We start from the raw sequence: 144,179 nt of genomic DNA on the forward strand, positions 1-144,179 counted from the left end.
CAGGAGGAGGCCAGTTGATGTTCTCTCTTTCTCCCTCTCCCTTCCTCTCTCTCTCAAATCAATAAAGAAAAAAATGAAAGTGTCTGCATTGGTACAGTGTCTGGGATGCTGTATAAAGCAATGAATAAATTAATTCACTCAATAATAGTTATTATGGAATTATTATGTACTAGTCATTGTTCTAAACCTGAGCTGTCTAATGTGGTAGTCATTGGCCATGTGTGGCTACTGAGCACTTGCAGTGTGGTTAGACCCATTTGAAGTGTGCTTCAAGTATAAAATATACACTGGATTTTCAAGATTTGGAATAAAAAAGTTTAAACTATCATTTCAACATTTTTATATTGATTAGACATTGAAATAATATTTCAGATATATTATAAATGAATACTTTATGAAGATTAATTTTCAATGTTTCTTCTGAAACATTCATAGCTACATATGTAACTCACATTTGTGGCTCACATTACATTTCTAGTAGATTGTGATGATCTAGATGCTGAGGAAAAAGTAAAACAAACAAACAAACAAACAAACAAAAACCAAAAACTTTTCTCTACTGGAGAGTTTAAATATTAGGAAGAGGAGATAGATAATACAACAAATAAATATGGTCGAGTCTCATTATTTGTGGTTCCATATTTGTGAATTTGATTAGTTGTTGACATGTGTTTGTAAGCCCCCAAATAAATGCTTGTAGGACTCTTGCAGTCATTCACAGATATGTTCAGAATGGCCAAAAGGTGAGTCACTGAAGTCAAACAAGGTGATGCTCTTCTTGTTTCTGCTCTTATACTGTAAATACCTGTCCTTTTGGTGGTCTATTTAGTGCCACATTTTTACATTTTTTTGGTATTTTGTGAGGGTGTGTGTGTGATTTTTTGTTTCCAATAACCTTCAAGGGTTGTGCTGAAGTACTATCTAGTCTTTCTAAGCTTCAGAAAGCTATGATGTGCCTTATGGAGAAAATATGTATATTAGATAGGTTTCCTTCAAGCATGAGTCACATGATTGTTGGCTATGAGTTCAGTGTTAATGACTAAACATTATATACAATGAATAATATGTCTTTAAACAAAAACACACATACAACAAGGTTATATATTGATCAGGTGGCGAAATGTTGAATCCAGGGGCTTTCAGGAACTTAACTCTGCACTTTCCTTAGGCACAATGGTCCAGTATGTGCTAATTCAGCATTCACAGTGACCTCAGAGAGCATAACTATTAAGAATAGCAAGAATTGGCTGTATAAAATATGTCAGATAGTGATAAATGGTATGTAGAATATGAGGATAGAGAATGATGGATGTAATGGAAGTGGAGGAATTACTGATTTAGAAAGGACAGTGTGGAAAATCTCTCCACAGTTGTGAACTTTGAGAACAATAGCAGAAGATGAACTTGGAAGATGAACTCTGTGGGCCATGGTAGGACTGGGGATTTTCTTCCACATGCGATTAGAAGACTTTGGAGGATTTTGAGTGGATGTGTAATTTCATGTTACATCTTCAAGGGGCATTCAGTTTTCTGTGAGGAGGATTAGTAGTCAGGGGGAAAATGAAAAATAATAGAGAGACAAGTTAGGTGACCACTGCTGGAGTTGAAGTAAGAGATGGTGATGGCTCGGAATTCAAACTGCAGCCGTTTCCCTCATTGCCTGTTGTATTTGCCCAGATTTCAGGCATATCTTCTTTTTTGTTTTCCTAGTTGGTCCTCTTTGTGTTGGTTCCCCTGAAGATGATCTTCTGTTTGTGCTTTACTGGAAGTGATCCCAGGAGCCAGGAGTGAGGGACAAGGAGAGTGAGGTATGGTAGAAAGCCCACCTACTACAGGAGATAACACTGAGCTGATTACTGCTGTGAGCAACTGGGGCTCAGCTCTCTGGGGCTCTGTGAGGAAGTCTGGGGATGAGCCTCAGGATTCAGCTCCTCCCATAGCAGGCTAGGGCCACCTTCCTTCCAGATAATTAAGGGTTGTCCTTGGGACAATTACTCTCTGCACCTCCGGGCTGCCCTGAGCAGGCTTAGTGAGCTAAGGAAAAGCCCCAGATTAGCAAAGCAGAGAGGCAGTGAGAGTGAGGTGATGCTGACATCAGGCATGGGACTGATCATCCCAGCTATCGCTAAAATTGCAGGCGGGCCTGGGGCACAAACACTTCTGCTTCATTCTCCACTGTCCAGGTCGAACCTACCTGGGAACCCTGTATAACTCGCTCATTGGAAACCCATCTAGTACTTGTACTCCCAGGAAACTGAATTCTGTATGAGGCAGCCCCCCCGAGACTCTGAGACTATCCTCACTCTGCAGCAGTGTGTGCACTACTCCTGTGGGAAACTCACTTAGGTGTTTGACACTGGAAATGACCCTGACTGGTGATAATTATTTTAATTGCAGGCCAACTTCCTCAGGCACCAAATCGACTGGTAGCTTAGTGCAGGTGCCACCACGGGCTAGATGCTGACCTTGAGAGAGCCACACAACTTCTCTAAACCACATTCTCCTTAAATGCAGAGGAAGAATGAAAATGAGACCTGCCTTGTGAAATTGTTCTGGGAATTAATAAAATGATGCAAATAAAGCCCTTACTTAGCCCAGCATCTGGTACAGAATAAGTGGTCAGTGCATGTTGATGGTTACTCCCATTACTGTTCCCCTCTTAGTTTTCCTCTCCACTGGCCATGTCGTGAGGTCCCGGGGTGCTGTTACCATTAGATCTGCAAGTCTCTAGGGTCAAGATTCTGCTCCTGGTTTCTTTCTGACCAAGGACATGAGCCTTCAAGGATCTTCACCTATGAGCCTCTCTTAGGAATAAATTCTGAATTAAATCTCATTTGCCACTCAGGATGTGGTCTATTTTATTTAATGATTTCTAATTCACAAGGGATTTTGTCAGATTCTTACTGTTTATTTTGTTTATTAAGTTGGAGTGGTTGTTGTATAGCCATTTTTTTTTTACTGTCTTATATCTTTAATCAATAATCTGTTGATTTATTTTGCCTCTGATCCCTTTTCTTTAAAAGGAATAGGAATAGCAAAGAAATGGGAATAGTTCTGAGTATAAACAATGGAAACTGATTGTCTTCTATATTCTGATTATCTGTTCAGAGGTCTTTCTATAGACCTAAAGAAGATACTTTGAGTCCTTGCCCCAAAATGTATTTATCTAGGAACTACCGATAAAGCAAGTTAAACGTAGTTTGGGATAATTTAGGAGACTCAAGGTGATATTACTTTTGCAGGAACGCAGTGATTCTAGTTCCAATGAGAAAATTTGAGCACATGCCTGGAAAAATCCTGTTGCCTATTCTAGTTTTTAGAATGTTTCAAGTTCTTATGAGATGATTTTGTATGCTGAACTCTTCAAATACCCTTTATGATGAAGCATGTCTAACATTTGCAAAAGGGAAAAGACACAAAGATGCACAAAATACAGTTTTCACGTACAAGAGGCTTTCAAATTAGAGGGGGACAGTCAAGACAAATAACACAACAGGCAACTATGGGCTGGACAAAATCACGAGAAGCAGCTACCTGGTTGAGTTATATTGCAACAGGCAGTTACCACCACCAGAGGCAGCTTCCAGGTCCAATAAATTTAATTAAAAAAAAATCAGTGAGAAAATATTTCTGGTATAGGTTTAGTGGATAGAAGACAGAAATTATTAATATTAAAATAAAGTTGGCTACTAAAATGAGAAACCATAGAAAATTCATTGATTAATAATCTACTTATTCTTCAATTTTCTACTCAGGTCATTTATTTGAAACGCATTCTCTTTATTCACATTGTAGTATGAAAATCAGATCAACCTGGATTAAATATTTCCTCTGCTCTTCACTAGATGTATAACCTTGGACACATTTCTCAACCTCAGTAATTTTCAATCTATTTGTGTTTAAAATAGGGATGACCATATAAGGTCATGCAAGTGTTAAGAAACATAGTGAATGTTTCTACTCTATAAGTCAAATGCAAGCTTGAAACCACCAAGTGGATCCTTTCTGATCAGTTGTCGACATGCTTTATTGCCCCAGTGAGGAAGAGATGCATTGTGGTTTGGGGAGACTGGTACAGATGTCCCTAGATATTAACGTGCTACAGGGGAGTCTGGCGCATGGGCAGTTCTGAACGGCGCCAGCTGGTACTGTTCCTGATTGCCTTGACATCTTACCAGTCATACAGCCTTGGAAATCCTTTCTTCTTAATGCCGAACAACTGCTATCCCTTCTAAAGTGGAGAGGTGCACCCTTATCTTACACCTTCATCTGCTCTGATTATTATTTTTTTAACATCATTTCCCCATCTCAGTGTTCTCACTATTGGAGTAACTGATACCAGCTGCTTCCCATTCTTGACATTGTCTATTGTTCTACCTTGTGGTAACTTTTCTGTTTACAACAAAGCAGGAAGCAGATGTGGTAGCAATAGATACAGCTCATTATCTGGATAAAAATTTGACTTGGCAGCAGTTCACCTTGGAGTTGCCAAGTCAACTGCAAGAGTGTATGTGATTTGATTAAATAAAATATCGAGTTTCCTTTTGGTGACCACTTCTCCCCATTTGGGGGCTGCTGGGGCTCCAGGCAACTATGTGGGGAAGCAGAGACACAGCATGATTACAGCAGAGCTCCTTTCAGAGTTCCCCCCTGTTCTCCAATGGAGTACTTTACAAGTTCGCTTGAAGTTGCTCAGGCATCTTAAGTTAGCCTGACCGAAGGAAAACTCTTGGTTTTCTCCCCAAAGCCTGTGAATCTCCTAGATGTTCCCATCTTAGTGAATACCAACAATTATCCATCAAAATATTGGAATCAGTATTTGGGGATCATTCTTGATCCTTTCATCTTCTTTTTTGAAATAACTCATCACAAAGTCCAGGCAGTATACTTTCAAAGTCATCTGCCCATTTCTTCAACCATAGCTCTAGTCCCAGTCATCATCCTCTCTCATCTAGATATAAAATTGTTCCCTAATTGGCCTCCCTGTGGTCCTTCGTGGTCATTTGTCCCTATCTCCAACCCATTCACCACCCCTCACTGAAAGTGGGCTTTTAAAATTGCAATCTTGTCAGCTTCTTCTCCTGCTAAAAGCCTTTTAATGGCTTCCTGTTGCACTTAGAATAAAATCAAAATTTCTCACCAGAGCCTATTAGGCCCTGCATTACCACCTCTTCCCTATTCCTCTAGTTTCCACTCCTTCCAACCCCCCCAGTGGTTGTCCCAGCCATTCATGCGGTGTCTCCTTCAGTTCTTTTTGTCAGCCACGTTCTTCCTTGCTTGGAACCCCCGTCCCTAAGATTCCCTCTCTACCTTTATATAGATGGCTTCTTATCATTCAAGTCTCAGGTTAAATATAACCCATCGTGAATTAATTCACAGTAACCTCCATTCCTTGTTATTATATTCATAGCACCATGGTTTACTTATTATCTATATCTCATATTACAGAGTAAAACTCTTGAGGGCAGATACAGAGCCCCTAGCACTGGACACATGTAGGTGTTTTGGACATTTATTTTGGGTTGATGAACGGATTGGGAAGCAGTAAGGAGCAGTGGGTTCTGAGCAGGCATGGAGCTAGAGGAATGCTCAGCCTCTATTTCACCACACGGAGGGGTCACAACAATCTTTTATTGGAATCCTTTTGTTTCATTTAATAAAATGTTTTTTTTTTTGTTTGTTTTTCTTTCAGTAAAAGCAAGTTGACAGTATGTGTGTGTGTGTGTATATATATATATGTATATATATATATATATATATATATACACATATATATATTTTTTTCATTGTCAAAATCTTTAAGGAGCAATATTGTTTCATAGAGCTAGGTGAGTGGGGGAAGATTGTTTCCAACGCCAGGATCTGAGCCCCTTCTCCCAGTTATCAAACAGAAATAGGTGTATTCGTCCTCTTCACAATTGCATACTCTGTTTGTGAGCCAAAATCCTTACCATCTCAGTAATTAAATACTGAATTAAACTTGTAAAAATTAGCTTAACATTAAAGGTTTTACTTCCTCAATCTCTTCAATCTCAGCACCTTGATTGCAATTGTGACTTGATATCCACGTAGTCTAAACACCTACATAAAATACTTAATGAAGTGTTCCTGACTCTGTACTTAACCCAGCTAATAAAAAGAGTTCATCAAAAATAACTAAAACCATAATATGGAATGGGAATTATATATGTTTTTCCTCTTTTCAGTTAATTTATTATATTACATGTTATTATATATTACTATATCATATATATATATTAAACCATAAGTAATATATTCACTATATGTTCCTTAAAGGCAGAGGATGTGTCTTATTACCACCTATAACCTAGAGCTTTTAAATATACTGGTCAAATAAGCAAACAAAAGAATAAGTAGGCTTTTAATATTAATTCCTCTCCAAGGAACATATTTATGCTCATAGCCACTTGTTCTAGTGCAACACATTTTTCCTTTTTCTTGTGTTGACTAATTTCTATTGATCCTGTAGCATGTGGTTCACACTGCTCTTGTCTCATATTGTTCAGTGCTGGGTTATTGATTCCCTGCACCAGGACTCATAATTATTTGCAGAAAATTCTAGTCTTTGCTGATGTACTTGTTCAAAATTTGCTTTAAGTACAGACAATTATCAATTCATTGTGAGGGTAGCTCGGTTACTCTCCAGTATTTTTTACAGCTAAGTTGGTTTGCTTGCTTATTTGTGGTGGTGGTGGTGTTTTGTTTTGCTTTGTTTTTATAACTGCAAGTCAATATCCATCAGATGATCAATAAATTAATACAGTGGGTTAAGACCAGCTGTTTTGGAAAGTAAAAAGGAGAAGAGATTATTTAAAAAGGAGAGAAGAGAAAAAGAGAAGAGAAGAGAAGAGAAGAGAAGAGAAGAGAAGAGAAGAGAAGAGAAGAGAAGAGAAGAGAAGAGAAGAGAGGAGGGGAAGGGAGGGAAATTTTACTTCATTCCTCTCTCCTAGCTCCTGAGGGTTTGCTAACTCTCTCTGATGTTCCTTGCTTTGTAGGTGGCCATCTACTCCATGTGTCTTCATATTATCTTCCTTTTCTGTTTGTCTGTCTTTGTGTCCAAATTTTACCTTTTTATAAGGTCACAGTCTTATTGGTTTAGGGTCAACCTTAATGACCTCATTTTAATCTGATTACTTGCAAATAAGATCAAATTCATAGAAATAAGGATTAGGACTTCAAAATCTTTTTTTTTTTAGGACTCGAAAAAATGGTGGCAGAGTGAATGGAAGCTACACAGACAATATCTCAGGACCAAATAGGAATTACAACTAAAATAAAGACAAATTGTCGGAAAAAAGCAACAGAAAAGCAGATGGTGAGGACCATATTACCAGAAACACTGGTAGGTATGTGGAGGCACAAGAAGGTGGTGGGATGGGAGCCCATGGACAGCAGTGGTCTTAGCTGTGAGCAGTGCCCTCGAGGTTAAAATCCCAAGCTGGCTCCACAGCACAGAGGGCTGGGACAGAGCATTAAATTAGCCACAGCCACTCACCTTGGGTGCCAGCAAAGGGAGGGTGGACTGGACTGGAACTCTTTGGGGACACCTGGGATTTGGAGGGTGCTCAGAGTTTTTGTGGAGATGTGGCCACACAGGAAAGTGGCCAGCTTGCTCCTTCATGGAGCTGCGGGGAGAAGCAGCAGGCCCTTCCTTGGAGATTCAACCCCATCCAGGTGAGCCAAAGTAATGCAAATTGATACTCATTAACAACCAGCATCTGCCCCACCTTCTGGAAATCCTCTTATGCTGAACACCTGAGAGAGTTTTTTATTCAACTGAGAACCCAAGGCTCTTAAAGTAACTGAGACTAATAGCCTCCAGGCAAAAAGCTAGAGGTGCCCTGGCTGGTTTTGCTCAGCGGTTAGAGCATTGACCTGTGGTCCAGAGAGAGCCGGGTTTGGTTCCCACTAAGGGCATGTACCTCGGTTGCAGTTTGTCCCCAGCCCTGGTTGGGTTGTGCAGGTGGCAATGACTCAATGTGTCTCTTTCGCATCGATGTTTCTCTCTCTCTCTCTCTCCCTCCCACTCTATCTGAACAAAAAATGGAAAAATGTCCTCGGGTGAGGATAAAAAAAAAAAAAACTAGAGGAAAACTGAACCTATCCTAGGCTTGCAAATCTACCCAGGAAAGTAAGACTTGACAGTGGTGTTTAACGTGGGGCCACCCAGGCTCATAGAAACCCAGTAGAGGGGGCCACAAACAACAGAACACTAACACCCACAGGAAAAATTTGGCAGGCTCCAAAACCCACTGAGATAGCCAAAATGGTAAAACAAAGAAACAAATCCCAAATGAAAGAACAAGAAAACTCTACTGAAGATGGGATAAATGAAATGCAGTTATGCAACTTACCAGAGGTAGAGTTCAGAGCCATGATCTCGAGGAAGCTCAACAGATTGAGTAAGGACCTCAAAAGCATAAGTAAAGATATAGAAATATTGAAAACCAACATAGCAGAATGACATAGCAGAAATAAAGAACACATTGAAAGGACTAACCAGCAGAGTAGAGAAAGCTGAGGACCAGATCAGTTAATTAGAAGACAGGGTAGAAAAATCAACCAATCAGAAAACCAAAAGAAAAAAAACAACTGAAAAACAGAAAGACAGCTTAAGAGAACTATGAGACAACAGGAAACGTAATAATATTTGCATTATAGGAGTCCCTGAAGAAGAAGACAATGAGCAAGCATTAGAAAATATATTTGAAGAAATAATGAGAGAAAATTTTCCTAATTTGGTGAAGAAAAAAAGGCATTGAAGTTCAAGAAGCACAGAGAGCCCCAAGTAAGAACTCAACCAGGCCCACACCAAGACACATAGTAATTAAAATGCCAAAAATTAAAGATAGAGAGAGAATCCTAAAGGCAGCAAGAGATAAGCAACTAGTTACCTACCAAAACCCCCCCATAAGGCTGACTACTCAACAGAAACAATCCAGGCCAGAAGGGAATGGCAGGAAGTAATCAAGGTCATGAAAAACAAAGATCTGAATCCAAGACTACTCTATTCAGCAAGGCTTTTATTCAAATAGAAGGTCAAATAAAGAACTTCCCACACACACACACAAAAGGCTACAGGAATATATTAGCACAAAACAGGAACTGCAAGAAATGTTAAAAGGACTGCTGTAATTAATAGAAGAAATAGGAAGAAAAATATAACCACATTAAAGAAAAATGGCAATAAATAAGTATGTATTAATAATCACCTTAAATGTAAATGGATTGAATACTCTGATAAAAAGACATAGAGTAGCTGACTGGATAAGAAAGCATGGCTCATATATATGTTGCTTACAAGAGACCCATCTCACAACAAAAGACTCACATAAATTGAAAGTAAAGGGATGCAAAAAAATCTTCCAAACAAATAGAAAGGAAAAAAAAACAACAAAAACCTGGGATAGCAATACTCATATCTGATCAATTAGATTTCAAAATGAAGGCCATAACTAGAGATAAAGAAGGCTACTACATAATATTGAAAGGCTCTATCAAATAGGAAGATATAACCTTGGAAAACATATATGCACCCAATATAGGAGCACCAAAATATATTAAAAATCTTCTGGAGGACTTCAAAGGAGAAATCAACAGCAATACAATCATAGCAGAGGACTTCAACACCCCGCTCACATCACTGGATAGATCTTCTAGACAAAAAATTAACAAGCAAACATAGACTCTAAATGAAGGGCTAGATCAAATGGATTTCATAAATATCTACAGAGAATTATACCCCAAAACTGCAGAATTCACATTCTTCTCAAGTGTACATGGGACATTCTCAAAGATAGACCACATCTTAGGGCACAAACTGTCTCTTCAAGTTCAAGAAGATTGAAATCATATCAAGCATCTTCTCAGATTACAATGGCATAAAACTAAAAATTAATTGCAACAAGAAAATGCAAAGACATTGGAAATGATGGAGGCTGGATAGCATGTTACTGAACAATGAATGGGTTACCATGGAAATCAAAGAAGAAATTAAAAACTTCCTGGAAACCAATGAAAATAAACACACAACAACACAAAATCTATGGGATGCAGCGAAAGCAGTTCTGAGAGGGAAGCTCATAGCACTACAAGCCCACCTAAAGAGACAAGAAAAATTTCTAATTGACTACCTAACCTACAACTTACAGAAATAGAAAGCAAACAAAAAGAAAACCCCAGAGCAAGTAGAAGAAAGGAAATAGTGAAGATCAGAGCAGAAATAAATGACATGGAGACCAAAAAAACAATTCAAAGGATCAATGAAACAAAGAGCTGGTTCTTTGAAAAGATAAACAAGATTGATGAACCCTTAGCTAGACTCACCAAGAAACAAAGAGAGAGAACCCAATACACAAAATCAGAAATGAAAGAGAAGTAATAACTGACACCACAGAAATACAAAGGATTGTTAACAAATACTATCAACAATTATACGGCAACATATGAGACAATCTAAGCAAAATGGACACATTTCTAGAAACACATAGTCCCTCAAAACTGGACCAAGAAGAGATAGAAAACTTGAACAGAGCAATAACAACAAAGGGAATTGAAGATGTAATCAAGACTCTCCCAGCAAACAAAAACCAAGGCCCAGATGGCTTCACGGGGGAGTTTTACCAAATATTCAAAGTAGAACTAATACCCATTCTCCTTAAACTATTCTAAAATATTCAAGAAGAAGGAAGACTTCCAAACTTATTTTATGAGGCCAGCATAATTCTAATTCCAAAACCAAAGAAAGACACTCCAAAGAAAGAAAACTACAGGCCAATATGCCTGATGAACATAGATGCCAAAACCCTGAAAAAAAAATACTAGCAAATCAAATGCAGCAATACATCAAAAAAATTATTCACCATGACCAAGTGGGATTCATCCCTGTGATGCAAGGCTGGTACAATATTCACAAATCAATAAAGCAAAATGAAGAATAATAACCACATGATCATATCAATAAACACTGAAAAAGCATTCGACAAAATCGAGCACCCATTTCTGATAAAAACGCTCAGCAATGTGGGAATAGAAGGATCATATCTTGACATAATAAAGGCCATATATGAAAGACGTACAGCCAACATCATACTCAATGGACAAAAACTAAAAGCATTTTTCTTAAAAACAGGAACAAGACAAGGATGCCCACTTTTGCCACTCTAATTTAACATAGTACTGGAAGTCTTAGCCGCAGCAATCAGACATGAAGAAAAAATAAAAGGAATCCAAATTGGAAAGGAGGAAATGAAACTGTCATTATTTGCAGATGACATGATATTATACATATAAAACCCTAAAGACTGAATCAAAATCTACTGGACTTAAAAAATGTATTTGGCAAAGTAGCAGGATACAAAATTAATGTTAAGAAATTGATGGCATTCTTATACATCAATGATGAACTCACAGAAAGAGAAATTAAAAGACAATCCCATTTACCATTGTGGCAAAAGAATTAAGATACCTAGAAATAAACTTAACCAAAGAAGTAAAGGACCTATTTGCAGAAAACTATAGGACATTAAAAGAAGAAATAGAGAAAGATATAAAAAAGTGGAAGCACATACCTTGTTCATGGATTGGAAGAATTAAAATCATTAAAATGTCCATACAACCCAAAGCAATCTATAGATTCAATGCGATCCCCATCGAAATACCAACGACATACTTCACAGAACTAGAAAAAAATACTTCAAAAGTTCATCTGGAACCAAAAAAGACCTCGAATAGCCACAGCAATCTTGAAAAAGAACAAAGTTGGAGGGATCACATTACAAGATTTCAGGTTATACTACAAAGCCAATGTAATCAAAACAGCCTGGTACTGGCACAAGAACAGGCAGATAGATCAATGGAAAAGAACAGAAAACCCAGAAATTGACCGAAAACATTATGCTCAATTAATATTTGACAAAGTTGGCAACAGCATACATGGAGGAAAGACAATGTCTTTAATAAATGGTGTTGGGAAAATTGGACAGCTACATGCAAAAAAATGAAACTAGACCATCAACTTACACCCTACACAAGAATAAACTCTAAATGGATAAAAGACTTAAATGTGACCCGTGAATCCATAAAAATTCTATCAGAAGATGTTGGCAACATAGTTTCAGACATCATATGCAGCAGAATTTTCACTGATACATCACCTAAGGCAACAGAAACAATTGAAAAAATGAACACATGGGACTACATCAAACTCAAAAACTTCTGCACAGTAAAAGATACAACCATCAAAATGGAAAGACAACCCACTGTATGGGAGAGCATAATTGCCAATGATATATCAGATAAGGGGTTAATTTCCAAAATATGTAGAGTACTCATACAACTCAATAAAAAGATGACAAAGAATCCAATTAAAAAATGGGCACAGGAGCTGAATGGACACCTCTCCAAACAGGACATACAAATGGCTAAGAGACATATGAAGACATGCTCAACATCACTAATCATCAGAGAGATGCAAATGAAAACAACAATGAGGTAACACCTCACACCTATCAGAATGGCCGCCATCAACAAATCATCAAACAACAAGTGTTGGCGAGGGTGTGGAGAAAAGGGGACTCTAGTACACTGCTGGTGGGAATGCAGACTGGTGCAGCCACTATGGAATACCACTATGATATTACCTCAAAAAAATAAAAATTGAACTCCCATTTGACCTAGTGATCCCACTTTTAGAAATATATCCTAAGCAGCCCAAAACACCAATCAGAAAGAATATATGTACCCCCATGTTCATAGCAGATCTATTTATAATAGTTAAGATTTGGAAACAGCCCAAGTGTCCATCAGTAGACAAATGGATAAAAATGCAGTGGTACATGTACACAATGGAGTACTATGCAGCTGTAAGAAAGAAACATCTCTTATCCTTTGAGACAACATGGAGGTACCTGGAGAGTATTATTTTAAGTGAAACAAGCCAAGTAGAGAAAGACAAATATTATGTGATCTCACTTATTTGTAGAATATAATGAACATAACAGTTTGAGGAACAGCATAATCCCAGAGACGTGAAAGTAGGGTACAGACTGACAATCCTTAGAAGAGCGGGTGATGGGGGAGAAATAAACCACAGAACATATATGCAAATACGCATAACCAATGGACATGGACAGCAAAACTGGGGACAGGGCGGGGTGGGATGGGGAGGGGGGTGTCATTGGGGGAAAAAGGAGAAACATCTCTAACAAAAATAAATAAATAAATAAATAAATAAATAAATAAATAAATAAATGAAAAAAGAAACAAAATCTTTTTTGCAGGGGGGCACAATTCAACCTATAACAACCATATTGGGAGAAGATTTTGACTTTACCGGATACATCATCTACAGCATGCCAGAAGACTTAGACAACATCTTGTTCATGTGTGACTCAGAGAGAAAGACATTTACCCACCTTTTACCATGAATTCCAAATGCTCTTCCTGATTCCTGCTGTTAGTTTATCATGGGATTTTTTTCTGTTTGATTATTCTTGGTTAAAGTACCATCAAATAAATAATGTCCAGATTCTTAGTAGCCCATGGCATGCATTAAACATTTTTAATTACTTGGGTTTTATTACTACATAGTCCCTTGCTTATAAGTGGGAAATCACAAGAAAAACTGTTCCAGGTTCATCCAAGCTATCTGGAAACAACAGAAAGAGTAAGATATTTATTAAAAGGATATCTAGAACCTCAAGACTATGCTTTTCTTAAGAAAAACCTGTCATGTTGAATACCTGCAGAAGAAAGAAGATACAGAAGTTACATTTTCTGGGTTCCCTCAAATTCTGGCATCAGGTCTCTGCAATCTCAAGTTTTTAAGACACAATATACTTAGTATAAGAAGGTGTTAAAATGGTTCTACTGTAAATGCATGCATTTTGTTTTTTTTTCCAGAAGCAATAATCGATGGACCAGATCATCCTTAGTCTCTCATTCCAAATCCTGCGTGTGACTAAGAGCAAGCAGGTGAAGAAGGAGATGAAATGGTGGCATGTCAACTGACCCACACGGGTATGGGTCTCATTTGTGACATGTGCTAATCTCTGTCAATGTGAACAGCAGGAGGATATTACCAAAGCTCAGATAAGATATTGTTCATTGAGGATATGACTAACTGGAAGTTTGACTTGTAAATATGCCAAAAAAGGCTCGGTGTTCACATCATTGTGGGAGATTTTAGAGGGCCAGGAAGAGAGAAAGAAAAGAGGGCCTTGAGGTGTGTACTAGACTTATTGGGAGAACACTTTGTAAGTTATATGAATGTCTAACCACTATGGTGTATACCTGAAACTAATATAATATTGAATGCCAACTGTTATTGAAAAATAAAAAACGCCCCCCCCAAAAAAGAGGGGTTTAACTTCAGATACAGTATCAGTGATTATTACATTTGTCTATATTTTCTTTAAAATGAACTCAGTATTTTGTACAAACCCATTCTGTCTAAAAATATATCATTTTTCTTTTCTATTTATCAATAATGCTAATAGAGTTTCTAAGTAGTTTTAAGTGAAATATGTTTGTACAGGTATAAAAATAATGATGATAATTTGTGTCATTATAATATCAATACAAATAAAGAATATTACTAAGAGCATAAAATCTGAAACCAGAATGGTGGGGTTTGACTGTGGACTTGGTAGTTGTGGACCCTGAGATAACATTTAACCACACCTTGCCTCAGTTTCCCTCTTTGTAAAATGGGGCTAAAAATAGGCCTCTCTCATACAGTAATTATGAAAATTAAATGACTTAATATATTTAGAATTAAATGACTTTACATACTTAGAAGTGTCTAGCAAAGTGCTGTATAATTACTATTATAAATATTAATTGAAAGCATAATATATGCCCAGTTCTGTATTAAGCACTTAAGAAATTTCAAGAAAACTATGTGTTTTGAATTTTAATTTCAAGGAACTTTTATATAAAAATTTGGGAACCAATCATATTAAAACATGTGATTAGAGAGAGTGTGTCATTATATCCTAAATGTTGTATATTATTTTCAAAGATGACTACAACCTTTTTTTTTCTATTCTCCTCCCATTCTTCTCTGCAGTGTAAGTTTGCTGCTTGTCATACCAAGAGATGGAGACTATTTCTCTGACCTTTGATTCTGGGATGGCCTTGTGACTTACCGTGACCACAGAATATGGTGGAAATGATGCTGTGTTGAGTTCTGGAGTCTACATCTTGAGAAGCATTGCAGCTTTTACCATAACAATCTGCCCTGGGACTGACACAGAAGGTGGTCTTGGATCCTTACATCCTGCTGTTATTGTAAGCCACTGAGTTTGGGAGTAGTTACACCTAAGTAGGTAACTAATATTTCAAATGACGCAGAAAAAATGCAATCAGTATTTAAAAGTTTAGATAAAGGAGGTGGGGGCATGAGGTAATCTAAAATGCTCTTGAAAGATGTGACATTTTTCTAGGACTTGGCAGATGTCTTAGCCTGTTTGGGGTGCCATAACAAAATGTCATCGATTGCATAGCCCATAAACAATAAAAATCTATTTCTCAGAGTTCTGCTCAAGTAAGAGACACTCTTTCTGATTTATAGCCAAGCCCTTTACACTGAGTTCTCAAATGGTAGAAGGGTTAGGGATCTCTCTGAAAGCTCATTTACACTAATCCCTTTCACAAGAATTCCACTCACATGACTTAATTACCTTCTAAAGTCTCTACACTTCCTAATATCATCACTTGGGGGGTCAGGATTCAATGTATGAATTTTGGGAGGACACAGTCATACCATAACATTCAAAAACAAACAGGAGGTGAATAGTTGGAGAAGTCAGTATCAAAGCTAAAGAAGTAGCATAAACAAATGAACTTGAGTAAGCAATAATAAATCTTGCACGTATGTAATCAGGGGATCAGGAATAGGAACATGAAGGTCAGGGAGGAAATTAGACCGACTGACAAATAAGTTTTATGTTTGAGTATAGTGAGAGATAAGATTTACTTATAGGGTTAAGAAAACTATGGTGAGTTTTAAAAACTAGTCAGAAACACCAATGTGAGTTTTCCCCCCTTTTGCTGCATTTTCTTTATTTTGAGCCACAGGTCTCCTTGGAGGGTCATGCAGCAAGCAGTTTATAAATAAAATCAGAGTCTATGAATAGTGTCATCACATTAAGGGGTAGAATCGCTGGAGTCTCTCCTTAGGTCAACAGCTCCCATTGTTGGAATCCACCAGTTGGTCTTATTTATGGGATACCTGAGATGTACCTTGCTCCAATGAACATTACCATGCTACTCACTATAAAAAAGCCCAAGGGTAGACTACAGAAGATACTAGGGTCACCACTTTCTGAAGACTCAGTTGTAACCCAACCTATTGACTTCATCACAGCTTTCTTCCAGACAGAATAACGAATTTCACTTTCCTCAGCATTGATCTGGGGTTCAAACCGCTCCATTGTGAAGGCTGTCAGATCCTTGGGTTCCAGACTCCAAACCCCAACTCCTTCTGCTGCCCCTGCTGCCATGGCAGCTCCCAGAGCAGTTATTTCTGGCATGTAGGGCTTCACGACTGGGATACACAGAATATCTGCTTGTAGCTGCATAAGAATTTTGTTGTTGGTCATTCCTCCGTCTACCTGCAGATGACTGAGTGGAATTCCACAGTCGTGGTTCATGGCATCCAAAATCTCTCGGGTTTGGAAACAAACAGCTTCTAATGCTGCAAACGCAATATGGCTTTTATTGGTGAACTGAGAGAGCCCACAGATGATCCCTCTCGCACTGGGCTCCCAGTAAGGAGCATATAACCCTGAAAACGCCGGGACGAAATAGCAACCGTAAGATGTACCTACTTCTTTAGCAAGTTTTTCAACTTCCTCTGAACTGTTTATAATTCCGAGATTGTCTCTTAGCCAGCGAATGAGAGCACCGGCTATAGCGACAGAACCTTCCAGTGCATAGCATACGGGCTTGTCTCTGCCTAGTTTGTAGGCCACTGTGGTCAGAAGGCCATGCTCTGAAAACACACACTTACGACCTGTATTACATAGTAAGAAGCAGCCTGTTCCATAGGTATTTTTGGCTTGTCCATCCTGGAAGCACATTTGTCCCACCAATGCAGCAGACTGGTCCCCCAAACACCCAGATATTGGCACGCCTTCCAAGGTCCCAACTTTCATGAGGCCATAGATCTCTGATGAACTTCGGACGCTTGGAAGAATGTTCATTGGAATTTCAAAAAATTCACAGAGGTCTTTATCCCATTCCAGAGAATTAATGTTGAAAAGCATCGTCCTGCTTGCATTTGTCACATCGGTGCAGTGGACACCTCCACTGACTCCTCCTGTCATATTCCAGATGAGCCATGAATCAATGGTCCCGAAAAGAGCTCTCCCTTCCTCAACAGCCGTTTGAACTTCTCTTACGTTGTCGAGAAGCCAACGGACTTTGACGGCGCTGAAGTAAGTGCTAAGGGGAAGGCCTGTCTTGGACTTGACGAAGTTATTATTGTCTGGAATCCTCTTACTGAGATTCTCAACGGTAGACTGGGTTCTGAGGTCGAGCCACACCACCGCGTTATAGAGAGGCTCCCCCGTGATCTTGTCCCAGACCACAGTGGTTTCCCTCTGGTTACTGACACCAATAGCTTTTATGTTGGAAATGTTAATATTGAGCCGTTGAAGTTTCTCACTTGTTTTCTCTATACACTCGTAGACAGACAGCAGAATTTCCTTAGGGTTTTGTTCCACCCATCCTTCTCTTGGATACTCTTGTTTTATTTCCACTTGATGATGACAAAGTAGCTCGGATGTCTTTGAATTGAAAACCAAAAAGCGTGTGGAGCTGGTGCCCTGGTCCACTGCCCCCACCAACAGCTCCAAAACTGCTTTCTTCGCAGCTGCCATGAAACTAGCTTCCAGTGGGGCCGGAGGACGCTGCCGGTTTCCCTGGCGACGGCGGAGCAAGCGCGGGGGTGGGGGTGGGGGGGCGAGGCCGTGTGTGTGACCTCAGAATGCCAATGGGATTTTTAAATTGCTGCCTCCTTTTCCCTTGAAAGAATGATGTTTTGTGGAGGTTTAGATAACAATTTTAAGTAGGTACCCTAACGTACTTTTAAGGACACAGATAACAAACACATAGGCAGGCTTTGAGGCCAACGCTGACTGAAATCTTGGAAGGTCTTTGAAGAGTGACCTGAGCCTTTGTGCAAAAAACGACATTATTAAAGGGCCAGGCGTTTACTCTAGCACCTGTGTGATAAACCCAGAGTCAGTGATGACCTGCACTCTATTTCACTGATGGAAGAGACTGAAGTGCAGTCGTTCACAAAGGTTCAGAGATCACTGGGCATGAAGTGTAGAAAACAGGTTGTATTTGCATGCTAAGGTCTCTGTTTTGCTTTCTTTTTATACTTGGCAAGATCAGAGGTGGTAGGGTATGCCTCTGTGTGAAACTCCAAAGATTTGGATGTTTTACAGGAAAAGAATGCATTCTGAAAACAACTTCAAAGTCAGTTTACCTAATGCTTACATAGTCTATTGCTTCTTTTCCATTAATATAGTTCCTCTTAAATAGCTAATTATGAAAGGAGTAGACAGAATGCAATTAATTCTCATATCAGTAAAAGAAACAAAAACAGATTGCTGCCTTTCATTATATAAAGAGCACACTGAGTAAGCATTTGCAATGTACCAGTATTTTGGGCTTCATTTAATTATTATAGCCCTTCAGGTACTATTATTATTGACATTTTAGAGACTGGGAAACTGAGGCTCAGAGATGTTAAATAACTTATCCAGTGCTACCTGGTTGGGTCAAGAGGACTCACATTCAAAGTCTGCCTGATTCCAAAGTCCATGTTCTTTATATACATAAACATACATATAAGAACTTACTGATATTCTTAAAGTTTGTATTTGATTTTAAGTTGTATTAACATAACTAAAGGAAGTTTCATTAAAATACTTTCTCATTTTTCATCTTTAATCTCTACTTTTACAGTCTTTTCATTTTATTCTACATGCAGCTTATTCTGTTCATAGAACATCTACCATTATAGATTATAAAAACTATTTTTCAACAAGGACATGTTGCTGGATGTCACGACTATTCATGTGCTGGTTCTAGAGCTTTCAAACAAATTTGTTTTGTGGTATCCACTCTATTGCATTTCTGAGTAGGCTGTAAATCTTGTTAAAACCAATACAAATATAATTTCAGAATGTTAAAATAAATAAATAAATAAATAAATAAATAATAAATAAAACTGCTGCCTCCCTTACAACACTTTGTGTATGTTAGATGATTTCTTTATTCAGCAAATATTTATTTAGTGGCTATTGTATGCTATATACTGTAGTAGGTTTGTTGAGAATATCTTCCCAAAATTAATGTTCACCTACAACCTGTGAATTTATTTAGAAATAGGATCTTTGCAGATGCAAAGATGCGGGCATACTGGATCAGATTGGGGTCCCAAATCCAATGACGGGTGTCCTTATAAGGTGAGGGAGATTTGGGGACAAAGAGAAACAGAGACACAGATGTACAGAAAAGCGGGCCCTGTGACAGTGGCGGCAGAGTTTGGGGTGTAGCAGCTACAAACAAGGCAATGCCAAAAGCAAGGACAGATGCATAGGAGATTCTTTCTCAGATCCTCCAGAAGAAACCCCCACTGACATCTTGATTTTGGACTTGTAGGCACTGAAACTGAGAAAATAAATTTCCGTTGTTTTAAGACACCTCATTTGTGGTCATTTGTTACACCAGCCCCAGAAAACTGGTGTAGAACTATTTTAGATGCTTGAGATACAACAGGGAATAAAACAGATAAAGATTCCTGCAATTAGTTATCTTCATATGTCGTCTTTCCTCCTAGACTATAAGTTCCTGCAGGGAGGATCTCTTTCCTACTGATCTTCGTTTTCCATGAAGTTCCTTATACACTGTAGATGCTCAAGACATAAAGGTTCAATGACTTGTGGGCTAGATATGAGGAACATTTGAAAGAAGATTTGACTTTGGGTGGTGGGTACACAATGCAATATACAGATGATGTATCATAGGACTGTACACCCAAAGCCTATATAATCTTATTAACCAATATCATCCCAATAAATTTAATTTAAAAGATAAAAAAAGAGAAATATTATGCAGTTAAAAAAAGAAAGAAAGTTATGGAGTCAGCAGGGTATAATTGAGATAGCACAGGTTCAAATACCAGGTCCACTGATGATTAGCTGTAGCTGATCTTGAGCAAGTTGTTAACCTTTCTGACCCTTCCTCTCACCATCTGTAAAACAGGAATCCAAATATCTGCCTAAGGGTATTGGGTGAGAGGACTTCATGAGGCAACACGAAGTGCCAACGTCATGGTTAGCTGCTAAGTAAAGTTAGCTTCCTCTCTTCCCCTTCCATGCAGTGGTATAGGGAAAACAGATTTTAGGAAGACTAATTCAGCAGCAGATTAGTAGGTGGATTAGAGGAAAAGGGGTGGGATTGGAGCATTGTTTGGATAGACTAGAAAGAAAGTGGCTCTGAAATTATGAGGTTATGGATTGGGGTGGTGATATAGACTGAGTGGAGAGGACAAATACGGAAATGTATCCAAGGAATAGTCTGAATTTAACTGCTCGTTGGAGAAAGAAAGAAATAAAATAAAAAAGAAATATTTACCCAGGCTCCCATTGTAGTAGCCTCAGATGTGGTGAGTGTTACTGCTACAGCCAGGGAAATTCAGAAGTTTGGCTGTTAAGGCTGGAAGATAAGCTTGGTCTGTCTCAGGCTGAGTGATAATAGGACTGAAAACTGATGCTTTATAGAACAAAATGAGGCTCTAGTGGAGGAGAGTTAGAAGTGTAGATTTGACCATCATCTGAAGACAAACGGCAACAGAAACCATGAAAGCAGATGATTTCATGGAAGGAGAGTGTGCAGGAAAAAAACAAATGAGGGGTCAGAGCATAATCTTGAGGAGGATTAAAAAGGACCAACAAAAAATAAGAAAATGTTGCAGATTTCATCATGGTCAAATAAATTCTACGATTAAGCAAAGATCTTACTGGGAAGAATGCTGCGCTTCTAAATGGTCTGTTATAGGCTGCCAGAAAAATATGTAAAGGTTTCTAGGAAAGTCTAACTGCCTTTAGTGAACCTCAGTTAAGTCTTGATTCAGAAAATGTTACACTTAACTTGTTTAGTTATACCAGTGTATTGTAGAAAAAGCCGTGAGTCAATGTTGATATTTAATCTTCCTTGACCTAAATTGGAGAAGACAATATCTAACATATATTTCTACTTTCCAGTTTATAGGTTTTATGATTCTATGAACTAATAAAAATACAACAGCTGTAGGAAAATGTTCTGTGATTAAATGTAGGTAAATGGCATCATTTTTTTCCAGCTGAGATAGGTTCATTTCACAATTTAGACATGTTTAAGCAGTGTCGGAGGGACAGACAGCCCAGAAGTATATTCTGTGACTATGTAAAAAGAATGACACTAAGAAAGAAGTTGAATTCATAAGAGAGGTTCAGGGTCATGGACTTGTGTGGGAACTGTGGGATATAAGTGTGTACAGTTCATAATGTTCTTTGTTCTTGTCCTTTATGACACACACAGTTCATGGTTCTCCAACACAGACACGGAGACTTGTACTACCTGAGTCCTGACAATGAAGCTCAGTGGAGAAAATAAAATAAGACAAGCATTTTCTTCAAGTCTTTAAGACAAAGAAAGAACAAGGCAACACTCTCTTGGAGCTAGATAAAGGAGGTAATGTAAAAGACGTATTCTCTTGGCCTTTTGAGCAATGATAGGGAAACACTAGCCACTCTACAGACACTAGTGACCTTCAAATCCATCATTGGAAACCTCCAGGTAGGATAGAAACAAAATAATACCTTTGAAAGGCAATGATGTGATGGAGAACAGAGGACTTGAATAAAAAATTACAATACGAGGTAGGCAAACTGGAGCTAATAGCGTCTGCTAACTCTAGTGAGGACAGTGGCACTTTGATTTCTAAGATCATTATTTATTCCAACCTTTATGAACTCAAGCTTCCACAAAATTTATTTTTGTCAATTTATTAATATGAGGAAATCTTATGTGTGAAATTATCATTATAGATCATCAAAATACATTAAACCAAAATACAAAATATTCTATTTTCCCTTTTCTTTACCTTTCTTCATTTCTACTATTCAGTAGAATAGTATATTATAGAGATAAAGATCCCAAATTCTAGTTCAGAAGCCCCCTTTTTGTAAAAGAGTATAATTGCATTACCTTTGGTAAATTTATAAACCCATGATGTAATGTCGAAAAAACTATAATTTGTATATAGTATTGATTTTAGTGTGTAATCTGTTTTGGCTGTAGTTCTCCACTGGCCATAAGAAAAAAATTCCAAAGGCAGGCAATGTCCTTGAGGTGTTCAAGGAGGCCTAGTGTTGGTAGGTACAGTTAATGAGACGTCTGAAAGGTCACAGGAGTAGGCAGGGGCCAGGTTATTTATAAGGTGGCTAAGGAGGTTGGGTTTTCTTTATTAATTTATTTGGGATTTACTTTGAATGATGAGAAGCCAGTAGAGATTTTAAAGGAAAAAAGTGGCATTATTTGCTTTACATTTCAAACCCCCTCTGACTACTATGTAGAGAATTATAGAGAAGATTATAGAAGAGTAAGTGAAGGACCAGGTAGAAGAATGTAGTTTGATAACAATGTACAGTTGACCTTTAAACAATATGGGGGTGCTGATCTCCTCATGCAGTAAAAAGTCCTCATATAACTTTTGACGCCCCAAAAACTTACCTCATAATAGCCTACTGTTGACCAGTAATATAAACAGTTGATCAACACATATTTTGTATGTTATATGTATTATATACACTGTATTCTTACAATAAAGTAGGATACAAAAAAAGAAAATGTTATTAAGAAAACCATAAGAAAGAGAAAATATTTACAGTATTTATTGAAAAAAAAAAAAAAAATCCAAGTATAGCCCTGGCCAGTTTGGCTCAGCAGTTGAGTGTCGGCCTGCAGACCAGAGAGTCCCGGGTTCAGTTCCTGCTAGGGGCACGTACAAAAAAAAAAAAAAAAAAAAAAAAATCCAAGTATAAGTGGGCTCATGCTGTTCAAATCCATGTTGTTATGGCTCAACTGTGTATTAAAAGAAGAGAATGGCTTGAGATAAGTTTTGGAAGTAGAATCAATAAGACTTGATAGATTGAAGGTGGAGCATGAAGAATAATACCTAGATTTTTTACTCAAACAACTGTGAATGGATGTACTATTTACTGTGTAAATTTGGGGGTGAAACAAGTTTGTGGAAAACAATTTGATAGTTCTGTTTGGACTACATTAATTTTAAGATGCTTAGTAGAAAATCTTATGGAGATATTAAGTAGGAGTTGGATAGATAAATCTATAGTTCCAGAAAGAGACCAAGTCTGGAGAAGTAATTTTGGGAATTGTCAGAAGTAGATGGTACCCAAATTGTTGGATTTGGGGGAAGGCCCAAGGAACACTATGCAGAAGAAAAGGAGATTCAGGCATAGTTCTGTGCAATATCAATATCTGATGTTAATTAGATTTGAAAAAGAAAGGAGACTTAGAAGGAGTTAACTGTGAAGTTAAAGGAAAACCAGAATGTGTTTTTTTTGTATTAAAACATAAAACACTTTCAAAAATAATGTAGCAAATGCTGATGTGAAAATCTGATAAGGACAAAAAAGTGATCATTGGTTGTGACAACATGAAAGTCATCAGTAACCTGATTAGATCATGTGTAGTGAACGAGTGGGACAGAAAACCTGGAGAAAAAATGTAAGGTAAAAAGGTGAAAGGAAGTAGTTATGGATTACCCTTTAAGGAACAAGTTGTGCTATGAATGGGAGCTGAGAGATGAGACAGAAGCTGGAGTAGAAAGGGGGTCAAGAAAAGATTTATTTCATTAAAGAGAGGAAATACTCAACATGTTTTAGATAAATGGTAAAGATTCATCAGAGAGGAAGAAATAGTTGCAGGATAAAGAGGAAGTAATTGCAATGACAGGGTCCTTGAAAGCAACAGGAAAGGGCTCTTGAGCACAAGTGAAGAAGTTGGCCTTGGATAACCCAAAAGACACTGTATATATTCATAGAAGGGTATAGATGTAAGCAGACTGGTTATTTCAAGGTATAAAGATGCATGATATATTGACTAATATTTCTTATGTGCTTAAACATGAGGGAAGGTTTTCAGCTGAGAATGGGATAGAGGAGAAGGGATATAGGAAAATTGAAAATAGTAATGCATGAAATCATCATTTTGGAGAGTCATATGAAAAACAGAATTTCTGAGCAGTGGTGTATGCCCCTTTGAGTTTTGTGGCCATGCAATACATTCATTCTCAGTAATTGTATGTTTTTTTCTAGAAGAAATTGTTTGGTTTTGGGCTGAGACTCGTATTAGGAGAATTTACTTAGGACTGAGATTTTGCCAAGAGAGTATGATTCAGAGAGAAATAGTTAAGATATTGGCAACTGATTATTTTAATGATGGGCATGGAATTTAAGCTCTACCTAAGAAGGGAAGTGAACACACAAAGGGAGTAATAGATCATGAAACAGCTGTAGAATCTATGGATTGCTGAGGTGGAACAGTAGTCAAGGAGGATTGCCCAACGGGAATACTAAAAAAAGAAAAAATTTAGAAGGAAGTGGTTGGGCATTTATTTTTCATCTCTTTGCAGCATAAAACAAAACATCTGAAGATACAGTGAGATCTTTTCCCTATCAATACTAAAATGTAAGACATCTGGAGATAAGTTAACTGGTTAAACAAGACTAAATGGTACTGCTTTGAAATTTAACAATCTAGTAGGAAGACATAATTTAGGGTGTCAGTGTATTTTGGGTTGCTAGGTCTTTTAAAAGTGTGTAAAACATTTTTTATTTTATATTCATTTTATATTTTTGGCCTACAACCAAAACTCCTCATGGGCCATTCAGTTACACCTGCAATTTGGCCTTTTTCCAACTCGTAGATACTCTTGGCTATGTTCAGAATGAGAGCAGAAAACCTTTCCAACTGAAAAGATTCACAAACTCTGAATTTGGGTTTTGTCCCATACTTATATTTTCATCTTGATCATAAGATGAGAGGAAGCATAAAGCCAAAACAATAGAAAGAGAAGTTTATGTCATGAGCCTTGCCAGTATCAAACTCCAATTCAGTGTTTGTGGAGTTACTTTCCTTCTTACACCATGCTTGATTCAGGTTCTTTTCTCAGAGAGGAGACATTTTCACACAGACTGACAACCATAGCAATTCAGAGACCCTCTGTTCTCAATGTATAAATAGCTTCTCCCTCTTATTTCCTTCATGGCTATTTATAGATCATGGGGAACTAGAATATGGTCAATTTGTCATCCAATACCATATGTTCCAGAAAACTGAAATCATTAAAAGCTATCCCCATTCTGTTGCTTGCAAAAGTCCAAACCATAACCTCTGAGAGTCAGATAAATGATCATGAATGGTTTCTCTGAATATATATGGAGATTTCATATCAATATGAGAATATGAAGAAGAAATTGCATTATCTACCGTGTTGGTGTTGAATTTATTGAGCATGCTAATTTTATGAAATAAAACTATCTCATACAAAGTGATTCTTTGAGTTTTTCCATGTAAAGGAGAAACCACCTCTCATCAGTCAGTTAAGAGTTGTAACTCATTCTCTCTTTCTGTTTGCTGTGGCTTCCAAGAAATTCTAAGATTTTGATGCTTAATACAAATATCCTCTACTCTTCACAAGGTTGCATTACAGCACTTCACTTTTATGAAACAACAACAACAACACATTAGTACCTGTTTTTGCTAACTGAAGATATTCAAAGAGGATGTTCACTTTTATGTACTAAAAGGTGAAAAGTGAAAATAGCGTTAAATGCTTGTTTTGCAGTGAGCTGTTATAAAGGTAGCATGCACCCCAAGCAGTGTGAGTGGTCCCACTAAGCTCCTTCCCAGGAACCACACTCAGCATGTCAGCATCCAGCCACCAGAGCTTTGAACTGTGTCCATGAGCATCTGTGCTTTGTCTGGATTTATTCGGTGAATCAGTCAGCCAGGCATGTTCTAAGGCAATTGCTACTTTGCTTTATGTCATTGTGGTTTACAAAAGACTCATAGGAATGTTCCACTTTAGATGGTGGAGAAAACCTGTATTTTTAATTTCTTTGATAGGATTGAGTCTTCTCTCCTCCTGAAATTTTATATTGTATCCGATATTTATCTTAATGTTTAGAATATAAGCTATGAAATGCTGTTTTGGAAAACAGAATTGGAATTTAAGAATGTTAAATTTGAAGGAGTAGAGAAAACAGAGGTTATTATCCCAATTTGTATGATTTAGGAAAATAGACTGAAAGATGCTATGTAAATTATATACTTAGCAGCTAGCAGAGTCAGTACTAAAACTATGGCTTTCTCAATCTAAGCTTGGTTCAGGCTAAAAAAAAAATGTAGAAGCTTATATTTGATGTACAAATTTTGCTGTTTTAAACTTAGTGTGATTGCTTGGAATTTGTTCTCTGTGGATGAGATTTGTTCCTCCTGACTTGATTCCAGGATCGAGGATTCTCTGTTTAATCTTTCAGTATCCATTAAACAAGTAAGTAAATCACAGGCTACAGCTGGACTTGAAAAGTCAATTATTTAATATCAATGGCAATGTCTAACATATTTTCTTTCCTGGATTATGATAGGCTTATTCTATTTTTAAATAAAAAAGATTTGACATTTACATGGTACTTTTAATCACAATTATATTAATATGTTTAATTTAGACCAGCACATTTAACATGTACTCAAAGAATGCTGTATAGAACTGGCAAATTCTCTTCCTACTCCAACCATAACACACACACATACACAGACACATATACACATACAAATTTAACACAAATTGTTGTCATGAAGAGGGTTGGAAAACTTAACTAGGGTTACTGAAGTTGTGACAATTGTGTTTCTTGTGACACCCAGACCTGGCTATCCTGATTCCCTGAAAGGCCTGTCGTGATAGGACTTTCACTCTGCTGGATGGAAGGACATCTCCTGTGCCCCGTGTCAGCCTCATCTTACAGATCTTTTCTGTGGTCCCCCGGTCCCGCCATGTGATACATTCCTGAACCACTGCTGTACTGAAATGACTTTTCTCAACAGGTAAAGCACCTTTATTCCATCATACTTTAGAATGATCTTGCTAATATCTAAAATGGACCGGTTCACGTTCACAACTTCTCATTCTATGCTTCCCAGTGAGGTGGGTGGTAATGGGAAGTGAAATAATAACTAAGAATAAGCAGCAAGAATGAAAAAAAAATTAGAAAAAGGTGAAGCTAAAGGAGAAATCGGGTAATTGCCTCATAACATTTCACTCTTGTCTGGGCAGTTATCCTGGCAAGTTGGAGGACACAGCCCTGCGCGAGGAGGGGTGGCGGTAGCACGGCCCAGGGCTGGGTCTGCTGCAGCTTCAGGAACTCCTCATCCAGCCCTGGGCACGGTCTGAAAGGCTGTCAACGAGCAAGAGGGGAGTTGGAGTTGGAGTTGGAGACAGGTGATAGCAGTTGATTCAAGGTCAGCAAATACGAGGCAACGGGAACAAGTTGTGGTATATTGGGAACAGAAAAAAAGTAATTTACCTATATTACCCCAGATGATAAGAAAAAACTTTCAACCTAGGTGTTACTAGCTCCAGTCTACAAAAGATGAGGTGGAGGCACCAGTCAAATATAAGTCTACTTGGTTTCCAAGCCATCTTCCTTCTCCTCTATGATATTGCAGAAAGCCCATGGTCCTAGATTCAAAAACCAAGACCAGAGCACACCTTTCTTAATGATATCAACAAGCATGGGATTAAGTGTGAGGCAGTTCTGCACATTTTAATCACAGTTAATAAATCCGCGTTTCATTCACTTCCTCTGGGCTCCGACTTTTGAGTGTCAGGCAGCATTAACATTTGCAAAACTTCCAAATAACTTCAATTCGACGTTAGAGTCCTTACTGTTTAATATTTCTGATAGTAGTAACGCTTTTAACAAAACAAAAACACAAAAACGAAGGTTATGTTTCTCTTCCTCTCTCTGAAAAAGAAATCACTCAGAATAGAAGAAAAAGTATCCAGTCTCTCCGGACACTGCTCCCTACGGCAGCCGCTGGCCTCGTGGGTCTGTGGAGCCCTTCGGGGATCCTAGTCCAAGCTGAAATGTGCTGTAAGTGTCAAGTACACACCCGATTTTGAAGACTTTGTTTGCAGAAGTCATATCTCAATAATTTTGTTATTGATTGCATGTGAAGTGTAATAATTTGGATATATTCACTTAAATAAAATATAGCATTAAAATTAATTTCACTTGTTTCTTTTACTTTCTGAGTGTGGCTACTGGAAAGTTTTAAATGACAGGTCTGGCATCAGGCTTTCTGTTGGATGATGTTAGTCTGTATTGTCCCCAGCTCTGCCCCTCCTGGGACACATTCTATAATAGATTTCAGTTTTCTAGATATTTTCCAGTTCAGGAAATGCCTAGTTAAGTATTTTATACATAATATACTCCGTGCTTTTCTCTCTCAAGATATATTTCAGTTTTCCATATATGTTTCAGTTCAGGGAATGCCTAGTCATGCCCGATTTGGTATTTCTAAAGACCTAGATGTGGCAGTCTCTGACACTTGCCCTGGCAAACTACGAATGCGTTCCAAATGAGAAAGAGGAATTTTACCAAGAATATAGGTAAACAAAATAATTCAACCAAAATAAATCACTACAGGTAAGTAGTTAATATTTCAACCCGATGCATGTTTTGTCTGGTGTTCATTTATTCCTCTTTTGACTCTCTAATTTGCTCCACAGTTGTGAATGAGGGCTTCCTAGGATAGATGACAGTTACGTAAGACTGTCCCAGACCACAGGGACCGAGGAAGTGCAGGGAATGCAGGACACGCTGTCAGCTGTAGAACATGTTTTGACATAGATTTCTTATTATGTTAAACACTCTCAGCACATGGCTTTGAGCTTTCATTGATGTATTTGTTAAAAAAGAAAAGAAACTTCCTGATTCTTTAATGTGTCTTGTACAGACCAGAAGACCTTGCAAAGAAGGAAACAGATCCTGGATTTTTATTTTTTTCATATAAGGGAATGTGCCCTAGCCTTTAGAACAACAACAACAGAACTCCCCCCTGAAATATTTGTGGCTCTGTTAAGAGTTATATAATATTTTAAAGGGATTGTTTATATTCATTCTAATATTATGTTGGGGCTCACTATACCTTTGAGACTTGTCATCATAAATGGAACATCTGGTAATAAGCTGAGATTTTCATTAATAGAGATAATCTCTACTGCTCACTAGGTTCTTTTACTGAATTGGGTTTTTACCTATCTTTTCATATCTGTATTTCCTTCGTCTATTAAATAAAATAATTTAAAAATATTATTTTGAAAAGAATAAAAAACCATTAAGTATGATGAAGTGGGTAGATGAAAAAAGTTAATGTGCCTAAATTTACTATTGAGAGACAGTAAATTATTTTTTGTTAAAGGGTTGTCAGAAAATTTTCAGGCCACTGTCCAAAGTAATCAAAGCATAAATCATAGTCAGTACTTGTCATCCAAATAAGTTACTATCGCCTAAAAATAAGTATGTTATGCTTTTGTGTACATAGAAATAGATCCATTGGGGAAAAACTTTCAATATCCTCATGAGTAACATCTCCAAGTCCCCAGACCTCAGCCACCGTGAATATCAGAGAAAATATTTCAGAGCTAACACTGCCAAGACAGGACACTCAGCTTTATTTTTCCTTTCAGTGACAAAAACATGTAATCAGTATGAATTATTACATCATAAAATGTGGGCCTATAAATATATTTTTGTAAATAAAATTAAATTGATACCAACTTTATCCTCCGAGGCTTTGGAATTTCTCAGGCACACACAGTTCTAGTTTTCTGTGTTTCCTTTTTTTTGAAGGGGGAAGTGCTCTCTTGAGTTCAAGTGCCAACTTGACATTTCCATTTCAATATTTAATAGACATTTTAAACTCAATATGTCCAAAATTGAATTCTTGTTTTTCTCCAAAATACTTCCAGACTTCCACATCTCAGTTCATGACAACTTTGTTTTTCTAATTGTTCAGGCCCCGAACCATGGAGTCATGCTTGATTTCTCTCTTTCTCTCATTCACTCTGTAATCAGTTTGCCAGGGATTCACGTGGGTCCTATCTGCAGCATGTATCCACATCTTACCACTGCCAATGTTACCACCTGGTGCCCGCTATTATCATCTCACCCGAATTACTGAAATACCCCTAGAGTCCCTTTATAACAGGGTAGACAGAGTGAAGCTGTTAAAACATTTGTCGTATCTTAGGACTTCTCTGCTCAAAATCTTGTACTGTCCTCATTTCATTAAGAATAGAAGCCACCAGAGAAATTGCAAGGTCTTAAATGATCCACTTCACTCTTCCCTACTATCTCCACCTTTATTACCTACTACACTCACCGCCACTGGTACCTAAACCAGACACTCTCCACCTTAAGGCTTGTTTACTTGGTGTTCTCTCTGCCTAGAGAGCTCTCCCCACAGATAGGCAAGGCCTCACCTCCATCACTTCTCACTCAGCTCCCATTCCCTCAGGGAGGCCTGCATTGACTATTAGTACGGCCATCTGCTACTGCCTTCCTATACTCTTAATCTCCCTTCCTCTACTTTTTTCCCCCTTGTATTTTTAGATCAAATGAGCTTAACAAGCACCTTTTTATCTTTTGAGATAATTTGACAAAGTAGCCAAAGAATAAGTAAACATACGTAAGGGAGGAAAGAAGTTTTACTCCACCCCTCTTACAGTCCCTGGCCGGGTCTGAAAATTAAACTAACAAGCAGATTAACAGGAGAAAAGCATATACATTTATTTCATATATTTATTATGTGACATGGGAAATTTCATTAGGAAACAGAGACCTAAAGAAATAGATCCGGTTATTTTTATGCTAGATTTGACAGAGTGGCCAGTTATGGAGAAATGAGAGAGGTTAAGGAGGAGTTGAGTGTGGCAAATTGGGGAAACTTACCAAGACCTGTTTGTTCAGATTCTTCATGATGTCCCTTTGTCTTCAGAGATGAGGATGCTCCTTTCCTCCAGTATAGGGAGGGTGCTTCTTACCTGAATAGGGTTTTATGACTTGTTTCAGGAAGAGTGTGGAGGGAGGTCAAGGTGACCTTCCTGCTTCTGCTGTTTTTTCAAACTCATTCAGCTTAAAATATTCAAATGCTAAAAGGCCACATTTTAACCCCATCACATAAAGAAATTGAATACTAAAATGAACAGATTAATTATTCACATCCATATCTATTTCTATACATGACAAGCAGAGACTTCAGGTTCTTTCTTTCCTTGTGGCTTGGGACACTTATCAAAATTACTCATGTCCTTGAAAACTAATAGAAGACTTTATTTAGGTGTTTATGGTGGTGCTGGGTAGGGGGGGCAGCTTAGGAGTCTTGCCCCCCTGTCTTGAATCTGTCAGTTTTGTTCAGTAGCTCTGTACACTCCACCTGTGTAACTCAGCCTTGGTTTACTGTGAAATGGGATTAAACCCACTTGATAGAACTGATGTATGTGATCATGAGTCAATGCTTATGCACAATGTAGCACAATGCCTGGCACACCTCTGGCATTTAGCAAAGTAATTATTGCTATTCATATCCAAGAATTGGAATCGTGTGTAATTTAGATAATGCATTAAGGAGATTAAATATAGATGCCTTTCTAGATCTCTCTATTCCTTTAATAGAGGTAACTCTGAAAATAATTTTCATAGAGTTCTCAATGGAAGGCAGCAATAAAAGTAAACAAGACCTACAGAAAACTCTTTGAACTCTTTAAATTGGCTAAGAACTATCATAGATGAGACAAACTTTAAAATAAATAAGTGCCCTTGCGTAACAAGTATTTCAAAATTATCTATCACTGACAGTTTAGAATGTTTTATAATGTGTTAATTCCACATTATTGGCCCATTAGTGGCATTAGAAGATTTAATATCCTTCTCTAATACTTAACAGTATGTCAGGAAATAATTTGGGTAATGGGAAAACTCAGGTTGAAACTGTCTTTGAAGTATTAAATATCCTTATTTAAAACACTTGAAACTACACTAAATCATTTCATAATTACTTCATGGCTTTAATCTGTGTGTGTGTGTGTGTGTGTGTGTGTGTGTGTGTGTGTTAATGGATGTGTTTTTGTGCAACTCCTAGGAGTGAATTTTTGCTAATTAGCACAAAGACGATAGATAAGATACCTGAACAAGTCCAACAATTTTAGAGTTGGCGGCATCACAGTCATGCTTTTCTCATTCTCCTGAGCAGTGAATCTTCTAGCTCAATCTGCTAATTTTGAGGAATGCAGGAAAAGCAGGACAGGGTGTGGGAGTTGGTTGCTTTACTCACATTGACATCCCTAGCACCAAGCATGGGACAGAAAAACACATCGTGGGCATTTTGGTGAAATACCTGCTAAAGGAATGAATGGAGTGGAGAAAGAGCTGGTAACTCCTAAAGATACAGAGCGCAAGGTCCTTTAGGTAAAACACCCAACTACTTTCCATCCCTTCTCCTGTTTCCCATCAGGCAGTACAGGAATTCCCTCCTAAACCTCTATTCTCTATCAGATGGGGCTCTGAATTTGCTTAGTGTCTATTGTGATGTAAATTTTGTCTTCTTGCCTCACAAATTGTTCTCCTTGATGTTCAACTCCATACCTTTTCCTGTTCTGTGCTGCTTGAACTCCCAGATATAGAAGGCAATATCAGTATTTCAAAGAAAGACACTGATATATGAACTCAAAGGGAAGAATTTTATGGGAATTCCTGTGTTTCCTAGAAGGATCATTCAAGACAGTTGAGGACCATTCAGGACCATTGAGCAGGCTGCCTTCATTGCCTCCCCCAAAATCACTGCCACTGGACACATTATTTGTCTACCGCAGCTGCCCCAACAGGATAAGTAAACTAAAATTCCCACATGAAATCCTACAGATGAAAGCCAGTCAGAGTTCCTCAGTATTTTAACCTCCAGAAAAGAAAGATAATCTATGAATAAATATTCAATTTTACATGGTATTTATTTACATGAAATAGTATCCACTAATACAAGTTGCTTTGTATAGTTGTCTGTAGGGATGGAATCTTAGGGAATTAAGGAGCAGTTTTCCGAACAGGCAGCCAAGCCTGCTACTGTTCAAGAGTCCTGCCTCTAACCTGTGTAGTTTAATCCGGACCCCATGAAGCAGCTGTTTTTCCTAAACTTCACCTATAATGATTTGCCCAATGCCTTTCTTAATCATCTGGTGCTACCAGATGTCAGAATTCCCTGCTGCTATCTCAAGTAGTGCTAGTCTTTCACTTGTGGTAAATATAGCTCCTGTTGATTCAGTTGGCTTGTTCTCTGAACAGTTCAGAGGGGCTTGGGAAAGAGGCTGAACACGTACGGGAGAGTCCTGAGAGACTTGGTCACAGCTGGAAGACAGAGTGTCTGAGAAACCTCAATAACCACAAAGCTTGCATCTGAAGCAAAATTTCCCTGCAAAATGGGATCTTTTTTTCCCCAATTACAGATATGCTTTTTCTGTGTTTGCCAGGTGATATGGGAGATGGACAAGTATCTCCTGTGCCCCTTCATCAGAAATTACTACGGTGTAAAATGTTAATCACAAACATATATGTTTTTCTTAATAAAGTTTGTCTGGATCATCCACTCCAGTGTTTCCCGTGTGTGGTTCTTGGATGATCTGCACCTATGAAAAAGGTAGATTTCAGGACTTATCCCAGATTGTCTGAATCAGAATCCACGTCCTGAGCACCTACATTTCAAACAAACTTCCTGGGTATCTCCTAGGCATGCTCAATCGGAAACTGCAGGCTTAGATTAAGTTTCATGAAGTTAGGATTCATGTCTACTTTGTTCCCTACGCTTATTCACCACACAACACAGTACCTGACAGGCAATAGTGTTTTATTTTTTAAATGCACTATCCAATTAAATCCCAAATATCTACTTCATTTTGCTTTTGAGGATCCTTCTAAATAATGGAAAGATAAATATACTACACTCTGTAAAGCAAGAGACATATAATCTTGCTTTATACATGTATTTTCAACTTTTGCAAAATGATTGCTGAGAGTAGCTTATCTTGCTTGCCAAGAGCCTATTTTTTTTCAAGTGTTTTTTCAATTTGCATTAACTGGATGCAGCTTTATTGGATATGGCTTTGGTAGTAAGGTTACAAATGGAGAGAACATTAGCGTTCGTTGTCCTCCGAGTTACTGAGAAACCGAAGACACAGATCCCCAAAGTCAGAGACACCTGCTGCCATCCTATGGAGGTAGGTTTGGGTTACAGTCATAAAAGACCTTGTGTACAGTAAGAAATTCTACTAAAAGAATTAGAAGAGCAGCTGGAGACTTTGAAATTAGTACCTCACGGAATTCAATAGCTCATTCAGGACTGTGTTTTCCAGACAAATAAGTTGAGGGGGAGAAATGTATTCTCAAGAAATACTTTTGTCTGTTTTTAACCACAATTAGCTGACCTTCTCCAAGAAAAGGAATTCATTTCATTTTCTTCCAGATTTGTGATCTACACAACTTATTTATAGTTACTTTGTGCTTCAGGTTTAAACATTATAAAATACAATAGAAGTGGTAATGAAAAAAATCCCAAAGACAAAGCTAAAGAAACATCCAGGCCTGTAGTCATCCCTGCCTAGAGATTAATGTGGCACTCATTTGAACTAATATTTTGAAGGTTTTAATGTAATTGTCATTGAGCACTTACATGTGCTGGGCTCTGTTCAATGTATTTTCTGTATGTTAATTCATCTAACCCTCTCAACATACTCCTGCAGACTGTTCTATTATTCTCAGATAACGGAGTGAAGGTAGTGAGAACTTGAATACCGTGCTGAGCACCGTGTTCCTTCCCGGTAGCCATACGCCTGGGTTCCTCTCCTCCAGCAAAGGCAGAGAACGAGGCTCCTGGGAGGCAGTTCTAATGCCTCGTCCCTGGGAACCGAAACGAAGCCCTGCAGTTCCTTTGCCTCACCCTCCTAAAATCACCTGTTATTCCAGAATCCTCTCTTTTCTGAGAGGGGACAGGGATCCTCCACCAATTCCCCCAAGGGGCTTTTTGCAGTATTCCTTTCACGATACCTCTTATTCTAAGGAAGCTTCTACTAAATACAACCTTCTCTATTCCTTAAGATTGCCTGCGGTGCTTTCCGGAGCCGAAAGGAGTCCTCCTCTGCACGGAACTAGAAAGCTGCCCAGGCCCCTGGAAAGGAGCGTTGAAACATAATTGCCTGTAGAGTCAAGCCAAACTGGACACATTTTTGTGTGTGTGTGATTTTATTTTATTTATTTAAAAAAATTTTTAATTAATTTATTTCTTTTTGTTACAGATGTTTCTCCTTCCCCCCCCTCCACTGATTCCCCTCTTCCCCTTCCTCTCCGCCCTGTCCCCAGCTTTGTTGTCCATGTCCATTGTTCATGCACACATGCATATAAGTTCTGTGGTTTATCTCTCCCCCATTACCCCCTCTTCTGAGGATTGTCAGTCTGTACCCCACTTCCATGTCTCTGGGACTACCCCATTCCTCAGACTGTTATATCCATTATATTCCGCAGATAAGTGAGATCATATGATACTTGTCTTTCTCTGTTTGGCTTGTTTCACTTAGGATAATACTTTCCAGATCCCTCCATGTCGACTCAAAGGATAGGAGATCTTTCTTTCTTACACCTGCATAGTACTCCATTGTGTATATGTACCACTGCTTTTTTATCCATTCATCTACTGAAGGATAATTGGACTGTTTCCAGACCTTAGCTATTGTAAATATTGCTGCTATGAACATGGGGGTACATATATTCTTTCTGATTGGTGTTTCGGGCTTCTTAGGGTATATTCCTAGAAGTGGGATCACTGGGGCAAATGGCAATTCAATTTTTAATTCTTTGAGGTAACACCATAGTGTTTTCCATAGTGAATACACCAGTCAGCATTCCCACCAGCAGTGTACTAGAGTCCCCTTTTCTCCACACCTTCACCAACACTTGTTATTTAATGATTTGTTGATGGCGGCCATTCTGACAGGAGTGAGGTGATACCTCATTGTTGTTTTTATTTGCATCTCTCTGATGATTAGTGATGTTGAGCATTTCTTCATATGTTTCTTAGCCATTTGTATGTCCTGTTTGGACAGGTGTCTATTTAGTTCCTCTGCCCATTTTTTAATTGGGTTCTTTGCCTTCCTTTTTTTTTTTTTTTTTGCGTTGTATGAGGACTCTATATATATTGGAAATTAACCCCTTATCTGATATATCATTGGCAATTATGTTCTCCCATACAGTGGGTTGCCTTTCTATTTTGATGATTGTATCTTTTGCTGTGCAGAAGTTTTTGAGTTTGATGTAGTCCCATGTGTTCATTTTTCCAATTGTTTCTGTTGCCTTAGGTGATGTATCAGTGAAAATTCTGCTGTGTATGATGTCTGAAATTTTGTTGCCTACGTTTTCTTCTAGAATTCTTATGGATTCATGAGTCACATTTTAGTCTTTTATCCATTTTGAGTTTATTCTTGTGTAGGGTGTAAGTTGATGGTCTAGTTTCATTTTTTTGCATGTAGCTCTCCAATTTTCCCAACACCATTCATTAAAGAGGCTTTCTTTACTCCACTGTATGGTCTTGACCCCTTTGTCAAATATTAATTGATCATATTGTCTTGGGTCCATTTCTGTGTTCCCTATTCTGTTAAATTTATCTATCTGACTGTTTTTGTGCCAGTACCAGGCTGTTTTGATTACAGTGGCTTTGTAGGATAACCTGAAATCTGGTAATGCGATCCCTCCTACTTTGTTTTATTTATTTTTTTCAATATTGCTGTGGCTATTTGGGGTCTTGTTGGGTTCCATATGAACTTTTGAAGTATTTGTTCTAGTTCTGTGAAGTATGTCGTTGGTATTTTGATGGGGATCATGTTGAATCTATAGATTGCTTTGGGTATTACGGACATTTTAATGATGTTAATTCTTCCAATCCATGAACAAGGTATGTGCTTTCACTTTTTTATATTTTTCTCTATTTCTTTTTTCAATGACCTGTAGTTTTCTGTGAATAGGTCCTTTACTTATTTGGTTAAGTTTATTCCTAGGTATCTTAATTTTTCTGCTGCGATGGTAAATGGGATTGTGTTTTTAGTTTCTCTTTCTGTGAGTTCATCATTGGTGTATAAGAATGCCTTTGATTTCTTGACATTAATTTTATATCCTGCTATTCTGCCAAATTCATTTATTAAGTCTAGTAAATTTTTGATGGAGTCTTTGGGGTTTTCTACGTGTAGTATCATGTCATCTGCGAATAATGACAGTTACACTTCCTCCTTTCCTATTTGGATCCCGTTTCTTTTTTCTGCCTGTCTGATTGCTGTGGCTAAGACTTCCAGTACTATGTTAAGTAAGAGTGGCGAATTGGGCATCCTTGTCTTGTTCCTATTCCTAAGGTATATACTTTTAGTGTTTGCCCATTGAGTATGATGTTGGCTGTAGATCCTTCATATATTGCCTTTATCGTGTTGAGATATGATCCCTCTAGTCCCACATTGCTGAGCATTTTTATCAGAAATGGGTGCTGGGTTTTGTTGAATGCTTTTTCAGCATGTATTGATATGATCATATGATTTTTATCTTTCATTTTGTTTATGTGGTGTATCACGTTTATTGATTTGTGAATATTGTAGCAGCCTCGCACCCCTGAGATGAATCCCACTTGGTCATGGTGAATAATTTTTTTGATGTATTTCTGGATCCGATTTGCTAGTATTTTGTTCAGGATTTTGGCGTCTGTGTTCATCAGGGATATTGGCCTGTAATTTTCTTTCTTTGTAATGTCTTTTTTTTGGTTTTGGAATTAGAATTATGCTGGCCTCATAAAATAAGTTTGGAAGTCTTTCTTCTTCTTGAATTTTTTGAAATAGAGGAGAATGGGTATTAGTTCTTCTTTGAATGTTCAGTAAAATTCCCCCATGAAGCCGTCCGGGCCTGGGCTTTTGTTTGCTGGGAGAGTCTTGATTACATCTTCAATTTCTTTATTTGTTATTGGTCTGTTCAAGTTTTCTAACTCTTCCTGGTTCAGCTTTGGGAGACTCTGTGTTTCTAGGAATTTGTCAATTTCACTTAGATTGTCAAATTTGTTGCCATAAAATTGTTCATAATATTTGTTAATAATCCTTTCTATTTCTGTGGTGTCAGTTATTATTTCTCCTCTTTAATTTCTGATTTTGTGTATTTGTCTTATCTCTCTTTATTTCTTGGTGAGTCTAGCTAAGGGTCCATTAATCTTGTTTATCTTTTGAAAGAACCAGCTCTTTGTTTCATTGATCCTTTGAATTGTTTTCTTGGTCTCCATGACATTTATTTCTGCTCGATCTTTACTATTTCCTTCCTTCTACTTGCTCTGGGGTTTTCTTTTTGTTTGTTTTCTGGTTTTTTAAGATGTAGGTTAATCTATTAGAAATTTTTCTTGTTTCTTGAGGTAAGCCTGTAGTGCTATGAACTTCATTCTCAGAACTGCTTTCGCTGCATCCCGTTGATTTTGTGTTGTTGTATGTTCATTTTCATTGGTTTCCAGGAATTTTTAAATTTCTTCCTTGATCTCCATGGTAACCAATTCATTGTTCAATAACATGCTATAGCCTCCATGTTTTCAAATGTCTTTGCATGTTCTTGTTGCAATTGATTTCTAGTTTCATGCCATTGTTATCTGAGAAGATGCTTGATATGATTTCAGTCTTCCTGAAATTGAAGAGACTTAATTTGTGCCCTAAGATGTGGTCTATCTTTGGGAATGTCCCATGTGCACTTGAGAAGAATGTGAATTCTGAAGTTTTGAGGTGTAATTCTCTGTAGATATCTATGAAATCCATTTGATCTAGCGGTTCATTTAGAGTCTGTGTTTCCTTGTTAATTTTTTGTCTCAGAGTTCTATCCAGTGATGTGACCAGGATGTTGAAGTCCTCTGCTATGATTGTATTGCTGTCAATTTCTCCTTTGAAGTCCTCCAGAAGATTTCTAACATATTTTGGTGCTCCTATATTGGGTGCATATATGTTTATCAAGGTTATATCTTCCTGTTGGATAGATCCTTTTAATATTATTTAATGGCCTTCTTTGTCTCTAGTTATAGCCTTCATTTTGAAATCTACTTTATCAGATACTAGTAAGCTATGCCAGCTTTTTTTTGCTTTCTGTTTGCTTGAAATATTTTTTTCCATCCCTTCACTTTCAACCTATGTGAGTCTTTTGTTGTGAGGAGGGTTTCTTGTAAACAACATATATGTGAGTCATGCTTTCTTATCCAGTCAGCTACTTTGTGTCTTATTATTGGAGCATTCAAACCATTTACATTTAAGGTGATAATTACAGCAGTTCTTTTAGCATATTTTGCAATGCTGGTTTGGTGTTAATATATTCCCTCAGCCTTTTTTTTTGTTGTTGTTTGTAAAGCTCTTTATTTGACCTTCTAATTTGAATGATAGCCTCTGCTGGATAGAATAGTCTTGGATTCAGAGCCTTGTCTTTCATGACCTTGATTACTTCATGCTGCTCTCTTTTGGCCTCTAGTGTTTCTGTTGAGAAGTCAGCTGAGAGCTTTATGGAGTTTTCTTTGTAGGTAACCTGTTGCTTATCTTTTGCTGACTTTAGGAGTCTCTCTTTGTCTTTAATTTTTGGCATTTTAATTATTGTGTGTCTTGGTGTGGGCCTGTTTGTGTTCTTCTTACTTGAGGCTCTCTGTGCTTCTTGAACTTGAATGCTTTCTTGCTTCACCAAGTGAGGAAAGTTTTCTGTCACTATTTCCTCAAATATATTCTCTAACCCTTGCTCATTTTCTTCCTCTTCGGGGCCTCCTATGATGCAAATGGTATTATGTTTCCAGTTGTCCCTCAGTTCTCTTAAGCTATTGTTTTGTTTTTCAATTGTTTTTTCCTTTTGGTTTTCTGATTGCTTGATTATTCCTACCCTGTCTTCTAATTCACTGATCCACTCCTCAGTTTCTCCTACTTAGCTGGTTAGTCCTTTCAATGTGTTCTTAATTTCTGCTATGTCATTCTTCATTTCCACTTGGTTGCGTTTCAATATTTCTATATCTTTACTCATGCTTTTGAGGTCCTTCCTCATGCTGTTGAGCTTCCTCAATATCATGGCTCTGAATTCTACCTCTAATAATTTGCTTAGCTGCATTTCATGTATCTCATCTTTAATAGAGTTCTCTTGTTTTTTCATTGGGGATTTGTTTCTTTGTTTCACCATTTTGGCTATCTCAGTGGGTTATGGAGCCTGCCACATTTTCCCTGTGAGTGTTGGTTTTCTGCTGTTTGTGGCTCCCTCTACTGTGTTTGGATGAGCCTGGGTGAGCCCACGTTAAATAGCACTGTTAAGTCTTACTTTCCTGGGTAGATTTGCAAGCCCAGGGAAGTTTTCGTTATCTAGCTTTTTCCTGGAGGCTAGTGGTCTTAATTACTCAGTGTTTTGGAATATAGCCCTAGTGTCCTGCATAAGAGGATTTCCAGAGGGTGGAATAGATGTTGGTTGTTAATGAGCCTCAAATTGTATTTCTTTGCCTCACCTGGGGGCTGCTGTTTTTCCCTATAGCTCTGGGAAGGAGCACACTGGCCACTATCTTTTGTGGCCACAACTCAGCAAAAACTCTGAGTGCCCTTCAAATCCCTGGTGTCCCCACAGAGTTCCAGCCCATTCTGCCCTCCCTCTGCCATAGCCACCAGGTGAGTGGCTGTAGCTATTTTAGTGCTTTTTCTAGGCTCTCTGCACTTTGGAGTGGGCTTGGTCTTTATTCCCCAAGGGCACTGCTCACAGCTAAGACTGCTGCTGTCCATGGGCCCGCAGCCTGCCAACCTCTCGCACCTCTGCAGAACCTACCAGTGCAAAATGGACACATTTTGATGTCAAACCTTATTCCTAGTGGGTAACAAGGAATACTAAATTTAACTTCTGCTCCCACTGGCCCTCCTGTCTCAGGAGAAGACAGGAGGATTATTTTCAGTTGGCATTAACATGATATTATAGTTATTTTTTCCTAATTAGCCTACTGAATTAGAGGTTTACTAAGTGAACTAGGATCCCTAAGAATAGAGATTCTCAGGAAATTAACCAAGCAGAGAAAGCTACCACTCTGCCTCCTGTCCCCAAATCTGAGGTTCTGAAGTGCAGTGGTTATAAAATGTGCAATAGACCGACACTGTACTCCCTGGATAATAGCCTTGAAGGAATCTCAGTTAGCTCCATTTATAAACACGATTTTCAGCATTGATATACATACAGCTGGCAATTCCTATCTTCCTTTAGCTGTATCTGAGAAAATTATACATTATTAAGAAGGAGGTTTTATTTTCTGGGAAAACACAGTTCTATAGAAACTATAGAAGTTTATTGAAATACCAAATGTACACTGCCTCAATTGGGTAACTTGATTCTTCTAGAAGAATCTAATTACTATACACACACACACACACACACACATACACACACACATATATATGTATTTAAATATGTTTTTATTGATTTTTTTTTTTAGAGAGAGAGAAACATCAATGCAAGAGAGAAACATCAATCAGTTGCCTCCTACAGGCCCCCTACTGGTGATTGAGACTGAAATCCCTGGCATGTACCCTGACCGGGAATTGAACCATGACCTCTCAGTCCATGGGATGATGCTCAATCCACTGAGCCACACCAGTTGGGTACCATATATATTTTTCATTACAGTAGTCAGCCATGGGTGTTTGAAAAGTAGTTCTGATTTGGGGTGCTTACCTTTAGTTTCTTGGGAACCCTAGGTCATACTCAGTAAAAATATACTTGTAATATGTTGAGTAAAATCAGAAAACTTTAAGTCTACTTTATACTGAGAATTAATTTTTAAAAACCCACATAAGGACTGGTAGCAGAGACAGTCGAGAATTATGATGTAGTTTGCTTTAACTGATACCGAGACCCTACTCTATATGAAGCATGTAAAATTTGCTGGGGTTATTATACTAAATTGAGTTAGATATAGTCTAGTCCCAGCTCCTAAGGAGTTCATGGTTTAGCAAGGGGAACAGACTCATATAAATAAAAGGGTTTAACAAAAGATCAAGGAAAGCTTCACAGAGGATATTGCTCTCAAGGGTTTTGAAGAATGGATTTAAATTTTCTAGTTAGACCTGAGGAAGAAAGCAGAGGAATAAACACATTCCAGGTAGGGGAAGGACCTCTATCTGTCACAATGATGAGGTGGAGGACCTGTGATTAATTTTTTTTAGGGGGGCATGGAATATAGAAAAGGAAATATGAAGGGCCTTGAATGCCATGCTAACCAAGTTCAGACCTGACTTGTAGGCAATGGAGAAGCCCTGAACATTTTATATTTTGTTTTTAAAAATGTTTTTGTTAATCCTCACCCGAGGATATATATATTTTTTCCATTGATTTTTAGAGAGAATGAAAGGGAGCGAGGGAGGGCGAGGGAGAAAGAGAGAAACATCAATGTAAGAGAGACATATTGATTGATTGCCTTCTGCATTTGCCCCGTCCAGAGCCAGGGATCAAACATGAAACCCAGGCATGTGCCCTTGACTGGGAATCAAACCTGAGACCCTGCAGTCCATGGGCCGATACTCTAACCACTGAGAACATCAGCCAGTGATACTGAAGGGTTTTTGATCAGGGAAGTGACATGATGGCATTAAAGTTTTAGAAAGATTATTTAAGTGGTAATAGAAAGCAGAAATTATGGTGGCCATGCTGGATATAATGTGAGCACTTAAGAGATTATTGGAATAGTTTAGGTGAGAGACGGTGTTGAACACGATGAGGATGGAAAGGAGAGGAGAAATTTGACAGACATTGAATTCCAGACTCTTAAATCAGTAGATTTTTAAGGTTTTCCTTTTAAAAATCATTTTAATCTTCCACCTCTCTAAGAAAACTTATTTGAAATACTTATGTATAGACTATAAAGTTGCATTTGGCTAACACATGTGATATGCATTTACTCATAATAAACTCAATTACTGAAATCAGTGTAGCTCATTTATGAAGAAAATGCTAATAAATTCTATCATTACAGATAAGAATCACTGCATCTTATCAACAACTGCATACAATTTATTTCATACATTTGTAGTTGCGTATATACTGAATTCTCAAAAAACAAGTAGTTGTAAAAGGATAAATAATCATTGTTTAAAAAGTAAAAGTAAAACAAATCACTTAAAGATATTAGCAACTTCTCAATCGAATTGATCTGGAAGCTTGAAAGAGCAGTAGTTGGTATATTTTTATTAAAATTATATCACCAGAAATATTGCATTATTGTATTCCATGTAATCAATGCGAAAGTCTGCAAATGAGTGCCTAAAATGTAAAGGTAATAAATTATCTATGACATTATATTATTGCAATGTGATATATTATGCACTTACATATCACTGTACAACTGATTTGGGGGGGGAGGGGCAGGTGAAGGATGTTCCCTAAGCCAGTGTTTCTAAGTCTTACCAACATATGGTTGAAGCAGCACACATATGCTTTAGTAATAAACAATCTTGCACAGTTTTATGTGAGCTGACCTGGGCACATCTGAATTCCAAGAAAGCTGTGTGTGTGTGTGTGTGTGTGTGTGTGTGTGTACATGCATATGTATGGTAGACACAAAACTAATTTTAACCATCTATGTAGTTAATTATGTTAGTAATCACCAATGTTAAATTATGGTATATATGGCATACTTGAACTATATAAAGATATACAAAAGATAGGAATTTGGCTTAAACATTTCCCCTGAACACAATTTGAAAACCAAGGCCTCAGTTATTCTGTTTCATAATTAACCGTAGGTTGGCCACGATAACATCTGGAGAATCTTTCATTTCCTCTTCTGTATCAGCTTAAATTATTACTTAAACCTTTGTACTCTAGGAAGTAATTTTTGTAGAAAAACCTTTGTGTAGAATGGCATATAATACATTTATATATGAAGTTCATACTTTATTCTAGCTGAGGAAGAAAGTAAGTACAGATTGAACACACCTGTGAGGATTCTTACCTTCTGTAGAATACAGACACTTCAAGAATCTATAAAGTCAGTACTTTTTTAACACATCCTACAGGAGAACATCATTGGATATCCTCTATGTTGGTGGTTCTCCTCCTTGGCTGACCACCGGATTACATTATGCAAAAAAGCTTTTTAAAAAATCCTGATGCCCTGCCACCTGGAGTTTTTCCCAGGGATTCTGACTTGATTGGTCTCAGGTGAGTTTCAGGGGTTTGTGCCCTTAGGGATTCTGAAAAAAAGCCAGTGCTGGAAGGCCAAGTTTTTTCTGGGAGGACTTGTTTCTGATACCAGACGAACAAAGACTATGGATGTCTCTAATGAGCGAGGAAGATAAAGAATAATTTAACACACTGTGTTTAGTGTCAAAACAAAGAAAAGAGACCATGCATAAAATTCTATATTAAGAAATTAGTAATTAAATCTGACGTTAGACTCATTCAGATAGGCTTAAAGTAATTATAATGTTGGAGCAGCACGGAGAGGCTGATGGTGGGTTCTTGGAGGGTTTGATGGTTGAACTGGAAGTAGGGTACTCTCAGTGGGCAGGAAATGGTGTGAGTAAAAGTAAAAATCCATGAGATATAGTGGAGTCATCCTCTAACTCTGACAGTGGACAAGGAATGCTTAGGTACTTTAGAAGTCATCAGGCCCCTTTTTCTGCTCCTGAGCACAAATTCCCAGCACAGATCCACGATCGCCCCCCAGTGTGGCAATCTCTATTTACCGAAAGCCTGGGTCTTAGCAGAAAATTCTGTATGCTGAGAAAGAGCATTAACTCTTTCAGATAATAATACTTGAGTGGATGTAATTTCGTATGGAATTTATATAACTGGAAAAGTTAATGCACCTTCCCAAGTGAGCATCTTAGTCACTTCTCAAGATCAGGATAAGAGCCATTACCTTGTCAGAATAAAACAGAAAGCAAAGAACTCTTTCCCCTCAGGAGGTCTGATAGAGCAAATCACCTACATGGAAAGACATTAGTTTTACCTGAATGATAGCAGCATGCAGTGAGTCATAAATCAATAAAAATATAACCATAAGCTACTTAGTGACTTATCTATTACTTATGTCTAAAATAAGCTCCAAGCAGAAGAGCATTTTACTTAAGTGTATCTGCAGATTCTGCTCTGAGATGCAGCCATAAAATTGTAGGGTCAAATCATACCTTTGACTGCTAGAATAAAATTCCCATTGACGCAAAACCTCAGGACACTTGTGGTTTGCAGAAGAAAGGTAAAAATACCTACTTCCCTGCTTCCATTTAAGAAAGCTTATAGATTTTTTTCTCTCTAACTAAATGAAATTGCACCTTATTTTTCATACTTTACTGTATTTGAAAAGAAGTTTGCTAAATGTGGCAAACTGTATTTCGCAAACATGGCCAAAGCGATATTCCCAGAGCAGGTGCTGCAGCACGCTGTGGTTTCCCCATGAAGAAGAAGAGTCTAGTTCCTCTCTTTCTGAAACTCAGCAGACCTTTGTGACTGTCTAGATGAAAAGAATGTGATACAAGTGACTTAGCATGTCTATTTCTCTTCTCTTCTCCCTTGAGCTTGAGTAGACCTCAGTGATCACCCCAGGGAATAAAAGGCAGTAGAAATAATGTTTCTGAGACTCAATCATAAAATGTGATCCAGCTTCCAGCTGGATCTCTGTCTCTGTCTCCCTCTGTCTCTCTCTGTCTCTTGCTCTGTCTCCCTCTACGCCTCCCCTAAGAATCCAGCAACCATGTTGCGAGGAAACCCAAACCACATGGAGAGGCCACTTGCAGATGTTCTGATAGACAACCCCAGCTAGGGTCCCAGTCATCAGCCAGCACCTACAAACATGGGAGCGAGCAAATCTTTAGATGACTGCAGACCCCAGCCTTGGAGCCGCCCAGCTGAGGCTGAGTAAGAGCAGAGTCAAGATACCACCACTGAGCCCTGCCTAAACTGTATACTTGGGAACAAAATACATCATTTTAAGTCTTTAAGTTTTTTCTTTTAACATAGCAATAGAAAATTAGAACACTAAACAAAAATGATAAGTAAGATTTTTTTTTTTCATTTTAAGATTTTATCAATGCCATTTTGAATATATTAAAAAGATTTTTATTAATTAAGTCTACTGTAAAATATCAGAAAATAGAAAAAAAGATTCAAGAACTACTATAGAAGAGAGGGAGAGAAATCTGTTTCAGAGTTACCTTCCACTTTTAACCCCCAATTTTCTTCCATCACCTAAGCTGGTTTGGAATTATGTCTGATTTAATAAGTCTAATTTAATAGTCAACTTATTTAGGCAAGACAAGAGTTCAGAAATTTAAGTAAGGCTACCCACACCTGTACCTGACTGATTTGCCTCGACATCCTAATTATTAATATGTAATAAAAACATCAGTCTCAAAGGATACACATTATTTTCTAGAATCTTCTCTTTCTTCTCAGTGTGGACAAATATGCAGCCTGCACTGATGGACAACTTCTCCAGGGCCCTTCTCCCTGGCCCTCCTCCCTGGCTCAGAGCAGGCTTTCAATGGTAGCTGCCATCTAGCATGCTAGACTCTCACCCACACCCCAGCCATGTCCTCTTGTGAGCTGCAACTTTCTCAGTTTTTTCTATGATTGTTAGCTCTGATGAGAGATCCCATAGCTATACCGATTTACTCTGCACTTGTTTGAAATGCACATTCACTGTTTTTCAGCAAGCCTTTGAAAAATTCAGCCCCTGGTGACTTCTTAAATTGCTAATAGTTTGGAAGTTAGCTGTCCCAGTGCTTCTAACAAATGACCTAAGTCCCTTTTCATGAAGTTAGAAGCCATTGAGACTGACTTTCCTTCTTCCGTGACTTGATGTCTTTACATCTCAATAGCTTTGCCCCTGAACTGTCAACTGTCATTGGAAATGTATAGCTTCACTGATATCTATTTCCTTTCAGTGTGAAAAAAATACACTCTGGACCTCCTTCTGTTCTAGAAAAGCCATCCATCCAATCCAACTTATTATAATAAAGCTTGTATTTTAATATTCATCTCTCTGATCTCTGTGCCTTTCTTGCAGTTGAATTTGAACCCAGGAGTGAAAGGAAAGGGTACAATTTTGTGACTTCCTAAATTTTGGGAGCTAAAAATCATACATAGCACTGAAATTTTAATTTCAAAGCAATTAAGCACTTTATAAAAGGGATACTATTATATTTAGATGGGAGTTTTTTTCTGTCTTAATTCTTTTGGATATTCAAATTTTTATTTCCTCTTGACACTGTATAGCTGACTAAGACACTAGTGACTTGAATACAATATTCTTTTTACAAAAAGGTATTTTGCTAACATGTGCTCTATCCATGCCCAATGAGCACTTGGTATCCACCCAAATTGGAAACCAATTTCAATAGTCACAATTAATGACAACAATGCCATTGTTGTCACATTCAACCCTATGTCTCAATTATTATTCCTAACATATGGCAGCCTAATGATTCACTTGTATCTATTAGTAGGATACATCTGTCCAAATCACTAGTTTTCCATTAGGAGGCTCTATTTCATTTACTTTGGGAGCATCCTTTCCTTCCCTAGCAAAGATTCCAGCGCCCTTGTGGTCAGAGAAATCTCCAGTTAGGCCAGAAACAGACTGAAAGATTCTTAATGTCTTCTTCGTTTCTATTTTCTAAGCTTGTGAATGTATATCTTCTGATTTCTGAGTCTTGCAAGCTTGGGTCACTAATAATTTCATTCTAACCTATTTTCTGTTTTCAAATATATATCAGGATGGTCTTTTCCTTGTTACGGTTGATATTTCTTAATGGTTAGAAGCATGGAATTTTACGGCATTAGTAAAATGTGGACGAAAGACTTTGACCTGCCTCTGTGTGAATTTTTTAAATCAATCTTAGGTCCTGACTTCCTTATCTATAAAATAGAGACAGTAAGAGTATTTTTATTCTAGGGATACTGTGAGGTTTAAAAGGCAAAAAGAGATGACGACACCTATAAAGTACTTGGCAAAATGTGCAAAATGTAAATGTTCGATAAAATGTTAGCTATTATTGTTATTAGCTTGTGTTAGTTTCAAGAAGAAAGTTTTTTCCTTTGATATAATCTTTTATTCTTTTTTACTTTTTATACTGCTGTCCAACTCTGAAGGAGCTTTAAATGACAACTATCCATTTTCTTTGAAAGAATAAACTCACTGCTTAATCAGCTTCAATTGCAATGAACTAACAGCTATGCCATCCATGATAATGGACAATTTATCCCACATAACTCTTTTAATAAATATTTTTCAGTGCCTGGTAATTGACTAGATTCTGTATTCCTTTCCTTTAATTGTATCATTTACTTTGAAATATTTTACTATTTCAGACTGGACTGCCCCAGTTACTCTGAATTAATTATATGTGCCTATGTAAGAAATAATAAACTGATCTCATTTGATCTATAATGAACCATAGCATGCAAGATGTTGGTGCCAATTTATCTATTCATATAAAATGTCACCTCTGTCATCTTCCATGCTTTGCTAAGAATTAGAATTGCCAGATAAAATGCAAGATGTCCAGTTAAATATAAATTTAGGCAAAAAGTGAATGATTTCTTAGTGAAACTCTACCCCAACTATTACAGGGTATATACTTCTACAGTGTTATTAATTATTTATCTGAATTTCCAATTTAGCTGGCATTGCTAAATATGGCACTCTTGCTTAGAATGCAAGTAGAAAGGAGATTTGAAACTGAAATGATGGTAATATATTTAGTATGATTGCTAAGTGTAGAGATTTCCAAGCCATGCTACTCTCTCTCTCTCTCTCTCTCTGTATGTATATACCTACACTTTTCTCTTAAGCTTGATCAACCAGTTATTTGCCGTGACTGAAAAAAAGACTGCCTATGCTCTTTTACTTTGTGGTAAGAGGAGACATAGCTCAATCTACAAATCAGGACAAGAATGTGGTTTGCTGTCATGCTAGTCAGGCTTAATTGATGTAGTATCAAAGGCCCAATTCAAGCCTGCTGTCTTTTCAGGGGCCCTAAGCCCCACATTGCTTTCCTACCTTCCTGAGTCCTGTCTGTATACAATTCCTCCATTGACTTCTCAGGCTTCATCTGGAGTTCCACTTGGATAGATCTGGCAGGATCAGATTAACACATCAAACCCAGAAATAGCTCCATACATAGATGGGTGAGTAAAGGCTATGAGATCAGTACCGAACAGTGAGTTTTGCTTATAATTTAGCTGTCAACTTTATTTCTGTGAGCTCAGACTTAATGACCATGTAACATAAACTTCAATTTTAGAAGAAATGAATTTGGCTTTGTGCCTGTTTCTGTAAAGGGGAGAACAGAACTGCCTCTCTCTTTTCTGCAGTGCACAATATTGGCTTTCATTCTGTAAACATCCAGTCATCTTTATGGCCATTAAAGTTTCTTTGCTTGTCCTCTAGTCTTGCCATGTAAACTCGTGAACGGGCCAAGGTCACCAAGTCACGTAAACTGCAAAGAAAGTAAGGAGATCATGTGCTGAGTGTTGATAGCACTCTCTACTGGGAAAACTAACAGAGCCTAGGATATTGGCCGGACACTGTTCCTTTTCAGACAATTAAGTGTATATTTACTCTTAAAATATTCTATCTGCAAAAAAAAAGGCATAAAAAATGTCCTATTCAAGTAACTCTCCTGGAGATGTCTTCAGTGTCTCCGGAAAAGGGGACATTAATAATTACTCAGCAGTACCTTTCTGTAGGAAAAGGTAAATATTGGCCTACCTCTTGGGCATAACTACCAATGATGAAAACAATAAATATTAAGGATTAGGTGGCTGAAATTGTTTCTGTAAAATAACTGCCAGTGTGACTCAGTTGACTGAGCGTTGTTCCATGGACTGAGAGGTCCTGGTTCTGTTCCTGGTCAGAGCGCATGCCCGGGTTTTTGGGCTCAATGCCCAGTAGGGCGTGTGCAAGAGGCAGCCAGTTGTTTCTCTCTCACATCAATGTTTCTATCTCTCTCTCCCTTCCTCTCTCTTTAAAAACTCAATTAAAACTTATTTTTAAAAATAACAGTAATAGTTGAACTTAAGGAGCTATATTCTAGCGAGGAGAAAGTAATCAGTTTTAATAACACACACACACACACACACACACACACAAATATATCAAACTTGTTATTTGCATTAAGGTCATATTATTACACCAAAAAATTATAAAATGAATAATTGATAACCAAAATCTGAGAATCATAAAAAAGAAAAGATTAATATAGCTATGAATCTGATGTTGCTCAGGATAAGTAAAGGATAAAGATTACAATATAATTAAAATATGTATCATGTTTTATAAGTAATTTAATGCAGAATGAACTCTACAATAATACATATCTTTATTTATATGAAAGATACATCATATGACCAAAATTAACATGAAGAATTTTGTGTACATGTGTGTGTGTAGATGTGTATGTGTGTGTGTGTGTGTGTTTAATAGCACATTTTACTCTATGATGGGGGTTGGCAAATTAAAGCCTACTGGTTAAATGCCTGTTTTTGTAAATAAAGTTGTATTGAAACACAGGCCCATGTATTTGTTTATGTATTGTCCATGGCTCCTTTCATGCTACACAGTGGAGGTGAGTAGTTCCAAGAGTGACTATATGGCTAAAAAAAATTTGTCAAACATTTACCAAATGTACAAATAGACATGGTTGTGATATCTATAACCATAAAAGTCATTTTAAAAATCATGTCTATCTTAACAATTTTATAACATAAAATTAAATTTAGTTCTTCTAAAAAAAATTTTAAATTTATTTTTAGAGAGAGAGGCAGGGAGAGAGTGATGGAAACATCTATGTGAGAGAGAAGCATTGATTGGCTGCGTCCTATATGCCCCCTTTGGAAATCGAGCCTGCAATCAAAGAATGTGCCCTGACCAGGAATCAAACTGGAACCTCTCAGTCCATGAGATGATGCTCAATCCACGGAGCCACACTGGCCGGGCTCAGTTTAGTTCTTTAGCATTGGCAGAGAAGCATGAAAGAATGCCAGCTATTGGGCAAGAATTTTAATGTGTATGAAGGTAATTGAAGAAACTTTCCTGTATGCCCACTCTAATTTTCTTCATCTCCTCATAATTTCCCCCCTCTCGTTTTTATTATTACGTTTCTATCGTCTCTTGTCATTTATTTCTGTTCTACCTTTTATCTATTTTCCACATATATTTAAATTGTGAGATTCGTGTAAAAGCATATAGACTTTTTGCACAGAAGATAGATTTGTCTGTATTTAAATAAGCAGTGTTGAAAAATTTTCACCTCTGATGAACTTAAAAATGAACTATGAATAGGCCTCTTGATAGTTTTCCCAACATTCATTTGATGTTGTATGACAGCAAAGCAGGAAGACTTCTGTTTGGTTCAACAGAATAAGCTATGGCAATAACTTTGGTGATTTCTCAAATAAGGACATTAAAAGACAAGATAAATCCAGATCTGTTTTTGTTCTCTCTTGTACATCTTGCACTTTCTTCTAAGTAGTTAGGATAATTTGTACTCTGTGTGTGCACGTGTGTGTGTTTAACTGGATCTTGCATTAGACTGTAATTTCCATGAAATCATGGATGATGTTTATTCTACTTACACTTCTATTCCCAGTGCCTATCATATACTAGGTCCTTCAGGAATATTTATTTAATAACTTGAGTGAATGACATGGGGTCATTGAAACATTTTAATAATTGGAATGACAAGGTCATTTAAATCTTAAATAAATCACTGGCAATAGTGGGAAGTTTAGTTTTAAGGAGGATCAGACTAGAGACTGTAATCTGGACCTTGTAATTTTACAAGATAGGAGATTTAGAAAACTCTTACACTCAAAGAATAATTAATTAGACATTATTAATAGGCCAAATATTGAATAATCAAGACAAAATTGATTAAGACACAGTCCTGGCACTTGAGATGATTAAAATGTATGGCTAGAAAACTTAAAGGAAAGTTATGAAAAAGATGGCATTTGAAAAGGGCACTGAGAGATGAATAGGAATCTTATTGGTAGAAAGGGTATTCTGGGTTGTGGGAATAAATAAAGCCAAAATGGGTTGAAAATGTTTGTTGTCTTAGAAGCTTGCAGGTAAGAAAGTGATCTATTATGAGAACAGCACTTGGGGAAAGCAATCGCTTAAATGACCAAGAAAGGTGGCAACATGCTTACTCTGACAAAGCACTGCATGTTTTTCAGTGGATATAACACGATACCCCTTGGACCTGAGGCTGTATCTGGAGCGGGCTGTAGGCAGGAAATCTGGTAATCAGGCTATGGTAATAGCGCCACAGAAAAACAATGAAACACTGAACAAGTAAATTCACTGTTGTAGAGGAGAGGAAGACCAAATGCTAGGGCACTGAAGAGAGAAAGATCAACAAATTTGGGCCTGGTTGCTTGTTAGGGGTGAGCTGGAGCAAGCAGCATCGAAGGATTCCAGCTCATTGGCACTTTCCAGACAGGACAGAGAGGGTGGAACCTATTCAGGATGAAAGATAACAGGACCCCCTTTGGCAGGGAGAAATGTGGGTAAAAAAGTTAAGCACAGATTCCATAAAATTGTTTTCAGAATATATTTAGGCTTCAAGTACTTCAAAATGAGTCATATTGGAGTCAGTGAGAGTCATAGTCTATGTGTTATAAATTACGTGTCCTTACTGTTCCATTTAACATTGAGAAATTGCAATGTTAAGAATGGGAATCATGACAGGGATAAAGAAAACTAAGTCTCTACAACTGACAGTCTATCGTTTGAATTGATGATTATAACATAAAATCTGCTGTTCAAGTCTTACGACAGCATCGTCACTAAATGCAGTGACTCTGTAAAACAGAAATCTGAGTGAACTAAGATCATTTTTGTTTCCATACTTGTTGAACCACAGATTAAGTACAATCCAATGAAATTTATTTTTTAATAAGTTAATAAACTGGTTGTAATTATATGAATCAAGAGACCAAAACACTGATAGGATTCTCAATACAACCAATCATCTACTTTCTAAAATTATAGGTGAAAAGATGTCCCGAATAAAATACACAGATTATGTAAAATTATTAATTTAATTGGTAATTAAATTTTTTTTTTGTTAATCCTCACCCGAGAATACTCTTCCACTAACTTTAGATAGAGTGGAAGGGAGGTAGGGAGAGAAAAACATTGATATCGATGTGAAAGACACACATCGATTGGCTGCCTCCTGTATGACCCCAACCAGGGCTGGGAATCGAATCTGTGACCCTTCAGTCCAAGGGCCAATGCTCTAACCTCTTAGTCAAACCAGCCAGGGCATAAATTTATTTCTTTTATAGAACTGGGCAGCAAATAGAACTTAAACATTATTTCATCAACCATCACACAAACATAACAGTGAACTGTAAGAGAGGGAAGGAGGAAAAAAATAACTATTTAGCCCTGGCCAGTTTGGCTCAGCGGTTAAAGCGTTGGCCTGCGGTCCGGAGAGACCCGGGTTCGGTTCCCGCTAAGGGCACGTACTTCAGTTGCAGTTTGTCCCCGGTCCTGGTTGGTCGTGCGGGTGGCAGCCACTCGATGTGTCCCTTCACGTCGATGTTTCTTTCTATCTCTCCTTTGCTCTCTCTCCCTCCCACTCTATCTGTACAAAAAAATGGAAAAATATCCTCGGGTGAGGAAAAAAAAAACTATTTACTTAATTTGATCCTAATGAGGTTTTTTTTTAATATAAAATCAAATTGATCTTTCTTGTGTAAAAGAACAAAATCAGATATTTATGTAATTCCTCAATTTGGGGATATGAAGCACATGAACCTAGAAATAAATGCTTCTCCAACCTGGTCTGGTTCTTTGTTCTACAACTTTCCCCATCCCTTCAGGTATGCCTCTTAGTCTTCAACTACCAGCCTTGAGTCTGTTTGCCAGCCCAGCGTTGGTGGATCTATTTGAGCAGCTCCAACCTTCTTTTGAGCTTTTCCCCAGTCATGTATTGAGATTCAGCATTGTTCTATAAGCTATTCCTGTCAATTCATCACAGATGCTGTGACTTTATACAGGTTTGAGGGATAAAATAATCCATAAGACAGACCCTGTCCTGTCACAATCTGTAAAGGGAGGAAAAGTGAAACATGAACAATAGTATTGGGTGGTAATTACAATAATAGAGTTATGTACCTATGATAGAGATGGCAGAGAATGATTAGGTCTGTGTTATGGTCACTGGAAAGGCTTTAGATAGAGGAGAAGGAGACACCAAGGCTGTGTTTTCAAAGACTAATTCAAATTTTCAGATTCAGCAGAAGGCGATAATGGGAGATTGGGAAGTAGCTATTTCAGGTGGAATGGCAGAAAAGGTATGAAAGAAGTATAAAATTTGCCACACTACAGCTAGTCTTCTGTACTAGTTCCTTTTCCCATGTGCCTATTCTTATGATTTGCCAAAGTCCCATTCTCCTCCAAAATTTTGTTCTCTGAAAATCAGTCCTTTTTGATCGTGGTCACTAGAATTCACTGATGCTGCCTTTTAGCCCCAGATTCTGATTCTGAAGGTCACCTGCCCTATCCCCTATTTCTGCCTGTACTTTCTACCTGGGATACCTATTTGCCTGAACTGAGATAATGTGGTTGGGACTCTTGGATACTGAACTTTTCCTATGTTATAGATCAAGCTCTTTCTGGTAGAACTTTAGTTAAGGATTCAGGTGAACATGATTTACAAAAGGACGCTCCCTGGAGAAACAGGTAAGGGGAGAAAGGGCAAGAAGCCAAGCAATAGTGAAATTTCAGGTGCAGCTTCAGATTCAGCCTGATCCCACAGAGAGCTCCAGAATATTAATTACATTTCAGCAACTGTCTTATCTGGAGGCAAAGAAGCTGGAGTTTGTACCCTCCTAGGAATCAATTATTGGTTACAGGTAGACCTGGTAGTCTGGGGGAGGGGTTGGGGTGGGGGAGAACACTTAACCTTCCAGGTACTTGCGGCAAGGTTACTCCAGCACACAAGGGGAGCATCGAATGCCATGGGTTCAGCCCTTAGCGGCACAGCACTGAGAAGATGGCGATTGCTGGTAAAGAAGATGAGAAGGGATCTCGGGAGGTACAGTGTCTTCCAGACTCACACTGAAACTTCTCCACATTGATGTCTATGATGCGTAGTGTGCAGGGATGCTTTTGGTGTCTGAATCTCCTTGGCCTTTTCCTTCCTGTTGGAATTTGCTGGTCTCTGTTGTGCCATAAAATGCCCGCATTCCTGGAAAGCTATAGACCTTTCAAAGACAAGAAAAAACTGAGGATGTTTTTGCTGCTTAGGAAGCTAGTAAGATTAGGTGAGCAGAAATCTTTTGGTTCCTATCAAAACATCCTTCCATGTTGAATACCGAATTTAAAATTTTAACATGCACAAAAGAAAGGCAAGATTGAACATTGAATTTGAAATGTATACAAAATCAAGATAAAGTTTTTCCAGGATATCTTATATTCAGATTTATGCTCCAAATTCAATCTTATTGATTAAAAGGTTTATTCTTACTATGATATAAGGCTATACAGCTTAAATAATTTTTTTTCAACTTCAACCAGAATTTTTTTAATATTTTAAATTATGATTCCTATTTGCACTAAATGATTAGTAATTAGAAGTAATGTGAAAAAAAATGTGCCTTTTTTCTCTGTTATTCCTATAGGAGGGTTATCATTATTGTGATTTTCTATCCTTCCTTCCTTGTCTCTGAAATAAAATATTTTAAAAGCTCAAACTACAAGAGTTATAAAAATTTACATTTGTACATCTCTTTTATGAGAAAGACAAATAATAATAATGCAATTGTGGCAAGAATTTGTTGAAATGAATAATTTTTCAGGTCAAATTAAAAAATAGTAGCCTAAATTAACATTCATAATTATTAGTATGCCATAGTTACTGTTATAAAACAAATGGGCTAACTTGTTCTTAGTTTAAAGATAATTAAAGATATTCTATTTTTACCCTATTTCTTGGAAAATTGGTAATCTATGTACAATAATTCTTGCCTAATGAGACTATTCAATTATCCATCTTCCTGTCATTTTGGATAAATGGGCACTAGCTATATCTTTGTTTCCATCATACCATGTTTGTGGTGACATCATACTCCAATTTTAAAGATAATTTTATTTATCACACAGGAATTGGCCAATGCCTGGAAAGGTTACATCTGCAAAGTAAACATAAAACACTATGGAGCCAAGTGGAGCCCAAATGATTTGTTTACACTTAACATTGATTTTTTTAAAACCTCATTTTCCTGTTTTGTTACAGATGGCAGTGGAAAAAACAATAGAATTTTTGAATGAAAAAAATCCCCAGATTACTATGTTGTAAAAGCAGGTCCTTGACATTCTTCCTGTTCATCTGGGGAGATGCTGACATTCAATTTTGTAACCTTTCCCGGCATTGGCCAATTTCTGGAGGTAGGAGTTAAGGTCATTCATGCCTTGATGTTGAGATGTTTCTTCAAACACAAAATGAGAGCAGATAAAAGGAAATGATGTGGAAATGACATGGATGGCAACTGTCAATCAGAGGACAGATTACATTATTCACACACATTTATGACTATTATTTTTCTTCATGTTCTAATTTTGATAACTTTATGCAAATAGCAAATATAAATCTGCATTTTTCTTTTGTTCCCATTGAATGTTTATGATATTATAGTGAAGACAATGATGCTTTTTGACTTGCTATTACCTTGTTACATTTGATTAGTTGAGAAATATATAGATGAGTAGTCAAACATTTTATTACTTACCTTGGTAAATTGATAGTTTCACAATCTTACCTTAGATAGTAGTGTGAGCAAGTTGGTAGTTTTCAAAAAATGTCTGTGAAATTTTATTTTGTAATCTTTAATTTTTACAAGTCTCACAAGAAGACAGAATTCAATTTTTATTTAAAAAATTTTTTTATTGATTTTAGAGAGAGAGGAAGGGAAAGGGAGAGACAGATAGAAACATCAATGAGAGAGAATATCAATTGGCCCCCGCCTGCATTCCCCGACTGGGGATTTGGCCCACAACCTGGGCGTGTGCCCTGACTGGGAATCAAACCGGTGACCTCTTGGTGTGTGGGTCAATGACCAACCACTGAGCCACATCAGCTGGGCTATTTTGTTGCCTTTTGAAATCACCACTCATTGGTGAGTTCATCAAGTCATACTTGACTTAAATGGTCTGTACCTTTAAGAAAAACAATCATTTAATATATTTCTATTTAGTAGTTAGATACCCATGTGGTCTTTTATATGGAATCTTATTAAAGATATAAAAAGAAGAGGAATGATTCATTTTCCCAGTATTCCTGAACAACATATAAAGACTTAAATTGAATGGAATTTCACAAAATTTCAGAAGCATAGTCTCCTTTTAGTAGACTCTAAATGTTATACACAGAAAATGTCCTTTGAGCAGTTACTATAGCTATGGCTGGATATTGACTTACTGATACATTTTCTTATTAAAGCTATATTGATACAATTTCTTATTAGAGCTATATGTTTTATATATTTCTATATGTGGCATACTCTAAAATGTGTTTATTAATACCTAGAGAAGAAGGATTTTAATATAATTTCCCTACCCAGTGGTATGTGTGAGTTCTGGACCAGATTTCAATTCCCAATCACATTGGGAGTAACTTAAACTGCAAAAGCTCCTTTTAAATTATTGAAATATGGTCCCCACAGAGGCAGGGGTTACTAGGGTATTTTAGTATTTCCTAAGAGGCATTTACTCTGAAAAGTAGTTAGTAGCAGAGGTATTTATATCCAACTAACAATTCATTGGAACTTCCTCTTGGCTTATTTGTAAAATATTTCCAGAATCTGGCAACCTGTTACCATGTCTTCCCCCTCTTCTGAGACACCATCACCGCTCACTTGGATTGTTGCCATAGTCCCCTAACTGATTTCCCTGCTGCTATACTGCTCCCTCTAGGTTCATTCTCAACATAGCAGCAAGAGCAATCCTTTGAAAATGAAAACTACATAATGTTGTTCCTCTGCTTAAACCCTGCCATGGTAGCCACATGACTCTGAATGAAAGCTCAAATCATCATAACAACCTTCACTCTTCCATATGACCTGCTCCCCTCTCCCCATCACTTCTTTGGCCTCTTATCCCCTGAACTCCCTCTCTTTCCCAACCCAGCTGGCCTCCGCACTCTTCCTTCCTCAAAGCTGTTTCCTCTTCCTTCAGATATCTGAATAGTCTACTCTTTTACTTTTTCAACTCTTTGAACAAATGTTTCAAATATTATGTTCTCAGTGAAGTTGCCTTTTACCTCCCACTGGACACTCCCAATCCCTTTAACCTGTGCTTCCCCCCTCCCTGCCATGGCACTTAATATTTTTACATCTCCCACTTCCTCCTCCACTAGAATGTGAACTTCATAAAGCGGGGATTTTGATTGTTATTCATGGATATACCCTCAGGGCCTAGTGCATTATAGATGCTCAGTAGATATTTGTTGAATGAATGAATCCTTTGCTACTTGATGACAGTGGCAGAAAGTGCTTGGAGCCACCATGACATAGAGACATGGACTACTACCTTTTGCTCAAATGTGTTGATGTTTTTGAGAGGGCACCAATAAATAGCTCCCCCTACCTGGTCTAGGCTTAAACCAATCAATGAATAGAGCTAAGTTTCGGCAGTGGACAAAATATCACCTTATTACGAATAGGACTCATAAAAGAACATGCTTATGTTTGTAAGCAAGTCAGTTACCTAAACTGATCCCCCAAATTAGACACATGTGTTAACAAAGCAGTACTGGACCATGGTAGATCGCTTCCAACAGGAGCAGAGTGAGTTCCCAGAGAAGCAGAGAAAACTTTCCACTTCCCAGAGTAAGGAAAGTAAGAAAAGGCAGGTGATCAACTTCTTCATATTTAGTTAGAATAAAAGGGAGAAGAATAGAAAGAATGGGGGGAAAATAAAAGCTCATATTTTTCCAGAATAAAATGACTAGATCCCTCAGATTAAAAAAATATATATATACAGCATTCTAATCAGTAAAACTAAGAACCAATCACACATACATAAGAGTGAAACTGCAAAGCAATACAGAAAAACTGAAAATTGAAAAACTAAGTACAGAGGGGAAAATAGGTCATTTACCAAGAATTACAACTGAAGTAAGAGCAGAGTTCTCATTAGCAATGCTATGTGCTAGAAAACATTAAAACCTTATCTTCAAGAATGTGGAAAAATAACTGTCAGGCTAGCATTCTGTTTGCAGAGAAGTTATCATTTAAAAGTGAGAATTAAATAAAGCTACTTTGGGATAGATAGAGACTGTTTATTACCCATGGGCTCTTGAAAAAAAGTACTCTAAAAGATGAAATTCAATACAAAACAAAAGTATGGGTGCTAATCAAAGAAGCATGCTGGAAATGCATGGGGGGAAGGTCTGGGGAAAGGGAGAAATAGAAAGGATGCAGAGAAGGGGTGAGCAGAGGCCTGTGACAGGCCATTCTTGTACTATCCTAGTGAGTTGGGCTTCTCCTGAAGGTTCAGAGAAGGATGGAAGGGCCTCAGAGGGTGGTGACACAGTTCAATGTCCTTTAGTAAGATCACTCTGGTAGAGGTGGTATAGAAGTTGGAAGGAAACAAGACTAGTGCCATGAGGCCATTAGAGGTTATGGGTAATATATTTTTTAAAATACATTTTTATTGATTTTTTAGAGAGAGAAAGAAAGACATGGAAACATTGATGTGAGAGAGAAACATCCATCAGCTGCCTACATTCCATGCCCCCTAGTGGGGATCAAGCCTGCAACCTGGGCATATGCCCTGACCAGGAATAGAACTGGGACCTCTCAGTCCATGGGATGATGCTCAATCCACTGAGCCACACCAGCCAGGCAGTTATGGATAATTTAGACTGAGAAATGATTAGGGCCTGAACAAAGGGGAGGCAAGAAGTATTTCTAGAACAATTGAAGAGGTAAGGCATTAGGATTCAGTTAATGATTTGATGTGGGAAGAAAAAGAGGAAGAGCAAAGGTGTCATGTTTTGTCAGGGAAACGTTAATGGCAACTGCAGTGAGAGGAGGGAAGGGATGGGAGGAGACAGTGAGAACACCTTGTAAGAACTCATCTCTGAATGGGTAGTAAGACTTAAATGAGTAGCCAGAGGACCAGAGTGAATAAATATTTCAGAATGGGAAACTTACTATCAAGTTTAAATGCTACTGGGTGTAGAACAAGAGAAAAAGAGGTAAATGTTGAAGATAAAGAGAGAGGATGGGAGATGCCTGTTAGAACAAGGCATGGGGAGATAGGAGGTAGAGAGTCTATATACAAGGAAAAATATAGAAAGAGGTAAATAAAAGAAACTCCACAACTTCCTTCTCCATTGAAAGTAGTACCTTGATGGCACAGAACAGTATTAAAAAAATGTCTAGTGAATTAATAAATCAATGCATGAACAGATGGATAAATGATGGATATATTCAAGCAGGCCCCCAAACATAGTATAACAAAAACAAGCATATTCTCTAGAGAAGTATGGTTGACCTCTAGTGGCCAAAAAGAAAACTGAGAAATCTAATGGCTGAGAACAAAATTTGAATAAAATGGCTTGGGTGAATTTATTTGCAAGACAATAAACACACAAAAGCAGCTCATTTATAATCCTCTCAGAAAGGAATCATGGTAGGGTGAACTAAGACAAACACAGAGGCTTTCGATGTTATCTCTGAAGAATATCTGGGATAGGTGTCAGAATTAGAAGATGTAGAGTTTAAGGAAATACCAACCCTTCTGTGATATATGGGCCTATGAACCCCAATAATGCTTTGGTGTTAAAATATTAAATTTCTGTGCTACTAAATCAAAATAGAGCTATTCTTGATCATAAGTATGGTGACAGACTAAATGGAAGCTACACGGACCATCTCCCAGGACCATCAGGAATTACAACTAAAATAAAGACAAATTATTGGGGAAACCCAACAAAAAAAGCAGCTAGAGAGAACCTGTATAACCAGGAATGGAAAGAGGACACCAAATCAAGCCTGGTAGGAACTGTGGAGGCTCGAGAGGGTGGGTTGGGAGCCCACGGACAGTGGCTGAGAAATGTTTTAGCTGTGAGCAGTTTCCTCGAGTTGAACCCCAAGCCTGCTCCACAGTGCAGAGTGCCAGTACAGAGAAGGGCGCCCACGTAACACCTGGCTGAAATGGCCAGAGCAGAGGCTTTGTCCCACAAGGAGAGGCACAAAAGAAAAAAATTAGCTATAACCACTCACCTTGGGCTCCGGCAAAGGGAAGTTGGACTGAACTGGAACTGTGTGGAGAGACTTGGGGAGCTGGGACAGAGAACACCAGAAGTTTTATGCTGAATTGTCCCTCATAGGACAGTAGCCATATTACTCAAAGAGCCCCTTCCCAGAACGCCAGGGAGAAGCAACAGCCCTACCTTCAGGAATTTAACAACACTCAGCCATGCCAGAGGCTCAATAATAGCTAGAGATGGCCAACAAACAACAGCCCCACTCTCTGGAAATCCTGTTACCCTAACACCTAAGGTTTTTTTTGTTTGTTTGTTTGGTTTTTTCATTCACTTGAGGGCTACATCCCAAGGCTCATCAAGTAACTGAGACTAATAGCCTGCAGGCAAAAGCTAGAGGGTAACTGAACATTTAATTGGCCTGCAAATCTTCCTAGGAAAGTAAGAGTTGACAGTGATGTTTAACATGGGTCCTTCCACACTCATCCAAAGCCAGTAGAGTGAGCCAAAATCAGCAGAACACCAACACTCACAAGGAAAATTAGGCAGGCTCCAAAACCCACTGAGACAGCTAAAATGGAGACAAAACTAAACAAATCTCAAATGAAAGAACAAGAGAATTCTACAGAAGAAGAGATAAATAAAATGCAATTAAGTAAGATATCAGAGGTAGTGTTCAGAGTAATGATAATGAGAAAGTTCAACAGCATGAGTAAAGAGCTCAACAGCATGAGTAAAGATACAGAAGCATTGAAAATCAACCAGTTGGAAATGAAAAACCACCAGCAGAAATGAAAATGACATAGCAGAAATAAAGAACACATGAAAAAGAATAATCAACAGAGTAGAGGAAGCCGAGAATTGGATCAGTAAATTAGAAGACAGGTTAAAAAAAAAAAATCACTCAATCAGAGAACCAAAAATATAAAACAAAAAACAGGAAGACAGCTTAAGAGAACTGTGGGACAACATCAAACATAAGAACATCCACATCCCAGAAGTTCCAGTGGAAGAAAATGAGCAAGGGTTAGAAAATATAGTTGAAGAAATAGTGACAGAAAACTTTGCTAACTTGGTGAAGGAGAAAGGCATACAAGTACAAGAAGCACAGAGAGCCCCAAGTAAGAAGAATCCAAACAGGCCCACACCAAGACACATAATTAAATAATTAAAATGCCAAAAATTAAAGACAAAGAGAGAATCCTAAAGGCAGCAAGAGATAAGCAAAAGATTACCTACAAAAGAATCCCCATAAGGTTATCAGCTGACTTCTCAACAGAAACACTCCAGGCCAGAAGGGAATGGCATGAAGTAATCAAGGTCATGAAAAACAAGGATCTGAATCCAAGACTACTCTATCCAGCAAGGCTATCATTTAAAGTAGAAGATGAAATAAAGAGCTCCCAAGAGAAAAAAAAAGGCTAAGGGAATATATTAGCACCAAACCAGTACTGCAGGAAATGTTAAAAGGACTGCTGTAATAAGCAGAAGAAATAAGAAGAAAAACATAACCACAATAAACAAAAATGGTAATAAATAAGTACATATCAATAATAACCTTAAGTGTAAATGGATTAAATAATCCTATCAAAAGACAGAGTAGCTGATTGATAAAGAAAGCATGACTCATATAGGTTGTTTACAAAAGACCCACCTCACAACAAAAGACTCATATAAGTAGAAAGTGAAGGGATGAAATAAAATTTCCAAGCAAAGGGAAAGGAAGAAAAAGCTGCATTAGTAAGACTCATATCTGATAAAGTAGATTTCAAAATGAAGGCCATAACTGGAGACAAAGCAGGCCACTACATAATATTGAAAGAATCTATCTACCAGGAAGATATAACCTTGGTAAACATATATGCACCCAATATAGGAGCACCAAAAAACATTTAAAAACTTTTGGAGAACTTCAAAAAAGAAATCAACAGCAATACAATCATAGCAGGGGACATTAACACCCCGCTGACAGCACTAGATAGATCCTCTAGACAAAAAATGAACAAGGAAACAGAGACTCTAAATGATGCACTAGATCAAATGGATTTAATAGATATCTACAGAGAATTACACCCCAAAAGTACAGAATTCACATTCTTCTCAAGTGAACATGGAACATTCTCAAAGATAGACCACATGTTAGGACACAAAATAACTCTGTACAAGTTCAAAAAGATTGAAATCATATCAAGCATCTTCTCAGAACACAATGACATGAAACTAGAAATCAATTATATTAAAAACTCAAAAACATTCAAGCACATACATGGAGGCTAAATAACATGTCATTAAACAATAAATGGGTTTCCAAAGATATCAAGGAAGAAATTAAAAACATTTAATGTTCGCATCGATGTTTCTCTCTCTCTCTTCCTCCCTCTCTTCCTTTCACTCTATCTGAAGATAAATCCAAAAAATTGAACATAAGACATTATGTTCAATCAATATTTGACAAAGGTGGCAAGAACATACAATGGAGTAAAGATAACCTCTTTAATAAATGGTATGGGGAAAATTGGACAACTATCAGCAAAAAATAAAACTGGACCACCGACTTACACCATACACAAGAATAAACTCAAAATGGATAGAAGACTTAAATGTGACTCGTGAATCCATAAAAATCTTGGAAGAAAATGTAGGCAACAAAATTTCTGACAGCACATGCAGCAGAATTTTCACTGATACAATGCCTAAGGCAAGAGAAACAAAGGAAAAAATTAATACATGGGACTATATCAAACTAAAAACCTTCTGCACAAGAAACAACCACCAAAATGGAAATGGAACCCACTATATGGGAGAGCACAATTGCCAATGAAACATCAGATAAGGGGTTAATTTTAAAAATATACAGAGTACTCATCCAACTCAACAAAAGGAAGACAAAGACGCCAATTAAACAATGGGCAGAGGATCTAAATAGATACCTCTCCAAGCAGGACATAAAAATGGCCAAAGGTGATATGACAAAATGTTCAACATTACTAACCATCAGAGAGATGCAAATTAAAATTACTGTGAGATATCACCTCACACCTCCCAGAATGGCTACCATCAACAAATCATCAAACAAGTGTTGGTGAGGGTGTGGAGAAAAGGGGACTCTAGTACACTGCTGGTGGGAATGCAGACTGGTGCAGCCACTATGAAAAACAATATGGTGTTACCTCAAAAAATTGAAAATTGAACTGCCATTTGATCCAGTGATCCCACTTCTAGAACTATATCTTCTAAAGCTTGAAACACCAATCAGAAATAATATGTGCACCCCTATGTTCACAGCAACACTCTTTACAATCACTAAGATCTGGAAACAGCCCAAGTGTCCATCAGTAGATGAGTGGATAAAAAAGCTGTAGTATATATAAACAATGCAATACTATGCAGCTATAAGCAAGAAAGATCTCTTATCCTTTGAGACAACATAGAGGGACCGGAAGAGTATTATGCTAAGCAAAATAAGCCAATCAGAGAAAGAAACATATTACATATTTTTGGGATATAATGAACAAAATAAAGTGATGAACAAAATAGACCCAGAGACATGGAAAGAAGTAGAGTTCAGATTGACAAACCTCAGAGGACGAGTGCAGGGGCAGGGAAGAGATAAACCAAAAAACTTACATGCATATAAGTGTAACCAATGGACATAGACAACAATGCTGTGGGGGGAGGGGTAGTACAGATCGGGAGGGTGGTCTATAGTGGGAAAAGGGAAACATCTGTAAAAAAATAAATTAATAAAAAACACACGCAAAAGCATTGCTTTACAAAGATCCTGTCATACTTAATCTTTGCTGTCTTTATTTTCTTACCTATGGGATTTAATGGCATATATATTATGAATTTCCTTAGGATGAATTACTGGCTTAAGCCAATGAAGTCAGTAATCTTTTAATTATGATTAAAACTTTTAAAAATACCTGCAAGAGGGGATTAATTAATTATGTGTGAAATTTTATGCATAAGCTAGAAAAGTAAAAGCATTTATTCATTTTCAAATAGAGAAAAAGGGAAGGAGACAACATAAATAAATGAGTGCTTGATTACAGAAGCCTCAAATATGATGAAAAGGGTGTGCTTACAAACAATAAGAACAACACGAATTTTAAAATAGTAAATAAAAATATAAACTGTAAAAAGAAAGAAAGCCCTGGCCGATGTGTCTCGGTTGGTTGAGAGTAGTCCCATGCACCAAGAGGTTGAAGGTTTGAATCCTGATCAGGGCACATGTCTAGCTTGTGGGCTCAATCACAGGTAGGGGGGTATACAGGAGGCAGCTGATGGATGTTTCTCTCTCACATTGATGTTTCTCTGTCTCTCCCTCTTCCTTCCCCTCATTCTAAAATATCAATTAAAAATGCATTTTTTTTAAAAAAGAAACTTTTAATTGTTAAAAATTAATAATAGTATACCAATTTAGTCAAATACTTAGAGTAATCTCAAGGAAGAATGAATTAGTCATTGTTGTAAATTATGATTTTTCTATGAGTCTGAGTATTTTCTTGTAGAGATGACTCTGAGTTATTCTCAAGTTAATATCAATTAAATAAAATGTTTGGCACCTACTCTAAATCAATTAAATTGCAAAAGATCTGCAGTTTGTGAATCAGGAAAGTTAGGTGACTTTTTAGGCCTAATTCAGCTTTTCCATTACAATAAATTTTATAACAATATATACGTCATAGCTAGATAAAATAAAATAAATCCATATAACAGTAGAATTACTTGTTAAAATTATATGCAGCTGGTGAGGGGTCATGTGAGAATGTAAGGAAATATTGGACATGGGAGTATAGATGTGGAAACGTCTAATCCATCATTGCAGAATTAAAAGCCAGTCAGCAGAATCCAAAGAAGGTTAGTTCTTTGGGATTTCCTGTTTGATTCTGAATATTTTTAATGTTCAATTCAAAGCTACTATATTTGAAAATAACATTATTAAGTGTCAATTATTTACTAATCGATTTTAAGGTGCCATATATAGTGTTGGCATTCTTTATTAGCTCTGATCTGCCTGAGATTTGGTCATCAGGCATCACTGTGTATTTAAATAACAACAAAGTTTTAAATTTGACATGAAATAAGAAGTAATCAGGAAGCAAGTAAGAAAGACTTCCAGGCAATATTCAGGCATTTATAATAAAATATTTCTTCAAAGTATAGTTATATACACAGACAAGGAATGGTTATCTCTGGATCATTTTTAATCTTTTAAAAGAGTCCTCATCTGATATTTTTCCATTTATTTTTAGATAGAGTGAGGGGGAAGAGAGAGAGAGAGAAATAGAGAGAGAGAGAGAGAGAAACATCGATGTGAGAGAGACACATCAATTGGCTGCCTCCTGCATGACCCAAACCAGGGGGGTGGGGAACCGAACTGCAACCAAGGTATGTGCTCTTGACTAGAATTGAACCTGAGACTCTTTGGTCCATGGGTCGATGCTCTAACCACTGAAACCAGCCAGGGCTGGATCATTTTTACAGGTGGTTTTATTCTACTTTTATTCTATGACCTGTGTGTCCAAAGTTCTCTATGTTGAGCATGCATTACATTTGTCTTTTTTTTTCCTTTTTCCTAGCTTTATTGAGAAATAATTGAAAAAATATAAATTGTATATATTTAAGGTGTACAACATGATGATTTGATATACATATACATTGTGAAATGTTTACTACACCAATCCATCACTTCAAATAGTTAGCATTTTGGGGTGTGTAATAAGAACACTTAAGATCTATTTTCCTTAGCAAATGTCAAGAATACAATACAGTTTTATTAACTATAATCACCATGCTATACATCAGACCCCACCCCCAGAATTATTCATTTATAACTAAAAGGTGCCCTTTGAGCAACATCTCTCCATTCCCCCCTCACCACCAGAACCTGGCAACCATCATTCTACACTCTACTTCTATGAGTTGTTGTTGTTTTTTCTTTTTTTAGGCTCCACATATTTCTTTTATTCACTCATCCATTGACAGACAGGTTGTTTTCATTTGTTGGTTACTGTGAATAATGCTGCAATAAACATGGGAGAGTAGATGTCTTGAAGATAATGATTTTATTTCCTCTGGATATAAACCCAGAAGTGAGCTCGCTGGATCTACTTCAAAATTTTTGAAGAACTTTCATATCATTTTTCTTAATGGCTGTACTAATTTACATTTCCACCAACAGTGTATAGGGGTTCTCTTTTCTCTACAACTTTATTTGTACTTGTTATAGCTTATCTTTTTTATAATCGTCATCCTAACAGGTGTGAAATTATATTTCAATTTGGTTTTAATTTTCATTTCTTTTATGATTAGTGATGTTGAGCACCTTTTCATGTATCTGTTGGCCATTTGTATGTCTTAATTGGAAAAATGTCTCTTCAGTTTCTTTGCCTATTTTTCAATCTTGTAGTGTATAGGTTCTTTATATATTTTGGATACTAACTTCTTACAGATATGTGATTCATAAGTATTTTCTTTCATTTTGTAGATTGCCTTTATATTTTGTTGATGGTTTCCTTTGCTGTGAAGAAGCTATTTAGTTTGCTGTAGTCCCACTTGTTTATTTTTGCTTTTGTTGCCTGTGCTTTTGATGTCAGATCCAAAACAAAAAAACAAAAATTACCAAGGCCTATGTTTTCTTCAAAAAAATTTAAAGTTCAGATACTACATTTCAAGTTATTTTTTTGTGTGTGGATAGCATAAGATAAGGGCCAAATTTTATTCTTTTATATGTGGATATTTCATTTTACCAACACCTTTTATTGCAGAGATTATTCTTTCTCCATCATGTATTTTTGGAACTTTAGTTAAAGATTAGTGACTGTATATGCATGGGTATATTTCTGGGCTTTTGAGTCTATATTTTTGGTCTGCGTGTCTGGTGAATGCCAATACCATACTGTTTTGATTACTATAGCTTTATAATATAGTTCGAAATCATGAACTTGATGCCTCAACATTTGTCATTTTCAAAATGGTATTTTAAAGGGTTCATTTTCTCTTTTTGACTAGAAACTGCAGCATGGCTGCTACAGAAGCATTTGTGTCATTGTGGGCAAGTTCTGCATCATCTCTTGATAGTCTGAGACTTCTCCAAAGCTAATATCCATGCACCTGCAGAAAACAATACAAATTCTCTGGAATGATGTGACGAGGTTAGCTTTTGTTTAATCATTCTTACAATTAGGCAACAGGTAAATGGAAGTAGGAAATGCTAAGTGTAGTTGTTGAAGATTTCAAGACTTCACACAGAGTAACTAAATACCAAGAACAAGGAAGGCAGGAAGATCCTAGAAAAATTTTCACATTTGATTCAACTGATTTCTAACCTTATGAAAGTCAGACACTTGCAAACAAATTTCTGTTTCAATTTGCAGCCATATCTATTCCTACATATAGAACTGCTCTTGTCCTGATTCTTTTTTTGTTTAATTCAGTAATTTATTTTTTGTTACAGAGGTTTCTCATTTTCCCCCCACTGATACTCCCTCCCCCTCCATCCCCACCCTGTCCCCAGCTGTGTTGTCCATGTCCATTGTTCATGCATACATGCATATAAGTTCTGTGGTTTATCTCTCCCCCACCCCTTTTCTGGGGATGGTCAGTCTGTACCCCACTTCCACATCTCTGAGTCTACCCTGTTCCTAAGACTGTTATGTTTATTATATTCCACAAATAAGTGAGATCATGTGATAGTTGTCTTTCTCTGCTTGGCTTGTTTCACTTAGGATAATACTCTCCAGATCCCTCCATGTCGCCTCAAAGGATAAGAGATCTTTCTTTCTGACAGCTGCATAGTACTCCATTGTGTACATGTACCACTGCTTTTTTATCCATTCGTCTACTGATGGACACTTGGGCTGTTTCCAGATCTTAGCTATTGTAAATATTGCTGCTATGAACATGGGGGTACATATATTCTTTCTGATTGGTGTTTCAGGCTCCTTAGAATATATTCCTAGAAGTGGGATCACTGGGGCAAATGGAACCTCAATTTTTAATTTTTTGAGGTAACACCATATGTTTTCCATAGTGGCTGCACCAGTCTGCATTCCCACCAGCAGTGTACTAGAGTCCCCTTTTCTCCACACCCTTGCCAACACTTGTTTGATGATTTGTTGATGGCAGCCATCTGACAGGTATGAGGTGATACCTCATTGTTGTTTTAATTTGCATCTCTCTGATGATTAGTGATGTTGAGCATGTCTTCATATGTCTCTTAGCCATTTGTATTTCCTACTTGGAGAAGGGTCTATTTAGTTCCTTTGCCCATTTTTTAATTGGGCTCTTTGTCTTCTTTTTGTTAAGCTGTATGATAACTCTATACTGAAAATTAACCCCTTATCTGATGTATCATTGGCAATTGTGCTCTCCCATAGAATGGATTGCCTTTCCATTTTGATGGTTGTTTTCTTTTGCTGTGCAGAAGCTTTGGAGTTTGATGCAGCCCCACGTGTTCATTTTCTCCTTTGTTTCTGTTGCTTTAGGTGATGTATCAGTGAAAATTCTGCTGCGTATGATGTCTGAAATTTTGTTGCCTACATTTTCTTCTAGAATTCTTATGGATTCATGAGTCACATTTAAGTCTTTTATCCATTTTGAATTTATTCTTGTGTATGATGTAAGTTGATGGTCTAGTTTTATTTTATTTTTTTGCATGTAGCTGCCCAATTTTCCCAACACCATTTATTAAAGAGGCTGTCTTTCCTCCACTGTATGGTCTTGCCCCCTTTGTCAAATATTAATTGAGCATATTGTCTTGGGTCCATTTCTGTGTTCTCTATTCTGTTAAATTTATCTATCTGCCTGTTCTTGTGCCAGTACCAGGCTGTTTTGATTACAGTGGCTTTGTAGTATAACCTGAAATCTGGTAATGTGATCCCTCCTACTTTGTTCTTCCTTTTCAAGATTGCTGTGGCTATTTGAGTTTTTTTTTTTGGTTTCATATAAACTTTTGAAGCATTTTTTCTAATTCTGTGAAGTATGTTGTTGGTATTTTGATGGGGATTGCATTGAACTGTAGATTGCTTTGGGTAGTATGGACATTTTAATGATGTTAATTCTTCCAATCCATGAACAAGGTATGTGCTTCCACTTTTTTATATCTTCCTCTATTTCTTTTTTCAATGACCTGTAGTTTTCTGCGAATAGGTCCTTAATTTCTTTGGTTAAGTCTATTCCTAAGTATTTTAGTTTTTTTGCTGCAATGGTAAATGGGATTGTTTTCTTAGTTTCTCTTTCTGTGAGTTCATCATTGGTGTATAAGGATGCCATTGATTTCTTGACTTTAATTTTGTATCTTGCTATTTGCCAAATTCATTTATTAAGTCTAGTAAATTTTTGATGGAGTCTTTGGGGTTTCCTACATATAGTATCATTTCATCTGCGAATAACCACAGTTTCACTTTCTCCTTTCCAATTTGCATTCCCTTTATTTTTTCTTCATATCTAATTGCTGTGGCTATGACTTCCAGTACTATGTTAAATAAGAGTGGCGAAAATGGGCATCCTTGTCTTGTTCCTGTTCTTAAGGAAAATGCTTTTAGTTTTTTCCCATTGAGTATGATGTTGGCTGTAGGTCTTTCATATATGGCCTTTATTATGTCGAGATATGATCCCTCTATTCCCACATTGCTGAGCATTTTTATCAGAAATGGGTGCTGGATTTTGTCGAATGCTTTTTTAGCATCTATTGATATGATTATATTATTTTTATCTTTCATTTTTTTTATGTGGTATATCACATTTATTGATTTGCAAATATTGTACCAGCCTTGCATCCCTCAGATGAATCCTACTTGGTCATTGTGAATAATTTGTTTTATGTATTGCTGGATTCGATTTGCTAGTATTTTGTTCAGGATTTTGGTGTCTATGTTCAGCAGGGATATAGGCCTGTAGTTTTCTTTCTTTGTAGTGTCTTTTTCTGGTTTTGAATTAGAATTATGCTGGCCTCATTAAATGAGTTTGGAAGCCTTCCTTCTTGAATTTTTTGAAATTGTTTGAGGATAATGAGTATTAGTTCTTTGAATGTTTGGTAAAATTTTCTCATGAAGCAGTCCGGGCCTGGGCTTTTTTTTTTTTTTGCTGGGAGAGTCTTGACTACATCTTCAATTTCTTTTGTTGTTATTGGTCTGTTCAAGTTTTCTGTCTCTTCCTGGTCCAGTTTTGGGAGACCATGTGTTTCTAGAAATTTGTCCATTTTGCTTAGATTGTCAAATTTGTTGCCATATAATTGTTCATAACATTTGTTAACAATCCTTTGTCTTTCTGAGGTGTTGTTTATTGTTTCTCCTCTTTCATTTCTGATTTTGTGTATTTGGGTTCTCTCTCTTTGTTTTTTGGTGAGTCTAGCTAACGGTCCATCAATCTTGTTTATCTTTTGAAAGAACCAGCTCTTTGTTTCATTGATCCTTTGAATTGTTTTTTTTGGTCTCCATGACATTTATTTCTGCTCGATCTTTACTATTTCCTTCCTTGTACTTGCTCTGGGGTTTTCTTTTTGTTTGTTTTCTAGTTTCTTTAAGATGTGAGGTTAGATAATCTATTAGAAATTTTTCTTGTTTCTTGAGGTAGGCCTGTAGTGCTATGAACTTCATTCTCAGAAATGCTTTAGCTGCATCCCATAGATTTTGCGTTGTTGTGTGTTTATTTTCATTGGTTTCCAGGAAGTTTTTAATTTCTTCCTTGATCTCCATGGTAACCCACTCATTGTTCAATCACATGCTTTTTAGCCTCCATGTTTTCAAATGTCTTTGCATGTTCTTGTTGCAATTGATTTCTAGTTTTATGCCATTGTTATCGGAGAAGATGCTTCTTGAACTTGTAGAGGCTTAGTTTCAATCTTCTTGAACTTGTAGAGGCTTAGTTTGTGCCCTAACATGTGGTTTATCTTGAGACTGACCCATATGTACTGGAGAAGAATGCAAATTCTGCAGTTTTAGGGTGTAATTCTCTGTAGATATTTATTAAAACCATTTTGTCTAGCGCTTCATTTAGAGTTGTGTTTCCTTGTTAATTTTTTGTCGAGATGATTTATCCAGTGATATCAGCGGAGTGTTGAAGTCCCCTGCTGTGATTGTATTGCTGTTTATTTTTTTTTTTAAGTCCTCCAGAAGATATTTAGTATATTTTGGTGCTCCTATATTGGGTGCATATATGTTTACCAAGATTATATCTTTCTGTTGGAGAGATCCTTTCAATATTATGTAGTAGCTTTCTTTGTCTCTAGTTATGGTCTTCATTTTGAAATCTACTTTATCATAAATGAATATTGCTACCCCAGCTTTTTATTTGCTTTCTGCTTGCTTGAAATATTTTTTTCCATCCCTTCTCTTTCAACCTATGTGAGTCTTTTGTTGTGAGGTGGGTCTCTTGTAAACAACATATATATGAGTCATGCTTTGTTATCCAGTCGGCTACTCCCTGTCTTTTTATCAGAGTATTCAAACCATTCACATTTAAGGTTTTAATTGATATGTACCTTTTTATTGCCATTTTTGTTTAGTGGGGCTCTATTTTTCTGCCTATTTCTTCTACTAATTACAGCAGTCCTTTTAGTATATCTTGCAGTGCTGGTTTGGTGTTAATATATTCCCTTAGCAATTTTTTGTCTGGGAAGCTCTTTATTTGACCTTCTGTTTTGAAAGATTGCCTTGCTGGATAGACTAGTCTTGGATTCAGATCTTTGTTTTTCATGACCTTGATTACTTCATGCCATTCCCTTCTGGCCTGTAGTATTTCTTTTGAGAAGTCAGCTGAGAGCCTTATGGGGTTTCCTTTGTTGGCAACCTGTTGCTTATTTCTTGTTGCCTTTAGGATTCTCTTTGTCTTTAATATTTGGCATTTTAATTAGCATGTGTCTTGGTGTAGGCCTGCTTGGGTTCTTCTTACTTGAGGCTCTGTGTGCTTATTATTATTATTTTTTAATCCTCACCAGAGTACACTTTTCCATTTTTTTGTTCAGGTAGAGCAGGAGGGAGAGAGAGGAAGAGAGAGAGAGAGAGAAACATTGACATGTAAGGGACACATCGAGTGGCTGCCACCCACATGACCAACCAGGGGCGTGGACAAACTGCAACCAAGGCACATGCCCCTAGCGGGAACCAAACCTGGGTCTCTCTGGACCGTAGGCTGGTGCTCTAATGGCTGAGCCAAACTGGCCAGGGCTCTCTGTGCTTCTTGAACTTGAATGCCTTCTTCCTTCACCAAGTTAGGAAAGTTTTCAGTAACTATTTCTTCAAATATATCTCTATCCCTTGCCCATTTTCTTCTTCTTTCGGGACTCCTATGATGCGAATGTTATTACATTTTCAGCTGTCCCACAGTTCTCTTAAGCTATCTTCCTGTTTTTTAATTGTTTTTTCCTTTTGGTTTTCTGATTGGTTGATTTTTTTCTACCCTGTCTTCAAATTCACTGATCTGGTCCTCAGCTTCCTCTACTCTGCTGGTTAGTCCTTCCAATCTGTTCTTTATTTCTGCCATGTCATTCTACACTTCCACTTGGTTGGTTTTCAGTGTTTCTATATCTTTACTCATGGTACTGATGTCCTTACTCATGCTGATGAGCTTCCTCAATATCATGGTTCTGAACTCTACATCTGATAATTTACTTCACTGCATTTTATTTATCTAATCTTTGATAGAGTTATTTTGTTCTTTTCTTTGGGATTTGTTTCTTTGTTTTACCATTTTGGTTGTCTCAGTGGGTTTTGGACCTGCCACATTTTCCCTGTGAGTGTTGGTGTTCTGCTGTTTGTGGCTCCCTCTACTGTGTTTGGATAAGCCTGGGTGAGCCCACGTTAAACACCACTGTCAAGTCTTACTTTCCTGGGTAGATTTGCAAGCCCAGGAAAGGTTCAGTTATCCTCTAGCTTTTTCCTGGAGCCTAGTAGTCTCATCTACTCAGTACCTTGGAATGTAGCCCTGGTGTTCTGCATAAGAGAATTTCCAGAGGGTGGGATAGATGCTGGTTGTTAATGAGCCTCAAGTTGCATTTCTTTGCCTCACCTAGGAAAGGCTGAATCTCTGAGGGGGGTGCTGCTTTTCCCCACAACTCTTGGAAGGAGCACAAGGGCCTTCATTCTTTGTGGTCGCAACTCAGCAAAAACTCTGAGTGCCCTCCAAATCCCTGGTGTTCCCACAGAGTTCCAGCTCAGTCTGCCCTCCCTCTGCCGTAGTCCCCAGGTGAGTGGCTGTGGCTATTTTAGTCCTCTGTACCGGCTCTCTGTGCTGTGGAGCGGGCTATGTCTTCATTCCCCTAGGGCGCTGCTCACAGCTAAGACTGCTGCTGTCCATTGGCTCCCAGCTCCCCACCCTCTTGTGCCTCTGCAGATCCTACCAGTGTCCCTGGTTATATAGTCCTGTCCTGCTGCTTTCCTTTTTTTTTCCTGATGATTTGTCTTTATTTTAGTTATAATTCCCATTTGGTCCTGGGATATCATCTGTGTATCTTTCATTCACTATGCCTCCATTTTCACATCCTCTATGCCTATCTTGTGGGTAGCTGGGTTTCACAGGCCTCTCTGGTGCCTCGCATCCTGCAGGTCTTGCAGGTAACTGAATCACAGAGTCCCTTTGGGGACCCAGCTCTATGCCTATGTTATGGGCTGCTGGGTTGCACAAGACTCTCTGGTGCTTCAGCACCCCACAGGCCCCATGGGTAACTAGATTGTGCAGTCCCTGCTGGGTGGCACAGGTCTCTCTGGTGCTTCAGCACCCTGCAGGTCCAGTGGGCAGGTAGCTGGATTGTACCGGTCACTCTTGGGTTCCAGCTTCCCACTGCTCTTGTGTGCTGCTGGGTTGCACAGGCTTCTCTGGTGCCCCAGCACCCCTCAGGAACCACAGGCAGCTGGATCACATCAGTCCTTCTCGTGCTGTGGCTTCCCACTGCTCTTGTGAGCTACTGGACTGCACAGGCCTCTATGGAGCCCCAAGTCCCGCCGATGGAGGCTGGGGAGTGCTGCTGCCCCATGGGGCTTAACTCTGCTCAGCTTTTGCGGTAGTTTTTGGGGATGGGTCTCAGCTGGTGGTCTGTGCTTCTTTTACCTGGGGATGGATGTCTGTTCCCCAGCCTCTGTTGCTGAAGGTATATCTCGACTCTGATGGGGCTGCTACTATGGGGGATGGTGCTGGGCTCCGGGCTGTCAGTGGCTTCCATGACCGGTACCCTGGCAGCTCCACTATGTGCACCAGTCCATGTTGACACAGAGTGTCCACTGATCTGATGGTGCCCGGTGCGCTGGTGGGCTCAGGTTGCTGGGCCCTAGCCGCTCCCACTGCCTCTTCCCAGGGAAGACCCGGGATCTTTCAAAATGGTGGGACCTCCCCACCATGCAGGGAGAAGTGCCCTGAAGGGCCACTTACCGCGGGAGCCGGCTGGTCCCGTCCACAGCACAAAACCTTCTGCTCCACGGCATTGCACTGCTCAAGTTTGGTTGTCCACCTTCATGTCCACTCACACACTCTCACACACTCACTCTATCTCTCACACTCCCTCTGGTCCTACCCGCTGCCATCTTCCATACTCGAGGTTCTTCTTCGTCCTGCTTCTTAATAATGCTATTTTTTCTGTAAATGCTGAGCTCCCTGGGTCTGTGTCCTTCATTGATACTCTTGTTTCTTGTTTTATTTTGTTGTTGTTGTTCTTTCCTTCATATCTCTCCCTCCTTACTCCTATTCTTCTTTTCTTTCCTTTACTCTCAATTTATCCCTTACTAGGTGCTGTTTTCCAAATAAGAAAAGATGGTGATTTCAGATTTGTAGCTATCAGACAAATGATGCCTTTGTGCTTTTTATTAGCCAACTCCTTATTTATTTAACAAACATTTGTTTGTTAATAAATATTAACATGTAATTATTCCCAAAGAAAGAGTCAACTAATAACTAATAAAGAAACAAAGAAAAAGAAAATTCAGACATAGTCTGCCTTCAGAAAATTTAGTCTAGTGGAAGGGACTGAGATTTAAAAAATAATCACCCCAAATAATTTTTGTTCCAAATTGGGATGAGTGCTGTGGCAGAATAGCACCAGTATACTAACAGAGTAATCATTACTCAGCTTTGAATGTTAAATTAGATATTTTCAGCACCTGGTGAAACTACTGCCTTGAATACCAGAATTTTTAGAGAAAGAAACATTTTTCATGAACTTCTAATACTTTCCTTTCACATATCAAGACACCTACACGTAACTCACATCATCATGTTTTACTATAAGACATTCAGTATATGCAAAGAAGGTTATAATGTCAGAGTAGTTTTCATAGATGAGAAGTAGAAAGTACTTCTCATGTTGTGGGGAAGGAACCTAGAGAAAGTGAGGAAGAGACAAGCAAAAAAAAAAAAAAAATCTGACTCAGATGTCCTTGCTTTGTCCTTGGTAGTGTGGGGAGGGCATCTGAAGCATTGAGATAATTTGGGGGGAATCCAAGGGTCAGAGGCTTGTTTTGCATTTTTTGAGGGTTCTCTCTGCTTTGTCTTCCTCTGAGCTGCTGCCTTTGTCCTTACACTGACTTCCCTGAGGCCAGCAAAAAGGCTGAGGCTGTTATGGCTCATGTGCAATCCTCACACCATCCACACCAAGAGAGAATGTCTTTATTAGAGCATTCTTAGAAAGTCTTCAAAGATCCATTCTACTAAGATAGGCCTAAGTCATACATCTGAACCAATCAGCATACAGATTTATCACCAGGAGGGGAATAAAATGTGTAAATCTCTTAGTGTCACATCCTCCACAGGAGAGGAATCAACTTCTCTACAACAAAAAGAAATCAGGCACTATTGGAAAAAGGGAGATAGAGTCTGGAGACAAACATAAATGCCCACTGTAGTTTACTCCTTAGGACACCCAGTAGCCATACATACTGTCCTTTCAAAGCATGGTTTAAAAAATGCTCAAGCTCATATGGAATGCACACGCCTCACCTCAAAAATCACAACCCAAATATTGATCCACTTTCTGAATCCAAATTCTAGGAGCTCTGGTAAGAACCAAAACCAAATATAATCTCACAACTTATGGGGTACATTAACATCACATATATTTGCCTGTCTGCATTATTCCTGGAGACTCTTGCCTGCAAGATAAAGTAGCAAATAACTCTTCTCTACTTAGTCTCACTAGGTTATTTCAATAGATTATTCAGCTGTGGTCTTAGACTGTTTACTTTCAAGGCTTGCTTCAAAATTTTCCCCTTGCTGGGTCCACCAATCCTAAACTATTATGTAACAGACTTGTTTCAATCCCCATCTGGCCCTAATATTGAATGAACCCCAGATATAACAAACCAGAACAAAAGCCCTAATACATATCTTATGTTTGAGTTTGTTTTTCTGAAACGTTGTTAATATTCCATCAAGATAATGGTTTCCTTTACCGTGGTAAGCAGTATGCTTGACTTTGTTTTAGCATAAATTATTTGGGGGGTGGGGGACTCTTCAGAGAGTGGGCCGTTAACCCTGGGTGAGGTGCATTCCTTTTCATTGGGTCCAATTATAGTATCTCATAATTCACTGATTTGTGGCTAAATGTATACTTGTCTATACATAATACATATAATAATACAGTGGTGTAGAAAAGAGAAACTGAAGGAGATGTCATATAGGTATAACTGCTATAGAGCAAATATGATATTCATGATATGATGGGACTTCCCGACCTATGAATCCCTGTTTGCCCATCTACTTACCTCTGGTTTGGCTCTGTGGGAGGATGTTCCTCGTCTATTGTCCTCGACAGCCATCCCTGAGATGGCACTGAGTATATCACCCTTTTCCCCGTGCTGTTTAGAGGCTCGTTTCCTATTAGTTAAGAACGTCAGAGATTACACACAAGGCCTAGGAAATCACAGTTTATTTGGCAATAAATCTCCATTAAAAGTTTAGAGGCTTCCAGGCTATTTGTTTCATAGCCAGGAACCAAAGTCAGAGATCTTGATGAGTTTTAATCTTGAAGCCCAGTGCTAGCCATCTGTTTCTTTGGTGATAGCTCTCCTTTCCTGGCTTTGTTCGTTCTTCTAGTGCTGTGGTTTACAAAGTGTGGTTCTTAGACTAGTGGCAGCATGACTTGAGAAACTCTGGGGGTGGGACTTAGAAATCTGTTGTGTAATAAGTCCTCGAGGTGATTCTGATGCATGATCAAGTTTGAGACCACAGCTTTAGTGATTGTCCTTTTCCTATTCTATGTTAGACACCCAGAGTTCAACTGTTAGGTGAGTTTCCAGTGGCTCAACTTAGATCATGTGCTTCTCCCTAACCAAGCAAGAAGACAGAAGAGAATCTGCCCCTCTCATCTTCCATAATGGTCAGTGGACACCAGAAATCATAAGGTGATAAACATAATATTGAGGAAAATAAATGCTGGGAGGTCAAAATAACTGACACATGCACACTATTTATATCCTTTCTTTCCATTGAGCAATATATCATTAATAGTATCCATTATCAATCAATATGTTTTAGAATTTAAAAAATATTCAAGATCAGGATTGCATATTTATAATTCTATTGATACTTTGGCATTAAAGTCTGATGTAGTAATCATTGATTCATAGAAAATATAAGGTATTAGAAATACCAAATAATCAGAAATCTATTTTTATTCATATGAAAGACACATTAAATAACCAAAATATACACAAAAATTTTGCGTATGTGTGTGTGTGTTTAATAGTACATTTTACTCTAAGACAGGGATTGGAAAATTACAGCCTACAGGTTAAATGCCTGTTTTTTTTTAAAATACAGTTTTATTGTACATTGACACACCCATTTTTATATGTATTGTCTATGACTCCTTTCATGCTACACAGTGGAGTTGAATAGTTCAAACAGTGACTGTATGTCCCACAAAGTATTTTGGTAAAATATGTACCAAATATTTTTCTGGTCCTTTAGAGAAAAAAAAAGACATGGTTATGGTATCTATAATCATAAAAATCATATATATCTGAACAATTTTATAACATGAAATTCAATTTAGCTCTTCAGCATTGGCAGAGGAACATGAAAGAATGCTAGGGAAAAAAATCTGGAAATGATCTCAGCTCAAAGTATTTTTTTATATGCCATATTTGGGCAGATTTTTTTTCAGCATCAAATATTGCCATTTATCTCTTTTTTTTTTATATGTAAAATTATTATTTGGGACATGATAATACCTGTGAATGAAGGGCAGAATAAAGGGAAAGAAAGGCATGTGGAATGGGAAGAACAAAGGAAGGAAGAGAGGGACTTAACTGAGTACAGTGCAACTTTGCTTTACATGAATTATCTCTTTTGATCTTTCAAATAATTCTGGACCATTTAAGTCTGCGGTACTCATTCTGCAAGTAAAATTTTACCTGAAAGCACTATAACAAAGCAGGTGACTCTTGAGTGAATAGTTCTGGATGGGTGGTTGAGATAGTGGATACCCTCCTCACCTCCCCTGGGATAACACTCAACACCAATTAAACATATTATCTAATTTATATTTTTTAAAAGACTAAAGTCTGGTCAGTGTAATTTTGGTCATTAAACAATTATGTTGTATTCTAACTCTTCACAAGGTGATAACACATACATCAAGTTTAATTCCATATTTAACTTTTCCATAACTATATGAAATTTAAGATTCATCTTTAAGTATGGAACCTTGGTAAAGAAATTTCAAACACACACACACACACACGGTAAATAAAAATATTTTACTTTCCATAATTTTTTATACCTTAACTATTATGCATAATGAAAATTTTATGTGCAGTTATAATTTTAACATGTAGCCCTGGCCAGTTTGGCTCAGCGGTTAGAGCATCTGCCTGCGGTCCAGAGACCCCCAGGTTTGGTTTCCACTAAAGGTGCGTACCTCGGTTGCAGTTTTTCCCAGGTGCTGGTTGGGACATGTGGGTGGCAGCCATTCGATGTGTCCCTTTCACATTGATGTTTCTCTCTCGCTCTCTCTCTCCTCTCTCTCCCTCCCTCTCCCTCCCACTTTATCTGAACAAAAAAATGGAAAAATATCCTCAGGTGAGGATAAAAGAAAAAAAATTAACATGTAAAACTAGACTAGGGATAAAGCAAAAATTCAACTAGTTTCTTGCTAAATCAAGGCACCCTTGACTTAAGATCACATACTAAGCTCCTAACCATACAGAATTTACTAGATAGGCAATTATTAGTTCAGTTATTACGAACCAGTCCCTTTCAGATGTTCTCTAGGCCATTTTGTGGTTTTAAGAAACAACAGAGTAAGGTCAAATTAGGATGACTGAAAGGCATGTGTGAGACTGAAAACATCAAATAGAATCTACATATAACAGAAGGAGCCACCAGTTAAAAGCACTGGAGTTGGAATGATCAAGGATATAGGATATTATTGTGTCACTTTCATTTGTAGAAAAAAATGAATGGAAACATTTACAAAGATTTGTTTTAACACAGAAATATTCCCTTGGAGCTCCATCTCATGGACATCATTATCCTGTAAGAGAAAGTTGTGCCTGCTGTGGATTGTAGATGTGAATATACTCACAACGAAATGCATGCAATTTGAAATCTATGCTCTATCATACCATTTGCACTGACTTCTCTGTACAACAGTAGGTCATGCTCTTAATGAGATTCTGGGACAAGTTCCCTAACCTCTCTACATCTAAAATCACGGCTGATTGAAATTTCTTTTTTAAACCAGGTATGGGTAATCTTTGATTGCATACTTAAAGATGAAACAAAATTTATATACTCATGGAAATGTTAGAGCTGTATTTTAAAGGTACTATAAATGCTTATTATCAAACCAAGGAAAAACATGACTATCTAAAAATAAGTGGAAGAAGAAATTTGGAACCAGAGGCTGCAAACAACTTATGTGTTAATACTATAGACGAAGCTTAGGAGCCACTGGGAGGCACACCTGCACCTGCGTTGCAGGAGCCTCTCCTGGCTTTCCTCACCTAGGTGGACTCCATCAAATCCATCTCTTCTTCAAACCAGCTAAAAGCACTTTCTCAAAATGACATCCTACTCCTTAAACTTTTCATTGTGCTTTGGATAAAATGTAAAATCATTAGCATGACTTACACACTCTGTTTACAATACAGATGTTTCTTGTGTCTGCCTTTTCTAGTTTCAGGGCCTTACACTTTCTGAACCTTTTGCCTGAAGGTGCTTCTTTCCATTTTTTTTTGGTGGTTTACTCTTACCCAGGTCTCAACTGAAGCTCCGCTTTCTCAGGAACAGACGTATGAAAGGATAGGAAATAAACACATATTCAGATGGTATTAATTACTATAGAGAAATGTAAAGATTGATAATGGGGCTTTTTTTTTCATAGATAATAAAAAACTTGCTGATCAAGTAGTATTTGAGCAGAGACCTGAGGGAGTTGGAAATGACTTGTAGCTAGTGGTGAAAGAGAGCCCAGGCAGAGGGTGAACCTGGTGCAAAGGCCCTGAGGTATGGACTTACTGTTTGAGAAAGAGTAAGAAGGCCAATATACAATATAGCAAGCATCAAGTGAGGGAATCAAGCAAGGAGAGTACTAGAGGACAAACTCAGAGAACACATAGACCATCGTGAGAAGTTTGGATTTTGACCTAAAAAAGATGACAAGCCAAAGTGGGTGAGTGTAGGTGTGAACATTGGGATATGAGGCCAGAGAGGGAATGGGTTATAGGCTTGACCAGGTGTGGTGCAAATAGACTTTTTTAAGGGCCTTGGCTCTTCCTCTGCGTAAAGTGTAGTGGCATTGGATGGTTTAAGCAGAAGAGTAATATGATCTGGCTTATGTTTTGAAGGATCACTCTAGTTGCTGTGTTGAAAATAGAATAGAGGAGGAAAGAGTAGTGACAGGCAGCTTAGCCTCTTGCAGTAATTTTGACAAGATTGTGATTACACAAGTGTGGTAGAAGTGCCCATGGGTAGTTGTGATATGGGTTTATTTAGATGGTAGAGCCAACAGAATGTTTTAATATGAAGTGGGAGGAAGAAAAGTGTGAAGAATTATTCCAATGCTTTGGTCCAAGCAACTCAAGAATAAGAAATACAGTTGCCAGATACCACAAGGTGGAAAACTGGGAGAAGCTCTTTTGTGAAGGAAGGGGCTGCTGCTGCTACTTAAATAAAAAACTCCCTTTAGACTATGTTGAGTTTAACTATTAGACAATCAAGTAGAGGTATCTAGTAGAAAACCAACATAAAAATTTGGAGTTTAGCTAAAGAAAGATTCAGGGCCAGAGGGGAATCTATTGAAAACCAAAAAAGAGAGAGAGACTTATCTGAGAAGTAGATGAACAGTGAAGAAAAAGTAACAAGAACAGAATTGAAAGTTTTTGGTACATGTCGTGAAAGTAGAAGATGAGTGATATGAGGCTATTTAATTTAGCATTTAGCTATTGGGTTTGGCAACTCAAGTTAACTAATGATCTTTCAGAGAAGAGTTTTGTAAGAAGAAGGAGATGAGAAAACATTTTAGAATTTTAGGGTAGCATGCATGTATCAATTAAAATTAGGTTTTCCTCAGATAAAAATAATGATTTATGTACAGGTAAATTTTTTAAATATTATATTTCTCTAATGAATTTTAAATATAATCAATGAGTGTATTCTTCATTAATGTCAAGTTGAGATTAATTTCAATGAGTTTTATTTGATTTTGAGACACTAAAAATAATTAGTGAATAATTTTTGTTTATTTAAAAAAATTCTTGGCCAGCCAGTGTGGCTCAGTGGCTTGAATGTCATCCCATGAACTGAGAAGTTCTGGTTCAATTCCCACTCAGGGCACATGCCCGGGTTTCAGACTCGATTCCCAGTGTGTCGGGGGTGGGGGGGTGGTGGAAGAGGCAGCCGATCAGTGTTACTTTCTCACATTGGTGTTTCTAGCTCTCTCTCCCTTCCCCTCTCTCTCTAAGATCAACATTTTTTTAAATTCTTAAGTTAAATCATAAAACTCAGAGAACAACCAAAGCTTTCATAAATAATTTTACTTATATTCTTGTATCTACATGCATACATATAAAATATCAAGTAATTAAAACCAATGTAATGTATGGATTGAACTATATTATGTTAAAGTATTGTTTATATTTTAAAACTAAAGTTTAAAGCTTTAAATAATATTATCTAAACTTAAATAGTTGTTATATAGTTTACTGCATATATGAATGCTCAAATATATGTATCCAATGGTACATTAATGAATAAAAAGCTGAAGTATAGTTAAAAGTTACACTGGTAATATTTTAAAAAGTAATAATAAAACAAACATTAGATGTCAGTTTTTCTTTCATGAAAGAAGTCAGGAAGAAGACTTTCCAGAGCTGGTATGAAACTCCATGGCTACCGGGTTTGCAAACTCTTATCTTTTGTCCCATTGTGTTTGGTCATGGCTACCATCCTGAAGGTTTTTCATTGCCCGAGATAGATGCTGGAGCTCCAGACACCACACCTGAATTATAGACAGGAGAAAGATCTAATGGTAAGAGGGTACATGTCGTATCTAATAGCCGGTTAAGATACTTTAAAAAAAAAAATCTACCTAACTTATGCTTAGAACTTATTGAACACCCCTAGCTGCCAGAATTACTGAAAAAAATAAAGAATTTTAGCAAGGCACATTAATCAGAGTTGAGTTAAATACAAAGAACAAGAGCATGGATACTGGATAGGCAACTAGCTATCTCTGTCTCAGTGGGATATGATAATAAAAAGGAAAATGCACTGTATTTCCTAAAAACTTTGGTAGAGATATGGGAAATATGTTGAATAAAATTGAAGAGAATGGGAATTTTTAGGACAGGAGAGACTTGAATGTTTTTGTGCGTTACAGAGAAGAATGAATAAGATAAAGTGAAAATAATTGGAGCAAGGACCTGGAGAGCTGAGAAACAGGAATCAAAAGAAGAATAATTCCCCCCTACTGGTTCTTTGAGGTTCCCACTGTGGAAATCAGTGTAAAGGCAATCTACAATGCGTTATTAACACCTAGCTCCCATCTGCCTTTTATACAGGGTTTTAGAGATTAATGACATAATTACAACACTTTAATTTTGCTTGAAAACACTTTGCAAATATAATTTGTGAAGGTGCCATGTTCATTATTGTAAAAATTAGACTATCTAGCAAAAAAGTGGGATCATTCTTCATGTATTTGAGCAAGAAAACTTCACAAAAAATGCTATCTAGATGAAATTTAAATATTTGCTTTGTGTATTTACCTATGTATTAAACTGATTATAAAATGAATCTTCGGGTAATTGATACTTTAGACAATTAACTATATCAAATACAATACATTTAGCTTTTTTGGTTTTAAATACTTACAATCTGGCCTACACACACACACACACACACACACACACACACACACTTACTCTTAAAAAGGTACAAGTTGCAAAATTAATGTATATGGAACTAGGTTTGTTAGCCTAAAAGGGTTTTTAATTTTTATTTATTTATTTTTCTGGGCAATTACTGCAAAGTATGATACAATATCTCATTCCTTATGCTTCATATTGCCAATTCCAAATGTTGTACTCTAATACATTACAGCATAAATAATTCATTGTTTTGTAATTTCCCCATTTCTTAATTTTATAAAGAAGAAAAAATATTTAGTGTAAATATTATCAAGGTTCTACCTTATAGATAACAGGCAAGGTTTTACCTTTTTTGATTGAAAAATGTAAAGGTATTATGTCATTCTCCAATTATCCACATGTGTAAAATTAATTTCTTATTTTGTTTGTTCGGAAATACTACTTAAATATTTCTAAAATTTTATAACTATACACTTGCTTTCTTTATGTTAAAATATAAATTAATGCAGTTTCATTTTAGGTTTATTCAACATCTAAATTTATGGCTCAAAATTATAATTTAACAATTACAGTGTTTTATTGACATCTTAAGAAGTCATGTGTTAAGGTGTTGTGGAATTGTGCTCCTGGAATTTGTGCAGTTTTTTAACCAGTGTCACCCCAATAAATTCAATAAAAAGAAAAGAAAGTCCCATGTTCAGGATTTTAGTATTTTTAACAATTCACATATTTTTTTAATCAACTTTTAATAAAAACTATATAATTAATGTTTTCAAAAAGTTAGTTAACATGAAACACCTAAGAGACATAACAATTCAGCCTAGGGAACTTTTCAGCTGTATGACAGATAATTTTTAAAGTCATCAATGATGCTAAAGTTATAATGACTTTAAAATGATGATTTTCAGGTGTACATCATAGTAGTTAAATATGTATATAATTTAAGAAGTGATCCCCAATAAGTCTAGTACCCACCTGGCATCATACATAGTTATTACAATATTATTGACTATATTCCCTATGCTGTACATCCCTGTGACAATTTTGTAACCACCAATTTCTATTTCTTAATCCCTTTACCTTTTGCTCCCAGACCATCTCCCACTCCCCAACTTTCTCCCATCTGGCAACCATCAGTTTGTTTGCTGTATCTATGAGTTTGTTTCTGGTTTATTTTGATTTTTAGATTCTACAGATAAGTGAAATCATATGGTATTTGCTTTCCCTGTCTGACTAATTTCATTAGCATTATACCTTCTAGGTCCACCCATGTCATTGTAAATTATAAGATTTCATTCTTTTTGGAGGACTGAGTAATATTCCATTGTATGTATGGTCTACATCTTCTTTATCCAATTGTCTATCGATGAACACTCAGGTTGCTTCCATATCTTGGTTATTGTATATGGAATTTTTTTCTTTGTCCCTTGTTATAGCCTTTAAAAAAGTCTATTCTGTCCTGGCAGGTGTGGCTCAGTAGTTGAGCATCAACCCATGCACCAAGAGGTCGCTGGTTGAATTCCTAGTCAGGGCACATGCCCAGGTTGTGGGCCACCTCCCCAGTAGGGGGCATGCAGGAAGTAGCCAATCAGTGTTCTCTCTCATCAGTGTTTTTATCTCTCTCTCCCTCTCTCTTTCTAAAATCAATTTTAAAAAAGTCTATGCTGTCATATATAAGTATTGCTTCCCCAGCCTTTTTTTGTTTCCATTTGCATGAAATATATTTTCTATCCCTTTACTTTTAGTCTGCTTGTGTCTTTTGCTCTAAGGTAGGCAGCATATGTATGAGTCTTGTTTTCTTATCCATTTGCTACCCTATGTCTTTGGATTAGAGCATTTAATTTACTTACATTTAAAGTAATTAATAATAGGTATGTAGTTATTGCCATTTTATTATTCATATTTTTATCTTTTCTTCTTCTTAAAGAAGTCTCTTTAACATTTTTTGTAATTCTGGTTTGGTGGTGATGAACTCCTTTAGCTTTTTCTTGTCTGGCAAGCTCTTTATCTGTCTGATTCTAAATGATAGCTTTGCTCGGTAGAATAATCTTGATTGTAAATCCTTGCTTTTCATTACTTTGAATATTTTATGCCAATCCCTTCTGGCCTTCAAAATTTATGTTGAGAAATAAATTGAGTCTTATGGAAGCTCCCTTGTATGTACCCAGCTGTTTTTCTCTTGCTGTTTTTAAATTTTCTGTCTTTCACCTTTATTTTAATTATGATGTGAGCCTCTTTGAGTTCATCTTGTTTGGTACTCTGTGCTTCCTGAACTTGTTTGTCCATTTCCTTTGACAAATTAGGAAAGTTTCCTGTCATTATTTCTTCAAATAAGTTTTCAATTCCTTGCTCTCTCCCCCCTTCTTCTGGTACCCTTTTGATGCAAATGTTGTTATGCAGAGAGGTCCCATAAAATATCCTCAGTTTTTAAAATTCTTTTTCCTTTTGTAGTTCTGATTGGATGTTTTCTGCTACCTTGTCTTCCAAATCATTGATTTGATGCTCTGCTTTATCTAATCTGCTGTTGATTCTATATAATGTATTCTTCATTTTAGTTATTATATTCTTCATTTCTGACTTGTTCTTTTTATGTTTCTATTCCATTTTTATGTTTTCTATCTTTGTTGAAGTTCTCAATAGATGATCTATTCTTCCCATAATTTCATTAAGCATTTTTATAACCAGTATTTTGAACTCTATATTGGTAGATTGCTTGCCTCCATTTTATTGCCTTTTTTCCCCTTGAGTTTTGTTCTTTTCTTTAATTTGGGACATGTTATTCTGGTTCCCATTTTGGCTGCCTCCCTGTCTTTGTATGTACTAAGTAGGACTGCTATCACTCCTAGTTTTGGTAGAGTGGCCTTATGTAGTATGGGCCTATATGGCCCAGTGGTGCAAACTACTTAGTCACCTGTTCTGGGTGCTCCAGGGGTGTCCCTTGTATGGGTTGTGTATGCCTTGATTGCTGCCAGCACATCAGTAGGTAGAATTAAGCCTCAGGTGAATTGACTGTTGACTGGCTGTGAATATAGTGGATGATCTATTGTGCAGGACTGACCCCACAAAATGGATTCTCTATAACAGAGTTCTGCTGCCTGCTGAATCCACTTTTTGGGTGTGTCACTTGTGAAGCTAACTGGGTGGTAGTCTGGTGTTTTCAAGCTGGACACTATGTGTGTTGGTTCTGAAGCCTCTTGGGATGGTCCATGGTGCAAGCCCAGGTCAGCAACTGCCTGTGCCTGGTCCAAGCTGCTTGTGTTGGGCTTGAAGGCATCTGGGAGAGGCTATGTTGTGAACCAAGGCCAATTGCCACTAATGCTGAACCCGGGGCCACCTAGCACGAGGTACAGGGCAGGCCAAGGCCAGCTGATTTTTGTTTGGGGTTTGTGAACCTTTCATAGATTTTAGGAAATCCATAGTATGGGCCAAGGCTGGCTACTTGTGAGGAACAGCCACTGAAGAAGGTTTGGAATCTTGTGCAAGTTTGGTGGGGTGAGTTCTCAGGGAATCATCAGGGGAGAGTGAGTGGTGCTAGTGAGTTTGATGGAGATTCAGAATTGATGCCTGTCTGCACCTGCAGGCTAGGTTTGGGGAGGGCTCATTAAAGGAACAATAGAAACTGCCAGCACTTATGTTTGGGAGAAAGCTGCCCCTCCAGCCCTCATCCTGATGCTGGACAATTCAGTTCCTTTAGTAAGTTCCTGATGCTCCTTGAGCAGCTGTCTCCTTGCTGGAGATCAGGGTGAGTGTTTATGAATGACTGAGTCTGTGCTGGGGCTTTTTAAGAGGGCATCTGAGCCTCCAGGAGCCCTTCATCTTACCTGGACAGAATCCTTGCTGATTTTCACAGCCAGATGTTGTGGGGACTCCTCTTCCTGGCATGGGTGATTTGGGTTGGAAAGTCTCGTGTGGGCCTGGGACCCCTCACTCTTCAATGGGGGACCTCTGCAGCTGAAATATCCCTCCTGATTCTTAACTGCCAAATGTGGGTGTGGGACCACACATTGTGTATTTCTATCCCTCCTACCAGTTTTGATATGGCTTCTTTTTCATATCCTTAGTTATAGGAATTCTATTCAGCTAGTTTTCAGGTGATTCTCAACAGTGGTTGTTTTACAATTTAGTTGTAATTTTGATGTGGTCATAGGAGGAGGTAAGCACAGCATTAACCTACTCTGCCATCTTGAATGGAAACTGCTATCTCAGGTTTCTTTTGAGGATAATGAAAGTGTTTTAAAATTAAATATTGGTAATGACTGCATACTCTGTTAATCTAACACACATTGAATTGTACACTTTAAAGTGGTTAATTTTATGGTGTGTTAATTATATCCTGATAAATCTGTTCTTTAAAAAGTAATTCAAATCAAGACATTTTAGATGCTCCTCTGGTTATTGAGTATAGCTCAATTTCTAGTTTAATAAAATTTATGGGTAAAACGAAGGCACTGAGTAGATGATATTCAAAATTGACTCCAGAGTATAATTTGGATTTTATGATTCTGTAATTTTATACTAATGTATGAAGAAAATGTGATTCAATCCTGAGCAGTATATGCCTTTAATTGAAATTCTCTGTCCCTCCTTGTCTCTGTTTCTTTCTCTTTTTCTATTTTATTGTATTTTTTTTGATTCATTGAGAATAAGAAGATTCAAAATAGTGATAAAAGACATCAAATTAACCTTTTCTATAACATTTAAAGATCAGTAATTATTATATAAATATAATTACATTTTGTTAAAGTAGGTAGTAGAGAAATCCAAATGGAAAACACAGAAGACTTGCTCAGAGAATCCAAACTAAAGTATTTGTATTTATTAAAAATCAATTGTTATTAAATTTATGAACGTTTCAAGCCAAAAACTGGTCAATTTACTTATATATTTATTCATCACCATTATTTGATTTGCTCCCATGGTAGGCAATTTCATAAATAAACCTCATTAACTATACAAGACCATTGTAGTGATTAATTTAGCTTACAAAAGCATTTCATCTAACATTATCAATTGGAAATGTTTTAGGCAATGGCAATATCTTTTGACTAATGGATTATAAGCCGAAACTCAAATCAAATCAATATTTTACCAAATGCCTGTTATTGTGCTGGAGCTCAGAGAAAATGTTAAGAACTATAAAATAAATGATTTTAGAGTAAGAAAGTTTTCAAGTTTCTCTCTAGTTCAGAAGGTTTGTCAAAACCTCCATTTATCCTTCAAGATCTACACCTCTCTTCTCTGAAGTCTTTTTTGCCTCTCATAGGCAGAGATGGTTGGATAGTATCGTGTCTTTTATTAATATTTATTTTAAATATTTGTTTAGTCCTGGCCGGTTTGGCTCAGCAGTTAGAGTGTCGGCCTGCGGTCCAGAGAGACCCGGGTTCGGTTCCTGCTAAGGACATGTACCTCAGTTGCTGTTTGTCCCTGGCCCTGGTTGGTTGTGCAGGTGGAAGCCACTCGATGTTTCCCTTTCACATTGATGTTTCTCTCTCTCTTCCTCTCTCTCCCTCCCACTTTATCTGGACAAAAAATGAAAAAATGTCCTCGGGTGAGGATAAAAAAAAAATAACAGAAAACAAATATATTAAATATTTGTTTATATGTCTATCTGCCTTTTCAGTTCTTGAGCTCCAGGACAATGACCTCATTATTCATTTATTCTTTTATTTGTTCATTTGACAAGTATCCACCAAATTCCTGTTTCCATGCTAGACATACAATAGTAAAAAAGAAAGTTTCAATTTCCACAGAACTGTCAGTCTAATGGTAAAAGTAAACAGAAATTATAAGCTCACTAATTTAGTCATTAATTTTTACATGTGCAAATTAAATATAGCTTTATTTATTTATTTTCTGCAGAACACTCCACTTTACAATAAAAAGTAATGGTCTCTCAATCTCTCTCAGTCTCTTCCAGGATAATCATCTCTTTGTCTTGTTTTAGTCTTTTTGGTGTAAGTTTTCAATCTTTTAAATTTCTGTCTTTCCCCACTGCTCTAATATCAGATGATTTCTGGGTTCTTAGGAAGTTTAAGTGACCATGTGGGAACAGGGGAGAAAGGAGTTTGAGGCATATTGAATTAGGTGTGAATCCTTGCTGGTTTTCTGTGAGGTGTGGGTCTTTATCTAGCCCCTGAGTGGTATCCACTGGGATGTAACCACCTCTGGATGGTGTTTGGAGACATTGTGCTGGCATCTTTGTTGAAGTCAATGATTCCAGTCATTTGCCTCCAGGGTTGAAATCTCAAAATGCTTCAGCCATGATCCCCAAGCCTTTGTTGGCCCATTGATCTTCTCAGTACTCTGTATCTTGGATCATATGGATACTTCTGGATCCATATGTACAGAACATGGAGTATTTATTTAGACTAACCTAGCTCAGAGCCTCCCTGCGTTAATGTTGTGGTTGGTTCTGGGCTGAATTAGGTATCAGGTCAAATGCAGATTTTCTCACAGAGGTTGATTGAGGCTTCTGCCAAGATATACCAGGGGAAATAGACCATTATCTTGTATGGTCTTATATTTGTCTAATTTCTTACAACTGGATGTCATATATCCTATGTCCTTTTATGCTAATTCCATAATGACAAATGAATTGCACTTAGAAAAATCATCTAACCTTTAAGATGGTATCTTAAGTATAGCTTCAATTGCATAGGTATTTATAAACCAGTGTGATAGGTTTTTAATAACCCTAGCATTGAATCTTGTACTTAGCATATATTTGAAGATTAATAAATTAATTTTTAGCCTCAATATTTTTAAAAATTTGAGACAATTTTATACTTACAGAAAAGTTGAAAAAATAATTCAAAGAGTTTCTATAAAATGTTCACCCAGTTTATCCTTATGCCAAGATCTTACATGACCATGAAAAAATAAAGATCAAACCTAGGAAGTTAACCTTGGTATGATGATATTAATGAGACTATATTATTTATTTGAATCTCACCATTTTTTTTCACTACTGCCCCCTCTTTTTTGGGGGGTGGGTTGTAGAATCCAATCCAGATCCCACATTAGATATAGTTGCCATGTCTCCTTAGTCTGTTCTAATTGGAGATGATTTCTCAGTCCTTCCTTCCCTCCTTCCTTTCCTTCCTTCCTTCCTTCCTTCCTTCCTTCCTTCCTTCCTTCCTTCCTTCCTTCCTTCCTTCCTCCCTCCCTCCCTCCCTCCCTCCCTCCCTCCCTTCCTCCCTCCCTTCCTCCCTCCCTTCCTCCCTTCCTTTTTTTTTTTTCTCTCTCTCTCTTACTTTTAAAATGAATTTGGCACTATTGAAGACTACAGGTGAGTTATTTTGTAGAATTTTCCTCCATTTGAGTTTTTCAGATATTTTCTTGATCATATTGAGACAATGTGTTATTGAGAAAAATATCTCAAGGGTGATGTCCTTTTCTTAATGTACCATATTGGGTGTAAATGATGTTGATATGTCTTATTACTCATGATATTAACCTTTATCACTTGGCATCAACCAGATTTATCCATTATTAGGTTGCTGTTTTTCCTTTTGTGATTGCTAAATATTTTGGGAGAGACATTTTGTGACTGTGCAAAATTCTATTTCTTCTTAAACTTTTACCCATTAATTTTAGTATCCATCCTGCCTGAGTCAACTGTTACTGTGGTGCTCTAGTACTGATTTTCTATTTTTCTTTTCCTTCTACATTTTTAATTGGAAATCTTTTGTAAGGAAGAATTGTCCCTTATGCCTCTATTTGTTTATTCAAATTTTTTGTTTCATCAATGTGGATATTTATTTCATTCTTTGGGTTACAATTCAATACTATAGTTTCTTATTTTGTTTCTCAAATTCTTCTAATTTTGGCCATTGGGAGCTTTGTTCAGATTGTCTCCTGTGCCTTTTCAATATGTCTCAATCTTTAGCTATTTATTTTTAATTACTTCTTCACATTCAGGATTCACAAAACAGTTCCAGAATGATTTTATGTTGTCTCTGCCCAGCCCTGGAATGAAGCAGTTTTCTAAGGAGTCCTGGTCTCTTTTATTAAAGGATGATATTTGGAAACCAAGCTCATTCTTCTATTAGATAGAACTGGGAAATATATGTATGTGTCCTTATCCATGCCTACAAACATATCTAGATTTATCTCTGTATATATTTGTATATATTTTTTAAAATCATGAGTTCATTTTAATACCTCCATCTCCAATTCAGTACCATGTTCTGGCTCCTACCCTTTCCTTATTTGTAGCTTCCTCCTCAGACAGTGAGAAATGCAACTCTTGATTTCTACAATAAATTTACTTAATTAGTTTAATCCTAGGACAAAACATAAAGTAGTTTTAGAATTGCTAGACCATTCCCCTGTGAAGAACAAATTTGCTAACTGTAACAGGAGTTGGCAAACTATAGCTCACAGTCTAAATCTGACCTAACACCTGTTCTTATCAATAAAGTTTTCCTGGGACATGGCCACACATGTTTGTTTATGTATTGTCTCTGACTACTTCTGTCCTCAACTGTAGGGTTAAAGGAGTTGTGGCAGAGACTCTATGGTCTGCAAAGCCAATATACTTACTCTTTTGTCTTTACTGCAATAGCTTGTCAACCTCTAAACTAGAGCACTGTGTTTGTGTACACCTATTTTTGTCTTTTTAAAGAATCTAGTCAAATACCTGTTTGCCAGAGTTACTTAGGTCAGCACCTGTGATTCTGTGATTCATGTGCACCAGCCAGATTTGTCAGTCTGCATTCCATCACTCCCACATACTGTTTGATTTTTAAAAAAATTAACATGCAGTAAAGTTCACTGTGATGTACAGTTCTTTGAGTTTTGACAAATGCAATGAGTCACACCACACTTTCATTCAGAATAGTTTTCTAGCCCCCCAAATTCCTTTGTTTTGCTTATGTATATTCAACACCTCCCTTCACTTCCTTATCAGTGTCAAGTACTAATCTCCTTTCTGTCCTTGTAGTTTTGCCTTTTCCAGAGTGACATATAAATGGAATTGTACAAAATGAGCCTTTTTATGTCTGACTTTTTTTACTTAGCAAAATGCATTTAAGATAAACATGTTGTTGTGGTAAAATATTTACTACCTGGCCTTTTATTTAAAAAATGGTTTACTGACCCCTTTATAGTAAAGAATAGAAAGGAGTAGGAGAATATGGATGATTTATTAGAGGTTTGATATAAGAAGCAAAGAAGAAATTTAAAAGGGTTCTGTAATTTTGCATTTGGGTTGTTTTCCACTGAGAGGATGGTTTACCTTAATATAAATATGAGAACTCCATATTTGACTTATTATTATTATTTTTTAATTTTTTATTTATTTATTTTTTTGTTACAGATATTTCACCTTTTTTACCCCATTGGCACCCCCCTCCCCACCCCATCCCTGCCCCGTCCCCGGCTTAGTTGTCCATGTCCATTGGTCATGCATACATGCATATAAGTTCTGTGGTTTATCTCTTCCCACCCCCTCTTCTGAGGGATGTCAGTCTGTACCCTACTTCCATGTTTCTGGGTCTACCGTATTCCTCAGACTGTTATGAGAACTCCATATTTGGATTTTTCTTACATGGCCAGATACCTTTGTATACTTTGCCATTATTTGGCCAAATAGAAAAACCCCATAAAAATAGCAATTATATTAGTTTTAATTCTAGTTTCTGGGGAATGGAATACATTCAAGTGATAGGAGTTAGGATGTAATCATAGAAGAAAGAGTTTCTATGTCATTTAACCTGTGTAATTTTCTCTGTCTAAAAAAACATTGTCCAGATGTGGTACATATATGCAAGAAAATACTACTCAGCTACAAAAAAAGATGAAATACTTCCATGTGTGACAACATGGGTGAATCTTGAAAATAACATGCGAAGTGAAATAACTTAATGGAAAAAATCTAGAACCATATAATTTAACTCATATAAAACTGAAAACAGTAAATGAATATATGAGACAAACAAACAAAAACTCAAAGCACAGACAACAGTATGGTGGTTACCAGAGGGAAGGGAGGTGGGGAGGATATAGTAAAAGGTAAAGGGTGTCAAATATATAGTGACAGGAGGATGGCTTTGAGTTATGGGCTCACAGTGCAATATACAGATGTATTATAGAATTGTACACTTGAAACCTATATAATTTTATTAACTGGTGTCACCCCAATAAATTTAATAAAATAAGGATTGTCCAGAAAGCTCTTTAGAAGGCAAACATGGAAGTCATTTCATAATACTTTTGTTTTGAGATAACATTTTCTAAAATTTCAAACGGTAGAGAAGAGAAAGTAACTCTACAGTCCCACATCCTCAAGGATAACTGCTATTAACCTGTTGGGTAATTCCTTTCAGAATTCATAATATGTATAGATATATAGAGAGATATTTCCATGCCATAATACCCTCCCATTTGTTGCTTTTAATGTGTTAATATATTGTCTACAGTCTATGAATTTTTCATACTACTTTCAGTTCTGCCTTATTATTATTATTAATCCTTACCCAAGGATATGTTTTTATTGATTTTAGAGAAGGGGAGAGAGAGGGGGGGAGAGAGAGAAAGAGAAAACCATTGATGTGAGATAGAAATATTGATCAGTTGCCTCCTGGATGTACCCCAACCCAGGATGGAACCCAAAACCTAGGTATGTGCCCTTACTGGTCCAACCCACAACGTTTTGGTATATGGGATGAGACAACACCCCAATCAACAGAGCCACTTGGCAAGGGCTATTATTTTTTAATGATGACATAAAATTCTATTGTATAATTATGGAGTTACTACATAACCAATCTAGTTTTGATGTTAAGAGAGGTGATGACTGTTTTCACTGTTAAAACTCGAAGAGCACCATTCTTTGCACACATATTCATAATTCCTTCACTATTTTCTTAGCATACATTTTTAGAAGCAGAACTTCTAGATAAAAAGATGACATTTTAAATATTGTGTTTTGAAGAAGTTAGTTTTCACTGGTATTACTGGACATTTTTTAATATGTCCAAAACCAGAAAACTCTTTCTCCATTCTGATTATTTGGTACTTAGCAAATCCCACACTATGCTACTAGTTCTTTATGAGTTTGGTTTCAATATACCCAACTAGTAAAAATTCTTTGAGAGTACTAGTGGGTATGTTGAAAATGTTTGTTAATTGATTCATTTTACCTAGATGTTAATTCTACTGTGCTATAATTTTTAATAATCAATAAACACAGGGAATTGGAAAATCTACCATTTTAATACATATAAAAGATTCTCATCCTCTTACCATACGATTGTGTTATCATAGTTTTGTGAATAGAGCATTTCTATTTTGAACTGTACCTATCTAGTTTTCCTTACTTTAATGAAAGATATGATCATTTATCTCGTTGCTAAATCCAAAAACCTTAGTTTTTTGTTTTTTTCTTCTGCTTAATGTTTCTGAGATCCATCTATAGTTCTCTATTTCCCAAATTACTTTTGGTACATTTCACTCTCCTAGATACTCCAACAGCCTTCTGATTGGTCAACCTGCCTCTGGCATGCCCTACTCCTAAACATTCACTTTATTACAGCTAGAGATACCTTCTAAATCTCAGGATGTCACTCTGTTTAAGACTGTTTGATGCTTTCCCTTTGCCCTTAGGGGACAAAACTCTGTAACAGGGCATTTGAGACTCTAGATTCTTGTCCCTGCTTATCTTGCCAGTTCTTTCTCCTTTCTGTTTTTGTACTTCACATTCTAGACATTCCAAAATACTAGCAAGACCCTAAGTGTACAATGTTTTTGACTCTGGCCTTTTTACATTGTGGTATAAGGTTGAAATCAAGCCTCAGTTTGACATCTGTAAAATTAGGAGAGCCTTGACTTGCCTAAACACAAAGTCCCTGCAGATAAGCTACTATAGTCAAATAACTCTTCTATTATGAGAACTAGACACATGCCTGCTTATCCATAAGGAGTATGCTTCAGTTCTATGCCAACCTGCAGAAATATTCAAACAGCCAAGCACACCCTTCTGTAGGAACTAAGGGTCACTTCATCCTCTTGTTACGACAATGCCTGTCCCCCACAGACCCTGCTTATTAATCTTTTCAAGTACACCCCCCATGTGGCCCTGCATGGCATGTGATGTTCTTCTACAATGGGCTGGGAGTATATGTGACTAACACCCAGTGGTCAATCTCAATGCCAGGTGTCATGTGTCAGTCATCCCCATAACCCATAGGGAGGAAATCTCTCCTGCACCAACAAAGTGAATAGGAGGCAAAACATGCATATGCTATTTCTTGTTTTGGATAAATGTTTCTGTTGATCTTGCTAAATTATCTTCTTTCATTGGGCTTCTATTGTAAATAAGATACCCTGATTTTTTAATGATCCAGTCTCTGCACTTCATTAAATTAAAGCCTTTTTAATGCCCCTGACATTTACACTACTTCAGCTTGGGAAGTCTTTGGCAGGTGTATTAATTAGGGTTCTCCAGAGAAACATAACTGATAGATATAGATATAGATATAGAGATAGAGATAGAGATAGAGATAGAGATAGAGATAGACATAGAGATAGACATAGACAGAGACAGAGACAGAGACAGACATAGACATAGACATAGAGATAGAGATAGAGATAGAGATAGAGATATAGGTATAGATAGAGGTAGAGGTAGAGTAAGAGCTAGAGCTAGAGCTAGAGAATTATGTAAATAAAGGTATAGATAGTATTGGTATAGATATAGATATAGACAAAGAGTTTATTATAGTAATTGGCTCATGTAAATATGAAGGCTGAGAAATCCCATGATCTGCTAATTGCAAGCTGGAAAACCTGAAAAGCCAGTGGTATAATTCAATCTGAGAACCAGAAGCACTGATGTCTGAGGGCAGGAGAAGATGGATATTCGAGATCAAGCAAAAAGAGCAAGGTCGCCTCTTCACCCCTTTTCTCTATTTGGGCCTTCCATAGATGGAATCATGCCCAACCTCATTGGTGAAAATAATCTTCTTTACTCACTCTACTGATTCAAATGCTAATCTCTTCTGGAAACACCCTCACAGACATAGGGAGAAATAATGTTTTACTAGGTATCAGGGCATCTCTTAGTCCAGTCAAACTGACACATGAAATTAAAACCATCACAGCACGGAAGGAATCGTGGCCACACACCCATTTCTGACCTTGTGCTAATCCTTCTCAACATCACTCTGTTCATGAGCTGCCCCTTCAACTTCCTGGGTTGGTTCTGTAGAGAGTGAGGGAAGCAAGAAGAAATTTTACTTGACAGAGGCCAATGTAACTGATGTTCGGTGCTGGTGCCCTGTGAGCATGGCTGACTCCATGTTGATTCTTTCTCTCTTGAAATCTTTTTGTGAGTTACATAGATATTCTCCCTTTGGAAATACTCTCACCTAAGCATAGGGCTCATGCCTCCCTTACCTACTGATGAAAAACATACCCTTCACTCTTAACTCTACAGGTGGACATTCAGACTTTCACTTTGGAATTTCTCAGGTGGGAGGCAAATACCAGATACTTACATTCTCCAGAAGTTAATAGGTAAATATTAAGTTCTCTAAACAGTACCTTGGAAAATTCATTTGGTAGCCTTGAGGTGAGAGAGAAGAACTTTCTTCCCTACCCAAAGAGTGGGCATAGGTAAAATGCATTGTATTTGGACAGATTGTCCTAAAGAAATTCTTTGTTTTTTCAACTTTTTATATCCACAAATTAGGTAATGAGCCAACAAATGCAAACATATTTTTGACTGCCTACTTTGCAAGTCCTACATAGATGATTTAGCAAAATACTTTGAAATAGAGGACAAGTAGCAACTATGGTTCTGTATTCCATTTGGGCCTGGCATAAAACTGAAGCAGATAATGTTCCATTTTAACATTCTGTCATATTTTGTATCTAAATATTATTTTCTATAACATTAATTTACATTCTCAACAGTCTGACTAGACTTTTTTCTTTTTTTTTTTTTTTTTTTTATCCTCACCCGAGGACATTTTTCCATTTTTTTGTTCAGGTAGAGTGGGAGGGAGAGAGAGAAACAGAGAGAGAGAGAAACATCGATGTGAAAGGAACACATCGAGTGGCTGCCACCCGCACAACCGACCAGGGCCGGGGACAAACTGCAACCGAGGTACATGCCCTTAGCGGGAACCGAACCCGGGTCTCTCAGGACCACAGGCCGACGCTCTAACCGCTGAGCCAAACCGGCCAGGGCTAGACTTTTTTCTATAAAGAAATTTAATTGCTATAGACTTGCTACATTAACCAAATATTTTAAAGAAAAGCTGATAATTTGTTTTAAACTGCGTTGAGTATATACTTGCTAAGCTTGTTTATATTCATGTTTGGAAATAGTAAGATTATATGTTGAATCATATGTACAATGTTCATTTCAAAATAACCATTTCAATGATATTTGTGATAGACTGTTAAAATAGGTCCCCTCTTGTTTGGCATTTTAATTTGCACACTTTGGTGGTGACATCAAAGCCAAGTTTATCTCCTCTGTTATAAATGGTATTGTATTTTGAGTACGAGACTCTCACATTCTACTTCTCTATAAAACTCAAAATAGGTCATGTTAAGCATTAGCAGTTCTAGAGAGCTCACTGAACCTTCTGAGATGGTATGCAAAAATTTGTAAATTTATAAACTATAATAGTGTAACTTGATCTTAGAAGGGCAATACTTTAAGAGAAGACAAATTTTGAAAATCAACATGTATTTTGGTCAAAGAGAACTGAGTGCTGTAAAAAATACTTCACTTATTATATATCAGAATAATTGTTTACTCATTTATAAATTCATTTTACAAGATATTTGACTGGACTTCCAAAAATATATTGGATAAAATAAGATTTAAAAACAACAACAACAACAACTTTCAGGGTTTTTTTTTTTAATGATTATTTATTGAGAAAGGTAAGGGAACAATTAGGTCAATAGAAGGAAGACATTTCCTTTGGTGCAGATAATATGACATAGTGATGTTAATTCTAAATGATGTTTTTAATTTTCAGTCTGGTAGTTATCAGTTCAGTAGTCATAATAACATTTGCAAACAGGTCTTTGGGACACAACGTTGTGTTAGACCCAGACCAAAGGTTATTCTGCCTGTTTCAACAGTCCAAAGATTTGAGTCATAAGATGTATCAGGCAGTTCCTCTAGCATGGCAGCTCTAGCATCAATTTAAAAAATTGAAATATAGTTGGTATAAAATACTATATTAGTTATATTAGTTTCAGTTGCACAACAGTGATTTGACCTTTCTCTACCTGATTATGTGATGACCCCAATAATGCTAGTAACCATCGTCACCCGTCTTCCTGCCCCCTTCCCTCTGGTAATCATCCATCTGGTCTCTGTTTTTGTGAGTCTGTTTTACTGGTTTGTTTTGCTTTCTTAGATTCCACATATAAGTGATATCATGCAGTATTTGTCTTTCTGTGTTTGGCCTGTTTTACTTAGCATAATGTCCAGGCCTATCCATGTTCTTGCAAATGGAAGGATTTCTTTTTTTTTTTTTTTTAAGGTTGCATAGTATTTCATGTATGTATATACCACATTTTCTTTATCCATTCATCTGTTGATGGCCATTTAGATTGTTTAAATATCTTGGCTATTGTAAATAATGCTTCCCTTCAGTGAACATGTGAGTGAAGGTATCTCTCGGAGTCCCTGCTTTCAGTTCCTTTGGGTATGCAGCCAGAAGTGGTGTGGTTGGACTGTCTGGTACTTCTATTCTTAATATTTTAAATAAAATTTTTTGTTATTTTCTATAATGGCTGTGCCAATTTGTATTCTCAGTGACAGTGGGCTAAGGTTTCCTTTTCTCCGTATCCTCTCCAACACTTGTTACATTTTCTTTTTTTAATTATTAAAGATGGACCTCACTTTCAGATCTGAGACTTTCTGGTGTCCAATGTGTAAAAAACTCAATATCTAAAATTATTTTACCCATAATATTTAAATTTGTTTTTACCCCCAAAGACAAGATCTCTTTTTGCACCATGAAGAATGGCCCCCAAAGCAGATACTAATAATTGTCCATTTGACTGTGGAAAAATCTCAATAATTCCACCCTGGAATATTTGATTTTAAGCAACACAACTTCCTGATGGACCTTCTAGGATGAAGTTATAATAAAATGCACATGTATGTAAAGAAGTGAATATTTTTTATACATATGCTAGTTGTAAGTTTAATACATTTTGGAAGATAACTTCCCAAATTGCTGCATTGAGACCTAGAGCAATTCATTTTAGGTATTATTTCTATAGTAGTTAGATGGTAGAATTTATATCCATGGAGGCTAAATTTCTTTGTAAGTATAAAGGAGACTGATCATCTTTCCATCCTCTATGGCACAAAGACATACATCTGGCATTTCAAAAGGAGTTTGAAATAATTAAGATTTTATTTTAGAAAGGAGGATCAAAACATATCTCCACTTTACACAGCTGTAAATTATAACCTGATCAGTAATGGTTCCTCCCACATTTATTCTTGTTGTGATATTAAGACACATTGTTTATTTAAATAGCTTGTCCATATTTTTTTCTCTTTGCAGAGTTAAAGGAGAGGAAATGACAATGATGGTGATGATGATAGTAATATGACTAATGACATCTGAATTTATTAAGCACATATTTTATGCTGGGCTCTGTGATAAATCCACTACATCCACAGTGTTACTAAAGCCTTATGAAAAACCTGTGAGGTAAGTATTATTACTAGTCCTAGTCTATAGGGATAAAAAGTGGGTTTTAGAGGGTAATGTTCAAAGTCACACAACTACTATGCAACAGTTCCTGATAGTGGGAAGCCCAGAATTGTGTACTTGCTTAATTCAGTATAAATTCTGTTAAATGAGGATCTTTTAAACTTTATTTTTCTTCAACTTGAAATATGTAAATATTTACATCCAAATATATTCACAGGTATTTCTTTTGCCCTGCTTCAGGGTACTTTTCTTCAGCAAGTACTTTTACTAGACAAAACAAAACAAATGCATTTGTCTCTTTTTAATTATTTTGGATATTTCACCCAATTTAGTTTCATCATAAATTTTTCATCCAAGCTGAGATACTCTGAAGTGCAATTATAGCATTTTAAAATTATTATTATTTTTAAACGTATCTTTATTGTTGAAAGTATCACAGATGATGTCCCCCTCTCTCCCCCCACTGAGCCCCTCTTCCCCAGTCCTGCCCCACCCCCACCTTCACTGCACTATTGTCTGCATCCATTGGTTATACATATATGCATATAAGTTCTTTGGTTTACCTCTTTCCGTCCTGCCAGGCATCTCCATCTTCCTTCTGAGGCGTGTCAGATAATGCCAATGGTATTCATTTGTTTGCTTTGTCCTTTGCATTTATAAGAATACATGTCAATGTCTTCCTGTCTGTAATCCTCACAATTCTGAAAAAGTTTCAAAAGTTAAAGATATTTTTAAAAGATCTACTTATTAAATATTTCCGCTAAAATTTTTCAACTCATTTTGAACTAACTGTGAATACCATTGTAGTGCAATACTGTTGTAGGACATGTCAGTTGATTATAGAGTAGACTGTCCTCAGACATTTTTAAATGAAAGTAATAATAGGGACAGCTTTGGTGTCACTTGAAATAAGAATCAGGATTTGTGATTGTGGACCATGATTCTAAGCAACATTGAAAGACTCAGTTTCATTTTGTTTTAATACCCTGGGATGTTGCTTCTACCTTCGAAGTCTCATCTTGGCTAGAAACACTCTGTACTTTTGTTAAAACTGCTGAGGAAGGTCCTATCTAAATGGCCTCTGATCTCCCACTGCCCTGAGCCAATAACACCATTAGTTTGTGAGACTTTCAGTCTAAAATGTATTACAATATCTACTTCACAAATCCCAACTTTGGCTTATCAGACAGTGTTCCACAAGAGATACCTAGCTTTGCCATTATTGGTCCCTGAGGCACTTACTATCTTTAGGTCAAATCTACTGGGAACAATATAAGACCCAAGACAATGTCTGCCATTTAGCAGAATTTACTCTGAAAATTCTCAAGAACCCCAGCAGCTGCAACAAAAGTATTTCCTTAATTATAGCCTGTGGAGAAGGGTCAATTGAACATATCAACAATTTCAATTTTAATGACTATAAAATAAATATCTTTTAAAAATAGTTTTAGCAAAACAATTTTAAAATAATAAAATTATATTTAAAATATACTTCTCAGAAAAATTAAGCTAATATTGTATTATAGACAGATACCACTAGGAAGTCTATTAAACAACATGAATATGTTCCAAGAATATTTATTCTGTGTAAGCTATCTTTTAATGTTCAGGAAATGGATATAAAGTTTTGTCTTAGTTTATACAGACATGTAACTTTTAGTTTTAGATAAAAGTATGTAGTTTATGAGAAGTATGTAAAACAAAGTGTCCCGATCTGGTCAAGTTACATGGTCATTCATCTCATTCATCTTCTTCTTCTTCTTCCTTCTTCTTCTTCCTCTTGGTTAATCCTCACTCAAGGATATTTTTCCTTTTTTGTTTTGGTGGAGTGGGAGGGAGGGAGGGAGAGAGAGAGATATCACTTGGTTGCCTCTCGCAGGACCTTTATCTGGGCCGGGGCTTGACCCTTCGACTGAGGTATATATGCCCTTGAGCTGGAATCAAGCCCACAACCCTTTGGTCTTCAGGCCAATGCTCTAACTGCTGAGCCAAATCTGCCAAGACTACAGGGTCATTCTTACCATCTCAGGTGCAACCTGATCTGCCAGTAGATCGCAGGCCTGACAATGTAAGTGAGGGAGAGTGGAGCAGGAAGGGCTAAACCAGGTTAGTGTGTGTATATAGTATAGAGATTGTAATTAGATTATAGAGAGAACCATGGCCTCTTTGTAGCTATATCACTACCACAGATTTGTACAGAGCTTAAATTAAGTCTCCTGATAAAAGCAGTATAGAAATGTGAATACCTTTATAATTTGTGTCGTTGAACTTGTCTTATTTTTCTTCCATAAATTGCATGAAGTTAGAGACTATAAACTTTAAAAAAATGATGATTTAATTGTACTAATATGCTGAGGTTAGCAGAATAAGGATAAAATTAAAAGCAATGATAAACTCACAGACTATAAACTCAAAATTACACTTTCTTGGGGTTGAGTTGAGAATTCAAAATTTGATCTAGTGAAAAAAAGTGGTTTGTTGTTTCTAGAGTTAGGATAAAAATTAAATTCTAAGCAGAATCTCAAAATAATGTATGTATGTATATGATTTGCAGTTGAGTTGTCAACTGAATTTAATTAGCTCTGAATATTTTTGTACTTATATATTAGGCATTTCAAATATGGTGTTTATATAATTTATTGACAGGTCACAGAAAGAATTATTTCAAACTTTAAGAGAAAATGCAATGAAGGTTTTGTATTTTTTAAAGTTTGGTGACAGAAATTAAGTTGGCTGATGTTCCCTGCTGCATCTCTGCCTTTATCTAAGCTATCATTTTCCCACCTTCTGTGGTCACAGGAGATGATGGATATGGTCCCAGAATACTCGTTTACTTAACAGAAGTGGTAAGGGAAAGTCTAGGGCTGAATATAATAAAACATAGTGGGAAAAGGAAATGCAAAACATTTAAAAATTGATAGTGACCATAAAAAAAATAATTTACCAGTCTGGTCAGTATAACTCAGTGGTTGAGCCTTGACCCATGCAACAAGAGGTCGCTGGTTCGATTCCTGGTCAGGACACACGCCCAATCTTGGGGGCGGGGGGAGGCATGCAGGAGGCGGTCAGTCCATGTTCTCTCTCATCGATGTTTCTATCTCTCTCTCCCTCTCACTTCCTCTCTTTCTGAAATTAATATTGAAAAAATAATAATAATAATAATAATCATCTACCAGGGCAAAATGGTGGTTGTCTGTCATTTATAATTTTGTGAAAGAGCTATGGCTAATAACTTCATTTGAAAGTTAGATTTGGAGATACTTCCTTTAAATGAACTAGGCATCTGGAATAGGAACTCAACTGTCCTTGGTAAAACATCCAAACTCTTTAGTTTGCAAGTCAGGGCCCTTCGTGAGGTGGCTCAGACTGCTTCCCAGTCGCTCCTTCTGCACCCATGAGAATCCAAGGAGCTGACAGGCGGGGCTGCTCAGTGTCAGATGCATATCCAGGCCTTCCTACCTCTGAGCTGACTAGGCTGTTGAATTCCTCCTTGCTTAGAATACCCACTCCACCACTTGGAAAATCACACACTTCACATATTTGATCAAATGATCACCTTCTTCATAAATTGTTTGTGATTCCCTCAGTTAGAAGAACTCTTGCCTTCTAAATGCTAGTTTCATTGCTATACGTCTCAGATTGTTACTTGGCACCTTCTGTTTTAACTGTTGGTGCATCTTTTTCCTAGGCTGTGAGCCCTTGAGAAACAGCATATATTTTATTATTCACAGGGCATACCAACCTTGCCAATAAATATTGAGAGTAGTTAATTAATAAATTGCATATGTAAATATAAATTATTATAATTATAAAAAGAATGACATTAATTAATTGACATGAGCTATTTTAGGAGCTTATTGGGCCTTAAGGTCATTTACTTTACCAAAAAAATAAAAAAGATACTGAGGACAATAAGAAATCACAATGGGGAAAGAATTGTTTAATAGTTTCAACTTGTTCATGTAATGTTACAGGCACAAGATTTTTTTTGAACTTCAACCAGATATGTTTTTTATTCTAGAGAGAACTTGAAATGGCTGTCTGTCCACTGGATTACAATAGACAGATTGAAAAAATAAAGTTTTTGTTTATTTGTTTGGTTTTTGAGAATTGGAGAACCATGGTCAATGATGGAGCTCTCTTCTCTTCTTACCTCTTACCACAGTGGGTGAGAGTAGGTTGTGTTATGGAACAGAGGGCCCTCATGTTTTGAGATTTGCTTTGGAAACTATACCATTTCATCATATGATGCAGTTGTGAAAGTGCCTATATATAATACATACTCAATAAAAAATTTTACTGTGTTGTTAAATTGTCAAATGCCTCTGAATTTCCAAGTAATATTCCTGTACTATGAAATGAAGTGTTTGACTCCTGCAAACCATCAACCATGAACAAGTAGAGCATAATTAGGAGGATAAATGATGTTTATCTCCAGTGCATAGCAGGTAATTGTGCTTTTTTCAAAATAGCTAGAATGGAAAAGTTACATTGACAACCAATTAGGAGATTTGATTTCCTTTAAAATTCAAGTTTTACCATAAATATCACTACTATACTATTAAAAACATTGTAATCAACCCTCAGAAGTAGTTGCGTTTAAATATAAGAAAGTGCATCTAAATATCACCTGTAATTTTTTCCTACTATTTGAACAGAGGTTTAGTGACCTCTTTAAACCGAAATGGCATTTTAAAACTAAACTATCAAAAAATTAAGTTAGAATTTGCCAGCACAGACGTTTTTCTGTGCCTCTATGATGCAATGCATGTGAAAAATATTTAAATATCCTTAGATTGTATTAATGAGGCTGACTTATATCGAAGGGAAGTATCAAAGAAGCTGTAGCATTCCAAGTAAAAAAATAATATAAAATAAAATAAATTCTAGATGCTCTCTGGGTATAGAAGGGTTTCGCAGCATTTCCCCCTTTGTACAGTAGATGTCACCAAAAAGTTAAAGATGCCTAAGTAACAGATGCTCTTGGTACACAGGAAAGTGATTAAGTATTATTTGAGTCCAGTTGTGAAAAAAATGTTAGAGGGAGAAAATATGCCGTATCATAGTCTGTGCTCCACTGATGTGTTTATCTATTAAATGCAATGTTTCCTCCTGCTGGGCACTTTTAAAGCCCCTGAAAGGACAATGCACTTTATACCTTTATATTATTCTATCCTTTTCTTTTGTATCCTGAAATTTTATTTGTGATTTTTATCTGTGGTCTGTAGGCTCTAAGAATAAAAATACCTCATTCATTAAAAGGTAACCAGCTAATTTCTGTAAACCTCTGAGGTCCCCAGGTGAAAGGTATTAAATAAAATACATACCTAATTGCAAAATGTTTCAAATTATCATATTTTTCTTTTAAGCAGGGGCAGAGGGCTCTGCTTTATGATCAGTAAAGGGGACATCATTATGTCTGGATATTACTGCCTAACATAATTAAGGGTTTGGAAGAGCTACCTCTCTCAGTAGGATGCAGAGAAAGAGGATTAGAGCTCCCAGCTGCTTTCTCAACTGACCGAAAGCTGACAAATTCCAACCTTCAACTGAAGGTTTGATTTCAAACAACAGCTGCGAAGTATCTGGCCCCTTGGGCTAAAGGTAGTAAGGGCAAGGGTGAGACCATCCCACCTCAGCTAAGCAGCCGCAGCCCAGGCCTTGAAGAGAAAATTGAGCTATCACTGAATTAGGGAGCCCTGGCCTGGAGAGTTTCTATGATGGGCTTATTCACAAGACTTTGATCACAGTCAATATTCCACTAGTTCTGGGTCCTAAACTCTATGGCACATATAGGTGTCAACTCTGTGCCCACTCAAACATAAGTTTGGATATTTATGTATAATACTCGGAGAGAAATCATTAACTTGGGCCTTTTAGAAAGCAATGAAAGGATCCAGGCAGGCAGCCTGAGCTTGTATTCTAATGAAATTCATACAGCAATTTTTACACATACTCATACAGGTAAAATGATAAAGGCTATTATATAGGACACAATTATAAATGATATAGAGAAGAGTTCTGGTACTGGTTTTACTTTCTCCTTACTAAGCACCTACAGATGACATCTAATTAGAATAGTTCTGGTTCAGCTTGTATTGCCTTTTCATCCTCCACCTGCACCAGGCAGGCCTCAGTTTCTTGTTCTAGAATCCAAAATATTCCAATTATTTTGGTAAAAAAAAAATCCAGTTAAACATCATGTACATACCATTTGGCAATGACCAAATATTTTATTGAACATAATTTCACAGAATATATGCAATTGAAGAATGCTGTTTTTGAAATAAATTGCATTGCAGTGTTAGTTAGAAAAGTTTATATTTAAGTATCTTGAAATTATTGAATTCCAATAGAAGCCTGAGCATCTTTTACTCTATTAACTTTCTATTCATGTACATTAGAACAAAATGTGGACAAAAATTAGATTCAGAATTAGCAATATTTTCACTCAGTTTTTAAATTTTCCACATTCTTTCTATTCTCTGCAGCTATGCAGTTTTTTTTTTGACAACTGCTTTCACTTAATATTTGTGATATGTTGCTACAGAATCTTCATAAATAACATTTTAATTATTGCCCAGTACTATTCAATCAGTTGATAAACCAAATTTAATTAAGTATTACCTATTGCTAAATATCTAGGGTTTTTTTGCTACATAAATAATTCTGCAATGAGTATACACACTTTTTTTTTAGATAAAACTTAGGAAATTTCTCTGGAGTAAGAGATTACTGCATGTAAGGATACTGACATTTATATAATTTTGCGAACATAGAGTATAAATGGTTTACTCTATGCATAAATGTTTATCAATTATCTGTCCTATTACCAGCATGGATGTTTTTATTTTGCAAACTTATTAGGTATAATATGTTTTCAAATTTTTAATTTCTTTGTTTTATTTATTTGTTTACTAATTTGACATTATATGTGTATTTTCAATTTTGTCTCTTTTCTGACGATATTTTATTAGGCTTTTTCCTCTATTTTAGTTATGATATATTTATTATTTAAAAAAACAGCACATAGAAGAATCTGTTTATTTTTTCCTTTGAACTATCTTTTCTCCCTTCCTTCTTATCAAGATGGTAAATGAGACCACTTTCCTCCAAGGTCTTTTGTTAATTAGTTTATATAATTCTTCCTGGCAGCCAAGCTGTGGGTAACATCCCTATTTAGTTATTAATCTACTGGATTTGTAGGGAAGGCATGTGATAAAAATTATCTTTATAATTCTCATTAACTTTGAAACACTTGCTACAAATATACTATTATTTACTGTCTTAACTAATTTCATTGGGAGTAACTAAAAATAAAACCTTGCTAATAAGTGAACAATTGGAAGTACAGTGAATTTCAAAACAGCATGCTCTTTTCTGTGAATTTTAGACTATTTTTTTCTTCAACCTTCACATATCTTAATATCCAAAATGAAATACCAAGGAGCTAATTCTTCTGAAGGTTCTTTCCGCAGCGACCTAACAAAACCAATCATTGCTTTATAGAACATAGAATTTGTTTTAAACAAACAACCAGCTTTCAATACTAATTTCTAATTGTTTTCTTTAAATGTTAACATTGCTTTCATTTGCTCTTTTTTTCAAAAGACTGGTTGAAGCCATATGATTTATAGATTTTTTGTTTGTGTAGACAGTTATCCTTAGAATATTACAGTTTATGGATCAAAGAGTGATATTCTTTTTTTCCTTATGTAAAAATTGAGAAGATAAGATGATATCATAGATTTCATAAATATCTACTGTAGTACTCAGAATTCAATTCAGGACACATTTTATGCAGAAAGGGATTTGCTGAGTGTTGCTGAGCCCTCCCAACAACAATTATTAATCCCTCATGTTTAGTACACTCACTCAAATAGACAGAATAGACTGACTATTTGCTTAGGTCTTCTTCACATATTTCAGATGTGGTTTTCTTCTTGGTCTTCCTCTGTAACATCTAGTGACCCCCAAGTCAAGACATAAGAGAACACAAGCTTGTATGTAAGAAAGTGTTCTTAGAGCTCATTACAAGCCAATACCACAGAAAGCAAACCATGTATTGATGGAAAGGCATGACAGAAATGATTGCATTTCTCATTAGGTCCTCTGCCTGCTACCTATTAGGACCACTGCCTGTTTCCCATTAGGCCCAACCTGATTTATTCTAAGCCCTGGACCCCTGGGCTGGTGCTTACTGTCACAGTCATTACAAGCCATCATTATTTGTTCCACAGTGCAAATGAGCCCTTTTCCTTTATTCCTCTCTGGGAAAGCACCCCTAGGGAATGATTATTTGTAAAAAATGGCCACATGATTGCTTTTTTTTCCTAATGAGTTTAATTTTCATTTTGGGCTTTGAAAAGAAAAAGCTAAAGGGAACTGAGACCTGCAGTGATTAATTCTAATTGACCCTATCAAGAATATGCCATTCTCGTAAATGACAGAATCTCAGGGTCAGAAGTTATCTGAAGGGTCTACTACTCAAGTCACACTAGTCTCAGGACATTGCTGTAGATAGAGAGAGATCTAGCAAGGAAAACACGGTGCCAGTCTGGGAAAGGCTAGCAACAAGGAAACCACTAGGGAATGTCTGTCCCTCAGGCCCCAGAAGGCGGGCGAAATCAACACCAGCTACCATCACACGCCTCACCAAATTAGCCTGACCAAATATAGCAGGCTAATTTTTAAGTTGATAATTTTGTATGGCCCCTGGATGATGTTATACATATCCACATGGCTCTTGGCAGAAAAAAAGGTTCCCCACCCCTGAGGGAACCTTTGGGGGATCAATTTTAATATATATTTTACGTGAGAAATCTTTGTAAAACTGTATTTCTTTGTAAGAATCTTGTGAGATTTGTTTCTTTGGTATTGCGATAATATTGTTAATGAAGCGAAAGTATTGAAAAACAGGTCATCTACAGCTTAGTAGAAACATTGAACTTCGTAAAATGTCACAGAGGAAAAGAGCGCGGGGTTAAGGGTGAACTGACAGATGTTTCATGCTGGCAATTTGTTTGATTACGAAATTGCTCATTTTTGTTTTGTGAGACCTGCATTGGCCAGACTGCTGATTCTGGCAAAATAGCATTATTCCCATATTTCCCATCAAAAACTGAAATGACTTTTATTCTTTTCCCCATCAGTGAGGAAGTCCCATTAAAATATGGAATTCGTTATTAAAGGAGCATCAGAAATGCATGCAGGATTCTTGGAAGCCCTCTGATGGGATGTTCTGGATACGTAGGAAGTACGTATCGTTGTCTTTTGGGTTTTATAATACAGGAAATACAGGGAGGAGCAAGAACAATTTGTTTCTTTAGTGGTTACATTTTCTTTTGTCTCTCATGACTATGACTAATAATACATTTTTAATTTAGAGCATGTTTTCCAGGTTTAGGAAATATGTCATTCTTCTTTGGCTGTTCTTTCCATTGCAATGTTCAGGATCATCACTAATCTTTGCCTTTGATACACACTCTGTTCCTTAAAGCAACTGAGCAAAATAACATCTGGAAACATTCCCCACATTTAAAAGGATCGTGTTTTGCTTTAACAGCTTGTACATAAAAAAATCTCTTCGTTTCTCCTTGATTTCATTAGCCTTTTACATTACTATCCAGTAATCTGGATTCCTAAACTGCCAATTACTATGATCTGTACTGATGATCAGAAGAGAAAATGTCCATTAAATTAATTTATAAATGGTGAAGCTGTAAACAAATTTGCATGATTGTTATTACTATTACTTAGATTTATAGTTATGTGACTCTCCTTTTTTCTATAAAATCATTGACACTGTACAAAACTGAAAAAAGTAATTTAGTATCTGTGCATTAAATCCATCATAAATTCAACACAGCCCTTCCCTTTGATACTCACAGCCCAGCGGATGTGACCAGCAGTGAGGATGAGCTGTGGTGAGTGCTGAGGTGCGCAGCACGCAGCTAGGTCATCAGAGAGCAAGGCTACTGAGGAACAGCGCCTTCGTCATTTTTCACACAGCAATTTAAACTGGTTGTTAAGAAGACATGTGGGACATCAGACTTTCTTTGTGAAGTGCCATGTTTATTTTGGAGGAAGACTATGTACATAACATCATCCCATTTTCCTTTACTTTCTTCTTTTTAAAGAAAATCTACCGAAGGAATTCTAAGTAACCTAATAGATTTAAAATGGTCTTTTCAATCTTCAAACCTTCTTGATAGCTCTGTTAACAACTACCTTTAAGAGCTTTATAGCTTTAAATGAGAACCATTCATTGAAGACACTTTAAACAATCAATTTTAGAAGATATGACCATATATCTCTTGTAGGCGAAGAGAAAGTTTGCCTTGATCCTCTTAGTGTCTCTGGCTGTGTCTGAAAACTAACCTGACAAAGCTAGATTAAGAGGAGAAAAGCATAAACATTTATTTAATATAATTTTAATGTGTCATGGGAACCTACGTACGAAAATGAAGACCTGAAGAAATGGTTGAATCTGAGAATTTTTAGGCTAGCTTTGATAAAGAGTGGACAGTTGGGTAGAAATATGATAGGTCAAAGAGTACGAGGTAAGTGTAATAAATTGGAAAAAATTTAGGACATCCTGTTCAGCTTCTTGGTATTGCTTTGTCTTCTGAGAAAAGGTGCTCCTTTTCTCTGGGAGTGGGGGGGGGGGGGTCCCTCTCACAGGAGGGTTTTATGACCTGTTTCTGAAGAGAAGGCACAGGGGTGTGTGGTGGCGGCGGTGGTGGCAGGTTGGAGTGACCGTCCTGCTTCTCTTGTTTTCTCAGATTCCTTCAGTTCAAATGTTCAGTATTGCAGGTTGCCATGTTTGAGGGTAGTGTGTCCTCAGCCCTGTCACTTTATTAGAATAAGCAAAGAATTCAGCGCTGAAAATGTACCTCCCTACTCAGTCTTGAAAAATATCAAACCCATTGTTGTCTATTTTACTTCTATTTTTGGAGCATTTATTAATTCTGGCTGCTTGTGAAGGGGGAGGCTGGGAAGCATGGGAGGAACATGCAGCAAGCTTTGGGCCTCGAGGGCCCTCGTTCTAGTACTGTTTATGGAGATGGATATTAGCAGTGTGAAACAGGACCATATAATTGTTTACAATATAACTGAAAACTGATTTATATCTTATAGATAACTCTTGTCTAATAGCTCTCTATGTAAGATCCATTTGGATCTAAATTGTGAAATAATGGAACTTGATTTTAGTGTCTTTCTTTTCTGTCAGTATTTTGCATATTTACATTTTCCTGTTCCATTTCTGCTCCTAACTTTTACTTGAGTCTTTAAATGATCAGAATGAATCATGCTAAAATCCCGATATAATTGCCAACACTTTGCTTTTGCCTTCCCCTCCTCCTCCTCTATCTTTATGTCAAAGGTGTTTGTTTTTTTTCCCCTCCATTTTACAACTTTAAAATGGGAAAATAGGAAACTGAAACTTTATACATTTAAGTTAATTCAAAAATTTTTAATGAAGTGATAGTTCTGGATATTTCTAAAACCATTCAATGAAATATGAAAATGCTACTGCTGAGATTTTGTTTTCATTAAACCTTCTGGAAAGTTGCAGTATTGAATAAAATTGTCCCACTGTATATAAGGCAAAGTAATATGGGCAGAATTATAGGCTTTTGATTTCAGGTTGTAAAGTAGACAAGGAAAAAAAAATGCCTACTGCTTTGTAATAAATGTATGTCATACTTCATGTTCCATTTCTTTCCTCATTTATCCCAGTACCTCTAAAGACTCCTTCAGATTCTTGCTTTTCTGTTTTTCCTCCTGTAAAACAACATCTCCCATTTTTGAAGAAGCTGTATGTAGGATAATTTCAAAGCTATTTTTTCCCAATGAAACAGTGAATACATTTGTGCTTTCTCTATTCAGTTTATCTCTTATTTACAGGGTTCTGGAAAATGAGATTATCACCATTTTCAGTCCTCTCCATATTATAGTTTCCTTGACGACCAGCAGAATCCTTTACTGACTTAGTAATGGTGAATTGAAAGATTGAGCTGAACTAAAAGTTAGGAGAATATCAAGCAGTTTCGAGGTCTTTCTTAAATTTATTGATTAGGTAGTAAAATAACTAAACTCTAAATTTTAATATAACTGTATACAACATTAATCTCATAATAAAAAACTGCTTTCTGGGATTTTTATGAATTACTCCCAAGTTCACTTTTAGTTAATTTACATAATATAATTTTCTAAATGGGAACAATCAGAGGAGGTAAAAAAATACTTTTATACTTTTATAGGGGAGTGGAAGAGATAGACTTTCCTTCTCCACTTATTTGTACCAGATCATTATATTCTTGGAAACAAAAAGAACTCGAACACCAGGGCTCAGGGTTTATCTCTAAAGATTTCCCAAAAGATACTCCCTGACTTTGAGAAGAGTAAGGTTATACAAACAGAATTATCATCTTATCAGATACCTTTCTGTTTTCTAATTTTACCATATGCTTGATGGAATTATACCATAAATGTAGTGATTTCAAATTCTGTAAAACTCATAATGCCTTAATCACTAATTATTTCACAAGTAGTGTAGAACTTAGGTTTTTACCATGTTTAAATTTTCTATTTGTTTGTGTGTGTGTGTGTGTGTGTGTGTGTGTGAAATAGTAACAATAAGATATTATAAAATCTTATTAATTAATATGAGATGAATAACGTAATAGCACTAGTTTTCAAGATCTCTAAGGCCAGAGAGCATGTCTGCCTTATTCACATTTGTTCTCAGAGGGTTATTAATGTTCCAGGAATATGAAAAGTGTTGAGAAAATTTTAGTTGAATGAATAAATGAAATATTCAAAAAAGACATAACTAGACTTATATTAGTTCTATAACTGAAAGGCTTTCTCCCTATATGAATAAAATAGAGCCAGCTCTGCAAACACTTGTATGTTCCAGGAGAGAAAAGAAACCCCAGAAAGGTCTTTGGAATACAAAGGGTTGATATCTAAAGGACTTAATCATTGTAACCTGCTCAAGATTGTGTTATTTCAGAATTCAAAATATTAAAGGAATAAACTACTTGCTTTAAAAATGACTAGTACCTATCAAATAATTAAATTTGATATTTCAGTGGCCACCATCAGCTTTTTGCATATTCTTTTCTTAGAAAAGATTGAATACATGCACAAAAACATATGTACAAGTCTCAGTAGCATTTTATTAGGAACATCGAGGCTGATGGTTTAGATTTGTTTTTTTCATAAGGTCTAATCAGCAATAATCTCTTGCTTTTAAGATACTGGTTTTTTTGTTTTTTTTTGAGTAAAGAATTTAGAAATTAATTAAAATGAACATGTGTTTGAACTACAAGAGCAACATTAGGACAATATAATGAGGAAAATATCATTAAATTTAGCTAAAAGACCTTGCTTTTCAGGATACTTTATACTGCCTTTTTAATAAATGACCCATTGAGATTTAATTTATCCCCACTTTGCTATTCTGTAACAAGCAGCCATTATGTCTTCAAAGCATGAAGCTAACGAAATAATGTCCATTTGGAGATGATTATTACATGGCCAGAGATATTTTTTCTTGTTTAAAGCTAATGAACATGAAAGACAACTTGATCATTTTAAATGAAATGAGAATGGTAAGTCTACAATGAGGCAGACAATGGAAATTTTAGCTTTCAAAGAAAAATGGGACAAGTAAAAACCACATATAAATCTCAAGTTATTCTAACTTTGAGAACAGTTTTATTCAGCAACCTTAGTATCCATGGCAAATAACACTGGCCCCAGCCACAAAACAGCTGAGAACTACCTTCAGCAAAAGGCAAAGAAGAATAATGTATTGCTTTATTCTTTCTCTTGCCCTCATTTCCCATTATTACTGGATTAACATGTACAAAAATTCTGGTACTTCCATTAGGTCAGCCAGCAAATAAATATTGACCTTAACAATTGGGGGATGGACTGCCAAACAGGTAGTGGTCACGTAGTAGAGATCTGAGGGGTAAGGGTCCATTTAAAAAGGACCTTCCTACAATGGTTTCACTCTAAGCAAGGAAAATAGAGAGGTGTTGCCTCCTATGGGTATTAGGGAAAAACAAGCAAATGAACAAATGAGATCAAAGCCTCTGCACAGCAAAGGAAAAGAACAACAAAATGAAAAGGCAGTCTATGGAATGGGAGAAATATTTGCAAATCATATATCTGATAAGGGGGTCAATATCTAAAACATATAAAGAACTCACACTACTTAGTAGCAAAAAAAACCCCCAAATAATCCAATCAAGAAAGAAGCAGAGACATTGAATAAGATATTTTTCCAAAGAGGACACACAAATGATCAACAGGTACATAAAATGTGCTCAACGTCACTAATCATCAGGGAAATGCAAATCAACACCACAAGGAGCTATCACCTCACACCTGTTAGAATGGCTGTTGTCAAAAAGACAAGAGAACAAAAGCTGGGCAAGGATGTGGAGAAAAGTGAACCCTGGTGGACTCTTGGTGGGAATGAAAGTTAGTGCAGCCACTATGGGAAACAGTATAGATGTTCCTCAAAAAAATTAAAACTAGAACTATCACATGATTTAGCAATCCCCTTTCTGGGTATATATCTGAAGGAAACAAAATCACCATCTTGAAAGATAAATGCATACCCATGTTCACTGCAGCATTATTTACAATGGCTAATACAGGAAATATATATATATATATATATATATATATATATATATATATATATATATAAATAAATATCAGGCTATTATTCAGCCATAAAAATGTTGGGAATTCTACCATTTGTGATAATATAGATGAACCTTGAGGACATTATGCTAAAGGAAATAAGTCAGACAGAAAGACAAATACTGCATGATCTAATTTATGTGTGGAATCTAAAAAACAACAGTAACAAAAAAAAACAACTAACAAAAAACAAACTCTTAGCCTTGGCCGGGTAGCTCAGCTGGTTAGAGAATCCTTCTGATAAGCCAACGCTGTGGATTTGATCCCAGGTCAGGGCACATATAAGAATCAACCAATGAAATGAACACTTAAATAAGTGGAACAACAAATTGAGTTTTCTTTCTCTCTCTCTCCTTCTGTCTCTAAAATCAATTAATAAATTTAAAAACAAAACTCTTAGAAACAGAACAAATTGGTGGTTGCCAGAAGGAGAAGTGGATGAAGGTGATAAAAACTTTTTCAATTATAAGACAAATAAGTCCTGGAGATGTAATGTACCATGTGGTGACTGTAGTGATCAACATTATAATGTATATTTGAGTTGCTAAGGCAGTAGATCTTACAAGTTCTTATCACAAGACAAACAATTTGTAACTGCGTGGTGATGAATTTTTAACTAAATTTATTGTGTCCATCATTTTGCAATATATACATATATCAAATCATTACCTTGTACACCTTAAAAAATACAATGTGGTATGTCAATTATGTCTCAATGAAACTGGAAAAAAATGTTGTGTGTCTCTTAAATTATCTTACAACAAACACCTATGAAAGAAACCATTTATACTGTAAAATTTCCATTGATTGGTTCCTATATTCACATGTGTAGAAAGACATATATCTCTGTCAAAAATACATTCATGAAACTAAGGTTCTGGAACATTTAATCTCAACACACAGTACTTGAGATTGTGGATACATTCTCCCTAAAGATTTTGTGTTCTCTAATATTTTTTCAATTATTCTGATTGTGTTTTGGATAAAAGGATAATTAGGTGGTTGTACCATCCTGTAAACTCTGTTTCAAATTGTTAGCAAACACAAACACAAAAAACCAGATTGTCATTACTATGGCACTAATAAAAATGGGTTTTAGTTCCTAGAGAAATGGACTATGACTTTTTGGTCTAAAATGTCATGAGGAGATGTGTCAGAAAAAAGGAAACAAAAACAATGCCCTGATCCAGACAACTGATTTTCAAAGCTGGTTACACATTAGAACCACCTGGGGAACCATAAAAAAATATTGATGCCTGGGTTATGATATCAACCATGGCTCTAGGTTGTTTTAGGCCTTCCTATGTGATTCGAATGTGTATCCAATGTCATAAAACAATAACTGTCAAATTTCAGTGAACATTTAAAATAGCTGGATAATTTGTTGACAATGCAGATTCTTGGGGCCAACTCTAGTACTTATATTTATTGATCAGGTGTGATAATCAGAAATCTACACTTTTAGAAAGAACTCCTCAAGTGGTTTTGTTCTTTATATGACACTTTAATCCTAACTGCTTGTGATGCCAACCACGTGTGGCAGAGCCAAACCCATACTTCCACTGGTTTTCTTTGTAAGCTCTGAGGTCTCTTTATTTTACTTATGACCTTCATCATCAGCTGTCTAATTAACTCATTCTTTAATATGCAGCTCACATGTTACCTACTCATGGAATTTCTTGATTCCTCCCAGCTCCTTCTCGCTCTGCCTACATCCCTATTCAATTGTCTTACTATTTTGTAAACCTTAGTATTGTTATCTGTGACTTCCATAAAACACTAGAGTTCTTGCGATGACCAACTCGTCATGACCAACAATTTCTGTAGCAACCATGCCTGCCTCAATTCCTTATCCTTGGGTGCTCCCCAAACTCCAAGCCTAACAAACAAAACCTTATAAATAATTATAATATATTGTAAAATATTCTATCTCAATGATAAATGTAATATGCCATGGAAGTACAGATATTTTTGTTCATCTGTAACTTTAATTTATTCATGACATTTCTTCTCCTTCCCCGAAATTAGCATGAATAATTCAGCAGAAGCTATGTTCTGTCTAGCTGTGAATAAAAAGTTCACATGCAGTTGACTCAATTTTCCAAGCTATTGGAGAGGAATAAAAGCAGATAATAAAAAAAATCACTTATATTTGTATTTGGAATACATTTTGGCATTTCCTTTGGAATAAGCATGGCTGATGTTCTAGGAATTCCCAATATTACATAAAAAAGATTGAAGCCACATCTGTAGGGCTTGATTCTCCAGGAGCCCCAAACTGCCCTCCTGTTCAGTTTTTCCACACACTGCCCATATGGCTTGCTTTTCTGAGGACTCCTCTGGGGCTAAGAGGAAGCTATTTATTGAAATAAAAAGGAACAAAACAAGGATCGCATTTGTGGTGTGCTATGTGTTTTAATCTAGGACTCTTTCCCCTTAAATGTAGGACTCTATTTCCATATGTATAAGAATATTCTGACTATGTCAATAAAATAGCTAACCGAGCAAAGTACGTTTGTGGTTCCCTTACCATCTTAAATGCAAGCTAAAAGAATAGGGCTAGTTTCTAGGAAGAATTGAGTGGAATTATATTTTTGCCCCATAAATATTTAACCATTTATAGAGAAACTTTTTTTTTTTTCAGAAAAATTTTTTAGGTGCTCCTACCAATTGGATGATTGAACTTTATTTTAACATAAGTACTATTAGTTAGAAAAACACTGGAATTTTACAAGATCCAGATTAGAATTACTCATAATATTTTCTATTAAAAGCATAAAAAATATGCTGATGGATGAGTAAATGTGGTGGATTTTTTTTTTTTACTATATTCTTCTATCTTTTTATATGATAGTAACATGTTCTCTAATGTTGCTATGGCTTACAAAGCAGTAATTAAAATATCCTCATCAAATCTTGACTGTCATTGCGGACACATCAGTTGCCTCTCCAACATTCACTCTGCCTCTTCCCTACTGAGCAAAGCCATGGGGCTCTGTGCAGGCAGAAGCCAAACAACAAAATCATATTCTTTTTATGGTGATTGGTTCTGGGAAGCTGACAAAAATTGAACCACTCAAAGGAATGCCTGCATTAAAAGCAATGGCTGTAATATAGAAGGGTATTTAAACTGATTTATAATAATTCAACTCTGTTGAATTTTGTAAAGGCTAAAATAGAAGAAGCTACTTTCCCTAGGCAAGTAGAAGTATAGGAAAGTTAGGTTATATATCTTAAAAGAGAGAGAGAGATAGAGAGAGAGAGAGAGAGAGAACCTAATGTAATAATTTTGGACTTCAGACTAAAAGAGAGTACAATTTGTTATCTCCTGGTCTTAATTATTAATTACTTCCAAGTTTCAGTTTCTTCATCTGGAAAACAGACATAATAAAGTATCTTACTTATGGGATTATAGTGATAACAAAATGAGATGGGGTATGAAAATTTAATATTGATTTTGATCCATCATAAGAGATTCATAATTTTTTGTCATGTCTTTTTTCCTCCTTATTCTTATTAATTTTGTAAAATCGTCTAGGATAGAAAATATGGAAGATTTTGGAAAAGAGGAGAGGGAGACAAGTTAACTTTGAAAATCTAGAATCCGATTTTCCTAGAAGATATCCACATAGATGTATTTAGCAGGTAATTGGCAATTCAAGGTGGTATCTAGTAGGTGATTAACGATTCAAGTTTGAGACGTAGAAGAAGGTACTGGTGGGAGGCAGGTCATATTAAAAGTGATGCCATAGGTGTGAATAATATTTCCAGAGAGAATGTACAGAAATAGGAAAGAGGGTCAAGGAGTCAAGAAAAAAGACTGAGAAGAAGCAGGCTCTTAGTGGGCAGATACTCAGCATAATATTCTGTAAAGCGAGGAAGAAAATTTTAAAAGAAAGGATTTATTTATAGATACAGTTTCAAGATAGAAGAGGATAATATATCAAAGGGATAAAATAAGAGACAGTTATAAAGAATCTAGAGGATGGAAGCTAGAAGTATTTAAGGAGTGAATTAAAAGTGATCCAGTAGAGAACAGTAATTTAAGATTGTTCTTTTAGGACCTTCAAGTGTGAGGGGATGGAGATCGCAAAGACTCTGAGTTGCCTACTCAATATAAACTCTGACCTTATTGAGTAACAGGATTCTTACATTCTTGGTCAAAGTAATATGTAGTAATAAGACTTCATTTCCCAGCCTCCCTCCAATTGGTGGCTAATGAGCTGAGATTTTGTTAGTGGGAGGAGCTTCCAGGACAGCTCTTTAAAGGGTGCCCCAGCTGGCAGCCACCCGTCTCCTCTTTCTACCTTCCTGAAACAGGGATGAAGTGGTGGAAGTCAGAACAACCGTGTTGGGACCTTGAAGAGGACAAGAGCATCTCGAGTACTCCAGCACTAATACTCTTGAACTGCTGAATCCATGTCCTCAACTGTGAACTTAGGTTCTGTGAGAAAAATATGTATTTTAAGTCAGTGTGGTTGGAACTCTGCTGAAGGCAAGTGTAAACAAAGTATGGTAGCTAAGTGGCATAAGGTTCAAAGAATTATAAATATGTATGTTCAAAGCAATGGCTTAAACCTTGTTGATGTTATTGTCTTTAGATTATTTGACTATTATTTCCCTCAATGGGGAACAGCAATAAATCAGAAAATCAGGAGCTTTAACAGGTTGCACCCAGAAACCGCATTCACACCTGGGCCTGATTTAAATCACTCTGAGCTGAGGCTAATGTGCGAGACTCCTAGGAATCTTAGGACGAGGTGGCCAAGAAACATGCAAGCAGATGCTCCTCATGGCTGGTCATCAGGGAAAGGCAGGTTAAAACCACAGTGAGATACCATTACAAGGGCTGAAATTAAAAAGTCTCACAAAACCATGTGCTGGAGAAGATGTGAGCAACTTGTAACATATATGACTCAAACACTTGGGGAAAAAAAAGTTTGGCTGATTCTTATAAAGTTAAATTACACTTGCTATGACTCAGCAATCCAACTCTTATGTATTCACCTAAGAGAAACGAAAGCCTACACACAGACGTATGTTCTTAGCAGCTTTATTTATAGTCCCAAACTGGAAATAATGCAAATGTCCAGTAGTAATTGCATGGATAACCAAATTGTAGTACATCCTACAGTGAAATCCTAACCCTATACAATGGCCCAGCACAGAGGATGTGCTGATTCAGGCCCCTTCCTAAGACACACAGTGCTCCTCTAGAGGAAGACACGCCTAGCCTGGCCAAGCTTTGCAGTATGAGCATCTCTTTTTACCCTTCTCCTGCCTTCCTCCTTCCTCCACAGGGGTCAGAGCTTCATTGCTCTGCAGGTTCTCCACACCTTGGCTTCTCTCCCTTTACACTTCACATAATTTCTCCTAAACCTCTTCTATGGCTAATCCTGTCTTGGCATTTGCTTCCCAGAGTAGGCAAATTAACAAAATATTGTCGGGCTGAGAGTGGTAGGGCATGAAGGAATTTGGGGGTGAGGAGGTATAATGAGAAAACGGTCCCTACCTTTATCAGTGTAGTGGTTACATGGATATATTCATTCATCTAAACTTGCTGAAATGTACACTTAAAGTGAGTATATTTTATTTCTCAGTAAAGTTGATTTAAAGTAGTCTCAAATGGTGCTATGGCTTACTGGTCAGGTCAGGTAACATGCTTTGTAGAGACTGAAAAGGGGAGAAATGAATCTGTATGGCATTGGTAAAATACATGTTCTTCACTTATTTAAGAGTTGCATTGATAAAGCTGTAGAAATTATAAATCTCCTATTAAGGATAAACCTACTCCAGCAATTTTCCACCAGTATGCCAAGTTAGGCACACTGGTGTGCCACAAGGATTTTTAAAACATGCAATTCCTGGCCCTGGCCACACTGATTGATGTATTTCTCTCACATTGATGTTCCTCTCGCCCTCCCCTCCTCCCTTCCTCTGCCTTTCTCCCTCTCTAAAAATCAATTTTAAAACACACATGCAATACCTGACTATTTAGTCAGGGTTATTGACCTCTTTTTCCTTAGGTTGTCAACAAAAATGACAGTAGCCAACACAACAATAGCCATCCAGTGTGAATGAGTCACGATTGTGCCTGTTTTGTTTTGTTTTTTGTCAGATTGGCAAAAAATATATTTTTTGGTGAGCTGTAGGATTTTAGCAATTAGTTTATGTGCCGTGAGATGAAAAGTTGCAAATCGCTGGTCTACACCATTAGATCATTATGATGACTTACTCATAAGCAGGCATGAAATGGTTAAATAATAAAAACTCAGATGGCTGCAGTAGGGACAATATTTGAAGGAAACAAAGAAATTGCCATTAAGTAATGGCTTTCTCAAAAAGATAACGTTTTCTGAGGTAGCTTTTTATCTGAAAGTTATTTTCCCCCCATAAATCCAACTGGTTTCTGAATTTGTAACCACGGACAGTGCTGGGTGGGATAAGGTGCTGAGCCAGCCCCCAGCCTACCTTGCAAAGCGCAGACATTGGAGGAAAAGGCAGCTCTAGCTCCTACCAGTGTATTTAAATTCTCCCTTTTCTTGTCTGTCTTTCCTCCAGATTTTGACTCCATGGGGATAATGAGCTTTATCCTTTCTCTCAGTTTCTAGTTTAGCCAGCTTATTATGGACAAATAATATTTTTTTATTGAATAGATAATAAATGAATAAGTAACTTTAATCATAATTCTGCTTTTCATGGGGCAACCTTTCAAAAGATATCTTGTTCATTTTCTTCCAGACAAAGCTGAGTACCTATAATGACAAGATTGCTTTAGTGAACTTGTTTTTCATCATTTAGTTCTTTTTTTATTTTTTTTACTACTTCATGTAGCCTTTATTAGAAATTAAGGAACTAGATCAAAAGGGAATCCTGCCATTATAATTGAGGTCAGAGAGCTTGTGTCTTGCAGGATTCTGAGTGCAGATGGTTTGATGTGGCACATAATTGAGTTGCCATGTTGCCCAATTTGAATGTAATCTCAAGATGATACAGCAGAACAATTAGAAATGTCAAAATCCATCTGATGTAGACTTTTCTCATTACATTTTTTAAAAGAACTCTGTGGAGCCCCAATGTAAAAAAAAAGCAATCATTCTCTTTTTAAAAAAATAAGTTTTCAATTTTAGAAGACTCTTTGATTAATGGAAAAGTTGCAAAGATAGCACAGAGTTCCAGTGTATCCTTCGCCCGGTTCCGCTAATGCTAATGTCTTGTTACCGTGGCACATTTATCACACTAGGAAAACAACATTGGTGCATTACTGTGGACTGAACTCCAGCCTTTGTTTGGGTTTCACTAGTTTTTTCCTAATGTCCATTTTCTGTTCCACGACCCCCTCCAGGCCACCACATTACCTGTCCACTGTGGGACAATTTCTTTATCTTTTCTTGGACTTAACAGTTTTTTTTAATCCTAACTCGAGGCCATTTTTCCATTTTTTGTTCAGATAGAGTGGGAGGGAAGGAGGGAGAGAGAGAGAAACATCGATATGAAAGGGACACATTGAGTGGCTGCCTCCCGCACAACCCAACCAGGGCCTGGGACAAACTGCAGCCGAGGTACATGCCCTTAGCGGGAACTGAACCTGGGTCTCTCTGGACCTCAGGCCGATGCTCTAACCGCTGAGCAAAACTCAAACTGGCCAGGCCTATGATCATAACAGTTTTGAGGAGTATTCTGTAGAATGTCCCTTAATGTGTGTTTGTCTGTTTTTCTCATTGTTTGACTGGGATTATGGGTTTTGAGGAGAAAGACCAGAGAGGTGAATTCTCCTCACTCATACCCAGGCTACATGTGACCACCATGATTTGTATACGACAACGTTAATCCCAGTCACCATTGTTACCTCCCCTCTCTGCTTTTTCTGCTCTGTTCTTGCAGAACAAGTCACGCGGGGTAGCCAAGACTGAGGGCGATTTAAGCTGCACATTCTGGAAAGAGGAGTATCCACAACAATTATTTGAAATTCTTCTGTAAGAAAGAGGTGTCTCTTCTCCCTGTTTGTTTATCACATCATTTATCAGTATGGACTTGGGATAGTTACTTTCTACTTGGGGTTATTATCCAATATTGTTATTTATATTGTTGCTTCTGTTCATTCCTGCTCTGGCCATCAGGAGTTGTTCACTTTAGCTGCCTTGACAGGCCCGGATTTCCTGCTCTCACTTACCTTCCTTTCCCACCGTAGAGCCTCCTGACTCTGTCTCCCCAGCTCCAGAATCAGTCATTTCTCCAAAGAGCCCTGGTTCTTCCTACTGACGTATGGTATCTGAACCTAAGATCTGAGCACTGGGTAATAGCTTTTCTTAAGAGCAAAACTATCAAAGTTCCAGCAGCTACTAATATATAATTATATCAGTGTGTGCCTAGTATTTAGCTAAAGAAAGAGAGAGTATGTGTATTCTGTTTTATATGATTTCCTTTTAAGTTCTGTTTACTGTTTTATTTCCTTTGGAATTCTTTTAAGAGAGTGGGGTGGCGGATTATGGTGGGCACAGTCTTGGCAATAAGAAACAGCTGGTTTTGAAAATAAACTTATTCGTGGCTTAATTTTCTCCAGTAGTTTCACTATGGTTGTTAAATTGTACAGTCACTGGGTTGGAGAGGCCTGCTACATAAATACAGGTACATTTGTTTGGTGAATTCATCATATTTAAAGTTTATCCCCTTATTTTTCTGCTCTTTCATCAATCTTTCAGGAGGGGGCTCATGTTATTCAAGCTTGTAGAGATGGATACACCTCCATAATTCTGATTTATTCATTTATAGGAAGAAATGCAATGGTAAGAAAACTAGAATACTTGCATCAGTGAAATCTGTCTTATTAAATATAATATACAGGAAGCAAAATTATAAGCGGCGGTCTTCCTGGTGAGCATGGATAAAAAAGAGGAGTTTCACGACTTGCTGAATGGCAGGCTTTCCAAGCAGCCTGATGCACCTTGTCCCTGACAAGACCGGCTCTGCCTCCAGGAGCTGAAAATTCTGGAAAGGCTTAACCTGCTTCTGGCTGTTTGGTTCTCTTCTTTGGTCCTCTGGTTGACAAATCTTCCTTTTTGCAATTACTTACCACACAGTACAATGCATGTGGGCAACTTTCTCAATGCAAAATTTTAATCTTATCCCCGTTATATCTTTTCTGAAAATAACTGCCTGATTAACCTTGATACAAGATTGTGATGTTTATAAATTCTTCAGTCACACATTTAAAAGAAAAGAAAAATATGTGTATCACTTTGGGGTTTACTTCTGTAAAAGATTTAGCACAAATGTTTCATAAGGATTTTACCAGTTTAATTTAGACAGAGCAAATTGTTCCTTTATCTCTAATTCCACTCCTTGATCCTCCCCATCCCCCACCCCCACCATATTCCTTTTCCTGGGAGAGGCACCTTTCTGCTTTCTCATGTAATTTATGTGACCTGGGTAAATTACTCAACTTCCGTAATCCCATGTTTCCTTATCTGTGAAACAAGGAAAAGTAAAACCACTTCAGAAGATTGATGTATGGATTAAGTGAGATAAGATACATCAATGTCTTTTTAAAAATCACTAGAAATAATAAGCATTCAATAAATGTTAGCTGCAGTCATTAGCTAACAGTATCCCCAAACAGCAGTTTAAAACTGTCCTCAACATTTTAAATGCTGCAGCAACAATCTTCATCCTGATTTAGTGTTGCCTGTTCAAGTGATATGGACAAGCTAGCATTTATCTAGTGAACAAAAGGATATGTCAGGCTAAAGTATTCACGTTGGAGGCTGCATTCTCAGCATCATTGCTGTGTAAATGCAGCAATTAACTGCTAAGTTCCTTTTTTTAAAAAAGATCAAACTGATAAAAACTAAGAGTAGTAGTTCATGAACATTTATTCTTACTCAGTAAAAGTGTCTAGTAGAAACTGCCCCCCCCCATGTAGATTATGTCATTAAGATACTTTTGTGTTAGAAGAAAGGCCTCATATTCATAAATTAATAAATATATATGCATTATTTCAATTTTGTAAATTGGCTTTTATTGAGGCAGCTCTATTTGTCAATTGAATGGCTAGCCTACAGAACAAGAGGGGTGATAGCCGAAAGTGGCCCTTTCCCGCCGTGTCGTAAATGCAGGGCTGCAATCAGAATAGCCTTGACAGAATGTCATCTGCTTGGACTGTTGTGCACTTGGTAATCTTGTCACTCTGGTCCTCTGGAGAGCCAAGGACAAGGCTGTTGTGCATCACGTTAACATGTGTTTGTGAAGAGATATTTACCAAAGGCTGTGCTCGACATCCATAAGGGTCTCGACAGATCTTGAATTTTGTCTGTTTCATCAGCTGGATATTGGCTGTTAGAATTATGAGCGACTCCAGAAGGACCCACCCACGTGCAGTCACCAGTGGCTCTGCCCTGTCATGCGGACTATGTCTTGGAGGCTTGTTTGTTCCCCAAACCAGGGGTTGTGGGGCATGTAGCTGTCTCCTACAATTAAGAATCACTCATGTTTAGTTTTTCTGGGCAACAATTGCTTGTTTTCAATCTCCAAATTTAAACTCACTTTCCACTTGGACTCATTTCTCCTGTTTACTTGGTCTGATTTAAACCCTGAATTCAGGCTGGAGTGTAATTGTCAGATTCTTTGATTTCTTTCCTCCTTATATTGTCCAAAATTGCATAACTTCTAAAATGTTTGAGGTCATAATTATGCTGACTTCAATCTTGGTAGTTTAAAGATAGGAAAAGGGAAATGTGAAAAATGCATATCTCTAAATTAGTGAAAAAGATCCACTTTGTAGAATTGCCATAAGCATAGCATGAGTTTATGAAGGTAAAGCATTTTACTCAGTGCCTTGCATGTGAAGTGTGAAATTAATTATCTGTTATTATTATTATTATTTGATTTTATACTTTAAAAATGAAATGAATAGTTTATAGCATATGGTTTACAACGTCTTTAACATTTTTATATTTCTGGCCTGAATTTTACCCAAACGAACATATCTGATTGTAGCTATGATATTTCTGACTCATTACTAAAAAAAAAAAAAAAAAAGTATGTATGTGCTATCTACATTTTACACATGTGTACATGTGTAATAACAAGAATGAGAAAGTAAGTAGACCGTGTATGAGGTGACAGTAGGTGCAGGGAAGAGGATGAAGGGAGGGAGCTGGAATGTGGTCCTGAATAGGAAAGGTGGATGGAAAGGTCCTCTCTGGTAAGGTGATACATGCACAGATATCTGGTTGACCTGAGCAAGTAAGCCTTGTGGTCATCTGTGGAAACGAGTTCTTATTTTATTTCTGAGAAGTGATATATCCAAAGGATACTACAATTCTTGAGATAAATTGGGCAGTGCCTAGTGTTCAATAAGAAGGTTCCTCCTCTGCTTTCAGAACAGGAAATAAGCCATTCAACCTTCCATGTGACACAGGTACTGACCCATAGTCAAGAAAATTAATTCTCATGCAGAAGGCCCTTGGATAGCTGGGTGGACAGGATAGATATTGAACTTAATAAGAAAGGTGTCTCTCAGATTACTGGCTTAGACCATTAGATATCATTGGTAGATTTTTGTTACCAATTTAAGATTAGCTTATATGATTGATATAAATGATGTCCATGAAACCAAAATAATCAAGTGCACATGAAATATCTGGTCCCTTTGGTGTTGTGTATGTTCATCTTATCACCTCAGCACTTGTCTCATTAAAGCCAAGTAGTCAGACAACTTATAAAAAATGAGATACACCCTTTGCAACAGCATGAATGGACCAGGAGAACATTATGCTAAGTGAAATGAGCCAGTCAGAGAAAGACAAGTGCCATATGATTTCACTCACAGGTGGACTCTAATGAACAAAATAAACTAATAAACAAAATAGAAACACTCATAGATAGAAAATAGACACAGCTGTCAGAGGAGAGGTGGGGTTGCAGGACTGGGTGAAAAAGGTGAATGGATTGAGCAAAATAACAACAGCAAAACTCATAGATACAGACAATAGTATGATGATTACCAGAGGGAAAGTTGGGTGGAGGAGATAGAACAGGGTAAAGGGAGGTGGTGAACACACCGTACAATATACAGATGATGTGTTATAAAATTATATGCCCCTATATAATTTCATTAACCAATGTCACCCCAATAAATTCAATAAAAGAGTAAAAAAAAAATAGAGAGATGCTATATTTAAGATTGATCAGAATAGTTCAATGGAAGGTTCCTAGGAATCACTGATTTATTAAATTATTGATTCATTAATACCTCAAATATATGAATTATGTGAAGGGCATCATGGGAAGGTAGGGAATTTGAGTTCTAGTACAAGCATTGTCATTAATGAGCTATGTGATCTGTGAAAGCCACCTCTCTCTGGGTTTCGGGGTTCTTACCAGTTCAACAGTATTTATTAAACCCATGCTCTGTGCCAGGCTCCATGTTGGTATCAGGGACACAGATAGTAAAAAACAGTGCTGTGAGAGAGATTCATTTGCAGACAATTAAAGCAAGCATGTGAAAAGTATACCTAAATTTTCTATTTAAAGAAAAAACAGAGTGCTAGTGATTAATCTGCCAGAGGAAATCGGATTTAAAAAAAACAACAAACTTCAGAAAAGAGATGTTTTAAGAACAAATAGGAGTCAATTTTTAAAAAGTGAAAGTAATTTTATACAGCTCATTAAAGACAGCTTAAAATTTCATGTTAGTATTATACATTTTGAACTTTTAGAGAAAGAGGTGGGGCTAGATGCTAATAATAGCAACAAATAACCATTAAAAGTGATATATCAAATGTTTTGAAATGTTGGAAGCCTTATAAATAAAAACTTGTCATTATGTAGATATCTTAAAAATTTGTTTGGGATATTTTGTGAGGCCTCATTTATACATATTCAATTAGGAATGTCTCTGCCTAAAACATAGAACTCGCCTTGGCCAGTTTGGCTCAGCGGTTAAGCGTCGGCCTGCGGACTAGAGAGAGTCCTGGGTTCAGTTCCCTCTAGGCGCACATACCACAAAACAAAAACAACACAAAAAATGTAGAACTCCATTCACCATAAACTAGCCCAGCTCTAACTAAATCATTTGACCAATAGTTCAGAATAATAATGTAATTTCATGCTTGTATAGTTGTTAAGATTTAAAAGTTTTACATTATTATATAGAAGTTCACTTATATATTTCTTTTTCTGACTGTGGATTGTTATGAAATACAGAACTAATACCTGCATTTTTTACTGCAATATTGTCATATTGTTCATTCCTTCAATGATTGCTGATTTTGTTTGAGATGCTCCAGAATATATTGTTTAAAACATAATTCTACCTAAACCACACCTAGTCCCATATCAAGTTGTCGGCTGAAACATTTGGATACACAAAGACTTTAACAAGAGATTACCCAACATTTTCTCTTATGTTACTGGATGCCCTTGGGATGAGACCTCGTTCAGTCCTGAGACTACTCAACCCAGCGGATTTTTTGGTCGGCTGAACTCGCAGACACTTAGACACATCGACAGAGGAGCCCTTGCTTTATCCAGTGACTGTGTCAAATAGCTATTGTTAGGATGTAAAGGTCGCAGTCAATCAGGACTCGAGTCTAAAAAATTGGTTTCTCTTTCAGAGTTATTTAGAGCGGACTTGAGAACACGGAGCCATTCTTGTTCAATAAGAGATAGAATTGGCTATGAGACTAATAATGGGACTTTTACCTCAATGAAATGTGAGAGCAAGAATGGGAGTAGATCTCAGAATTATAGAATTTTAGTGTGTAAATGGCCCATAGAAATAGCTAAGCAAAAGCTCTCACTGCACATATGAGAAAATTGAAGTGCAGAAACGCTGAATGTCTTCCAAAAGCCATGGAGTCAGGTTTTCCATAAAGTTCCGGGAAGTACATTTAGTGTAGGACTCAAATTCAGACTTTTGACATTATCTCCAAATCAGCTTATATAAATACACACCACGCTACAATAGTAACAATAAAATATATTCATCCCACAAATTTAAATATGCCTTAATTTCTGTAATCTTGCTCTCTTTATAATTCAAATAGGTACTCCTCCCTCCCTCTACCCCCTCTCCCCCAATTTTCAATCTTGGGTCTTTCCAGGCATACATTTAAATCATTATTTTGGTCACTGACAACTTGGAAATAAGCTGAATGATGGTGTCTAAAGGATGCGACTTTTGGAGGAAATACACAAAGAAAAATTTGGGGAAAGATAGCTGTGGGCAACTGAAAATAAGTCTTTGGAGCTACGAAAGATAAGCTCAAGGTAAATCAATGATACAGTAGAGATGAGAGGAAAGCAAGGTAGCAGATCAATGCATAATCCATTAATATGAGAGCTCTGAATGGTCTTCCATGGGTCCTGACAGGAGTGGCAAGGATGACTATTAACACAGGTTCTCATCTGGAGTAAGGTGGGGGTTAGGTAGGCACTGGTGCCATCAGATGCATATTTATCGAGGTCCCCCTGCTGCTACTGCTGTGGCTCCTGAAGAAGGGGTGCAGAGGGAGGATGGCAGTAGAACAGTAATCCAAAACTCCTGTTCCTTGCTCCGAATTGACAATATTTTTCTTAGGTCTCATAACATAATTATGAATGACAGAATTTGAGACTTCCAAAATCCTGGCCTCTGTTGTTTACAGATCCCTATGAAAGCACTACTAGTCTGGGGTTCATTTCTCAACCTAAAATGAATAAAATACAGTTGATTTAACAGTTAAAATCTATACTAAAAAAAGTAATGATAAAGAAGTTGAAGGAGTTGATTATGTAACCAAGTTATTAGAACCATTACATCTGCTGCTTAATTATTCATCATGAAGGTAGTTAGTCACTTTTGCTGGTGATCACCTTATAGTGCACAAAATTTAGGTCAGCTACAGAAAGACTTATAGCTATTTGGAAAAAAAAAATGAAACTGAGATAAATCATCAGGGAATACCAATATATTTCTGTGACAAAAGTTTTTAATAAGATATATATATTTATTTATTAGAAATGGTTTGGTTCTTGCCTGGCCAGTATGGCTCAGTGGTTGAGCATTGACCCATGCACCTAGAGGTCACTGTTTGGATTGCCAGTCAGGGCACATGCCCAGGTTGTGGGCTAAACACCCAGTGGGGGGCATGTAGGAAGTGGCCAGTTGATGTTCTCTCTCATGCATGTTTCTGTCTCTCTCTCCCTCTCCTTTACTCTCTCTCCAAAATCAATAAAGAAAAAAAAAATTAAAAGAAAAAAAATGGCTTGGCTCTTAAATATATCTTTCCTCTTAAAATAGAAGAATAGATTAGAGGTTTAGTTTTAAATATTTTTAAATACGGTTTTTGTAAGTAATATAACCTCATTGTGGAGAACTTGAAAAATAAATAAAAATATATTTTAAAAACATATAAATTCACTCATTGTTATCACCCAGAAAAAAATTTCATTAATGTTAATATTTTGATGAATTTCCCTTTGCTATTTTTAACATGCATACCTGTTTATATACATAATACATTTGCTACAAATACCCTAAACTTGGCTTTATACAATTTTAAATTTTGTTCTTTTAGTTTGGCCTCTCCCATGATGTTAAACTATCTTCAAAAGTGGAGTTTTGATTAGGGTGACTTTTTTCCTTCCAGTTCAGGATTTGAAGGTAGTAATTATTTTCATAATTGTATTCTATCCAAAGAATGTAAATTTGAATAGGCAATAGTGATGGTCATTGAATATGGAAATGTCAAAGTAAAATCATTTCAGTTTCAGCTACTGACCTTTACTGGTCTTGCTTTATTCCATTTATATCTGAATTAACTCTGATGAATTTCTTTACTTCAAATACCCCTCAAAATATTTACCATTGCTCCTTGTTTAAAGAAACCTCAATGCGTTAAAGACCATTGTAATAATTTTCATCATGAAAAGGTTTTTTTCATTAACACAACCCCAAAAATGATTTTAATATTCTCTTTAAAGTGACCATCCCTAGAATATGAAACATCGAATGCTTGCAAATTTTCAAGTACATTTTAAAGAACATTCAGATAAAGTGAGGCTCATGTATGATTCCCTAACTGTTGCCAAGACCTCTGTCCTCCCTTTTTTAAAAATATGTTTTTTATTGAATTTGAGGGAGACAGGAAGGGAGAGGGAGAGAGAGATAGAAACATTGGTGAGACAGACACATAGATTGGCCGCCTTCTGCATGCTCCCCACTGGGGATCCAGTCCACAACCCGAGCATGTGCTCTGACCAGGGATCCAGCCCGTGACCTCTTGGTCCATGAGTCCCTGCTCACCTATTGAGCCACACTGGCTGGGCTGTCTTCCCTTTTTAGGGTGCTTGTTTTCTCTAACTTACTGTGGTTAAGCTTTAATAACGTTTAGATGTGAAATGTCTGGCGTGTGTCCTTGGCAGATGACTTTCCAGAGTAACTGAGTTCTCTGCTGTGTTGCAGTTTGCAGGAACTGCCCGCCACTGTTCTGCACACCTCTCCCCTTCAGCTGGTACTCTGAAATTAGGGGGGGGGCAGGAAGGAAGACAATCCCCTTCTGCTTTGCTAAGCTCTCTATTCACAATCGTCATATTGCACAGTTATGTGTGGATTTCTTTTCTGAAGAATAAAGGCCCTTTCAGAAGAGAATTCAGCAAATCCCTCATGGTCAAGAGATTTGACATTCACATGACAGTTCTTCCGTTCTGCAGGGACGAAGAGTATTGATAGACTGTGGTTAGTGTTCCTCAGTAAGGTACAGCAAGGCTCTGTGTGGTTCTACCCAGTTGGTTGTTTGTAGGTCATTTATACATTTTGCAAGAGAAAAAAAAAAGGCGGTGTAATATTTGTGAATTTCTAGAAAACACCTTCTAAAAGTTGTATTTGATTGCTTTTTAGTATTTCTGTTAGCAATTAGAATGAAAATTGCCCTTAATGTATCGAATGAGATAGCAGGATGCCCCTAAAGACTCTTGATTTCTGCTTAAATAGTCATTACAAAAAAGGATTAGAGCATCTCTCCCCTTCAAAATATTCGACCCACCCTGCCCACAGAGATTGACCCCTGGCATGGTCAAGTGAGATATGCCAATTAAGGGTTCCGGGACTTTATGGACATTCAAGTAAATTCCACCTTCAGCAGAAGTCAGGTAATAGCTGAACACTGCTTAATATCCCCTTACATAGGGAATCGATGTGTATTATGAAGTTTAAGTAGGACTGTCTCCAGTGTTATTGTAATTTAAAATTATCTCCAGCTTATATTTTCTCTTGAATGCACAGGGAAAAGCACCTAAAGATCTTGGTCTTCATGAAGAAAATAGGGTTCATGTCTTTCTTTTGGGGAGAAGGGTCTGTCATCAATCCCTTCCCTTTCTTCTGGTAAGAGCACCACGTATCCTCACTCTCTCTTCTGGGTTATGTTCCTTAACTGCCTTTGGTAGTTACTGCAAAAATGTCCATAGAGTATCCTGCCCACCCAGACCCCTTTTCAGTCATCAAGGAGCTGAAAACACCTAGTTAAGGTTAGTCATAACACCCCGGCTGACTAATTTAACACTCTACCCCAAAACTAGAGTTGTTTATTAAAGGGCATGTGATCTAAGTCAGGAACATTTCGTTTCTTTTCTGGAATTTTATGTGACCAAGAGGGAGGAGAGAAGTTCTCTTGGTCACTAAGCTGGGAAAAGGTAAACCCAGAGCAGATACTAGATCCAGGGTTTGAATTCCCTGTGCCACCTTTCCTGTAGGCGAAGTTGTCCACGTGGTGGACAATGAAAGAGACCTGCTGAGAGGAGTCAAGACAAGAGTGGAGTATACATTTCCAGTTCTGGTTTCCTGCACTCCCAGACCGGTTTGGGTTCCTATGTTTTCTTTTATTCCTTTGAGTCTTTCAGTTACTCCAGTAACTTTACACTTTAAAACTCTGAAATAAATTTATCTATTTACTTGCATAGGCTAGTTTAATTTGGGGTTGATTTAAGATGGAAAGAACTTACTAATATCATGGTGTGTGTGTGTGTGTGTGTGTGTGTGTGTGTCTGACTGTCTCTGTCTGTGTGAACTCTCTTCTGCTGTCATAAATGGGCTCTTCCACTATCAGGTGTGTACCTATGTCTCCCAAGCAACCCTCCTTCAAGTTTCTCAGTCTAAAAACCCACTTTTCTTCCTGTATTAGTCTGTTAGGGCTGCCATAACAAAATACCACACACTAGGGGCTTAAACAACAGAAATTTATTATTTTTTTTACAGTTCTGGAGGCTGAAAGTCCAAGAGCAAAGTGTTGACAGGTTTGGATTCTCCTGCAAACTCTCTCTTTGGCATACAGATGGACACCTTGCTATGACCTCATGCGGCTTTTTATCTGTGCACAAAATTCCCAGATGTCTCTTCCTCCTCTTATAAGAACACCAGTCATGTTGGATTAGGGCCCCACTCTTATGACCTTGTTTGACCTTGATATCTTTTAAAAGTTCTACAGCCAAATATGGTCACATTAGGCTTAGGGCTTCAACATATGAATCTAGAGAACACAATTCAGTTCATGACACTCCCCAGCACAGGAAAAGTCAATTATTTTTATCAAGAATAAAAGCCTTGAGTCTTGGATCCCATCTATACAGTGAAATGCCCTGACCTGAGTCCTACTTCATGGAGGTCAGTCCACTTCATGGAGCCCTGTGCTCCCCTGGCTGCCACTGGGGCTCACATGGCTAGTTTGATAAACTATGGAGGGAGCAGGGCTGGTGATGATTCTATAGCTTCTTTTTTTGATGTTTCTATCAGTGCCCCAGTTTCTTCACCTGTTGACCTATTCAAGACAGCACATTTCCCAAGAATAAATATATATTTTCCCCTGAGAATAAATATAAACCAAAATATGTGGGGAGAAAACCATTTCTTCCATTAGAAAGCCACCTGCTCTGCCCTGGCTGTGAATGAGGCCCCATTATTTGTGGAAGCTCATTTAATTTCATCTAGCCCTGCCGGAATCGTAAACACTTACATCAGTTGTACATTCCAATTCCTCCCACTTTTCTACCACAGATTTAAACCAACATGTTGTCATAAACCAGCCTTGCCATGCGTCTGTGGGTTTTTCTCCAGCCATGTTCAGCTCCTTCGGGGCAGGCTCAGATTCTGCAGACAGTTGAACTTAACCAAGTATATGGTTATAGTCATAACAGGCTCAAATGATAGATAGAACAAAGAGGGACCTGGAAATTGAGGTTATGTGAAGGAGTAAATGCACTGAGGGACTGGGGAATCCAACCCGAGGAATGAGGGAAGTGAGGTAGGAAGAAGTGATGCTGAGGCAGAGGGTGGGTGGTTAAAGAGGGTTCAAGCAAGCCAGAAAGACGAGGGGGTGACAGAGAGGGGACTTTTAAAACTGAGAATTTGTGTTGCAGTTATTGGTAACGGGAAGGTCTAGGGCAGCAGTTCTCAACCGTGGGTTGCAACCCCTTTGGGGCTTGAATGACCCTTTCACAGGGGTCGCCTATTGCTACTTCATAACTGTAGCAAAATTACAGTTATGAAGTAGCAACAAAAATAATTTGATGGTTGGGGGTCACTGCAGCATAAGGAACTGTATTAAAGGGTCTGGCATCAGGAAGGTTGAGAACCACTGGTCTAGGGCATGGGTCAGCAAATTTTTAAGTAAAGGGTCCGTTAGTAGACATTTTCACTTTTGCAGACTATACTCACTCTGCCATTTTAACACAGCAGCAGTCATAGACAATTGTAAAAAAACAAACATGGGTGTGTTCCACTTCAAAATATATAATCCACCCTTAGTTTGCAGGCTGTACAAAAACAGAGAGTGGGCTGGACTTGGCCAGAGGCCGTAGTGTGCTGACCCTCTTGTCTAAGTTACAACCATGAACGTAAGTGGCAGAAAGTGAAGTGTAAGGCCTAGGTGCAAGAAGAATTGAGAACTTGAAAAGCTAGACGTCTAGATGAATCATCTACATAAATATTAAACTCACCATGAACAGTAACAGGAATTGTGTAAGAATAAGCACCTGAAGCCAAGTGCTGTCATTTTCAATGCATGTAGAGAATGACCTGGTGGATGGCAGAGACCTGTAAAAATGGAGGGTGATACAATGCTGACATAAATTTTAAGTAGTACTTCATTTTATTTTTATAGTGAGGAAAGGAACATTAATCTGGAAGCCATGATGGGGACCCAGAAGGCTCCAAACCCACTTGCTCCTACTGTTATGTGGAAAGAAGAAGAACATTCTCCACTTTCGAGGCCTGTAGGAAGGGAAGTATCCTCAGGGCAAAGCATAGTTTCAGTGGAAGCAAGAAAGTACAGGAACATTCAGAGAACCTGAGGGTACAAGCTTTCTTATAGATGCCATCCTGGACTGCACAGCGAAGGGGAAAGGGCAGCTGGGCTGAGTAAGCTAAGTAAGGAGCTATGCAGACAGAGATGCACATCTGGGAAACCAGGAGTTCTTGAGTCTAAGAAGGAAGGTTTTAAATGTGATGAGGTTAGTCTATGTGATTTCTTCTTCTTTTTCCTTTACTGATTTTAGAAAAAAAGGAAGAGAGAGATAGAAACATTGATGAGAGAGAACATCAATTGGCCACCTCCTGCATGTCCCCCAACACTGTGGATCAGGCCCACAACCTGGGCATGTGCCCTGACCTCTTGGTGCATGGGTTGATGCTCAACCACTGTGCCACACCAACTGGACAGTCTGCTGGTGTGAATTTTTTAAAAAATTTTATTTACTGATATTTTTAGAGAGAAAGAGAAAGAGACGCAGACAGAGACATCGGTTTGTTGTTCCATGTATTTCTGCATTCATTGGTTGCCTCTTGTGTGTGCCCTGACTGGAGATCAAACTGTCAACCTTGGTGTATCGGGATGACACTAGCCAACTGAGCTACCTGGCCAGGGTTAGTCTGTGATTTCTTACAAGGAGAGGTAATGGGGAATAATAGGATCTAATAATAATCTTCTTCTACATATTGATTTATTTGGCTGTTACAACGGTGAGACAGGTAATATTTTGAAATGTGTTGCAGTTATTGGTAATGAAAAGGGTAGGGAAGGAAGGATGGTGAGGATCCCTGCAGGATCTTAGCTCCCTATGAGGAATCACACATCTGTTATCATTGTGGTCCTCGGGTCTAGAGCAATTGCTGGCAAATCCATCTTTGTGTAACAAAGACATATATAAACAATGCTAATAAAAGTCAGAGTAAATGAATGGTGTAAGAAATGTACTGATAAAGTAACTGGGGACAAAAATAAAAATTTAAGCATTCAGGTAAAGATTCAAGAAGGCGATGCCTTGCCCGACTGGTGTGGCTCAGTGGTTGAGTGTAGACCCATGTACCAAGAAGTCACCGGTTCAATTCCCAGTCAGGGCACATGCCCAGGTTGTGGGCCCGATCCCCAGTTGGGGGCATGCAGGAAGCAGCCAATCGATGTTCTCTCTCATCAATGTTTCCATCTCTCTCTCCCTCTTCCTTCCTCTCTCTCTAAAATCAATAAAAAGAACAAATATTTTTTAAAAAAGAAAGAAAGCAATGCCTTTGCTGTGGGCTTTAACAGATGAAATTTGACAAGCCACTGACTGGCTCTGCTGCTGCCGATGTGAGGGGCTAGGAGGATGTCCCGTGCATGCTCAACCCTCTGATGAGATCTGCCTGCAGACATCCTGGTTACAGCTGGGTGTGTTCACTGATACCGAGGGAAAAGATATGGTCCAAACTGATATATGTTCTTTCTTCTACGTTTCCCAAAAAGATAAGGAGGTAGACATGGCCAAACAAGTAGCAACACATATAAAAGCCCAAACCTTCTCATTTGTTGTCTGCTTCAATAGGACATGGGGCCCACTCGAAAGCATCAAGGGTGGAACCAAGGAAAGAATGGATGATTATTCTATTATTTCCCCCAAGGAAATAAATGGCAGTTAAAAAACTGCCTTTGCCTCTAGACTAGTTTTGGTAAAATATTGGTGTTGTCACAGTTCCTGTCCAGTTTAGGCAGCAAAGAGCTCGAGGGCCCTTCGAGGTGTAGAATGATTTTTCTTGTGCTGTCAGAGCAGGGAAGTAATAACTCAATGCTCTCCATTTGGATTTACTCCTTTGGTCTATTTTTCAATAAAATTATAGCCAGAGGCTATTTTTATAAATTCCTAAGTTGCTACAAAATTACTTTAACCTTAAGGGTTCTTTCCCACACTTAGATTCACTTTACCTCAGGTTTTTCTCTCAGTCCGGATTTTAATCTGTCATGCAAAATATTCCCACTTCACAGACAAAACTATAAATGACAAAAGAGTTCTGGAGTCCTCCTAGCAACCAGATTTTTCACTCAGGAAAAATTATCCCAAACCTGGAATCTTCGTGGATAAAGCTTATTAATGCTTAAGCCCTACACCACCCCCAACCAGAGAAAAATGTGCAGCAGAGAGCCCCTTAAAGAAAGAAAAAAAATTTTTTTTCTCTGTCTGGTTGTTAGTGTTTATTTTCAATACTGTAAAAAAAAAAATAGTTAACTATTTCTGGGTAATAAATTAGCCCCAAACAGTACAGCTTGAAATAACAAATAGTTATTGTTGTGCAGTTGCCGAGGGTCAGAAGTGTGAGAGGTTGAGGAACCTAGCTGTTTCTGGCTCAGAGTCTCTCCTGAGGTTGCAGGAAAACTTTTTTTTTTTAGATTTTTTTTTTTCTTTATTGATATTAGAGTGAGGAAGAAAGAGAGAGCTAGAAACATTGATGAGAAAGAACACCAATTGGCTGCCTCCTGCATGCTCCTCACTGGGGATCGGGCCCTGACCGGGAATCAAACCAGCGACCTCTTGGTGCATGGGTCGATGCTCAACCACTGAGCCACACAGGCTGGGCACAGGTGAACTTTTGGCAGGAGCTGCATCCTCTCCAAACTCCACTGTGGTTGGAGTTTCTACTTCCAAGCTCACTCGTGGAGGTTGTTGGCAGACCTCAGATCCTTACTGGCTCTTAGCTGGGGGCCGGCATTCCTCACAAAGTAGGTCATGGCAATGACTGCCCACAGAGCCAGTGATGAGAGAGAGAATCTGAGACAGAAGCCACAGACTTTGCAATCTAACCTTGAAACTGACAAACCTATGCCATACCCATCCGTCACACATGCCAACCCTGGCACAGTGTGAGAGTAGACTATACAAGAGTGTCAATACCAGGAGGTGGGGATCATTGAGGACTATCTTGGAGACTGATCATCATGACTGATATTGAATTAACTTTATGCTCTGTTATAGAAAATGCACACATTTTAGAAAATGTGGAAATGGGGACTTAGAGAAGTTTCTAGTTTGCTACCCTGAGTCCCTGAGACATCACTATTACCACGCTGGTATGTACATCCTTCCAGGGATTTGCTGTGCATGTGCTGATCACGGGGTACATACATATCAAGTTTTTCTGAGCTGAAATCTCAATTAATTCCTCTCATTACAGACAATTGTTTCTTTTAGCATTTTAACTTTTTGTATAGAAATTATTCACTTGTACCAGGGCACATTTTGCACCATTAGGTCCCAAACCTGCATTGCCCGACCTCCTTAAAGGCCTGCCACACCCAGGTGATGTGGCTCAGTGGTTGAGCGTCGACCCATGCACCAAAAGGTCGCCAGTTTGATTCTGGTCAGGGCACATGCCCAGGTTTGGGGCCAAATCCCCTGTGGGGGGCATGCAGGAGACAGCCAATCAATGTTCTCTCTCATGGATGTTTCTGTCTCTCCCTCTCCTTTCCCCCCCTCTCTAAAATCAATAAAGAAAAATATAAAAAAACAAAAGGGCCTGCCACTTACTGACTCAGGTTTGCTGCATAGGCATGAACATAGTCCCTTTATCACCTAGTTGTTCTTCATTTTGGCAGAAAACCTTTGCTGAGCAACAGCTGCCGGAGGAAGCAGCCTCACCCCTAACCTGGGACTGAAGGGATTTGGGGGCAGCACGTAGGAGGAAGGGCAAGCCTGGAGTGGGCTACATGACCTGGAAAAGCTGAAATGGGTCCACTGTTAAGATGAAAGGAAAAGGCAAAACATGAGAGAGTGTCTCATTCCCACAGGGTAGAGTTAATCTAGTCTCTCGTCTGCAATATTCTTTCTCTACAAGTTCTGAAATAACCACCTCTGGGTGGCAGCTACGAGAGCCAGGAGGCAGCTCCCCAGACTGCTCTCTTTCTGCCCCCTCCCCGGTGTTAAGCTTGGTGACTCCCCATGTCCAGAGGCAAGGCTGGATAGAGGTGGAGAAGCAGAAGTCCTGGGGGACAATGCCATTTCCCATGGATATTTTGTTCTGCTTTCTATTATTTTTTAAAATTTTTTTCTTTATTGATTTTAGAGAGAGAGGGATAGAAACATTGATGAGAGAGAACACTGATTGGCCACTTCCTGTGTGTCCCCCACTGGGGATCAGGCCCACAACCTGGGCATGTGCCCTGACCAGGAATCGAACTGGTGACCTCTTGATGCATGGGTCAGTGCTCAACCACTGAGCCACACCAGCAGGCTTCTGTTTTTTTAACAACATATTTTTCCTCATAAAAATAAAACTCTCACCCTAGCCAGTTTGACTCAGTGGTTAGAGTGTTGGCCCGCGGACCAGAGAGTCCCGGGTTCGGTTCCTGCTAAGGGCACTTACCTCAGTTGCAGTTTGTCCCCGGCCCTGGTTGGGGTTGTGTGGGTGGCAACCACTCGATGTGTCTCTCTCTTTCTCCCTCTCTCCCTCCCACTCTATCTGAAGATAAATGCAATAATGTTTTCTGGTGAAGATAAAAACAAAAACTACAAAAACAAAAAATAATAAAATTCTCCAGCTCTGGCCAGTTTGGCTCAGCGGTTGGAGTATTGGCCTGTGGACTAGAGAGTCCCAGGTTTGGTTCCTGCTAGGGGCACGTACCAAAAAAAAAAAATCTCCAATTTTTATAACAGATATTAATACTAACTATTGATTTGGTGTTGCGTAATAACAGCTAACTCTCATTGAGTGTGATACAACTATAAGTATTTTAAATGTTGTATCTTAATCCAACCAACATGGTAGGTGCATCATTGTCTCGCTTCTACAGATGAGGAAAGTGTGACAGTAAAAATACCTTGCCTCAAGTTACTCAGGAGTAAGTGTCGGAGTCTGGCTCCCAAAGGGACACCCTTACTAATGTACTAATATTGCTTCCCAGAATGTCCCAAACACTGTTCTAAGCAATATACATGCATCGTCTCATTTAATCTTTAGACAACACAATGAGGTAGAAATTATTTCCAGGTTTTAGAGATGGGGAAAACTGAGGCACAGAGAAGTTGTTATTTTGGCCCATGTCCCATGGCTAATATAGAGCTAATATTCAAACCAGGGTTCATCCAGGCTTTCTCTACTGCACATGTTCTCATGTTCCCAGGGTAAAAGAACAAATTATTTTATGGTAAATAGCAGGTACATAGAGAGTACTTCATGTTACTTCCATGGAAATTAAATAGAAAAAATAAATAGGTTTAAACAGTGCATGCCAACTATATTTTAAGACCCTTGGTTTAATTATGACATGATTTCTTGAATTTTTTAAAGTTTATCTTTAGTTATTTTGGGTCTCAGAGTTAGAAACAGTGCTTATTTTTATAATTAGGTAATGGAAATCTGAGGTGTGATTGTGAAGGAATAGAATTTACTTCTGACATGATGTCTGGATTTATCAGCATAATTCAGTAAATGATGAAATGTAGATTTACAGCATTCTTGATGCAAAATTTTCCATTGCTAGTCCTTAATGATATCCTGAGAAAAATCCCAAAGCTTTCTTGTCACTCTCAGTTATTAAACATCAGATTGGGTCAGCCTCTATCCAATTAACTAGATTTTTGGCTCATAGGAGCTAGAATTGGGAAGTAAAAAACTCTGGTTCAGGGACTCTTCCCCATCCTCCCCTTTCTGAAGCTTCTTTTCTTCTGGTGTATCGAGGGTGGAGAAGTGAGATGGGAGAAGAGGGTCATTCAAATGACTCTTATTTAATTGGGGTTGGTCTCTTCCTCTCTTGACTGGGACAGTTTCCTTGGTGATGACCTCTGAGTGAAAAACAACCAAATACTGATTCTCTCTTGGGGTGCATGTGTGACTTCTGTAGGAGGCCCTGCAGGGGTTCCCTGCCATATAGTTCTCCGATGTAGAAGATCTGGGTCTGTGCTCTTCCATCCTGTGAATCCTTACAGATACAATTTCAGATAATAAAGCAGTTGTTCAAGGTGATTTAGGTTGGAGTTTGGGAGAGGTTTTGCCACTATCCCCCAAATTATACCACTTGGATGGGCAGTGTCTAACCTATGCACCCATTTCTGGATCCACGACTGCTGATGACAATTGCATTTGTGCTGTAATTATTTGTCTTCACTTATTTTAAAGAATGTGGGGGCAGAGGCAGGCACATCATTTGAAAAATGAAAGAATGAAAATGGCTACAACAGAGAGAAAAAACTGACACTGTTTGGAACTAATAAAAGCTTAAATATATTTTGTCCAGGCAAGCCAAAATCTTAGGAACTAAATACTCTTAGCATTTCTGATTGCATCTGTTTTGACAGTGTGAATACGCCTGATAGAGAAAGAGGGTTTTCCTCTTTGGGTCATAGGGATATCATCTGATTTGTGCTACCAAAAAGATGACACTCACATTTGACACCTGGGTTACCAGAAATGCTCTGGCCTGTTTACATTCCAGTCATGTAACTATGCAAGGTTGCTGGTGAAACGTCACAGGAAATCACTACCACCCCTAAAACAGATTGTGAGCCAATACTCACTACAGGAAAGGTGTTAAGAGAAAGTATGGTTATACCACAATCGAGAGCTCAAATCATTCTACTTGCTTGTTTGGTTCTTAACAAGAAACTAAAGTTCAGGTTTCTTTGGTAGAGTAGGAGTTTTTATTTTTAAAAAGGAACCAATGTACCTTACCCAGAAGAGAACTATGTCTATGATGATGAGAACAAGATCGAATAGTCTTACCCTCATTATTTACTAAGAACAAAAGAGACTTTTGTATACTTACTTGTCTGCCACACTACCATGAAATGCCATTTTTACATAATTTATCAAGTGCATTAGAACTTGTGATCTCCCTCTGGGTCTATTTTAGGGTCAGTTAGCTCTTTACCTACTAATCACATTTTCATTTAGAGGATGCATCTCACTTTGTTCAACGGAGTCTTGCTTCATCAGGAAGCTTTCCCTTTCTGCTTCCTGTTTAAACTGGCAAAGTTCCCCATGTTCATGCTTTAGTCGAATACCTTTTGCCCTTTGTACTATTTATTTTCATCAGACGTTTGACTCCAGTTTCTTTCCTGAAAGTCATGAAATATTTTCCCAGCTGTTTTTAATAACAGCCTTCGAAATGGACATATGCTACTGTCCACGTGCACCTGCTCCTGACTAGGGAGGGACTCGGGCCCATTGTGCAAACGGTGCGCCCAGAGCATCCTTCCTGTTGCACAAACATTCCGTTTCTCTCCGGGTGCTCTGTGCTTCATCCTTTTCTTTTTCACTCACATTTGGTAAGTATTGGATATTTATTTTGTAAAGCCATACATTCAAAATCTAATTTTTGTCTTTTTGCCCATATTAACAAAATGTAAAAATAGGCATCTGTATAAACCACCCAGTCTACAAAAGGTAGAAAAACATTATTTTAGCAGAAGTTTTAAAATGAGTCTATACAAGCTCAGAAATCAGTGTACATATTCTAAATAATAAAACAAAATCTGGTTGGGTTATATTTTATATTCAAAATTCAGAATATCTTGATAACATGTACCCTGTTTATGGTGAGGTAAATTATCATTGCAATTTTACATTTTTTACCAGTTATTACCAATATTTAAATATTTGGATGTTAATAAGTCCAAAATAGATAGATGGATAGACATCTGATAAAGCAAGTATAGTAAAAATTAAATGGTAGA

At 37.3% G+C, this 144,179-nt stretch overlaps 1 protein-coding gene across 1 annotated transcript; it reads right to left on the reverse strand.

Annotated features, from left to right (window-relative positions):
• Window positions 1-16,244: 16,244 nt before the first annotated feature.
• LOC118616056 (glycerol kinase-like) lies at window positions 16,245-17,906 on the reverse strand. The gene has a single exon (XM_036241414.1). The coding sequence runs from the start codon at window positions 17,904-17,906 to the stop codon at window positions 16,245-16,247; it is 1,662 nt and encodes a 553-aa protein (XP_036097307.1).
• Window positions 17,907-144,179: the final 126,273 nt, after the last annotated feature.

Source organism: Molossus molossus, unplaced genomic scaffold (assembly GCF_014108415.1).
Source record: "Molossus molossus isolate mMolMol1 unplaced genomic scaffold, mMolMol1.p scaffold_m16_p_1, whole genome shotgun sequence".
NCBI lineage: Eukaryota > Metazoa > Chordata > Mammalia > Chiroptera > Molossidae > Molossus > Molossus molossus.

Bases quoted from the DNA above. Each gene is read 5' to 3' on its own strand.
- LOC118616056 (XM_036241414.1), bottom strand. From the start codon at position 17,906: ATGGCAGCTGCGAAGAAAGCAGTTTTGGAGCTGTTGGTGGGGGCAGTG.